This window comes from Canis lupus, chromosome 22, assembly GCF_003254725.2.
Source record: "Canis lupus dingo isolate Sandy chromosome 22, ASM325472v2, whole genome shotgun sequence".
NCBI lineage: Eukaryota > Metazoa > Chordata > Mammalia > Carnivora > Canidae > Canis > Canis lupus.
In genome coordinates this window covers 34815816-34955553 of record NC_064264.1, presented here as the reverse complement: position 1 = coordinate 34955553, position 139738 = coordinate 34815816, and the positions used below count along the sequence as shown (strand labels likewise).

General features: G+C 34.0%; 1 long non-coding RNA gene across 1 annotated transcript; it reads right to left on the bottom strand.

The window, feature by feature from the left end:
• Window positions 1-23521: 23521 nt before the first annotated feature.
• Window positions 23522-130362, bottom strand: LOC112656043 (uncharacterized). Its single transcript, XR_007404842.1, has 8 exons — window positions 129536-130362; window positions 118238-118330; window positions 48641-48756; window positions 47418-47517; window positions 46709-46996; window positions 34862-35013; window positions 29218-29391; window positions 23522-23954 (listed from the first exon to the last, which is right to left on the bottom strand). It is a non-coding gene; the product is annotated as an uncharacterized LOC112656043 (long non-coding RNA).
• Window positions 130363-139738: the final 9376 nt, after the last annotated feature.

The following is a 139738-nucleotide window of genomic DNA, read 5'->3' as shown; positions in this document are numbered from 1 at the left end:
GATAAGATAGTCTGACCTACTTATTTCACTGTATTCTACAATATATACACTCTCATTTATTTTTTTCTGTATGTATGTGTATGCATGTGTTTTATACTTCTTAAATACTGTATTTACTTATTACTGAAAGCAATTAGCAGAAGGTATTAATATATAGTATGCACCAAATGTTTAACATCCGATGATAAATATTATGAAGATGTTGTAGATCCTATCATAAATTAAGTGTACATTCAGAAAGATCACACTGAATAGCAGATATTTGTTAGCTATTAACAAACATAATTCCTTATGTATCCATATAATTATCTTATTATACATACATACATAACCTTGTAATAGTATACTAATGACACTAATATATGCTTATTATAAAAGTTTAAGTGAAACTTTTAATATAAAGCAGACATAAACACAAATATATATAACATTGTATAAACATAATGTTTGATTTAAAAGTGGCTGTTGGACTAGCAAATTTTAAAAAATAAAAATAAAAATGGAAAATATCAGAGTAACTTCTGTGACTATGGTATGTCTTCCTTTAATAAGTCGGAATATAAATTAAAACATTACCATGATTGGCAAATATTAATACATCAAAAAGCTTAAATATTATTGTGTGATGAATCATCTCCTTTGGATTCTAATAGGTAAAAAGTTGGGATATTTGTCATGCATGAATCTTGGAGAAAATACAAATATCTAACTATTACCAATTTTCTATCCAACCATTAATCCACAGATTTTTAAAGCAGCTATCTAGACAACAAAACGCAAGAGACCTTATAGAAAAGTCACATGCACACATTTATATATATAAAATAATATACCATGCCTTTGTCTTTTTGCAATATTGTTTCTATGTACAAATCTATTTAACTGTTTGTCTATATGATTGTCAGTCTGTGTGTGAGTCTTTATTATCTCTCCCATAGAGCCCTTCAAATCAAGGCAGCAACATTTGTATATGTAGCAGTTTGATACTCATACTGAAGCATGTGGAGCCAAAATAAGCTATATTTTGAATACCCTTGTATATTTGGCTAGAGCAAGTAGTTAAGCAAATGCAAATGATATTTTAGAAAAAAGATTTTTTGGGTACTGAAAAAGAAGGAAAAGTTGACACAGGGAGAAAAGATTACCAAAGGTGAGGTATAAGGTTGATAATCAATCAATCATGTGGTTTTCCTATATGATTTTTACAAATAAGTCTCAGAAACTTAATATGACTGTTTTTTATAATAAAAGGAAAATAAAACAAGCAAGTAATAGTAATCTTACTGGAATCATTATAATCATAACTAATTTCTTTAAATGATTTATATATCAATTTTTAAATCTTATATTCAAGGATCTGTTTATTTTTTTAAAATGTTCATCTAATTTTGGAAACAGTTTTTCATTCTCCCCTAGATTCCTGATATAGCCTCTGAATATATCTTCCTGTTTCTATTTCTTCTTCCATAAAGTACCTTTGGCATTTAAAAGATATATGTAGGGACACCTGGATTGCTCAGTGGTTAAGCTCTGCTTTTGGCTCAGGGCATGGGCCTGGAGTTCAGGGATGGAGTCCCACATCGGGCTCCCTGAGGGGAGACTGCTTCTCCCTCTGCCTATGTCTCTGCCTCTCTCTCTCTCTCTCTCTGTGTCTCTCATGAATAAACAAATTAAATCTTTTTTTTAAAATTTATTTATGATAGTCACAGAGAGAGAGAGAGAGAGAGAGAGAGGCAGAAACATAGGCAGAGGGAGAAGCAGGCTCCATGCACCGGGAGCCCGACGTGGGATTCGATCCTGGGTCTCCAGGATCGCGCCCTGGGCCAAAGGCAGGCGCCAAACCGCTGCGCCACCCAGGGATCCCTACAAATTAAATCTTTAAAAAATATATGTATATACCTAAATTTGCCCTATCTCTACATAAAACTTTCTTCATGTTTTCTATGAAAATAAGTACAAAACTGTAAGCATTAGCATGTAAAAATAATAAGAAAAATAATTATGCTGAAATTACTAAAAATAAATAGTTTTGGCTCTTTCTCTAGGGAAGACACTTTACAAAGCCTTGTACACATAATATCAAATTTAATCCCCTAATTCAAAATGTACTAAGGTGCATCTTCAATTTAGCAATGTAGATACTGAAGTTCCCAAAGATAGTGAAAGAGAAGTTGAGATGAAGGTCCTGGCTTCTCTAATACCAAAGCCCATGAGATTTGAAATTTTACTACTGTACTTGCAAGATTCTACATGGTTCTAAGATTTGGCCTCATTCTACTCATTCTGTCTCTTTGCTTAACAAACCTTAATAAACACAATGCTCCTAGTTAAACCATTTACCCCTATATCAAAGCTAGTCACTTTGAAATGCCTCTTGATCTTTTTTTGCTTGACCCATGAATTCCTTCTTTCCTCCCCACTGCAAATGCATACTGAAAGCATAAAAAACAGATTAAAAATGTTATCTGATTCTATTTTCATTGTGTGGATGCCTTTTCCTAACTAAGTTATCATAAGTGAAAAATACTGTTTTATAACCACATGTCTATTGTCTGGTCAAGTTTACGGCATGAAGAAAGCATTAATTAATCTTTGGTGAATTAACTCAGTTCACTTGGATTTAATTTTAAAGACATTTATTAGCTAATTACTATACAAGTCACTGATAAATCCAAATAGGAAAAAATAGAGTTACTGCTTACGAGGAATATGTAATCATATAGAATAAAGTATTATCATTATCAGTACTAATGTTTTTCCACTGATAGTTTACAAAGATCAAAAAATGATTTCAGTTGTCATTTATCAATAAACAAAATATACACTTCAAAATTTTCATGTTAACTCCAAACTGAGAATAATTCAGTATATTCAAAATAAGCAGATACAGAAATTAGTAGAGAATTTTAAAGTAGGCTCATTATCATATCTTCAGTTATCCTACAGCAAACCAGAAGCTGCTATGCTGGTGGTTTTAACACCCTTTCATTACGTGATATTGTATTAAATATAAAATATATAAGGTACACCAATTTTAAAATGTCATTAAAGATTAAAATGATAATTGTGCTACCCACTAAACATTTCTGTAGTACCTCAAAGATACCTACAACTATTTGTATGTTTATATCTATATATCTATTTATGTCTCTATATAACTACATCAACATCGCTATACTATTACATACAAGGAAAATTTAATTTTATTGGTATTAAATAAGTGTTACTACCCTTTATAAAATGTACAAGAAGAGTTTGAAATTAAAATCTAGAAAAAATATTGTGAATAGTAGAATAAAAACCCATAGAACTTTTCAGGAGGAAGAGCTAAGGTGGTAGAGTAGTGGCAAATATGTAGTCTGGTGGATGCTGCAGTGCTCCTGTAGAGAAAGAGGGCAGATAGCCCAGGAAACAGACAGTGGGATCTGAGTACTCCTGGGATGCAAGTGGAGGGAATATCTAAACGAGGTGCATTGCCTCTCCAGGGACAAAGGAGCCACTGGGAGCCATTTTCTTACTTGCCTCTCAGCATAAGCTAATTTCAGTAAGTAGCACAGTGCCAACAGTGGCTGCATAAACTGCTTACACGAAACCCCACCCGCCCCTGTGCTCTACAGGTGCTGCTTTTCTTGGGCAAGTGTTCCTGAAAACCAGCACAGCAGGCCCCTCCCCTAGAAGACCAGCACAAACCTCCTGTACCTACTATGCCTCCTGAGCATAGAGATCTGTAAAGCTTCAGCTATAGCGGAAATAGTAGCAAGTCTCTTTTAACAAGCAGATCATAGCACACCTATTTAAAACTCAACAGACTTTGGCCAAGGTCTAAATACCCACTACTGCAGGCAAGGAGAAACTCTGCAGATGATTGACCTGAGGGAAAGAGCAGACAAAACAGAGCAGCAAAGTGCACACAGCATACACACAGAGACACTTCCCTGACATACCAGGCCCTGGAGAGTACATGAACTCTTCTTTATGGAGGGGATTCTGTGAATGAGAGAGAAAGACAAGAGCAACATGGACTAGAAAGGAAAGAAAATCTCCAGAAACAATAACTGAACAGATAATCCAATGGCACTAAATTCATATCTATCAATAGTCACTCTCAATGCAAATGGACTAAATGCTCCAATCAAAAGATACACTCTGAATGCAAATGGACTAAATGCTCCAATAAAAAGATATGAGAATGAATAAAAATACAAGACCCACCAATATAGGCTGTTTATAAGAGATTTACTTTAGACCTAAAGACACCTGCAGATTAAAAGTGAGAGGAAGGAGAAAATTTATCATATTAATGATGGTTAAAAGAAAGCCAGAATAGCCACACTTAGATCAGACAAACTAGATTTTAAACCAAATACTGTAACAAGAGATGAAGAAGGGCACTATATCATAATAGAGGAGTCTATTCACAAGAAGATCTAACAACGGTAAATATTTTTTTCTTTTTTTTTTAAATTTTTATTTATGATAGTCACACACACAGAGAGAGAGAGAGAGAGAGGCAGAGACATAGGCAAAGGGAGAAGCAGGCTCCATGCACCGGGAGCCAGACGTGGGATTCGATCCCGGGTCTCCAGGATTGCGCCCTGGGCCAAAGGCAGGCGCTATACCGCTGCGCCACCCAGGGATCCCTAACAACGGTAAATATTTATGTGCCTGACTTGCGAGCACCCAAATATATAAAACAAAAACAAAGATAAAAGAACTAATTGATAATAATAGGGTACTTTAACACCTCACATCAATAGATGGATCATCTACGTAAAAAATCAATAAGGAAATGATGGCTTTGAATGACATACTGGACCAGATGGACTAACAGATTCAGAACATTTCATCTTAAAGCAGCAGAATATACAATATTTTCATGTGCACATGAGACATTTCTCCAGAACAGGTCACATACTGCATGAGAAATTCGGCCAGCAAAAACACTGAGGTCAATTCCATACATATTTCCTTACCACAACATTTTGAAACTTGAAGTCAACCCAAGAAAAAGTTTGGAAAGACCATAAATACATGGAGGTTAAAGAATACCTTACTAAGTAATGAATGGATCAACCAGAAAATTAAAGAAGTTAAAAAAATACATGGAAATAAATGATAACGAAAACATAATGGTCCAAAACCTTCGAGACAGAACAAAAACGGTCATAAGAGGAAAATGCATAGCAATACAGGTCCACCTCAAGAAGCAAAAAAATCTCTATACAACCTAACCTTACACCTGAAGTTAGTTAGAAAAGAGCAAATGAAGTCTAAAGGAAGAAGATGAAGGAAAATAATAAAGATTAGAGCAGAAATAAATTACATAGAAACAAACAAAAAAGAACAGTAGAACAAATCAATGAAACCAGGAGGTAGTTCTTTGAAAGAATTAATAAAGTTGATAAATCCTTAGCTGGACTTATCAAAAAAAGGACTCAAATAAATAAAATCACAAACGAGAGAGGAAAGATCACAACAAACACCACATAAATACAATTATCAGAGAATATTACAAAATATGCCAACAAATTAGACAATCTGAAAGAAATGGATAAATCTCCAGAAAAATACGAACCTCCAAAGCTGAAACAGGAAGAAACAGAAAACTTGAACATACCAATAACCAGCAAAGAAATGACATCAGTAATTAAAAATCTCCGAACAAGCAAAAATCCAGAGCCTAGCGGAATTCTACTAGACATTTAAAGAAGAGGTGATACTTATTCTCCTCAATTATTCTAAAATGAGGAATAGAAGGAATACTTCAAAACTCATTCTATGAGACTACCATTACCTTGATTCCAAAATCACACAAAGACCCAATAAAAAGGAGAATTACAGGCCATTATCCCTGATGAACTTGGATGCAAAAATTCTCAGTAAAATATTAGCAAATCAAATCCAACAGTATATTTAAAAAAATCATTCACCATGATCAAGCGGGATTTATTCCTGGGCTGCAAGAGTGATTCAATATTTGTAAATTAATCAACATGATACACCACAGTAATAAAAGAAAGAACAAGAACCATATGATCTTCTCAAAAGATGCAGAAAAAGCACTGGACAGAATACAGCATCCATTCTTGATTAAAAAAAAAAAAATCCTCAACAAAGTAGGGATAGAGGGAACATACCTCAACATGAAAAAGGCCATATACCAAAGACCCACAGCTAACATAATCCATAAAGGGGAAAAATAGAGAGCTTTTCTTCTAAGATCAGGAACAAAACAGGGATATCGGCTCTCACCATGGTTATCTGACATTATACCGGAACTCCCAGCCTCAGCAATCAACAACAAAAAGAAATAAAAATCATCCAAATCAGCAAGGAAGAAATCATATTTTTGATATTCCCAGACAACATGATATTCTACGTAGGAAACCCAAAAGACTCCACCAAAAAATTGCTAGAACTGTTACATGATTTCAGTAAAGTCACAGGATACAAAATCATCATAGAGAAATCTGTTGCTTTTCTATATACCAATAATGAGACAGAAGGAAGAAAAATCAGGGAATCCATCCCATTAACAACTGCACAAAAAAACATAAGATACCTTGGAATAAATCTAACCAAAGAAGTCAAAGATTGGTACTCTCAAAACTATAAAACACTTATGAAACAAACTGAAGATGATACAAAGAAAAGGAAAAACATTTCATGCTCATAAATTGGAAGAACAAATATTGTTAAAAATGTCTATACTACACAGAGCAATCTATTCATGTAAAGCAATCTTTATCAAAATAACACCAGGATTTTTCACAAAGCTAGAACAAACAGTCCTAAAATTTTATGGAACCACAAAAGACCCCAAATAGTCAAAGTAATCTTGAAAAAGAAAGGCAAAGCTGGACTGGAGACATCACAATTCTGGACTTCAGGTTATATAACAAAGCTGTAGTCATCAGGAGAATATGTTACTGGCACAAAAGCAGACGCATAGATGAATGGAACAGAAGAGAAAACCCAGAAATGGACCCACAACCATATGGTCAACTAACCTTTGACAAAGCAGTAAAGAATATCCAATGGGAAAAATATTATCTCTTCAACAAATGGTGTTGGGAAAACTGGACAGCAACACGCATAAGAATGAAACTGGACCACTTTCTTACACCTTACACAAAAATAAATTCAAAATGGATGAAACACCTAAAAGTGATACTGAAAACCATCAAAATACTAGAGGAGAAGACAGGAAACAAACTCTTTTACATTGATCAAAGAAACTTCTTACAAGACACATCTTCTGAGGCAAGAGAAACAAAAGCAAAAATGAACTATTGGGGCTTCATCAAAATAAAAAGCTTCTGCATAGTTGGGATGCCTGGGTGGCTCAGTGGTTAAGCAACTGCCTTCAGCTCAGGTCGTAATCCTGGAGTGCCTGGATCTAGTCCGTCCCACATCGGGCTCCCTGCATGGAGCCTACTTCTCCCTCTCACTATGTCTCTGCCTCTCTGTGTGTCTCTCATGAATAAATAAATGAAATCTTAAAAAAAAAAAAAAAAAAAGCTTCTGCATAGCAAAGAAAATAATCAACAAAACTAAAATGCAACTTTTGGAATGGGAAAAGATAGTTGGAAATCACACTCTGATAAAGGGTTACAATCTAAAAACTATAAAGAACGCCTCAACAAATAATCTAATCAAGAAATGGGCAGAAAGCATGAATAAACATTTTTCCAAGGAAGACATCTGGATGGCTAACAGAGAAATGAAAAGATACTCAACATCATTTACTCCTATCTGCTATTAGCCAATTTTCACTGTGGCTTTATTCTTTACATTGCCATTATCTGCCACCAGTATATTATTATTGAGAATGAGTAAAAACTTGAAACTTCCCAGGACTGTAGTGAAATGATTTATTTGTATAAATTCTCATTTATATCATAGCTTCTTAACAAGTCACTATGTCCCTACCTTAGTTCTCCTACAGTGGGTTGATAATGTCAGAGCAATCTTTGAAAGACATAAGTCATTTCATACTGGGTCAAAACCCTGTATACCTCTAATTCTCTCCAGAGTAAAAACCAAATTTGTAAAAATGACATCTATCAATGAAAATAATCTGACTTCCTGTCTTGCCTCTCTGACACCAAACACCACTGGCCCTCTAGGTTTGCCAGTTAAATGCCCAGACCAAGGCCCTTTCACTAGCTATTCCCTGGGCTTGAAATAGTCTTTCATAAGATAACTGAAAAGTTGACTCATCTTTTTCTTATTTTAGCTTATAAGCCATCTTATCAATGAGGCTTACCTCAACTCTTCATTCAAATTTGCAACCTGGCCCCAGCACTCTATATCAGCTTTACCTCTCTATTCCTTTTCATTTTTTTTCCATAGCATTTACTTTCTATATTTTAGCATCAATCAGGACTCTAAACATGAAAAAATGCATCTTATTATTGGATTATATTATTGGAGAGGTTTTCATGCAAGTACTATTTACAAAAGTATTTCAGGTGCAAAGAACTATAAGGTATGGTATAAAACTACATTGTTAAAACTGACAGGCCCAGATGCAGTGGACAAAAGAATATAGAAAATGAAAAGAATCAGGGAGGCCTGGATGGCTCAATGGTTGAGTGTCTGCCTTTGGGTCAGGGCGAGATCCCTGGGTCCCAGGATCAAGTCCTGTAACGGGCTCCCCGAGGGGAGCCTGCTTCTCGCTCTGCCTATGTCTCTGCCTCTGTGTGTGTGTGTGTGTCTCATGAATAAATAAATTCTGAAAGAAAGAAAGAAAATGAAAAGAATCATTGAGAAGATGGTAGAAGTAGTGTTGGCAGACGTAGGGATCATTGGTCAAGGGACAGGCCCAAAGTCGAGCAAGATTCAGAGGGAAGATCTGAAGGAATAAATAGCCTTATCTATTCCCCATCTCCCTACTTTATGCAGGAATCCCCACTCGCTTAATCTAATCAGAAGCCAGAGAGATAAGGAGAACAGTGGAATCAGTCCCATATATATCTGCCACCATATAACTAAGACATATAAAAGTCAATATATCACATCATTGTATTATATTGACTATTATGTATCTATCTTCCCTTACTAGTAAGTACATAAGCAACATGATAGCTCAGATTCACTATTCAAGAACTAAGATTAGCAGCCTGAAGCCCATAAGCAGCACTCAGTAGTTGCTGAATAAATATTGAATATATTAATATATATCTCATAGCAATAATTAGAGTAATAATAATGATGTAATAATGACAATGGTAGCAGCTCTACAATCTTTGAGAAATATATTTAATATATATGCAACATCTTCTTCTAAAAAGCAAAAGGTAAATACATATATTATCTATATTACATATAAATGCATATTTAAATATAAACATAAATACATTATATAGATCATTATGTAAAGGTAGTACTTACCTTGAAACCTGTTTTCTTTATTTATTTATTTATTTTTAATATTTTATTTATTTACTCATGAGAGACACAGACAGAGAGAGAGGCAGAGACATAGGCAGAGGGAGAAGCAGGCTCCATACAGGGAGCCTGACGTGGGACTCGATTCCAGGTCTCCAGGATCACACCCTGGACTGAAGGTGGCACCAAACCGTTGAGCCACCCAGGCTGCCCATTGAAACCTGTTTTATAGTAACATTGATAATATATGACACACAGTGAAGTCTGTCTTTTTGTATAATGTATTCAATCCTCAAAATAATTCAAAGGGATGATTCTTAACTATTGCCATCACTTTCAAATTAAAATATTGAGAAAGATAATGCTGTCTGACTTGCATAAGATCACCTTTAGCAAGACAACCTAGGTTAATTATACAATAAATATTATTTATTTAAAAATTTTCATCCTTATTTATATTTTAAATTCTATGCCTTGTAAATACCCCAAAGACTTTCATTATGCAGCAACTAAAGTCATGAATTTGAGCTGGTACTATTTGATGTAATAAAACATAAATGCAATGGGTTGGTACTGTTATATTTGGCACAGACAGAGAATTCTTGTGGCAAGTTTTCACAAAGCAAATACTTTCTGGTCTTAAGTATTATATCCCACTTTCATTACTTCTTTTTCCTGATATCCTCACTTAATTTTAGGCAGAATATCTAAAATGATGACAGGCATTAACATTTAACCCAGCGGGTCATAAAAGCTTTTCAGTCTTTGAACAATCCCTATTTCCAAGCAAGTTTACTTAGGATTCTATATAATCATTACCTGCTTATACGTCAGTTAATTTCTTAAAAGTTGAAAATAAGAGGATATAACAATTAATGTGACTCTTAGGAAAGGAGCATGCTGTTAAAGTGTAATTAAATAGTAACCACTCCGGCAAAACAAACAAACAAACAAACAAACAGGACTTTCAAAACTCTGCCTGGCCATGTGCACAATCATACAATCAGTAATGGGGAGGGGAGTTAAGAGTTATAAGAGGAGAAATCAGTGATTTCATTTATCTTGGAAATGAAAAGCGTAGAAAGAATCATTTTGTAGTTGTATGTTAATGTACAGTATTGCAATTAACATTTAGAAAAACTAATTGATTTACAAATTTGAAGAGTGGACATCCTAAATGGGACACCTGAGACTCCCAAATTACACTATAACAGTCTCTGAAGCATGAGTGCAAGTTAAATATAGAAAGGTGCTGTGATCACAAGCCATTTTTATTGCAACATGTAATTTTAATGACCTTGGTCTCACTGCTGCCTTTGATGCTCAACTATCCTACAAATAACTCTCTTAGGAAATACGACATCTGAGCACTGAAAACAATATCCCCTCCCTCAACAATTAGTGATTAGCAATTAGTGATTTGAAACTGACTCCAGTTCAATATGTTACCTAGGGATTACTTATATCAGACACCCTTTCCCCCAGAAAACTACTTTTTTTTAGTTTGGTCATGTTTTGAGCAATACGTGTGTTTTAAAAAAAATGAGTCTCAGGGATACTTGGGTGGCTCAGCAGTGAGCATCTGCCTTCAGCTCAGATCATGATCCCATGGTCTCGGGATCGAGTCCCACATCGGGCTCCCAACATGGAGCTTACTTCTCCTTCTGCCTCTGTCTCTGCCTCTCTGTGTGTGTGTGTCTCTCATGAGTAAATAAATAAAATCTTAAAAAAATTCAAATAAATAAATAAATAAATAAATAAATAAATAAATAAATATTTTAAAAATGAGTCCATATAAACCTAAGGTTGAATTTTGATAGTGAAATAATACTGACAGAAATAAAATATATTTTTCTTTTAATTTTTTAAAAAAGATTTTACTTCATTATTTGAGAGAGAGAAACAGAGAGAGCATACAAGCAGGGGGAGAGTTAGACGGAGAGGGAGAAGCAGACTCCACTGAGCGGGGAGCCCGATTGTAGGGCTTGATTCCAGGACTCTGGGATGCTTAACTGACTGAGCCACCCAGGTGCCCTTAAAATATATTTCTATTTTATAAATACATGCTTTGTAAATAAATATTCATTAATATTATAACATATTTGGGCAAATTATTAGGAAATTAATTCCTTTCAGGTTTTTATCTTTAGACATTTAGATATTCCTTTAGACATTGAGCAGCTTACGTTTTATTTCAAGTTTTTATGTAGATTACAGTTTGCATATAGTATAATATTACTCTCAGGAGTAGAACAGCTTACATTGTAAAATTGGAAGTTAACGTAGTTTTATTAATTCTAGATCAACGAGTATTTGCTACTCTAAATGTAATATGTGAACTCATAGCATTGGTATCAGGTTGTAGCTTGTTAGAAATGCAGAATCTTGGGTGCCTGGGTGGCTCAGTCAGTTAAGCATCTGACTCTTGGTATCAGCCCAGGTCGTGATCTCAAGGTTGTGAGATTGAGCCCCATATGGGTCTCACACTCAGTGGGGAGTCTGTGTGTGTCTCTCTCCCTCTGCCACCCTCCTTCAAATAAATAAATCTGAAAAACAAATTAAAATAAAGCAATGCCGAATCTTAAGTATGGCCCCAGATCTACTGAATTGGGAGTCTGCATTTTAACAAATTCTCAAGTGATTTATGTGGTCACTAAAGTTTTATAAGCACTCTTCTAGTAGACAAATTACTGCTAACATTTTTGTGATTGGTGAGGCTCAAGTGTCTCAGAAAAACAAAACAAAGCAAATTGTCCCTCTACAAAGAACAAAACCAAAACAAAGCCAAGCCGGCACACAAAAGGCAATCTTTGGACCTATACTTTGTCCTAACTACATTTGGCTGGGACTGAAAGCATCAGCTTCCTTTTGCCAGAGAACTGTCTGCTGATTAATTCATGTCTCCTGCCTAGTTTTGTTACTGCATTTGAATTTGAGACCCCCAATTTATGGGAAAAGGGCTAATTTTATGCTTCTCCTTTACCCATAAATTTTAAAATTCTCTTCAAGCCACAACTTGATTGATACACCCATGATTCTAGCTCTGGCCCAATATATTTTGCACATTCTCCTAACAAGTTAGGGATGAGTCAGATTTAGGAGTTTCTGACCACTGTCATCCAGAACCACTGTAAGCATCCTGTGAATGTTAGAAGCTCAGGTATTTATGTTGGATTAGAGAACATGAAATTAATACCACTGAAAGCTTAAGAAACTCTTGTGTTTATTACACCGAGTCATATATCTTCTTTTCTCACCAGCATGTCAGTGGAGGGAATATAGAAGATATAACCTAGAGTTGCAGCATAAGATACTGGATAACACATATTCTTATTGATCCTGAGATGTCATAGTTGTACTAGTTGACTCCTGACTATGCAGCTCTTGTAGCGATTGCTCAAAGATCTGAATGTTTCTTCTGTTGGGCTTAAGTCTTGATTCCTAACTCTTTTTGAAAATCAAATTTAAACTTATTATTAAACTTTTTGTATTTTCTCCATTAAAAAAAAAAAACCTATTTTATTGAGGACTGACTAGCATACAGAAAAACTGTTTGTAGTTAATATATACAACTTGATGACTTGGAGATAAGCATGCCATCAAGAACCCATCACCAAATCTATGCCACAACAGTATGCATCATCTCTAAAAGTTTCCTCCTGTGAGATGCCTAGGTGGCTCAGTGGTTTAGGGCCTGCCTTCAGCTCAGGGCTTGATCCTGGAGTCCAGGGATCAAGTCCCACATCAGGCTCCCTGCAGGGAGCCTGCTTCTCCCTCTGCCTATATCTCTGCCTTTCTCTCTCTCTGTTTCTCTTATGAATAAATAAATAAAATCTTTAAAAAAAAGTTTCCTCCTGCACTTTGTTATTATTATTATGGGTTAAATACTTAACATATCTATCCACTTATGAAAAATATTAAGTATATAATACACTATGATTGTAAGTACTATATTGGGCACTCGATCTCTAGGAGTAATTCATGTTACATAACTGAAATCTTGTACCCTTTAATTGATTTCGCCTCTTCTCAACCCGTGACAATCACTACTGTACTCTTTGTTTCTATGAATGACTATTTTATACGACGAAAATATGGCATATACATATAATGGAATAAGATTCAGCCTTTAAAAACAAGGAAAGCCTGCCATTTGCAGCAATGCAGATGAATCTAGAAATTAGCATGCTTTGTTAAGCAACCAGACACAGAAGGACAAATACTACATGATGCCTTTCACATGAGGAAGCTACAGTACTTTCTCTATTTCTGATAATAGGCAGACAATAAATTGATTCTATTCGATTTAAGAAGGATAATCTTTCTCCCACCCTTCTCTATAACTCTGATGACTGCTTGTTTCATTATTCAGCATATGTTTCTTTATTGGCAATGATTTAACAAAATGTAAAGCTTTTTACATTAAATGTAGCTTAAATAAAGAAACGTTTAAAGAAAATCTAAATGCAAACAGGCAATTATATTCCCATATTTTTCACATTTAGTCATTAATCATAATAGTTGCCACCAAGATATAGGTTGTTTTATTAAAATTGTGTTGAGTTTCCTTTTTATTTGCAGTGTGCATATTTTCAAGAAAATGTCACCTAGTAACTTAGTTAAAAATAAATACACTATAACTATGTAACGATGTACCTGATTTGTCATAAAAAATCGTCATATTTATTTGTCATATTATTTGTCATAACAAAAAGAGAGATTACTCTTTTAATATACATTTTAAATTATTATTAGTTCTCATTTCTGGATTCACAATATTTTCCCTATGAAACACAAGGTATTTTTTTTAATTTTTTGAGCATGTGTATGTTTGTGTGTGTGTGTGTGTATGTTACACACATAAATTCTTTCCTTCATTTCAATTACAGATTATGTGACTTGCTTAGAAAAGGCTTTCTTCTTATATTGAAATGTATTATCCATCTGGAATTTCTTTTGTGATAAATAATTTGATAAGACTAATTTTTTTATTTTTATTTATTTTATTTTATTTTATTTTATTTTATTTTATTTTATTATTTATGATAGTCACACAGAGAGAGAGAGAGAGAGAGGCAGAGACACAGGCAGAGGGAGAAGCAGGCTCCATGCACCGGGAGTCCGACGTGGGATTCGATCCTGGGTCTCCAGGATCACGCCCCGGGCCAAAGGCAGGCGCTAAACCACTGCGCCACCCAGGGATCCCAAGACTAATTTTTTTAGCAATAGTTTTACATCAGTACCAAATACTAACTTAATCCATTGAATATTAACTAGAAACCACCTTGTCATCTACAAATGTTTCATATATAAATGCATATATATAATAGATATATGTATATCATAATTATCCATATTCTGATTTCTATAATTGGTCTATTGAATAATATGATGATTTTAAGAATTCTAAATACCATTTAACTTTTTTTAAGATTTATTTATTTATTTGAGAGAGAAAGTGAGAGAGAGTGCACACATGTACATGCACACAAACAAGTAGAGGGGCAGTGGGCTAGAGAGAATCTCAAGCAGGATCCACACCCAGCAACAAGCCTGAGGCAGGGCCTGATCTCAAGACACTGAGATTATGACCTAAGCTGAAATCAAGAGTCGGAGCTTAATTAATTGACCCACCCAGGCACCCCTTAACATTTATATGTAATTATAGTTTATAAATATACTCAAATATGTGGCAGGACTAATCCATTGACTTTCATTATTTATATAGATATTTCCATTTTTGAAATGAATATTATTTTATAAGAATAACTGAACCTGTTTTTCTAAATATCATACAATGCTAAAGAAAAAAAGGTATTGCTTGTAAATGGATTCATAAAAAGTTGTAGAATAATGTAGCTAAATTAAGTGTTTATAGTGTTTATTATTTTAGCTTCCCACAAATCTAGTATATTTTTCTACATATTCAAATCTTTTAAAATATAAAATTCATGGGAATTAAAGCTTCTTTACATTAACTTGCAAGTAGAACACTTATTCCCAGTTATTTAGGTGGAAGAAAGAAGAATATACTTTGACATAACTTCACTGGAGTTTTCATCATGCATTTTTTAAACCACTACTATGTGCAACTTAATGCCTAGTAAAAGATATGACACACAGATAAACATTAATAAATAATTCAAAAAAGGAACAATGTATGCCATAAGGGAAGCTCATTTACCAATGTTGGAGATGAGCTTCTCTTAGAATGAAGAAAATTTACCTCTGACTAAGCTTTTAAGGTACTTACCCTGTTGGAAACAGAAGGGCTAGTCTGTTTAGCAAAGAATCTTGAGCCAGGCCACAGAAGCAGGATATTATATTTGTAACGCATGTAGTCCAGTTTGGTTATTAGATAGGGGAAAGTATGAAAGACAAGCCTATAAGGATAGGTTAAGGTCAGACTGTGGAGAGCTCTGTTCCCTGAGTTGAAAGGATATGTTTTAGGTATTTGTAGTACTTGTAGTCTCCCTCTCATTCTTGAAACTCAGGAAATGAACTGATGATATCTTCTTGTCATTAGAGATCAGTGCACTCAACCAGCTTCCAATCCCTTTCACAAGAAACCACTTTCTTCAGAACTAAAAAAGCCACAGGATGCACAATTCTTATGTGCTCTCAGAACTGCATGACCTTTTTTTGCTGTTTCTAAATCCAAGTTTGTTCATTCACAACTTTCAGTGTAACAAGCTAAACTAATTTGTATTATTTTAATTGCCATAACAGAACTGGTTCTAGATAAAGGAAGTCAGGCTACTTTACTTAGGATTCTGAAATTACTATATTCCCACTCCTCATTTTAATTTGACTACATAAAATTAAATTTAATCATTTAGTAATATTGATCACTTAAAAAAATTCTGTTCTATGCACCTGGGTTGTTCAGTGGTTGAGCATCTGCCTTTGGCTCAGGTCATGATCCCTGTGTCCTGAGATCAAGTCCCACATCAAACTCCCCGCCTTCTTCTCCCTCTGCCTATGTCTCTGCCTCTCTCTCTGTGTCTCCCATGAATGAATGAATGAATGAATGAATGAATAAATAAATATTTTTTAAAAATTATGTTCTAGATGCTCAGGATTTAAAATCAATAAGGGAATTAGATAATCATTAGTATTAAAAAGAAACACAACTGAACAATCAGTTACAGTATGAAATGATACACGCTATGATAGAAGCACAGAAAATACGTACACTATTGGAAGACGGTTCCTACTAGGTATCTTGTGTTTCCTTATGTCATGCAAGTGAGGTACTAACCACCCTTTTTTCCAGACTTTCTATCTTTTCCAGAATTTGTGTACAGTGAATACCCATGCATGGACTGAATAGACAGTGTTTCCACTGGAGCAAAAAGGAGGATTATTTACTATTGTTATTTATTAATTATTATTTACACACTTCAGTATAATGAAGACAATGGCTTCCTCTGATGCACATATCAAGCACATTTGCTTGTAATCCATCATAAAAGATTTGGAATCTTTAGTTTGGGGTTCTTCAACTGTGATGCAAACCAACTGCATGCACAGCATTGACGGTAGCCATTCTGGACTCCTCATTTCCATCCCCTAGCTCAGGGGCTTGGGATCCAAGGGAATTGTTACAATCACAAATTTATTCTAATTATTACACAATGAGTAATAAATTTGTTTATCTCTGACCCAAGAGTCTTGTGTCTTCTGTTCTCATTCATAAGACTGCTGGCTTACTATGTAGCATTAAGTCTCAGGCTCTCTACAATTTGCAACATACACAACATTTTCCTAGTCTTACTTCAAGTGAATGGGGGCACCTGGGTGGCTCAGTGTTTGAGTGTCTGCCTTTGGCTCAGGGTGTGATCCCAGTTTCATGGGATTGAGTTCCACCACTGGGGTCCTGCAGGGAGCCTGCTTCTCTCTCTGCCTATGTCTCTGCCTCTCTGTCTGTGTCTCTCCTAAATTAATTAAATAAATATCTTTAATTTTTTTTTAAATAAAACAAATGTGTGAATATCATCCCAGCTTCAAGTTATACTACACAGATCATCTGTGATGATAGAGTTTTACTGGTCTTCAAAGATACCTTCAGGAGATAGAGTTTTACTCAAAATGGATGAAAGATCTAAATGTGAGACAAGATTCCATCAAAATGCTAGAAGAGAACACAGGCAACAGCCTTTTTGAACTCAGCCACAGTAACTTCTTGCAAGATACATCCACGAAGGCAAAAGAAACAAAAGCAAAAATGAACTATTGGGACTTCATCAAGATAAGAAGCTTTTGCACAGCAAAGGATACAGTCAACAAAACTCAAAGAAAACCTACAGAATGGGAGGAGATATTTGCAAATGACGTATCAGATAAAGGGCTAGTTTCCAAGATCTATAAAAAACTTATTAAACTCAACACCAAAGAAACAAACAATCCAATCATGAAATGGGCAAAAGACATGAAGAGAAATCTCACAGAGGAAGACATAGACATGGCCAACACGCACATGAGAAAATGCTCTGCATCACTTGCCATCAGGGAAATACAAAGCAAAACAACCATGAGATACCACCTCACACCAGTGAGAATGGGGAAAATTAACAAGGCAGAAAACCACAAATGTTGGAGAGGATGCAGAGAAAAGGGAATCCTCTTACACTGTTGGTGGGAATGTGAACTAGTGCAGCCACTCTGGAAAACTGTGTGGAGGTTCCTCAAAGAGTTAAAAATAGACCTGCCCTACGACCCAGCAATTGCACTGTTGGGGATTTACCCCAAAGATACAGATGCAATGAAAACGCCGGGACACCTGCACCCCAATGTTTATAGTAGCAATGTCTACAATAGCCAAACTGTGGGAGGAGCCTCGGTGTCCATCGAAAGATGAATGGATAAAGAAGATGTGGTCTATGTATACAATGGAATATTACTCAGCCATTAGAAACGACAAATACCCACCATTTGCTTCGACGTGGATGGAACTGGAGGGTATTATGCTGAGTGAAGTAAGTCAATCAGAGAAGGACAAACATTATATGTTCTCATTCATTTGGGGAATATAAATAATAGTGAAAGGGAATATAAGGGAAGGGAGAAGAAAAGTGTGGGAAATATCAGAAAGGGAGACAGAACATAAAGACTCCTAACTCTAGGAAACGAACTAAGGGTGGTGGAAGGGGAGGAGGGCGGAGGGTGGGGTGAATGGGTGACAGGCACTGAGGGGGGCACTTGACGGGATGAGCACTGGGTGTTATTCTGTATGTTGGTAAATTGAACACCAATAAAAAATAAATTTATTAAAAAAAGGAGATGGAGTTTTACTGGTTTTCAAAGACTGATTGTGGAACAATAATGAAGTGATGAAGTGTTACTAAGAAGAGTCCAATATCTCATTTGTATATGTAAAATAAGCGGTAAATTGTAGAGACACAAAGTTTCAATTATGCAAGATAAATAAGTTCTAGAGAACTTCTGTGTAATATAGTGCCTAAGGTTGACATATATACTGTATCATAGTCTTAGAAAGTGGTTAACATGATATAACTCATATTAAGTGTTCTTACCAGAATAAAAATAGTTTTTAATAGCTAAATAAAAATAAATTCCATAATCAGGTAATATTACAGTAAAGTATGTTCAGAGTAGGACAGATATGTTGTTAATGAGAAAAATCAGGTCATAGATTCAATTAGCAAGAGATTTTACTTTCAGAGAAATATTTGTACATGTTATTTTAAAAGAAAAGATAAAAAAAAGCTTGGATAAGCCAGATCAAGTTAATTATCACTAAAGAAAGTCATCGTCTTTAGCTGAAAGTTTATGTAAGAAGGCATTTTGAATGGAATCAATTCATGTAATTGTTTTTAATGTGCTTAATTAACGGAAAGTTTATGAAAATCTCAGCAATTCTTACTTCAATAAACACAATACAATTTTATAAATACATTTCATTATAAAACCTCAGAATTCTCTTATGTATAGAATATAATGTATCATAAAGTGTGCATGTATACATGCAGCATGTATCATGTTACCATGATATTTTCCATTACTTGATTTTTGGAAAGCCTTAGAATATTTAATAGGTAGATTTTTTCACTCTTAGATACTATTTGACATTTAGAATATATGTCATGAGGTTGAATAGCAGAGATACGTACTAGATAGGTTTTTCTCTAATTTGTGAATCAAAGTACATAGGGGCATATCAATTATTGGGGTATATGATAGAAAGTAATATGACAAAGTAAACATACTAGGGTAGTTAGCTTTGAAGCACTGGTTGGTAAAATAATGTCATAAATCCTCTAAAAGAGTGAGATTTTTTAAGGAGTGACACTGAAGAGAGACAATGCCAGCAAAGAGGCCTCCTGATATAAAACAATAGAAAATATGAGTAGAGGTACTAGCAGGGAATCCAGGCATGGTATAAAGTAGGATTATATAATGCAGAGACTTAGTTACTGATAACAAGGCTAGACCTTGTATACAGATAATACATCAAATATTCATTTTCCATATACATACAAAGTATAGTATTATAAATGATCAAACAGTAAGACTCAGCTAAACTGAGCTGTTAATTTGTTTCATGCAAACTAATACAATTCCATTTGGAAACAAATTGCATTGATTTAACTTTAGGACTGGGATTAAACCACAGAAAGAATAAAACCTTGGGGAGACTATAAATTATTGAGGAAAACAATTTAATCATACTATAATATTTTATGAAAAATAAAATAGATACCCCAAAAGTGCATAAGAGCTTTCATAAGGAATACATGTTATATAACATTCCTTTTAGCTTACGTTATATTTTATCTTTTCAAACAAATGTATTTGGTATTGGATCAAGATGACCTGTTGTTCACATTTGGCCATTTCCCTGCCCATGCTTTTGTTTCCTAAACCATGACAAAAATGTATTTCAAACATAATAACTCTGTAGAAATCCAACTGAAGAAAAAAAGACTATCAGCGCAATGGTAATTTCAGAGAATACCTTAGGATCAAATGTAGTTTTGTATAAGAAAAAAATTTAAAATATAATAATTGAAGGAAACTTCGTTCCAAAATGTACTCAGAAAAAGGTGCCATTCAGGTAGGTAAAATAGCAGAGGAGTTCTAACTCAGAGCTAACTGCCTAAAAGCATAGGTGTGGATTGATTTATTATATCATCAGTGTAAATAACTGCAGAAAAATATTCAGGGGGGCTGAAGTTTTGGTCAAATCTCCTGCAGCTTGAGGAACCCTAAATATATATATATATATATAAATATATATATATATTTTGTTATGTATATATATGTATTTTAATGTTTAATGTATATATATATATTTAAGGAGCATCTGTGAATATGGCTACAGGTGTGTTTGGCAGGGAAGGACTCCAAAATATTATTAATTCCCACTAAAGAAAGGCAGGAGGATCTTCATATATATCTATATATATTTCTATATTTTTTCTTGTATCATTTTACTGTATATTTGATTGAATTTCCTGTTACCTGAGAAGTTTTTTTTAATTATCAGTTGATGTTTCTCCTGTTACCTACCATTGATATTGATTTGATTACATTAAGTATAAGAGTAAAATAAAATTTGTATAGTCATTTCATTGTTTTGATTAAAGTCCTTCAATGACTAGTAAAATTTATTTAATAGGTTTGAAACTTAGCTTTATACCTAGAATTCAAAATATAAATATAAGACAAGGCTCTTAGGAATTTTATGTTAATGAAAACACTGGAAACATTGAAATTTATATTTTGTGGCTTGATTCAGAAAGATGAAATATTGCATAAAAACAAGCATGCATTCAAGGGAGGCACTTTCATTACATTCTTGAAGAGAAATGTGATTATTTTCATGGTATGTAAATCCTCCACACACTCCTTTCACATTATTCTTTCTCTAGAATCGTAAGTTCTGTTATGACATGGCTGTAATTCTTTTGAGAACGTAAAGAGTTTTATCTCTTTGACTAAGATAAAAAAAGAAATCAGTGATATGGAGAGATAAAGTTATTTTTTTAATTCATCAAAATACCATTTTATGGTGAAATTTAACCCACACCATACATTATATTATTACCACGTTTATTATTTGGAAATCTAGAGCATTTGCTAATAATCCAAGAACAGGAGTTTTTATTCATTTATTCCCTTATTTACTTACTCATACCATTACTTATAAAACATTATGAATCCTCTAAGATTTATCTACACACACACACACACACACACACACACACACACACCAGGGTTAAGTATATTACATATACTAGGGCAATAAAAATTACAGCAATCTTGTTTAACAGATTATAATCCTCACCTTTCCTCCCTTAAAATATACGTTAAATAAATCATGCATATATTTGTTTTATTTTACATCAAAAATATATTTTCATATGCAGTGTTGTGCTGAGATAAAAAGTTTAATTAAAAGTTACTGGCCTACCATACAGACTGCTAGAAATAATTAGCAAGTGTAAATTACATAAGCAGGAACTGATTTGGGAAAGTTTGTAAATGTAAATGTATTTATATGAAGAGTTACATATCAGGATGTACATTATCATGTCCCCTCTCTCTGCTTTATACTCTGAAAGAGATAAATGATCCTTTATAATCGTTACAAAATGAGCTTCACATTCTCTGGTTATATTCTTTCTTTACTCTCTTTCTGCTATCAGTGGAGATTCCCAAGCTGTTTTATGCCTAATGTTTCTATGTTATATCGTTTTTCATCCTTTTACTTTCAACAGCTCTGTATATGAATATACTAAAATCCTGGTTTTTTATTTGATGTAAAAATCATCTAAAAATCACTGCTTATAATTGGAGAATTACATCTATTTTAATTTAATGTATTGATATCTTTGTCAATTATTTTAATGTTTGCTTCCTATTTCTCCCCTCTGTTCATGATTTCTTTTTTTTGCTTTTTTTTTAAATTTATAGTGAGTGGTTTCTCTAAGGATTACAGCACAAATCCTGTATATGATAACTTTCCAATAGTTAACTGTATTCATTCCTAATATTATTTGTCCTATTAAGTCATATATTTATTTTTGTAATTATTATATATTCCAAAATACATATTTTCCATTTTCCTTAACAGTACACTGAATTTAAATAATGTATTGTTTTTAATTAAAAATTGCCATCAAAGAATATATTTAAAAATTTAAGTAGTCTTTATTCATGTAAACATACTTACATGTTTAAAATAAAGATAATGCCTTCCTGATAGTGTATAATGAAGTTAAATATATAACTGGTAAGTGATTTATTTAGAAATCCATATTTTATAGAAGTAGTTCTCAAAAATTGTTATTACCAATATATTTCCCATTTATACCACAAGAATGAACTTGCATTGAATAGTTACCTAGTTTCTGAAAAGATAAAATTGTAAGCACTATATCCAGGATTATTTCTTGTTATGATTTGGGCTTTATCTAGCTTACCAGTTTGGGGCAAAAACAGACCTCTAGCTACTTTCTGAAAACAATCTTTATTTTCCATTACAGCACTTTCATTCACATTCCCTGTTAATTAGTATCCCTCTTCTCTCATTTCTGTATTTGTACATTTTCCCTTACTTGTCACCTAATGTGAATTTACTATAAGTCCTAACAATTCCCATTAGAGTAAATTTCCTCATTCAGGTGGGCTCCACTTTTATCACTCAAAGTAGTAAAAAATTCAAGAAAGATGTCTATAGAAGCTATACTATCAAGATCCCTTCAGAAAATTCCCGAATAAGTGGTTTGAAATGGTGGAAGTAGGCTTCATTTCTCTAGTTTTTACTTCAGAGACAGGAAATACCTGTTACAACTCAGTTTATCCTTCAGATATATCTAAAGATATTTATTGATCATGATGGTCATTTTTGTTTTTTTAGTGATTTTAAAGTTTTCCTTAATGCTGTATTTCAGTTTAAACAGACCTCTGGACCTGACTTATAGATTAGGAAAGCAATGAATGTATTATTATTCTCTGTATGCAACAGTATACAGTATTCTCTGTATACACTTTGAATATATAAAGAGTAATTAAATTTTTACTATCACCTGGTATTATATGCAGGATAGCTTAATAATTCAAGTTGGGAATTTATCAATGTAAAACACGATACACACAGGAAAATATGTGAGAATACCCTTTTACTTGTGACACAATTTTTAAGAAGTTTAAGCAGTATGAGGATAGAATTTACTGTTCAAATATGCTAATGTTTAAACAATGTAAAAAGACCTACTGATTTTTCTAATTCCTAATACACTTATAGATACTATAAACAAGCCTCAAGTGCAAGTGTTCATGACCAACTTGGTAGTATGGGGAAAAGCAGGGTGGTGGTTAGAGATCAATTTATAGTACACAACTTAAAAATTCTCAGTAAAGTAATTGATTAAAAACTGACCTGAGAGAAGGGAAGGATAGAAAAGGAACTCCATTTACAAGAACTGCTGAAACATCAAAATATGCAGTAATTATATACAGGACCCAAGATGAACCTGGAAAGATGCTGAATATAGAAGATTAAGAACATCCACTGGTCTCAAGAAGTTTACAGTCTAGGGGGAAAATAACAAGTAAAAGAATAATTACAGTTTCTGAATAGTGATAGCACATTGGCTTTTGCTATCTACTAAGCAAGCAATTAAAGGTCAGTTAAAGATTTGCCAATGCTATAACTGACATTACAAAATTGAGCCTTTGTTTTTGCCACACAATGGGTCTTGCCCTGTGTGGTCAGACTCTTTTCTCCTTGATATCTGCAAGACCCATTTTCTTTTTTTTCAAGTCTTGTGCAAATTCCATATTCTTAGAAAAGTCTTTTTGCCTATATTAAAATGTGGCATATATACTATCTTCCCGATCTATTCTCTTTTCCTACTTTTCTCCAATGGAACTATAACTTAGTAGATATTTGGCTATTTTTCATCTGTCTCCATTTGTTAGTTCCATAAATATGGGGACATTTCTTTTCCATTCTTTTTCTGCAATCCCTGGAAAAGGAGCTGTTACAGAATAGGTACTCAGTAAAATATAAATATTTGCTGTTTTGTGAATATGCATAATTAGTAATTTAGAATACTTAATTCCACAGTCCCAACTGTAAGATGTAACAACACATGGTCTTGACAAGTATTTTGATTACCTTCACAGCCTGAAATCATCTTGAAAATTACCTTTTTTCCATTAATTTTATCTTTTGTGGACTCATTTGATAGAATTTTAAAACTTGGGCATAAAGGTCTTAATTTGTTGCCATTAGTTCTCTGAATAGCTGATTTCTCTTACAGCACAGTCACATTAATTTTGGGGAAATAAGTTCTGTTCTTTTAAATGCTTTGTGGAAACTTATAGGGCCTATCTTATAATTGAAACTATTGTAAGACCTCAAAACACACCAACCATAAAAATTCAGTCACACTGAATATATACAAAGGTTAGAAGACATTAGTGAAAGCATACACATGTTCTCTAGTGAAGAAATAAATTATTAGACAATTTAACAGTCACAGAGAATAATGATCAATTTTACATACCCTCTTGCAACCTCAGGTAAATGGTCAGGCTCTCTCATCATATTCTCTTTGATATAACAACTGATTAAGTATCTTTTCAAAAATGATTCACTGCCAGGAGCAGATCTAAGAATCTATCTCATTTTGCATTCAAAATTTGAGTACTCTTACTAGGAAACAGCTCCCAAAATAAAATTTGCTTTAGAACTGACAAAAACTCGACTCATTCAAGAAAGTCACAGTATTATTAAGGCCTTCTCCCAGACCCAAAGAGAACATTGTTAATGATGTTACATTAGGCGTACTGAATAGTATCCCGTCAAACTTGACTAGTTACTATCCTCCCGCCAATTCAGATAATCTCTTCAGGCTCCACACCTCAAAGGAGCTTGTTTCTATCTTCTTCTTGTAACCTGCTTGCTTTTTCTGCTGCCTTGACATTTTATGTGTGCTTTTTAATCTGCTGTCTGCATAACTTCCCAGCCCATTAATATCACTGTTTGGATTAAATTGTGTATTTGATTACTGATCTCAGACTGTTCCTGAAAACTGTCTTGGAGGTCTTTGTTTCAGCTTTATTTTTTCAGCTTTATTGAGATACAATAGACATATAATTTTAAGGTGTACAATATGCTAATTTGATACATCACTAAAATGTAAAATGATTACTACCATAACATTAGCCAAGAACTCTATCACCTCACATAATTTCCTATGTGTGAAGGGTAAGAAAATGTAATAAGATCTACTCTCTTAGCAACTAGCAAGAATATAATGCAGCATTATTAACTAAAATCAGCATGCTGTATATTGTATCTTAGGAATTTACTTCCTTTATCACTAGAAGTGTGTACACTTTGACCAACATTTCCCCATGTCCTCTTCCATCTAGCGCCTGGTAACAACCATTCAACTCTGTTTTTATGAATTTGACCTTTTTGATTCCACATATAAGTGATACCATGCAGTACTGTCTTTCTTTAATTTCACTTAGCCTAATGCCCTCAAGGTCCAACCATGTTGTCACAAATGGCAAGATATCCTTCTTTCTCATGGAAGAATAGTATTTATTTGTACATAGAACATCTTCATCTATTCATCCATTGAGGAATTCAGGTTGTTTCCATATGGTGTAGAAGTTGCAGTGAACAAGGGAGTACAAATAGATCTTTTAAGATCTTGTTTTTAATTCCTTTGGATCTATACCCAGAAGTGATATTGCTGGATTATGATAGTTTTATTTTTAATTTTTTCAGAAATTTTATTTTTTTCAGAAATTTTATTTTTTTCAGAAATCTTTATACCGTTTTTCACAGTAGCCGTACATATTACACTCTACCAACAGTGCACAAGGGTTGCCTTTTTTTCCACATCCTTGTCAATACTGTTATATCTTGTCTTTTTGATGATAGCTATTCTAACAGGTGTGAGGTGATGTCTCATTTGATTTGCATTTCCCTAAGATTAGTGATGTCAAATATCTCTCCATGTATCTGTTGGCCATATGGATGTCTCCTTTGGAGAAATGTTTATTCAGCTTTTCTTCCCATCACTTAATCAGTTTGTTTTATTGCTATTTGGTTGCACTAATTCTTTATATATATTATATATGAACCAAATACTAGATAAATGACTTGCAAATATTTAATCCCATTCCACAGGTTACCTTTCCACTCTGTCAACACTTTCTTCTGCTGTGTGTAAGCTTTTTAGCATGATGTACTATTTTTCTGAATATGGGGCTTTTTTTTTTTTTTTTTTTTTTTTTTTTTGAGAGAGAGAGAGAAGAAAGAGAGGAAGAGACACAAGCAGACTCTGCACTAAGCATGCAGGCTAACACAGGGCTCGATCTCATGACCTATGAGATCATGACCTAAGCAGAAATCACAAGTTGGATGCTTAACCAACTAAGACACCCACATGCCCCTAAATATGATTTTTGAATCAACCTCTTCCTACTCCAGTTAATCAACTGCGGTTTTCAGAAATAACAATTAATAATGTTGTTTATGCTTTCACTTATCCAACATGGAAGTCCAAATATTGACTATGCATTCATTTCATTTTCTCTGTGTTCTCTAATTAAAGTACTTATTAAAGACCTTGATTTCCACACACAGTGTATTTACCATATTCTTGTAAATAAGTTAGTGAGATATTTTAAATACAACATTTCCCCCTATTTCACTGACTTTGAAATCTTGTGTTCTTTTGTTATTCTAATCATTAATATTCACCACATTGTTTTATCTGTTATATACTTAGATTTAGAGAAATTTTATAAGAATGTATGTTTACTTTCAACCTGATAATAGGCCTTTGAAACAAACAACATAATCTCCACTTCATGAAAAAATAATATCCCAACTTTTTTTAAACATAAAATACCTCGCAATTAACAGAATGTAGGAGTCACAAGCCTCTTTCATAACACTAATGACACCTTTTTATAGTTTGTTTTATAATTTCCCCAGGATCGATTTCAAGGATTTATTGATGTTTCTGTGAAGTAATTAAAGCAAATAAACTATGTTTCTCTTTTAATTTCCATGCAATGTCCTGATTTTTCTTATTTCAAGTTGTTGATACAGTACAAAAATCTGTTTCATATTTTCTCAGAATTTTTATTCGATGATTTATTCAAGTGAAATTCTTTTAGCTAATATACAGCAGTGTGATATATTAAATTTTCTCATCACATCTTGCCTTTGATTCTTAGTAATGATAGCTTTACCCTTTAAAAATTGAAGCTTACTTTTTCTTTTCAGAGGTAAAGAATAACAAAAAATCATTATATCAGATTCCCTTTTTGCTACATACAAAACATTGATAGTAATTCTCTTTTAGGTACTCATTTGAATCTTTAGTCCTTCCTAATCTGTGCAACCCAATAAAATAAACATCCTTTAGTATTGTGGCTCTTAAACTTAGTTGATTACACAAAATAATTACTATGGCCTTAAATCAGAGGATTTATTTGTTCACAGTTATTCTTTGGCTGTGTAACGAATTACCAAATTTTAACAGTTTATAGCACCTTTTTTTGTTGTTAAATCTCATAGTTGTATAAATTATAACTCAAAGGAAGGTCAAAGGGATTCTATAAGAAGTGTGAATCAAGTATAAAATCAAGGTGTTGTCCAAGTAAGGCTCTTATGCAGGTTTTGGGAAAAAAATTTTCTTTAAAGGTCATTCAAGTGACTGACACAGTCATTATCAGTTGTGTCAGGCTAAGGTGGTTGGACTCAGGTCCCATCTCCTTGCTGGCTGACAGGGTTCATTCTTTGCTCCTATAGGCCACATTCACTCTCATGTGCCTTTTTCCAGCCAGTCTGTCAGTAGTCTGTCAAATCCCCCTCAGGCTACATGTCTCTGACTTACTCTTCTGCCACTAGCCAGCAAATTGGATCTGTATTTTTTAAAGTAATAGTTTACTAAGATATAATTCACATATCATATAAAGACATATTTAAGATATAATGATTTCTATGCACAGAGCTGTGCAGCTATCACCATGATAGACCTTAGAACATTTATATCATTCCAACATTAGTAAACTTCTTTAATTAATCTTTGGATATATTTTCTTGACTAAAGGAACTTCCCAAAAAAATGAAAATTAAGTGGTACTTTAATCTTAACATTGTATTTCTTTCTTCACATATTTTATTAAAGACAATTAAAAGAAATCAATTGGAACTTCTGACATTCTGACCTAAATTTCCTTTTCATCTTCTACCATCTTAATAGTTATTTCTAGATTATAGCAGACAATGTTTGCTAAGTTTTCCATTACCATATAGCATGGATCATCTTTTATTCAGTATCTCATATACTTATTCGGCATCCTTCTAGCCTTCACCAAGAATGTCTGTGAAACTCTTCCACTTTTAACAGTCTTCTGGAAATAATTCTAGGTTCAACTTATAGCAATGCCACATTTTCTTTTTCCTGTTACAGCAATATCTTACCTTCAGACACCAAGTTATATTCTAGTTATATCATGTGGAAATCCCTATAATTCCTAAAGTGTTGTGGCTTAAAACAAGAACGTTTTATCTACTCTCAAATCTTAAGATTACGCATGGTTTAGGAGGAAAGTCTCTAATTTACTCTACTTGCTGTCAACTAGAACAGCTCCACTGTGGATCTACTCCCAAGTTGGTCCATTCACACGGGTGGCAAGATAGAGCTTGCTCTTGGCCAGAGGCTACATCAGTTATTTTCATGAGCTGCTTCTATTCTCTATGTAGGGCTCTTTTTGTACTTTGTCATAGCATGCAAGTTCAGTTCCAAGAGTACATACCTATTAAAAGCAGAGAGGAAGCAGAAGATGATAGTTCTAAAACTTGAAACAGCATCAGTTTTGCCATGTTTCATTGGTCACAATCATAACATGATAACCCATATTTCAAGGTGGAAGGTCACAGATTCACATCTTGATGGGAGAAATGTCAACTCGTCTGTAGTTGTCCCCAATCTAACACAGGAGATAATTACATATAATGTTCCAAAAAACAGCAAAGTTTTAGTTTAAATATAGTTTTAATATAGTTTATTTTTCCACTTATATTTTATTTTTCTTTGAAGTATTTTTATATAAATAAAATTTATTATTTTTAGTGAAATAAGACTGTAGAAGTAAAAATGTATTTATTTATGGCACATGTTCTAAGTGGTTGATGTGATGCTAAGTACCTAATAAGACATTTTTTTTTAAAGATTTTATTTATTTATTCATGAGAGACAGAGGGAGAGAGAGAGAAAGAGAAAGAGAGAGAGAGAGAGAGAGAGAGGCAGAAACACAGGCAGAGGGAGAAGCAGGTTCCATGCAGGAAGCCTGACGTGGGACTCGATCCCAGGTCTCCAGGATCAGGCCCTGGGCCAAAGGCGGTGCCAAACCACTGAACCTCCCGGGCTGCCCCTAATAAGACATTCTTAAACACTATCTCCTATTATCCAGTTTTTCAGAGCAATATTTAGAAGGCAAATACATGGTTGGACTTTGAAGAGGTCTCCTATTGGCTACAGCAAAATATTTTCATATATTCTTACATAAAGGAACAAGATTGATTCCCTATAATGACTTAATTTGTTGTTCTCAGTGGAGTTGTGGAGATATTGCTCTAAGAGCTACATTTTTATGTTGTTTTTAATTTCAATTTATTAATATTTTATTTCATTTTGTGTGAGCATATTGTTTCCTCAGGTCAGATATTAACTCTATGCCAATTTCTTGATAGTCAGAAACCAATAAAGATTTAATAGGAGGAGCCTAAGGGAAAGTATGCATTTAAATCAGGTGATGGTGTTTTAATATTCTAATAACTTTCATCTATGTGACAATAAAATTAAATTTCAAAAGTTTTAATGAAAGGAACATATGATTTATTCTGCTGGATGTTCATGAATCCCTTAAGTGCTTTTTCATAAAATAAACTGCCTAATGTTGCCTTTCTTACAGTGTGTTTCTGAAACACTGGTTCTAGAGAATGGTAATAGAATATAATATGACTTAGAGAATTAACAAAAAGTTGTATTTTTTTAATTATGGGTTTTCTCAAAGCTGTAAATCTTGTAATTTACATTCTATCCCTCCAAATAAATATATGACACACATTTAAAATAAATAAATCTATTGAGGAAGCATTGATGAGAATTGCTGATTCTAGTTTCACTCTTAGGAAAACAATACTTTCTATTTGAATTTGAAAGAAATATAATAAAGAGAGTTAAATTATTAACAACAATTGGAAAAGTCTGGAGAAGCAGTTTCTTGGAACACTTCTAAGAATGATTATAACATAATAATCATCATAATAATAAAAATCAAAACTAAATAAATTTAATAATAATTAATAATAATTAATAATAGCATAATCAAAACTAAGAACTTCAGAACTCTAACGTACCTCACACTCAGAACACTGAGGTAGTAACAGATTATAGTGCTTGTGCCTTTGAATCAGTAAGATATGCCCAAGAAGCTGGCATCTCTACTAGGGTCCCCTACCTCATTAGCAAGTAGAGACTAATTCTGAAGCCCCTTCATCCATACTTGCTTTTTTTGTTGCCTACAAAGGTGAAGCCTGGATGTTGGTAGATAAAGATTTTTGTTTCCTTTTAGTTCAGTTATGAGTGTATCTAATTGAATCCAATTCCAAGACAATAGCCATGAGTTTTCAGGTAATGTAAATTAATTTGCTAAACTCTTCACTATTTGTACAGAGGTGGAAATAGAAACTGAATAGTACAGCTTCAAAATCATTTAGCTTATTTCACGGCAGCTAAGTTTGTGGTATTGCATATAAATATTCTATTACCGTTGTCTACTGGGAACTACCACTGCTACACATTTTTGTATCTGCTCTTCAGACTTGATGCTCTGAAATGAAGAAAGCAGATGTTTGGTTTTTGTTGTTTTTTTTCCCCCTCATCATCCCTGCTCCACATTTCATTGGCCTTTTTAATTTAACTCGCATTACACTGAAAATGGTAAACTGGTAATCAGCACCTGATACAATCTTCTTCTAGTGTACCTTCTTTTAAATCAGAGCCTAAATAGTTAACTCGGAATTTGCAGGGGGGTTGTTTTATTTTTTTTTGTTTTTTGTTTTTGTTTTTGTTTTGTTTTGTTTTGTTTTGTTTTGTTTTGTTTTGTTTTTCAGCCAGAAGAGTGCATGTACACACAATATCCTGGACAAAAAAAAAAAAAATCAAACTGTGGTTTAGACTATTCTAATCCTTCAAAATATTTCTGACTTGAAAAAATACTTTTGCCTTGAATTAATAATGTATCAATTAAATAATTATTACTTATTGCACTTCTTTCAGATCATTATAGTTGCCAACTTTCGTGGTTTTGATGATAGGGTCCTTGAGGAAAACCAGAAAGGAATCTCTTATTACACCTAAATTTAAGTCTGTCCTTATGAGTTCACATAATTCTGAGGAACTCTGGTTTACATTTTTAGAATAAGTTTGGGAGATCACTAAAAACCAAAAAGAAGTGAACAATGAACATGCTTGTCCCCTTACATTTCCACTTAAATATTAGAAAATTTATAGAGGGTGAAAGTGATCATTATCTATATTAAGTAAAATAAAGTGAGGAAAGGACAATTTAATATTTTTTGTTCAAGGGTTCTGATATTAAATCACACAATGTCTAGCATATGACAAATACTTATTAAAATATGTTAAATGATTATTAAGTTACCAATATGACCAAGATGCTTCTGTGGCACTTTTCTTACTTCAGGAAAAACTATAAAATAATATAGGAAATATGACTTACATAACTAGTACTAATGTGGTAGCATATGTCATATTGCAGGTTCATTTCCATATCTCTTTATGAAATTTGAATTTTAGTCACAATTTTCTCTCCAAAGCAATAAATTATTTGATGCTATTGTACTTTCAAGGATACCAATGTTATTTATTTACTGTGGACATGGAAATCTGGTCTTTCATATAAAATTTAGCTAATTTCTACAAATAATACCTTACTAGTAAATATGTTTTCTATAATGATAGATATATTTAAACAGTAAAGAAATAAATGGTAATTTTTTAATATGTGTAATGTGATAGAGATAATTACTTAATTTGGGGGCAAAGAATTAAATGTCTCACTTCTAGAGTGGTTAGACATAAACTATTTTATCAATATATCCAAATCTAATCTACTAACACTGATTTTTATAAGACTGTGATATACCTTATAATGTAATTTCATTATTAGTTTTAAGGTTTAGTGTTATATTTTTTTAATTTGAATTGTGTTGTCTAACTAATGTCTAGATGAAGTATATATAAAGACTTTTGTTATTTAATCATTACTGATTTTCATTTTTGATTACATTAATTTTCTGTATTTTATTTTATTTTATTTTTTTAAGATTTTATTTATTTATTCATAGACACACACACACAGAGAGAGAGAGAGAGAGAGAGAGAGAGAAGCAGAAACACAGGCAGAGGGAGAAGCAGGCTCCATGAGGGGAGCCGGATGTGGGACTTGATCCGGGGTCTCCAGGATCACACCCCGGGCTGCAGGCTGCGCTAAACCGCTGCGCCACGGGGGCGGCCCAATTTTCTGTATTTTAATAACTATTGGAGCAGATAAAATAAGCTCACTTGTTCTATCTTTGGTGTGCAAATTCAATTACTGTTCTTCCTTGTTATTATTATGTATCAGTATTATCAAATGACAAGTAACTGCACCTCAAAATAAATTCAGATGTTGTCATAAAAAATGCTTAGTTTAACTATTAATTCCAAACATAGTATATATTTGTGATTTATTATAGGACACAATATAGTATATAATTTGTGATCTATGATATGACACAATCTGAGATTCATGAATTTGGTTATGCATAGCCACTGTTTAAAAAAAAACTGGAATTTACAAGGAAAAAATCTGTCACATTGTAAGGTCTAACATATTCTTCTCTCTCTAAACATCTGCTGACAGACTTAGAACCTTTTATAGTTGCTTTGAAACTGACAGGCTTTTACATATCTGTGAAATAAATGTCTGTAATATGTATACAATGTCTGTAATATGTATAAAATTTTGACAAGAACAAGTTGTGGGATTTACCATGAACTTACATAATTGTGATGTATAATTTAGCTCAGTAGTTAGTTATCAAAAGTAGTACTGAGTTTTCCAAGTGAACTAAGAATATCCCTGAGGGGGTTGATTATGGATAAATTGAAAGCTAGTAAATATTCCACTCTAGAGGAAAAAATTAAAATCACTTGGGCAATAATAATTAGATAGGCACTTCCCTTTTATATAATTTGCCAAAAGAGGTCTTGGAAATGCTTGAGTATAGGAGTGCAAATGAAGAACTGAGATAGAAAAATTTGAGTCTGTTTTCCCAGTGAAATGAAGAAAATTAAAACAAGCTCTAAAGCTGTCCCAAATGTAGATGGCTAACAGTTCTGTAAAGATCCTCATTCTTCAAATTGACTTTCTCATCTAAGTTGATTTGTTAGCTACTGAATTTATAGTAATAGACCTCAAAAAAATGTTTGTTTGATATTCAGTAAGTCTGGATTCGTTATTTATTATCAATTTAGTATAAAATCACATGCTGCCTTTCTATTTTCACTCTGGCAAGTATTCATATAGTATCATTAGGATTCACTTCCCTTTGACATAGAGAATAGACTGATTACTTCCAAGAAGTTGGCTAGAAATTTTGGAAAACTTATGAATGACCATAGAGAAATATGAAGTCTGTAAGGCATAATGCTAAAATGGCACATATATACATGATGTGTTTATAACTTTAACATTCATTCTTTTTAGCCATACTATTTACAACTTCAAATAGAAGATCTGAAGTGCTTATAAAGTGGCGATTTGTTGGCTGTTCTGAAAATATGCTTTAAATGAATTCATGAATAAAAATGATCATCTACATGGTCTCTCCTTAAATATTTCAGTTATACCAAGTCCATCCTGGTGATAAATAACTGCATGAAGCAAACTGGTCAGTTTTATTCTATAATACAGAGTATACAATTGACATCATTTTCATTTGATTTTCAAAATCAGCACTTTGTCCTAATTTGTCTAATATTGGGGAAAGGGAAGTTTTTTAAAGGTAAAATGTGTAACTTTTTTAGGTTTTGTAGAATTAATGACATGTGAGGTAACTGACATGCCTGTATCTTATAAAAATAATTCATATATAGTACATAACTCTTCCTCTAATAGTTTTATAAAACTATATAACCATTACTATCACATGACTGAAACATTTATTTAGTAAAGTGATTTGAGATAAATTTATTTTTGAGATAAATTTAAAATTGACATTTTCTTAGCTTATTATCGAATATGTTATTTCCTAAATACCAAATTATTGAAAAATCCATTACTGAAATACTCAAAACTTATTCTGATATTCTATAACTTGTATTTCCACCTTTTTATCTTCTTCATATGTGTAATGTATCTATCAGTATCCTGGCCATATTAGTCTTGTTCCTGTTCCATGAACATAGGAAGTATTCAACTTGAAATCCATTGCTCAATTCAGAGATGAGTTATAAAGCTCAGGCAGTGTAGGTTACTTTTCTAAGAAAAAATATACAAAGGTTAAAAAACAACAAAACACGAGTAGCTTCAGGGACTTTAAGGAGGCCTGTGAAAGTACAGGTCATGAAGCTTAAGTTTATTAGCCTCATGGTCTATCTACCTACTTATGGATCTTTCTTAGATGATTTATCCCTTTGCATGGACATATTCAAGACCGAGTACCTAAGATCCTATAAGTTTGTTTCATCATTTCTGTTCCACCAATACCTACTCAATCTATTATACCCTATTCAGCATTCCTAGATCCCCTTAAATCTTTTCTCCCCTTTCTCTTTTACTTTTTTCCATGTTACATACCTTCTTACATACTGTATAATTAAATTAGTCATTATATTTATTATTCCCCCTACTAGATTTCATAAGGTCTACAAGGGCAAGAATTTTTATTTGGCTCATTGATGATTTTCAAATGCTCAGATCATTATCTGGCAGTGGTAGGTACACAACAAAAATTAATTAAATGAATAAAGTGATAGCCGTATTTTTCACCAATGATTTGATACAATAACTGTCATTACCTCTCTAAAACACAAATCAGCTTGTTTACATCTTTCAAAAAAATATTTAAATTATCTACTACTAACAGTTTGCCACTGAAGTTAAACATCAAATTCTTAAGGATCAATACTTTTTTTTGAGTATTTCTGGCAGACAATGTTATTTTAGTTTTAGGTGTAATTTGTGATTTGACAAGTTTACTGTTACATTCACAAGTGTAGCTACCATCTGTGCCATTACATCGTTACTACAGTATCATTGACTATATTCCTTATACTATGCTTTTCATTTTGATTACTCACTCATTGCATAACTAGAGGCCTTTATCTCCCTCTCTCCTTCACCATTTTGCCCAACCTTCAACTGCCTGCTCCTCTGGTGAACATCAGTTTCTTCTCTGTATTTAGAGTTCTGATTCTAATTTTTGTTTATTTTTAAGATTCAATTTATAAGTGGAATAATATGGTATTTGTCTTTCTCAGTCTGACTTATTTCACTTAGCATAACACACTTTAGGTCCAACCATGTTGTCTCAAATGGCATGATTCCATCTTTTTAATGGCTGTGTAATATTCCATTGTATGTATATGCATGTGTGTATGTAACTTAAATACATATACATACATATTTATGGATGTGTATGTTTATGTATATAAACTACATTTTCATTATCCATCATTTGTCTGATGTACACTTAGGTTGCTTCCATGTCTTGACTACTATAAATAATGTAATACATATAGGAATGTGGAATGCCTGGGTGGCTCAGTGGTTAAGCATCTGCCTTCATGCTCAGGACGTGATCCTGGAGTCCCTGGATCGAGTCCCACATCAGGCTGCCTGCATGGAGCCTGCTTCTCCCTCTGCCTGTGTCTCTGCCTCTCTCTCTGTGTGTCATTCATGAATAAATAAATAAAATCTTAAAAAAAATAGGAGTGCATATATCTTTTTGAGTTAATGTTTTTGTTTTCCTTGGGTAAATGCTCAATAGAGGAATTACTGAATCATATGGTATTTCTATTTTTATTTTTTTGATGAAACACCATACCATTTTCCACAGTGTTTGCACCAATTTGCATTCCTGTCAATAGAGCATGAGGGTTTCTTTTTCTCCACATCCTCACCAACACTTGTGGTCTCTTGAGTTTTTTATTTTATCCATTGACAGTTATGAGGTGATATCTCACTGTTTTTTTTTATTTGCATTTCCCTAATGATGAGTCATGCTGAACATCTTTTTGCATGTCTGTTGGCTTGCATATCTTCTTCAGATAAATGTCTATTCAGGCCCTCTGCCATTTTTTTAATTGGATGTTTTTTTTTTTGGTGTTGAGTTGTATAAAGTCTTCATATTTTGAATATTAACCCTTTATTGGATAATTTGCAAATATCTTCTCCCATTCAGTAGGTTGTGTTTTTGTTTTCTTGAGGTTTCTTCCACTATGCAAAGAATTTTATTTTGATGTAGTCCCAAGAGTTTATTTTTCCTGTTTCCTTTGCTTTGGAAGACATGTCTAGAAAAATGCTGCTATGGCTGATATTAGAGAAAGTACTGCCTGTGTTCTCTTCTAGGATTTTTGTTTCAGATCTCTTATTTAGGTCTTTAATCCACTTTATTTTTGTGAATAGTGTAAGAAAATAGTGCAGTTTCATTACTTTACATGTATGTAGCTGTCCAGTTTTCCCAGCACCATTTATTTAAAATACTATCTTTTCTTTGCTTCCTATGGCATGGATTACATTTACCATATAATTGTGGGTTTATTTCTGGAGTCTCTTTTCTGTTTCACTGATCTATGAGTTTATTTGTGTGCCAGTACCATACTGTTTCAATTACTACAGCTCTTTAGTATATCTTCAAATCTGGTACCTTGATACCTTCAGTTTTGTTCTTTTTCAGCACTGCTTTGGCTATTGAGTCTTCTGTGGTGCCAGACACATTTTAAGATCTGATTCAATCTCTCTAACTTCTTTCCAAGTAATTAAAAAAAATCTCAACATAATAATCCACCCAAACTGCATTTTTACCCTGTTAAAACTCTCAAACACCTTTGTTTTTGCCTTCATGTTTCCTTCACATCCCATAATGTGCATTCTGTCTCTTTATCCTCCCAAACACACACACACACACACACACACACACACACACACACACACACACACACCGTCTTCTTTACTAGATTTTAAGCTTTTTGAGGGAAAATAAGATTATGTTTATAATGATAAATTCAGGATTTAACCTAGTGACTGGCATATAATAAATATTAAACTAGTATTTAGTTAATATATGAAGTTAATTTATCATATAACTGAGAATGCCGATATGAAGTTCTTTTATAACACAGCATATGAAAAACATGATTTTTAAAGATTTTGTTTGTTTATCTGAGAGAGGAAGAGAGAACACAAAAAGGGGGAGCAGCAGAAGAAGAGGGACAAGCAGACTCCCCACTGAGCAGGAAGCCTGCCTCAGAGCTCCATCCCAGGACCCCAGGATCATGACCTGAGCCTAAGGCAGACACTTAACTGACTGAGCCACCGGGCACTCTAATAAATTTTTTTTAAAAAAGGTTTTCATCAAAAACATCTAAAATCACAATATCCACTAAAGTATAAACTATATTATAAATAGAAAATAATAAAAATTATAATAGTTTTAATCTCCTTACCTTCTTCACTTAAAATATAGTGATAACCCTGAGCCTTTTTACCAAAACCTTTCTCTATTTGACTACATTATTTAATCACCTTTTTAATCAGAGTGTACTGACCCCAAATCCCCAAGGTGATTGGAAATGGATGTTCCAAGACAGCATGTACTGGATCTAGACTCTCTAGAACCCACATAATCTTTGTCATTCTTACTACTCACACATTAGTCTACTAAATAGGATAGAGTAAATCCATACTCTGGACAAAAACTCACATTATGTGTCCCACAGATTGTCCTAGCCTTAACCATGGGTGACTCTGTGCAAAAAATGGATAAAGTTCTGATCTTTCTATTCTCTTGCCATGGTTTTAAATGTTTTTTTTTTCTTTCAAAATAAATCCACCTTGCTACGTGACATTGATAAATATTCTCCCCAGTCCGAGAGCATATGGGACCAGCCTTGCATGACATTGGAACAATGGGAACTCATATACATTGTCAGTGGGAATGTAAATGAGAAAAGCAATTTGTGGTGGATCTTTTCTGTATCTAGCAAAACTGAAATTGTGCATACATTTTGGGCAACATGGCCCCTAGCTCTGTACCCTAGAAAAATGGTGTCCAGGTTGTCAACATGAAAATCCATTACAGTGTTGTTTGCAATGACAAAATATTAAAGATATTTAAAATCTCCTTGAGATGCTGAATCAATAAATATTCAGAAGTATAATCTTACAGATGTGAAATAGGTAATAGATTTATTGATATAAACATCTATAAAGCACACAGGCACATAGACTGGAAAAGTTGCAAAAGTTGTTATATAATATATATAGTGGCATCTTGGATATAAGGAAATACAAAATACAAAAATAATATTATTTTTCTCTAAATTATACAGTAAAAGTTGACCATAATCTGAAATTTTGTGTCCTTGATGGACCAGTGATAATTCCTCTTCTGCTCAGGAAACAAAGCCTTAAAAAAAAAAATACACACAAAGTTGGGTGGAATCCAAACTAGGCTAATTATAGTCACCAAGAAATTTATGATAGGGTCATAGGAGAATCTGCTAACCAAATGGGTTTGATAAGCTGGGAACACATAGTTCCTGAACTAATGGCAATAATGCCTCTTACCTAAAGGGAGATTACCAGATATAGAGAAGAGGTAATTTGGTTTCAATATTTTCTTTACTCAGCAAATACGAAGCAATATTTATGAGTTTTTATGCCCTCTTTCAGCAATTTATTCTTTCACAAGCAGTTGAGAATAGTTAAGCAATTACTTAAAATTATTAAACTAATGTTAGAATCAGAGTATTTGGGGACGTCTGTGTGGCTTTGGTTGAGTGTCTGCCTTCAGCTCAGCGCATGATCCCGGTCCGGGGATTGAGTCCCACATCAGCTACCTCCGAGGAGCCTGCTTCTCCCTCTCCTTATGTCTCTGCATCTCTGTCTCTCATAAATAAATAAATAAATAAATAAATAAATAAATAATAAATAAATAAAATCTTTAAAAAACAACCACAAAAAAAGAATCAGAGTATTTGTATTAGCGATATCAAAATTCATAATGAAATTAAACCAGAGTGGTATCAATAAAAGAGTGGAGATAAAAATCAAGAAAAGAGATCATAAAACTCCAGTGGTATGCTGGCAAAATGGCTTAACATTTACTGTCAAAATAATTTGGACATTCATCCAAAACATTAAAAAAATACCAGATGGTTAATTAGTTCAATAAAAATATTAGAGTATAAATAAGGAGAGGTAAACATAGCATTTGTTTTCTCAAATGGGAAGGAAAGAAAAAAAGCAATTTCAAAATTTTCCGTATCATTAATTCAATGAATGCAAATTAAAACAATTTGATGCTATTTCCCTAAGAGTTTGTAAAAAAAGAAATCATTATGCTAAATGTTGCAAAGTTTGTGATTAAATGAACATTCCAATGCATTCTTGAGAATAAGTTTAATTTTAAAGCTTCTTGAGAAAAATTTCCTGGGTACATTCCAATTATAATTTCCAATTCTGTATATAATTCAACTCAATTCCAGTTTAAGGAATTTTCAAGATAGTTACCATTAAAACATAGGTTTAATTATTGCTTTATTATGTTAAGTGTTATTACAGTTACATTATAATAGTATTATTTTTAATAAAAATGCTAAGTGATCATCTATGGTGAATTGATAAATTATGACAATGTAATATGTGTATTACTATGCATTTATTAAGTTTCATTTAAAATATGTGATAAAGTATGCTTAAGAACTATCATTTAGTGATAACTTCAAGGTCCAAAATATCATATGTAGAATTATTCAAACTTTATATTCCTAAATTGTGGGAAATATGGACAGTAATTGTTTCTGTGTAAACCCTTATTAGTGCCATTAATTTTTATTTTCAGCATATTTTCCACATATATATGTATTTCCTTTACATCAGAATGAATCTATGTTCTAAAATAATACAAAAAAATGTTTAAATGCCTGCAGTTAGGTGGATATAACTACCATGAGCATGATAAGCTATTCATATTTCTCATTCTTCAGTCACAGGTAAAAGTCTTTCAAAGATTTCCTTTAAAAATACCATACAAAAAATACGCAATTAATATGGAATGCCCACTAGAAAATGACAAACAAAACTAGTCAAATTTCTAGAACAGTATTTCTATGATGTTTGTGAAAGTAGAGGATCCAGTTTTTTACTTTATAATTATCCTACCTAATTTGTGATTGAAGCAAAATCATAAATATTTCAGCAAAATAATTTTATGATCTGTATTAAATTACTACTGCTGCTATATAAAAATTCTCACATATTTGGTATTTTAAGTAACACAAATTTCTTATTGTAGATTTTTGGAGGCAGAAGTCCAAGTTGGGTTTTATTACACTATATTTAATTTATGCTCAGGCCTTTTTACTTCTGGAAGCTCTGACATGTTTCTTTGCCTCTCAAGCTTCTAAAAGTTGCCTGAATTCCTTGACCTGTGACTCCATATTTCTCTGACCTCTGCTTCTGTGGTCACCTCTCTGTACCTGTTATCACACTACTTTCCCTTTGTGCGTCATTTGACAAAACATACTCTCACTCTGATCCTGATGCTTCCTTTTTAAAAGGACTGTTAGGATTGCCTTAGGCTCACCAGAGTAACACAGGATAATTTCCTCATCTCAGAAATTCTTAACTTAGTCCCATCTGTAAGGGCTCTTTTATCTTTTAATGTACCATACTCACAGGGTCTAGGGATTAAGGTAGGGACATATTTTGGGGCTGTATTTCAGTCTACTATACTACATGCTCACTGAAGACTTATATTAACTTGGAGGATTAAAATAGCTCTTTTGTGGGTAGGCTGGTGGCCTAAAATTTATCATCAAATTTTTCTCTGTGTATAATATGTGAGTAATTTCTGGTTAAATTCATGAAAATTTCAGATGGTGAAAAACAAGTATAATGGCTCTAGTGAGTAGATTAAGAGTAAATCGTTTTTTATATTTGAATATTCATTGATATAAGTAAAATGTGCATACAAGTTAGCATCACAGGTCTGAAAAATCACTTAGATATATCAAAATTTATTTACAAATCATCATCTTGAACATCATCTTAAAGATATACAAGTTATAGGAGTCTAAACAGATAAGATATGTAGCATTCAAATTTTATGACTGCTTAGAAAATATGTTTATATAATTTAGTATTCAAGCAAAAGTTCTTAGAGTTAAATGAAAAAATGTGTTCTTAGACCCAAGAAAATAAAAAATCTAACCAATTAGTCCATCTTCATGGTTACCTTAGTCTTCTCTGGTTGCACAGAGAATTAGGTAATGTAATTTAGCATATCTTTTCTTTTTCAAATTGTGAAGCCCATAGAATGGTTATTATCTCAAAAACTATTTGTCTATTAGCCAATGTAGGGAGGAGACTTATTCTGAATGCCCACTGCTATCATAAATAGCCTTAATTTATTGAAATGGCCATTGTTTCCCACATGGGTGGCTCAGAGGTTGAGCATCTGCCCTTGGCTCAGGGTGTGATCCTGGGGTCAGGATCGAGTCCCACAGTGGGCTCCTTGCTGAGAGCCTGCTTCTCCCTCTCTCTGTGTCTCTGCTTCTCTCTGTGTCTATCATGAATAAATAAAATCTTTTTTTTTTTTTAAAGAATGCAGTAATGTTAATTAACTTGGGTGACAGATAGGCAATTTCAGTCAATTCTCTTGGTAAGAAACTACCTCTAGACAACCAAACTCTGGAAACAAAAAACATTATATTCACATTTTTATATTAAAATGTATAGATAAGTACTTGGCATTTATGTTGAGAAGTAATATATGTATCTGATATTCTGTATATTTAAAATGATTTGTTTAATTTAAATTAATGAAATAATCCTTCATTTTGACTGATTGCAGGTGTTTTTGTTGACACACTGAATTCAATTGCTAGTTTAAAATCAGTTGTATTGGGCAGCCCAGATGGCTCAGTGCTTTAGTGCCGCCTCAGCCCAGGGCGTGATCCTGGAGACCTGGGATCAAGTCCCATGTTGGGCTCCCTGCATAGGGCCTGCTTCTCCTTCTGCCTGTGTCTCTGTGTGTCTTTCATGAATAAATAAAAATCTTTAAAAAATCAGTTTCATTTTGTATTATTACTATTATATAATAATAGTTATATAATAATGCTATGTTTGAAAACTTATTGTAACTAATAGTTGGAATATAAAAAGAACTAAATAGTGTTTTGATGAATTAAAGTACTCATTTCTTTGTTTTTGGTAAAGTTATTTGCTTAAATATAACTGAACCTCACAGTAAATATATTTGTTGAGCTGTACCCTTTGCCTTGTAGTTCACAGTTAGGAACAATGTTCCCAGCAACTTACTCCTATAATATTCCCATAATAGAAAATGTAAAGTTGAGTTAGATAAGCACTGATTATTGTTTCAAATAGGTTCAACACATTTTTGGGGAACTATTAACAAAGATTCATGAGATTATATAAAAATATATAGTTATCATAAAGCCCATACACAGCAAATATATTTCAGAAGTTCATTCTTTATATATGTTTATACTTTTGTTATCAAATGTATACATTCACTAAGTGGAATTCTCTTGAATTACTGTAATGTATATTGTTTGAACTAATACAAAATTAGGTAATGAGCTACATAATATAGGTATTTTACTTCTTATATTTTTTATCAAAGATTGAACTTCATCAATATTTTCTCAGATGGAGAATCTTTAGCAATACTGTAACTATTATAAAATATTTAAGGTTAAAAATGATGATAATGCTCATTGTCATCATAGCAATACAAAAGAGCAAGCATACAAAATAACAATTATTTCCCAGATAACTCTATTCCAATTTTCTGTGAACATAATAAAAGAAAACTTTTAACTTTTTCTTTCCAATACTGAAACAATATCCAATAATCTTCCTGCAAGTATTTTGGCTGATTTCATTACAATGCTAGTACTGATTTTATTTATAAGCAGTACAATATAACAGCACTGATATCAGTAACTCATGATATATAATGCTTATCTATGATGTTCCAAGCACTGTCTTCAATGCTGAATATTCAGGTCTGAACATATCTTAAACAGTATTCCTTAGAGACAATATTCAAATAAGAGGGGGTGGGGGAGGGAGTAATAGTAGATAAATAGTGGATAAGAAAATGATGCAGGAGAATAAAATAGAATCATGTGAGAATATTTAACTAAGTGACCACTTTAGGATGCAGAAGATGCCTTTGTTGAGTTCATAGGTCTCTTAGTGATCAGAAGGAGGTTGCCAAGACAATTATCTGGATTAAGAGGGATCTAAGAAAAAAGAAGATACAACACAGTGCATTTACAAAAGGAATGATCTTTATGAAGCCAAGAAAAAAGGAGAAGGTAAGAAGGGTACAGTATAGTAAGTCAAAAAGTAGTAACGTATATGGCAATGATGTAGGCCAATATGAAAAAAAAATTTCCTTGAAGGTATAATTGGAAGTCATTAAACTATTTTAACAAAGTAAGGGATATTAACTACTATTTTTTTTTCATGCTTTGTCTGGATTGGTTAAAGTGTTGGAGAACAAAAAGGGAATTCAGCACAATCCAGAATTTTTGGTTTAAGCAGTCTTTTTTTTTTTTTTTTTTAATTCATGAGAGACACACACAGAGAGGCAGAGACATAGGCAGAGGGAGAAGCAGGCTCTATGCAGGGAGCCTGATATGGGACTCGATCCTAGGACTCCAGGATCATGCTCTGGGCCAAAGGCAAGTGCTCAACCACTGAGCCACCCAGGTGTCCCTTAAGCAATCATTTTGTGTATTGGTGATGTTTGCTGCAATGGAAACCAATAATGAAGAATCATTTGGGATAGGAAAAAATAATTCACATCTCATATTAGTTTGAGATAACATCCAGGGGGAGATATTAAGAAATCCAATATATATATATATATGCCTGATATTTTAGCATACAAAACCCTCAAATCTAATAGCTAACCCAAATAAACATTTAATTATTCACCACATTATATGAAATTTACAGGATGTCTTGGTCTTTGCTGTGGTAGGCTGGCCCAGCTGGTCTCAGGAGGGCTCTGCTGGGCAACACTTCTAATTCTTTCTGGATTCCCAGTTGAAGGAACATTCACTATATGGGAAATGATTTTTTTCTGGCAAATAACAAAATTTCAAAGGGAGGATGGACATAAACAAACTGTATAAATACATATAAAGTCTCTGTTCAAAAATGGCTCTTTTGCTTATCTTTCATTTTTCATAACAACTCACATAGCAAGTCCAAAGTCAGTGAAATGAAGAAATATAATCTTACTACTAAAAATAATGGCAAGACTGAACAGAGAATGCTAAATGTCATAAAATTTAACATATTGAGAGACATCATATTTCCCTTTATCATTGAGACATAAGATATTTATTTATTGAATACAGTAAGATTCAGCCACTTTAGGTGCATTTTCTTCTTCTCCAAATGACAGAAATATAGGAAAAGTTGCTATCTGAAAATTTTTTAATCAATTATTAATTCATAATTGCCACATTCATGACACTTTCACTGGCTCAGAAATTTTACCATTAGAGAATCCCTGATACAATCCAGCGGTACTACCTCACATGAAAATCTGCACATATTTCATACAATGGTTAAATTTTCTGTTAAACTCTGCTTAAGAAACATAAACACAAGACATTATGAATCTGTAGAATAATTTTAAAGATTTGGCAACTAGTAGCCTGGAAAACACAGATCTACTCCTTATAATGCATTCTTAGTGAATACTGCTCCCTCTGTGATTCATTCTACTCTTCTACTGGAGACTAATCTTCTTTCCAACTGACACATATGTTCCATTCATATATTTATGCCATCATATCAGAATTGGGCTCTGGGGCCATTCTGATTCCTGAGCGTATCTATCTACATTCTGACCCATTACAAGTTCATCCAGTCTTTTTGAAATTTGTGTCAAGCTTAATGTTCAGTGCTGGGGATGCAATGGTAGGTAAGTGATGGAGATGTGACTCAGAATTATACTGATATAATAGAGTTTACAATTTAACAGTACCAAGACACCCAAACCCTAAGCACTATTCTAGAGGAAAGGAATGAAACTTTACAAAAGGTTTATTGTTAATCACTAAAATAATCTAGCTTTAAAAAATACATACACAGTACTAACATTATGGTTTAGTTATGCATTTCAATCCATTTTAGAATAATTTTAGATTCTCTCTTTCTCTCCCTCTACAGATGACTGATAGATACACAGACAGAAGATGTAGGTAGACAAATCTTAGGAAATAGCAATCTGTGCTAAGTAGAAGGAGATCTTTTCTTCAATTTTGAGTTCTTCACCTCTTCTAGAAAGAAAGAGAAAGAAAGAAAGAAAGAAAGAAAGAAAGAAAGAAAGAAAGAAAGAAAGAAAGGAAGAAAGAAGAAAGAAAGAAAGAAAAAGAAAGAAAGAAAGAAAGAAAGAAAGAAAGAAAGAAAGAAAGAAAGAAAGAAAAAAGTTTTAAAGCAACACATGAAAAATGAAACTTTTTTAGATTTTGTTTATTTATTCATGAGAGACACACACAGAGAGAGAAGCAGAGACATAGGCAGAGAGAGAAGCAAACTCCATGCAGGGAGCCCAATATGGGACTTGATCCTGGGACTTTGGGATCACGCCCTGAGCCAAAGGCAGATGCTTAATCGTTTAGCCACCCAAGCATCAAAAAAGAAACAAATTTTAAAATCTTGAAATTATACATAAGTTCTCAGTATAATTTCCTATTATTTTCCCATAATTTCCAAAAGTTTCCTACTGCTGCTGTAACAAATACCACAAAAGTAATGGCTTAAAACAACAGAGATGCATTATTTTACTATTCTGGACTTCAGAAATTCAAAATGAGTATCAGTGGGCTAAATATGATAGAACCACTATCTTGCTCTAAAAGCTTAAAGGGAGGATTTTTTTCCTTACTATTTTTACCTTCCAGAGGCCACATAATTTCCTTGGTTTGTGGTCACTTCCTCCTTGAAAGCAATAATGAGCAGGCAAGTCACTCTCGCATGGCACCATTCTTTCACTGGATATCCTGTTTTCCTCCTTTGTGATCACATGATGGAGCTTTGTAATCCAGGACAAGTTGTCTTATTAAGATTCTTAATTAAATATGTAAAATCTTTTTGCCATATAAAATAATATATTTGCAGGTTCCATGATTCAGGATATGGACATCTTGAACAGGGGTATTAGTCAGCCTACTACATTTGTCTTCTAAAAGAATATCAGGAAACAAATATTCAAAACATTTTATTCAAATGTAGCTGAAAAACACAATCAGAAATATACTACCAGAGGCACAATCCAAGAAAGACTTGCTAAGCTAGGCTTCATTAAAATTAAACATTTTTGCTCTGTGAAAGACATTATCAAGAGAATGAAAACATAAGCCACAGCCTGGGAGAAAGTATTTGCAAAAAACACTGTCTGATAAAGGACTGTTAATCATAATATACAAAGAACTAAAAACATTCAACAGTAAAAAATCTAACAACCCAATTAAAAAATGCATGGAAACTTTAAGAGACATCTAGCCAGAGAAGATATACAGATAGCAGATAAACATGTGAAAAGATGTTTCATATTACATGTCATCAGTGAAATGTTAATTAAGTAGTGAGAAAGCCATACATACCTATTGTACTGACCCAAATCCAGAACACTGACAATAAATGCTCATGAGTGAAGCAGCAAGAAGTCCCATTTATTGCTGAAAAATGGCAGGCATAGCTACCCTAGAAAGATAGGTTGGCAGTTTTTTATAAAGTTAAATATAGTATTATTATACCATTCATCATTCTTGTTCCTTGCTTTTTACCCAGATTAGTTGAGAATGTATGCACATAAAAACCTGCATATAGATGTGTGCAACAGCTTTATTCATAATTCCCAAAGCTTAGAAGCAACCAAGATGTCTTTTAGTAAGTGGACGGATAAATAAACATCCAGACAACGGAAAATAGTCAACACTAAACAGAAATAACCTATCAAGCCAAGAAAAGACAAGGAAGACCTTTAAATGAATATTATTAAGACAAGCCAACCTGCAAAGTCTACATTCTGTATGATTCCAGATATATGGCATTCAAGAAAAGGCAAAACTATGGAGACAGTAAAAAAAAAAAAAAAAAAAGAAAAGAAAAAAAGAAAGAAAAAGAAAGTCAGTAGTTGCCAGGGATTAGGGAGGAGAGTGGAATGGATAGTTGTAAAACACAGAATTTTTAGGACACTAAAATAACTTTGTAAGTTACAATAATGGTAGATACATGTCATTATACATTTGCCCCAAATCACAAAATTTACAACACCAAGAATGAATCCTAGGATAAACCATGAACCCTGGGTGACTATGATGAGTTAATGTTGGTTAATATTTATTAAAATTTTTTTGATGAGTTATGTTGATAGGGGAAGGCTATATATGTGTGTGGGCAATGGTATATAAGAAATCTCAGTATTTTCCACTCCATTTCATTGTGAACCTAAAACTGCTTTAAAAATAAGTTATACTAAAAAATACTTTTTAAAACCCAAGTAAATTCAATTTGACTTATTAAGGTTGTATCCAGTACAACTCCATAAATATTTTGAGTATTGCATTATACCAGATATCATTATAAATATTAATAATTTCAAGTATTAATGTTAGGAATGACACAATTCTTTCAGACACACTGTTTGTAAAGAGTATTCTTAGCTTGTTTATTCCAAGATAGTTTCTAATTCCTACTCATGATACTAATCCAGTTATATAACGCTGAGATTATTTCATTTCCTTTCTTCTGACCATGTTATTACTACTTCTATATAGCAAATTCTATTATCTTTTCATCAAAATCTAGATTAAATATACTCTACCTTGTGATGTCTTGCAGTCATTCTAGCTATACTAAGTTGCTTCTCCTGTGATTTCACAAATCACTTGTCACGTTTATTTATTGATTTAAATAATGTTTCCCATTGATGGAGGACTCCTGAAAGCAGAAAACATATCATACTTATCTTTTTAATGCCTGTAACTTACATAGAGGGTAGCAAGAATAAAATATGCTCAATAAATTTTTACGATTTAAGTGAATGATTAAATAGATGATTAAATCATTGAAATGATAATTGAGAAAAAAGACATATATTTCAAGTTGATTTTTTAAAATAATGTTTTTAACTATGACCTTCACTCTTCCTCCCCTTTTGTTCATTTCTCTGGCTTTTAATATTAAGGCCAGTCACAGCAGGAATTTTACATTGGTACTTTAGTCTTTCCAGGTGATCATAAATGTAGTAGCTTTGTGGAAAAGCAGTTGGTTCTGTATTTCTGGGAGTCACTCTGAGTGTCTTCTACCCAGGGGTTTATTATGCTAAAAGTCTTGAAGAGTCATTTTCATGTCAACTATTATACCCTGCAGTTTTTTGCAGTAAGTGACTCTGGGCTGATCCTCTTTGTTCTCTAAGTATCATCAATTTTAAAAGAATCCATTATAACTAGATGGCATTCATGTTATTTAAATATCTGCTGACAGTCAAAGAACTATTTCTGTTCCATCATGCCATTTTTGTTCATTCAATGCTTGCTGAAATTTCTCTGAGATTACTTGGGAAATGTAATTTAAAATTTTCATCTTAGTCTTTGCTAGAGTTAAGAAATAAAAGAAATGCAAAAGATATAAATTAAACAGTCAAGTTGTAATTTCAGAACAAGATTACAATATTAAACATGTAACTGTGAGCTTAATATATGTTCATTAGGATATAACTAAATAATGGGATTTTCTCACTACCAATAAAGCCTCTTCTTTTTACTCCATTCTGGCATCCCTGTTATCTCCATATCTAGTTGACCCCTGATATTAAGAATCATACAGTTGTCAAATAAAAAAGTGAGTTTCCTGTATCTTTTCATGATTGATAATAAAGTCTTACTTTTAAAAAAGCCAGAGACAAAAGTGTGTAAGAACTTGTTTAGATGGTTTGTGTTGGATTTAAATAGATAGTGATGTCATTAAGACAACAAACTTAGGAAGAGCTGGTCTTTAGGAAGAGTTTCTTTCACACTTGGGCATACATGTGTATATACACACATATATAGTCAAGAAATAGAGTTATTTGTTCTTAACCTCCCTAGAGGGAGGTTTTTGTTTGTTTGTTTGTTTGTTTGTTTTGAGAGGGAGAGAGAGGTGGGGGAGGGGCAGAAGTAAAAGGAAAGAATCTTGAGCAGGTTCCCTACACAGCTGACTCAGGGCTCTACCTCACAACTCTGAGATCATGACCTGAGCCAAAATCAACACTTGACCAACTGGGCCACGCTGGTACTCCTAGAATTCTTATTTTAATCCAGCCAGGCTATTTACGTTACTCAAACGTTACTCAAATAAATAGGAAGAATACATAATTATGCAGGGGCCAGGGCACTTTTACATCCCACTACCAAATTCCTCTACCAAACAATTTCTTGTAATATTAATTCATCACTCTTTGATTTCAATGTCCAAAATGTTGAACTGCAAGACAAATATATGACTCAAGAAGTTTCTTTGTAATTTACTTAAATGCAGAATGTCTTTTTTTGTTTTGGCTGGGAAATTTGGATAATACAACTCCTCACAGGACCACTTTACCATATAACTTCAGGGAGCATACTTCCTTTGAGGTCAAGTTAGCATAAACACAGACTGTACCCTTTTCAGTCTGGCAATATTGTTGACACACTGTCCACATGAAAATCAAGGGAATCCTTTGGGAGAATCTTCGTTCATATGACAGGGTTGGATACATGCAAACTTTTAAGTGACTCCAAAAAATTATGTAGTCATCAGAATTTGTCTATATATTAATGTTTCTGAATTCCAGACTCATAATGAAGATTTTTAAACCTTCATTTCTTTAATGTTCTAACCTAAAAAATCAGAAAACATTAAGCCTGTGAATTATTACCATAAGATACTGGCTTTGTTTAGCCCTAACACATTTCTGAAAAGAGATGGAAAAATATTGTGATAAACACCCACCTGGTGAGATTCTTTTGTGATGCTCCTTTATATGACTTAAATTTGGAGAATAGTTCTGTTACTTTACTCCTTTCCTGAGTGTTATTAGTTATTTTTAAATGCTTATATTTTCAGAAAATCTTCATTTTAAAATGTTTAAAATTAGTACTGGTCAGCATCACCCACTCTAAATTATTATTTTGATTGAGATCATATTTAACTTATAGAATGAGGGATGCGTGGGTGGCTCAGCAGTTGGATGGCTGCCTTAGGCTCAGGTTGTTATCCTGGGATCTGAGATCAAGTCCCGCATCAGGCTCCTATGAAGAGAGCCCCTCTGTGAAGAGGCTCCCTCTGCCTATGTTTCTGCCTCTTTCTCTCTGTGTCTCTCATGAATAAACAAACAAATCTTAAAAAAAATTTCACAGAATGATTTACAAATAACTGACATGAAGTCATCCTATCTATTGACATCATATGGCATTCTATTATCAAATGTTTCTGTCCGTGACTCAACAGTATTTAAGGTCAATGTGCTAATTTTTTATGTTTATTTAAAAAAATGTATAAACCATTATTAGGTATATCTCTTAATTAAGTTAAGATATTTTATTGCTATTGAAAACAGGATCTCTATTTTAATGACTATAATTTGTATATAGGTATGTTCTTAATTTTCATGATTACTTTAAAAATGGCTTTTTAAAATAGATGAAAGTATTTTTCATTTATTTCTCTTCGGTTTTCTAAGTATATAATTACACCATCAAGAAATTATTCGGGCAGCCTAGGTGGCTAAGCAGTTTAGCGTGGCCTTCCATCCAGGGCATGATCCTGGAGACCTGGGATTGAGTCCCATGTTGGACTCCCTTCATGGAGCCTGCTTCTCTCTCTGCCTGTGTCTCTGCCTCTCTCTCTATGTGTCTCTCATGAATAAATAAATAAAATCTTTAAAAAAGAAAAATAAATTATTCAACTTTTACCTTTAAATTTTAAATTTACTAAAACTTTGAAAGTATTTTTCTAATATATATTATTACATAAGATTTCCTATAATAAAATGTTTTTTTCCAAATAGCAATTTCATTTTACTTATTATTTCTGAGTTATTTTCCCCATTTTTAAGTGATATTTATCCTACTGCTCTAAAATTTTTTATACTTCACATCACCAAATGCACTTTGGAAAGTTTCCATTGTTTTTGATTCTCAGTATTTCTAGCTTGATCTGTATAAAATAAGTACTTAAGCACTTCCAAAATTTTGGGGGAAAGATTGTCCAATTCTACTTTTGCTGCACTCCTGCCTTACTGTGTTCACCACCAGAGTAAATTTATCTGATAATGGAGATTAAAATATGCATGTGCATGTTTCACACCTGCTTGCTTCCCTCTTAGTTAAATACTTAACTATCCTTTCCATAGATCACAATAAAGATGAATTAAGAAGTCTCTTGTGGGACGACTGGGTGGCTCTGTAGTTGAGCATATGCCTTTGGCTCAGGGTGTGATCCAAGAGTTCCAGGATGGAGTCCCACATCTGGCTCCCTGCATGGAGCCTGCTTCCCCCTCTGCCTGTGTCTCTGCCTCTGTGTGTGTGTGTGTCTCTCATGAATGAATGAATGAATGAATAAATAAATAAATAAATAAATAAATAAATACAATCTTAAAAAAAAAAAGAAAAGTCTCTTGTATTGGGGTCAGCAATTTCCCTTGCAATAGGCTGGTTAGGAGTCATTAGTCCTGTAAAACAAAGGATTTCAAAATCTAGACATGAGGAAAATAGTTGAAAGCTTGATATAAACTACATATCTGAGCTGTGCTTCCTACCATCAGATATACCAGATATACCATCAAAACCCAAATTAGATTCTTATCTAATACCCACATTTATTTCCCATGGATTGGAAGGGATAGAAGGATTGCTTCTCTACTACTAAACGGCTGATGTGGAAAAAAGAAAAGATAAACATGTAGGGAAATATTTTTAGATAAATATGGTTCAACTATATGATAAACAGCACTTTCATGTGAAAGTACATACACTTTTAGGAGGGTATTTTAAGTGTCATTGTACAGATGGAAAGAGAATTTATATTTGTCCCTTGCTTGATTCAAATAAACACTAGCAAATGCACACTAAAAAATATCCAGTAGGAGTCATGACTTATAACTGCTTTCCTGTGTTATCTATGAAAGGCAAATTGTGGCATTTAGCCTGAAATAATGTTTGAACTATGTACTGATTGTCACATGAGATGTATTTTTTCACATGTGTTTGTGATTTTTTTAAATGGGTCAACAATATGTATATATCAAGGAAACTGGGCTTTTTCAGATAGATAAACACAGCAGTAAAAATGGGTAAACCATGGATGGTTTCCTCTGTTTCAAAGATATACAGAGAATGTTTTAGCTATTGCTCCATCAACCAATATGTGTCATGACATTTAAGTGGAGAAGTATTACTCTTGCATTTTATTTTCTTGATTCACAGTAAGATAATTAAGTTAAAGACTTTTGAAAGACTGGCAACATGGAGAAAGACAGATGTGTTGGTGTGATAGACCCAGGATCCAATGAAAAAGATTCGTATACGTTTCCATCAGCTGAGATGGAGACATAATGAATAATTGACTGAGATCATGACTAAGTGATAGTCAACGAGTTGCCATCTTATCCTCAAATATGATAGATACATGCAAGTGAGAAATCCAAAATGCTTGCTATAAACTCATTTTGCAATTACCATAAAGACTTGGAACATGGCCTGTATATATTTTGGTAGACTTTAATAATAATAATTAATGTTATTGCTCTAATTGCTATATTTGTTGTCAGGAGTTGTTATTTTTTTAATTACGTTGAAAGCTAAGAAAATATGAACATAACCATTTGAATCAGACTACATTACTTCATCATTTTTAGAGTACTCTCCTTTTCTTTTTTTTTTTTTAGATTACCCTCAATTTTACAATTAACATTTCTTCCTTTAGCCATCCTATTGGAGATATATCTTCTACTTGTAGAGATAAATATGTATCCATCAATATAGTATAAAGAAAAGCATATATTTTTTTTATACAGAATAACTTTTAAAGAGGAAGAGATAGAGTTCAGTTGCTGAACTAGTTTCTGAGGGCAAAGATGACACAGTATGACAAAGTGGATAGCTTAAAGCAACAAAAATATTGTCTTCACAGTTCTAGAGTCTAGAAGCCTAAAATCAAGTATTATCAGGGCCAAGTATCCTCTAAAATCTCTATGGGAAAATCTTCCCTTGACTCTCCTAGCTTTTGGTAGCCCCAGACATTCCTTAGCTAAAGCAGTATAAATTCCACCCCTACCCCTGTCTTCAAATGGCTGCCTTCTTTTTGTCTTTTGTCTATGTCCCAATTTATCTTTTCTTATAAGAACCAGTAATATTACATTAAGGGCTCACCCTTCTCCAATATGGCATATCTTAACTATATTGACCCCCATGTTCAAAAATAGTCACATTCTGACAAACGAGGGACTTGGGATTCAATATACCTTTTGAAGGAGAACAATTATGCTAAAATGGATATGTCTTGAAGAAAAGAGAGAAAAATGAGAGGCAAATGCATTTTTTTAAAGAAAATTCCCTAAACTCTAAATGAAAATTTGAATTACAAACCTTTTCTTTTTATAAAGATTTTAAAAATACTAATTGTAAAAGGTCAAACTACTTCCATATATCTTACAAAAGCTAAAATATTTTGATGTAGAAAGGATCATCTTTTTTTTTTTTTTGAAAGGATCATCTTTAAGAGCTATTTAGTCATGCCAGTACCAGACAATGCACTGTAGTTGGAAAAATCTATGAATATTCCTGATTTATAGGCATCATGCTGAAATCTACACATGCACCTCACATCTAACATCTTGGTTTAGAATTTATTTAATGTCATAAATTATCTAAACTTTTGTAGATTATATTAAACAAAAGTTACTTGTGCCATCTACGTTTAGAGTGTAGCAGAATGGGCTCTGTCCAATAACACAGAGGAATTCTAGGGAAAGCAAATCTGAGAGATCTGCAGCAGCCCTGAAAAGCAACGACCATATGAAGCAGTGGAATGTGGTAGCTAGTTTTTTTTAATGTTTGTGCAACTAGATCCTTATTCTCCTTTTTCAACTAGCATTACTAGCCATCTCCTCTAGGAAATAAAGTGGATGAATGATGAAAGCCTGGATGATGGTAATCCATCCTATTTCCTTGGCAATACAGAGAAGTTCAAGCAGTAAACTAATGTGACATGGCCAAATCTTAAAATGAATGCTCTCCTAATAGTAGAAGTAAAATTGTGAACATCAGTCATGTCACAGCTTGAGTGTTAGTAGATGTGAAGCTGCTAATTTGGAAAGATTTATTTTGACTTTCTCTCATTTACAACTCAAAACATTTTGAAACTCCTTTTTTAACTTTCTTTAGATCTTTTAATATTAGTTTAAATCATAATCATAAAGTTATATTTTCTCAAAGTAAAGCCATTTAGACCTCTTGAATTAATCTAGTATCATGAATGAGCTAAATTTGATGCTTGAATTACCAAACTAGACAATAGAAATGTGATGATAAAATAAAACTTTTTTTAGGACCTAAAACATTTTTACAGGAAACTTCTCTAACCTACAAAGTATGTAGCTTGGGATAATATTACAAAAAGGGCACTGCATGCCCTTTATGAATAAGCAGTTTCAAGACATCAGAATATATGAATTATAGAAATAACATTGTCCTTACATCAATATGTCAAATAAAGATTCCATTTATCACATTAGGTTAACTTATGGGCATAAATAAAAATGTACACATACAGGTAACAGCAGAGTAGCTTTTGAAGTAAATGGAATTGTTTCATCAACCTAAATTGCTTTGCTTCTTCCCAATTATACGTGTTACCATAGATTAACAAACAACAATATCAGTATTAAGAAACTGTACATTCTTAAGACAGTAAAAACTAATTAGACCCAGAAGTGCTACAGGACATGGCCCAAGTTTATAGTCTGAACATTATTAGATGTATTTCATATATTGATAATATGATAATGCATATTTTATTAACTTCATTTTCCTCATTTTGTTCCATTCCAAGAAATCTTATTTTATTGATAAATTCAATAAATGCAATATCCATTTTTATTCTAAGTATACTTTGAGACTATGTAGACATGATATTTAATGTTCACAGATCATGTTTTTATGAGAGAAATGACTTCTAAAAGTTTCATCAATGAATACAAAAACAATACATTTCTATATGTAAATACCTTGAGAATGTGAACATATTCTCTAATACCTAATTTATTGAGGACAATAAATTCAGTTAGTTTTACTTATTTGAATATTTCACTTAATTGCTATAAAGCTTATAGAATATAAAAATTGTATAATTAATGTATAAAATTTAATCTTAAAGAACATTTCAGCTGATTAAATCCCACACTGTATGGAATTTTATCTATCAATAAAATATGTATGAATACATGTATATATATGTTCAGGTATGTATATATATATATGCATACATATTTATATATTAGTATATGTATGTACAAGAATAAATACTAAGTCTAACCACCTTCTGATTTTATAGTGGTTTCAGAAATTCTCTCCACTCCCATATTTTCTTTATTCTTAATTAATTTGCATGTTGATGCCATCAACTTTGTCTGTCTTATAAAATTTCTTTGAAATAAAAGCATAAAGGGACACCTGGGTGGCTCAGTGGTTGAGCTTCTGCCTTTGGCTCAGGGCGTGATCCCGGAGTTCCAGAATCGAATCCCGTATTGTGCTTCCTGCATGGAGCCTGCTTCTCCCTCTGCCTATGTCTTTGCCTCTCTCTCTCTGTGTGTTTCTCATGAATAAAAATAAATAAATAAAATCTTAATTTAAAAAAAAGAAATGAAAGCATAAAGAGTAGATCACTTAAGTGAAATCTGTCCTCATTTCTATTAATGGTTAACATGAATATAAATATACATAAGAGTATTGTCTGGATATAAATATGGGAAAATAAAGTGTTATTTTCATTAGGTAGTTTGCAAGTTATTCTTCAGAGTTCAAATTCAGGGAGAAACACAGGAATAAATTTTGCTCTATTTTAAATTAAGCTTAACCACAAAGTACAGATTCTTTTTAAGGTAAACCAAAAAAGTATTAATACATAGGTAATTATAAAAGCTCTTTTTAACAAGAAGTTCATGTAGTATGTTAGAATATTACTTTTATTTTCATAATGTTTTTATTTATTCCTATTTATAATAAAATCAAATCACATTGAGATAAGGAATGGCTGATTGCTAAATTCAGCATTTAAACTTAAATCTTTGTGCATCAAAAATAACAGTAAGCTGTGACAAAATGAAGTCCAAATTTAGGATTATATATGTTATACATGTTTTTATTAAAGGATTAATCTCAAAAATATATATCAAATTGTAATATATCAACAAAAGATTCAACACTTGAATAGAAAAATGATCAGAAGACGTGAACAGATAGTTAAAAGATAATAAAACTGAAATGGGCACTGAATATTAAAAATACCTAACCTTATGAAGGGAAAAAACTGGGAAGACACAAATCAAAATCACAGGGAAATATGCATGCACATCTAACCAACTGGCAAAAATTACCAACAGTCCACAAAGCAGGTTGCAGAAACACACAAATTGCTTATATAGTACTTCAAAATTGTTTTAAAAATTTGGAAAGCAAAGAGAAAAATCTGGTATACCTTACTTCTAGTTATGTTCTCTAATGGAAAAATAATGATATTTTTGGATATGATACTAAAAACACATAGACAGAATATTTATAACAACATACCTTATTAGAGCAAAATAAAAATCCAGAAAACATAAATTTCCATCGAATGAGGGGTAATTTTTGCTATGTTCATGTATATGGACTGCATATATGAAGAAGAATACATCAGCTGAAATGAATCTAAGGAAGAATGCTGTCAAAAGCAAGTAGGAAAAGAATATATAGAGAGAATGATATATCCACAAAACTATGTTAAATTTTATTAAATATTCTGACTAGAAATGCATGTTTAGTAAAAATCAATAAGTTGTATATGAATGATTAACGACAAGTTCTGAATCCTAAAATTTGTAACAAACCACAAAAGATCCCAAATAGCCAGAGCAATTTGAAAAAGATCCAAAGTTGGAGGCATCACACTTCCTAATTTCAAACTATATTACAAAGCCATTTAATGAAAATAGTATGGTACTGGCATAAAAACAGACACATAGGCCAATGGAAAATAATCAAGAGTCCAGAAATATGCTCCTGTATATATGGTCAACTAATATTTCACAAGAGAACCAAGAATACTTAAAGGGAAAAAATATTGTATTTAATAATTAGTGTTGGGAAACATGCATAGCTACATGTAAAACATTTAAATTGAACCCTTATCTCACACCACTCACAAAACTAACTCAAAATAGATTAAAGACATAGACTTGAAACCCTAAAACTTCTGGAAAAAAAAACAGGAAAAAACTTTTTTTTTTAAATTAATTAATTAATTAATTTATTTATGATAGTCACACACAGAGAGAGAGAGAGAGAGAGGCAGAGACACAGGCAGAGGGAGAAGCAGGCTCCATGCACCGGGAGCCCGACGTGGGATTCGATCCCGGGTCTCCAGGATCCCGCCCTGAGCCAAAGGCAGGCGCTAAACCGCTGCGCCACCCAGGGATCCCGGAAAAAACTTTTTTTCTAGGATTTTTTAAAATTTAAATTCTTTGCCAACATACAGTATAACACCCAGTTCTCATCCCATTGAGTGCCCTCTTTAGTGCTCGTCATCCAGCTACCCCATCCTCCCACCCTTTTCTCCTTCTGCAATCCTTTAGGGAAAAAAACTTCTTGACATGAGTCTTGACAATGATATTTTTGGATATGATACTAAAAACACAAGCAACAAAAGCAAAAACAGAAAAATAAGAATATTCTGCTCAGCAAAGGAAAAAAAATCAACAAAATGAAAAAGTAACCATTGGAATGGGAAAAAATTGCAAATCATATCACTGATATGGAATTAACATTCAAAATACATAAAGAACTCATGTAAATCAACAGCAAAAAATCTGATTAAAAATTGAGCAGAGGGACTGAATAAACTTTTTTTTTTTCAAAGTAGGCATACAAATGGCAAATAGGTACATGAAAAGGTGCTAAACATCACTAATCACCAAAGAAATACAAATCAAACTCACAATGAGGTATCACCTCCCACTTGTCATTAAAAAGACAAGTGGTAACTAAGTGTTGGCAAGGATGTGGAGAAAAGGGCAGCAATTAGCTTCACCTTTATGGGCATCTATAAATGCAGCTAAATGGTAATATTAAATTTCTTGCTTTTGGTCTTCCACAGGCACCAAAATAAAATTAGCTTTTACTGTTTTCATTTTCCACTCACTGGCTTCCTTTCCATGAGTAACAGTTTCCCTTATTTTCAAATGTCATTAGCTTTTGCCCAGTACTAATAAACTTCCTTCCCAGGGTAGGACCATTTGTACCAGGCAGAGGACTGACACATCCAGTTAACAGCAGTATAAATTTGGTCAATGCTTCTCCCTTTGCCCATTCACAGGCACAAAGTGTGGGCTTAGCAAAGTTAGGTAAATATTAGCTTATGTGACTGTCTCACCCATTAAGTAAGAAAGAAGCAGAAATTGTTAATACTAGCTTAGGCAGGTAAGAAGTAGTAGTAAACCATCCCATTATTCCCCTATATATTCAGTAAGAAATATTTAGAGATATAAATACGTCCTAGTATCATATTTAGAAATTGATTCTTCTACCAGGACTCATAAATGCAACCCAGGTCCTGGCACTACAAGAACAGATAGAGAAGGGAGGGGAGGGGAGAAAAGAGAAGGTGAGGGGATGAAGAAAGAAACACATTTTCCCCAAAATAGATCAAGCAGATATTTTAACTGTCTATTCCAATTTTCAACCTATCTACTTTTTAAGGATGATGAAATGCATGAAAATTTCATTATAGGATGCTACTTGGTCCATTATTGCACTGTATCAGCAGTAAAATGGGTACCTTGATTAGATGATAACTATGAGGTCCAAACAAATAATATCAGCTTTAAACCTCTTATAATGATAGACATAATTGCTTCAGTTAATGAATATGCAAATCCACATCAACCATGAGCAACTAGCTTGGTTAAGACTCATTAGTATCTACCTGAAACTACAGGTAATAAGCCAGTGTAATCTGCTAGGGCTGGTCTATGCCTGTCAATAGGCAGTACAAGTCTGCATTTAATTTCTTTTCTTGTTTGCAAACAATGTTGGGTATGACAAACAGTTGTACATACTGTCCAGCAATCTGGTTAAGTTTTTTTTCTCCATCCTCAGGGCATTTTAGTCATTCTGATAGAAAGTATCTTGGGTCTCCTCTTGAGGGTTGGGCCCAAAAAGTTGACCTTCTAGTTACTTCATCTTTGGTAGTATCCTATATACACTATATATATGTATGTAGTATACTATAGTGTGTGGATACATATAGAGAGTATATATGTATGTATATAGTACAAATAAAGTATATGAGCAAATCTGTTGTTGGAGAAATTGATGAGACATTAAAATTTCATAAAAATTGAGAAATGAATGGAATAGTTACTAAATTTTTGGCAGATAACTCTTATTTTTTATAATAAATTTATTTTTATAGGTGTTCAATTTGCCAACATACAGAATAACACCCAGTGCTCATCCCGTCAAGTGCCCACCTCAGTGCCCGTCATCCATTCACCCCCACCCCCCGCCCTCCTCCCCTTCCACCACCCCTAGTTCGTTTCCCAGAGTTAGGAGTCTTTACGTTCTGTCTCCCTTTCTGATATTTCCTACGCATTTCTTCTCCCTTCCCTTCTATTCCCTTTCACTATTATTTATATTCCCCAAATGACTAAGAACATATAATGTTTGTCCTTCTCCAATTGACTTATTTCACTCAGCATAATACCCACCATTTCCATTCACGTTGAAGCAAATAGTGGGTATCTGTCATTTTTAATGGCTAATATTCCATTGCATACATAAACCACATCTTCTTTATCCATTCATCTTTCGATGGACACCGAGGCTCCTTCCACAGTTTGGCTATTGCGGACATTGCAGCTATAAACATCGGGGTGCAGGTGTCCCGGCGTTTCATTGCATCTGTATCTTTGGGGTAAATCCCCAACAGTGCAATTGCTGGGTCGTAGGGCAGGTCTATTTTTTACTTTTTGAGGAACCTCCACACAGTTTTCCAGAGTGGCTGCACCATTTCACATTCCCACCAACAGTGTAAGAGGGTTCCCTTTTCTCCACATCCTCTCCAACATTTGTGGTTTCCTGCCTTGTTAATTTTCCCCATTCTCACTGGTGTGAGGTGGTATCTCATTGTGTGTGTGTGTGTGTGTGTGTGTGTGTGTTTTAATTTATGATAGTCACAGAGAGAGAGAGAAAGAGAGAGGCAGAGACACAGGCAGAGGGAGAAGCAGGCTCCATGCACCGGGAGCACGATGCGGGACTTGATCCCGGGTCTCCAGGATAGCGCCCTGGGCCAAAGGCAGGCAACAAACCGCTGCACCACCCAGTGATCCCCCTCATTGTGGTTTTGATTTGTATTTCCCTGATAGCAAGTGATGCAGAACATTTTCTCATGTGCATGTTGGCCATGTCTATGTCTTCCTCTGTGAGATTTCTCTTCATGTCTTTTGCCCATTTCATGATTGGATTGTTTGTTTCTTTGGTGTTGAGTTTAATAAGTTCTTTATAGATCTTGGAAACTAGCCCTTTATCTGATACGTCATTTGCAAATATCTTCTCCCATCCTGTAGGTTGTCTTTTCGTTTTGTTGACTGTATCCTTTGCTGTGCAAAAGCTTCTTATCTTGATGAAGTCCCAATAGTTCATTTTTGCTTTTGTTTCTTTTGCCTTCATGGATGTATCTTGCAAGAAGTTACTGTGGCTGAGTTCAAAAACAGTGTTGCCTGTGTTCTTCTCTAGGATTTTGATGGAATCTTGTCTCATTTAGATCTTTCATCCATTGAGTTTATCTTTGTGTATGGTGAAAGAGAGTGGTCTAGTTTCATTCTTCTGCATGTGGATGTCCAATTTTCCCAGCACCATTTATTGAAGAGACTGTCTTTCTTCCAATAGATAGTTTTTCCTCCTATATCGAATATTAGTTGACCATAAAGTTGAGGGTCCACTTCTGGATTCTCTATTCTGTTCGTTGATCTATGTGTCTGTTTTTGTGCCAGTACCACACTGTCGTGATGACCACAGCTTTGTAGTACAACCTGAAATCTGGCATTGTGATGCTCCCAGATATGGTTTTCTTTTTTAAAATTCCCCTGGATATTCGGGGTCTTTTCTGATTCCACACAAATCTTAAAATAATTTGTTCTAACTCTCTGAAGAAAGTCCATGGTATTTTGATAGGGATTGCATTAAATGTGTAAATTGCCCTGGGTAATATTGACATTTTCACAATATTAATTCTGCCAATCCATGAGCATGGAATATTTTTCCATCTCTTTGTGTCTTCCTCAATTTCTTTCAGAAATGTTCTATAGTTTTTTAGGTCATAGATCCTTTACCTCTTTGGTTAGGTTTATTCCTAGGTATCTTATGCTTTTGGGTGCAATTGTAAGTGGGATTGACTCCTTAATTTCTCTTTCTTCAGTCTCATTGTTAGTGTATAGAAATGCCACTGAATTCTGGGCATTGATTTTGTATCCTGCCACGCTACCAAATTGCTGTATGAGTTCTAGCAATCTTGGGGTGGAGGCTTTTGGGTTTTCTATGCAGAGTATCATGTCATCGGCGAAGAGGGAGAGTTTGACTTCTTCTTTGCCAATTTGAATGCCTTTAATATCTTTTTGTTGTCTGATTGCTGAGGCTAGGACTTCCAGTACTATGTTGAATAGCAGTGGTGAGAGTGGACATCCCTGGCTTGTTTCTGATCTTAGGGGAAAGGCTCCCAGTGCTTCCCCATTGAGAATTATATTTACTGTGGGCTTTTCGTAGACGGCTTTTAAGATGTTGAGGAATGTTCCCTCTATCCCTACACTCTGAAGAGTTTTGATCAGGAATGGATGCTGTATTTTGTCAAATGCTTTCTCCGCATCTAATGAGAGGATCATATGGTTCTTAGTTTTTCTCTTGCTGATATGATGAATCACATTGATTGTTTTACGAGTGTTTTAATTGTGTCCCGGGGATAAATCTTACTTGGTCATAGTGAATAATTTTCTTAATGTACTGTTGGATCCTATTGGCTAGTATCTTGTTGAGAATTTTTGCATCCATGTTCATCAGGGATATTGGTCTTTAATTCTCCTTTTTGGTGAGGTCTTTGTCTGGTTTTGGAATTAAGGTGATGCTGGCCTCATAGAACGAATGTGTACTACTCCATCTCTTTCTATCTTTCCAAACAGCTTTAGTAGAATAGGTATGGTTTCTTCTTTAAACGTTTGATAGAATTCCCCTGGGAAGCCATTTGGCCCTGGATTTTGTGTCTTGGGAGGTTTTTGATGACTGCCTCAATTTCCTCCCTGTTTATTGGCCTGTTCAGGTTTTCTATTTCTTCCTGTTCCAGTTTTGGTAGTTTGTGGCTTTCCAGAAATGCATCCATTTCTTCTAGATTGCCTAATTTGTTGGCGTTTAGCTGTTCATAATATGTTTTTAAAATCGTTTGTATTTCCTTGGTGTTGGTAGTGATCTCTCCTTTCTCATTCATGATTTTATTAATTTGAGTCTTCTCTTTCTTCTTTTTAATAAGGCTGGGTAATGGTTTATCTATCTTATTAATTCTTTCAAAGAACCCGCTCCTGGGTTTTTTGATCTGTTCCACAGTTCTTCTGGTCTCGATTTCCTTGAGTGCTGCTCGAATCTTTATTAACTCTCTTCTTCTGCTGGGTGTAGGATGTATTTGCTCTTTTTTCTCCAGCTCCTATAGGTGTAAAGTTAGCTTTTGTATTTGAGTTTTTTCCAGTTTTTGAGTGGATGCTTGTATTGCGATATATTTCCCCCTGAGGACTACTTTTGCTGCATCCCAAAGATTTTGAATGGTTGTATCTTCATTCTCATTAGTTTCCATGAATGTTTTTAATTCTTCCTTAATTTCCTGGTTGACCCTTTCATCTTTTAGCAGGATGGTCCTTAACCTCCACGTGTTTGAGGTCCTTCCAAACTTCTTGTGATTTAGTTCTAATTTCAAGGCATTATGGTCTGAGAATATGCAGGGCACGATCCCAATCTTTTGGTATCGGTTCAGACCCGATTTGTGACTCAGTATGTGGTCTATTCTGGAGAAAGTTCCATGTGCACTTGAGAAGAATGTGTATTCAGTTGAGTTTGGATGTAAAGTTCTATAGATATCTGTGAAATCCATCTGATCCAGTGTATCATTTAAAGCTCTCATTTCTTTGGAGATGTTGTGTTTAGAGACCTATCAAGTGTAGAAAATGCTAGATTGAAGTCACCAAGTATAAGTGTATTATTATCTAAGTATGTCTTAACTTTCGTTATTAATTGATTATTTGGCAGCTCCCACATTCGGGGCATATATGTTGAGGATTGTTAAGTCCTCTTGTTGGATAGATCCTTTAAGTAGGATATAGTGTCCCTCTTCATCTCTCACTACAGTCTTCGGGGTAAATTTTAGTTTATCTGATATAAGGATGGCTACCCCTGCTTTCTTTTGAGGACCATTTGAATGGTAAATGGTTCTCCAACCTTTTATTTTCAGGCTATAGGTGTCCTTCTGTCTAAAATGAGTCTCTTGTAGACAGCAAATAGACGGGTCCTGCTTTTTTATCCAGTCTGAAACCCTGCGCCTTTTGATGGGGTCATTAAGCCTGTTCACTTTTAGAGTTACTATTGAAAGATATGACTTTAGTGTCATCATGATATGTATTCAGTTCCCGTTTTTGTGGATTGTCCCATTGGACTTCTTAAAGGGGAACTTTGAGAGTCCCCCTTAAAATGAGAGCCTTGCTAGATTAAGTATTCCTGGTTGCATGTTTTTCTCACTTAGGAACCTGAATATATCCTGCCAGCCCTTTCTGGCCTGCCAGGTCTCTGTGGGGAGGTCTGCTGTTACCCTAATACTTCTCCCTATAAAAGTCAGGGATTTCTTGTCTCTTGCTGCTTTAAGGATTTTCTCTTGATCTTTGGCATTTGCAAGCTTAACTATTAAGTGTGGAGGTGTTGAACGGTTTTTACTGATTTTAGGGGGGGGATCTCTCTATTTCCTGGATCTGAATGCCTGTTTCCCTCCCAGATTAGGAAAGTTTTCAGCTATGATTTGTTCAAATACATATTCTGGACCTCTGTCCTTTTTGGCGCCCTCGGGAACCCCAATTAAATGTAGGTTTTTCTTCCTCAGGCTGTCATTTATTTCCCTTAATCTATCCTCATGGTCTTTTAATTGTTTGTCTTTTTTTTCCTCAGTTTCCCTCTTTGCCATCAACTTGTCTTCTATGTCACTCACTCGTTCTTCCACCTCGTTAACCCTCGTGGTTAGGACTTCTAGTTTGGATTGCATCTCATTCAATTGATTTTTAATTTCTGCCTGATTAGATCTAAGTTCTGCAGTCATGAAGTCTCTTGAGTCCTTCATGCCTTTTTCTAGAGCCACCAGTAGCTTTATAATAGTGCTTCTGAATTGGCTTTCTGACATTGAATTGTAATCCAAATTTTATAACTCTGTGGGAGAGAGGACTGTTTCTGATTCTTTCTTTTGAGGTGAGGTTTTACTTCTAGTCATTTTGCTCACTGCAGAGTGGCCAAAAACAAGTTGTATTGGGAAAAAGAGAAAAAGAGAGGAGAGAAAGAAGGAAAGAAAAGAGAAGAAGAAAAAAGAAAAAAAGGAAGAAAAAATGAAAAAAAAAGAAAGAAAAGAGAAAGAAAAAGAAAAAGAAAAAGAAAGGGGGTGGGGAAGCAAACAAATAAAAAAAAAAAAAACACGGGGGAGTATCCTCTGATTCTGTATACTGTAAGTGCCTTGACTTCCCCTGGAACTTTCCAGGGCTGCTTGGTCAATAATTTGTTTTTCCCCTGTCCGTCTAGCTGGTCTTCTGGGGGAGGGGCCTTTTGTGCTGATTTTCAGGTGTTAGCACTTGGGGGAGCTGCTCAGCCCCCTGCCTGGTGCAGGGCTCAGTGAGTAATGTTTATCCTGTTTATCTGGTGAGGCCACTGTGAGGCTCAGTGGGGGTTGTTTACCGCGAGGCCCCAGGAGGAACAACTGCAGTGGTGAGGCCAGCTCTGGAGCCCTGGAGTCAGCTCCCGCAGTAACTCCAGAGCTCTCGGTCTGCAGGGCCTGGAGGCTCTGGGGCGGGGCCGCTGATCTGCTCAGCTCGGGGCAGGAGCGTCCTTGCTGTCCTGTTCCCTCCTGGTCTCTGCCTGTCCCGGGGGGAGGCCGGATCCTGGGCTGTGTCCTGGCGCCCTGTGCTCCCGGTCTGCGCTGTTGGATTTGTGCTCCCGCACCACAGCCCCCTCCGCGGAGCCTCCCCCAGCCCCTCCGAGCTGCTCCGGTCCAGCCGTGCGCGCTGCAGCCCTTTAGGGAGCTCGGACGGGGTGTGGGGCTCTCCCGGGGCGCAGGTGTCTGTTAGTGTCCCCGGGAGCCCGAGGGCATCCCCGCCCTCCTGGGTCCTGCTCCACCTCCCCGCGAGCCCCTTTCCGCCCAGGAAGGTCGGTGCAGCTCCTGCTCCTCCAGAACGGGGCTCTCCTGTCCTGGGGACACTCGCCCCGGCCTCAGCCCGGCTCCTCTGGCCCCCCGCCTTGGATGCCTTCTGTTTCTTTATTTCTTTTTTCCCGTCTTCCTACCTTGATAGAAGCGTGAAGTCTTCTCACTGTAGCATTCCAGCTGTTCTCTCTTTAAATCTCAGGCCAAATTCGTAGATTTTCAGGATGATTTGAAGGTTATCTAGGTAATTTGGTGGGGACAGGTGACTTGGGGACCCTACTCTTCCTCCATCTTGCCCCTCCCCGGCAGGTAACTCTTAAAAACATGTTCACTGGAGTGAATCAATCTCTGGTTGATTTCAAAGTGGTGGACTAACATTAATTGGTTGGTTTCATAAATTTAATAAATAGTCCAGTTATTTCCTTAATATTTATACTAATTTTAATGAGATAACTCAACAGTTACATGTTTAATTTTTCTAAGTATTTTCATCATTTTATCATTATTGCTTATTTTGAAAGAACACTAATTTTTTTTATTATTCAACGCCACTTTGGGAAAGCTAAGAGAGGAGGACCATAACACTATTTCACTTTACCTTATTCCGCCAACATTAGTTACATAGGGAGTCTTAACAGTTGGAACCATTTTTATTTCATCATTATTCATAACTTGAGTTAAAGGAACTGGAAGAAATTTAGTGTCATTATATGTGATATCCAAAATGGCTTGCATTCTTACCTCCAGTAACCTCAGAAGTAGGATTCCATTTGAAAATTAAAAATGGTGTATAACAATTCTGCTCTTCAGGATATGTTACATACCTTTGGCTTTATTCAGATATGCATTTTGAGAGTTTATATACCTATCCACATTCCATCAAAGCTGCAGCTATCTAGTGTATTGAGTAATACTGAACATGGATTTCTCTCTACACTAGCTAATGCAAAACAAGGAGGTCCTTAGTATTTCAGGTGTTAAGATTCATTTTAATAGCTTCTCTACAAGGGATCACCAATATGATGTTTAAAGAGGCTCCTAGATTTTCTCCCACTGAAACAGTGTAATCCTTTTTGGCAATTATGTATAGGAAGGAGTTATTACAGCCACACATATCTTCCCAACCACCTTTTGGCTTTACAGTCTTCTGTTCTACCCATTCCATCATCAGGTGTAACTAGGTACTTCGGCAGCCTCAGGTTAGTCCTTAGTTTTTTTCACTTTTTACTAACTTTCTCACTGCCTAAATTTGCTTTTTGACTCATTAAATTTCCACTTATCTTTTATCTATTACCTCTAAGTCATTTATGTGATTTTTCTCTTATAAATGGTCACCTTGCTTGAGTGACATCTCACCAGCAATGGCTTAGAAGCAACTCTATCAACATAGGATTCCACAACCATTTTCCTCATTCTCACACTGTAAAAATAAGTAAGTAAATAAATAGCCATCACTTAAATTATAATGCCAAGGTTTGGTTTAATTATCCTGTTCATAAATATACACATATAAAGCTCAAATAAAATGGATAGAGCAGAAATACATAAAAAAGCACAAGGAATCATAAACAGGTCCAAAAACTTTCAGGCACCTCTTCCAAGCTGTATAACCAGATAAAACAATAATATACCATAAATGTTTTCATCCATAAACAATGAAGCAGATTTGAATTGGGTTCCCCCAGAGGGTTTCAAATTTAAAATACTTTTAACCACTAAGAAAATTTAAGAAAGAAATACATTCAAAAATACTAAAGTATATCAATATGAGATCCTAAAAACTATTCAAGTAACCCACAGTGAGACAAGAGAAACTTATATGAAAAGTGGAACAAACAAAAACACAACTATATAAAATGGCAGATTTAAGCTCTAAAATAACAGTATTACCTTAAATGTAAATACTCATAAAACACCAACTAAAAGGCAGAAAATGGCGAATGGATTTAAAAACAAAACAAAACAAAACATGACCCAGCTATAAGCTGTTTACAAGAAACTCACTTCAAATTCAACAACATAGGTAGATCGGAAGTAAAAGAAGATAAATAAAAAATATATGCCATGCAAACTATAGTAAAAAACAAATAAAGCAGGAGTGGCTGTAATATTATTAGAACAGAATTCAGGGGATCCCTGGGTGGCGCAGTGGTTTAGCGCCTGCCTTTGGCCCAGGGCGCGATCCTGGAGACCCGGGATCGAATCCCACGTCGGGCTTCCGGTGCATGGAGCCTGCTTCTCCCTCTGCCTGTGTCTCTGCCTCTCTCTGTGTGTGTGTGTGACTATCATAAATAAGTAAATAAAAATTAAAAAATAAAAAAAAGAACAGAATTCAGAGCAAAGAAAATCACTCCAAACAAAAAAGGTACAATGTACTGAGATCTATTTACCAGGAAAACAAAAGAATCCTACAAGTCTACACACAAGCAAATATACCAAGCAAAAATGGATTGATATGTAAGGCAAAATAGATAAATCCACTATTATAGGTGGAAACTTTAATATAACTGATACAACCACCAAAAAAGAGATGTGAATAATACGATCAACCAAAAGTATCTAAATTGACATTTCTTCCTAAATTGATCTGGTTTAATTAATTTCTACCAAAGATATCTATATCTATATCTATATCTATATCTATATCTATATCTATAAATACAGATAAAGATGTATAGATATCCTGTATGCATGTCTGTGTGTGTGTGTGTGTGTATATATATATATATATATATATCTCCATATATATCCATACACACATATATGTATACACACACAAATATACAGGAGACATATAGGAGACAGAGTAGCTTGTTCTAAAACTTACATGTAGTTACTGTCCCTTGACTGGCTAAACCATTCTTGTCAAAGGAGAAAGTGAAGAAATTATTCAATATAAAGCAAGAGTTGGTAAAGATAGAAGGATAGACATACTAAATATGAACAGAGACTTTAGAAACAGACCCACATAAACAGATCCCAACTCTTTTTTTTTCTTTTTTCTTTTTCTTTTTTTTTTTTTTGACAAAGTTGCAGAAGTAATTGAATTGAGAAGGAATAGTTTTTTCAACCAACATTGTTAGAGAAACTGGGCATCCATAGGCAAAAATAAAGAAGAAAGGGAAAGTTACCTTTAAACCATGCAACTTCTACAAAAATTAAACTAAATGGGTCATGTATTTAAATATAAACACAAAAGTACAATATATTTAGAGAACTTAACAAATCACCATACGAGAAAATCTTCAGTATCTGGGACTAGGAAAAGAGTTTTAGAACTTGATACCAAAAACATGATACATGAAAGAAAATATAAATTGGACCTTACCAAATTTAAAACTTCTGCTCTTCAAAAAAGATCCTATTAAGAGAGGGCAGCCTGGGTGGCTCAGCAGTTCAGCACCTCCTTCAGTCGAGGGTGTGATCTCTTGGAGACCCAGGATCAAGTCCCATGTCAGGCTCCCTGTATGGAGCCTGCTTCTCCCTCTTCCTGTGTCTCTTCCCCTCTCTCTTTCTCTGTGTCTCTCATGAATAAATAAATAGAATCTTTTAAAAAAAAGATCCTATTAAGAGGATGAAAGATGTTAAAGACTGGAATAATGTATTTTCAAACCAACTATCTGACAAATGACTAGTTTTTAGAACAACAAACAATAAAATTAGAAAAATTTAAGATACATAAATGGTCATTTCAAAATAAAGGATTTAGAGCTGGCAAGTAAGTACAGGAAATACTGTTCAGTATCATTACCCATCACAGAAGTACAAATTAAAATTAAAATGACCAAAATAAAAATAGTAACAATATCAAATGTTGTTAAGGAAGTGGAGGCACTGGATCATATTGTTGGGAAAGTAAAAAAGCAGTCACTCTTTAAAATGGTTTTGAGTCTCTTATAAAATTTCCATAGATTCCAGTATATGTATACTTAATAGTCTCAAACTAGAAATGCACCAAATATTGCATGAATTCTGAGGGGTTAAACATGCTAGGAATTCATACCATGAAATGCTAAGCAACTAAAAGGAACAAACTTGTAATAATAGACAAGAGCTTGGGTGAGTCTGGGGAAATTACGATGAGTAAAGAAAACCAAAGTCACAAAGTTACACACTGGGCACCTAGATGGCTCAGTAGTTGAGCACCTGCCTTTGGCTCAGTTCATGACCCCCAGGTCCTGGGATCATATCTCACATCAGGCTACTTACAAGGAGCCTGCTTCTCTCTCTGTCTATGTCTCTGTCTCTGTCTCTCTCGTGAATAAATAAATCTTTAAAAAATAAAAAAGTTACATACCGTATGATTCCACTTATATAATATTCTCGGAATTACAAAATCATAGAAATGTAGAACAGACTAGTGTTGTCAGGTATGGTCAATGGGATAAGGGAAGGGAATGAGAGAGGTAGATATAGAAGCTCAACAGTAGGAATTTGTGTGGTAACAGCATTTTATATTGATTGTGATCGTGGATACATAAACTATGCATGCACTGAAACACCACAGATCTCAGTTCAAATGAATACAGACACATGCACACACAAGTACTAGTAAAACTGGGAGATCTGAATAATGGATCATATCAATGTCAGCTACCTGGTTGTAACATTACTCTGTAGTTGTAAAAAAAATAGTAGCACTGGTTGAAAGAGGGTAAAGGGTATGCAGGATACCCTTGTATTACTTATAACAACTACATGTGAATTTACAAATATATCTCAAAACAAGTTTAAAAATTGTGGTTGTTAGAAAATATTGTAAGGCTTAATATAACGGTATATTTCTTCATAGAGGACTTTCCATCTTTTTTCTGCTATTTGTCATTTTGCATAAGACAACTCAGAGTATTCAAACCAGTAATACAATGAAAGGATTTGGAACTTAAGGAACTCTACAACTGATGTGTATTTCTAGCTTTTCTTCCCCTTAGAGTACAATTCTTTGCCTTCCTAAATCCAAAACAAGAACTTTACACTAGTGCCTTTTCTTTTGCAGACTCTAGATGCCAACATCTTTTCCTCTAGCCTAGTGATTCTAATAAGCAGGGGGTTATGGAGAAGGAGTGACTTTTTGCTCCCACTCCACAAACCCAGGGAACATTTGGCATGTGTGTCAAAAATTTCGTTGCCATAGTAGGGAAAGTGCTATTGGTATCTAGTGTATAGAGAACAGGTGATGGTACTAAACACCTTGCAAATCATAAGACATGTCCCACAACAAAGAATTATCTAGCCTAAAATGTAAATAGAATGTAAATGTAAATTCAGAAACCCTAAATTAGCCTCAGGAGGCTGATGTAAGGGATGCTCAGTCTTTCAGCCACATATTATAAAATCGGATAAGGTTTAGAGGGTAAAAACCACTCTAAGTATTACTCTCATCTACCTGGGTTCTATTATCTCTTACCTACTGGCCAGGTAAATAAATTGTTACTGTGTTAACTCCCTGATGCCCTGAAGCAGATGCAATTGGTCCAGAAATTCTAGTTTTCTTTTTAGCCCAGAGTTTCTAGTTTTTCTCTACATTAATTCTAAGGTATCTGATGCACTATCATGAGAAGATGAAATCCATAAATACATTTATTAAATTTTAAGTGTATTTTTTAGTTTTTATCAAGTTCTAATGTTCATTTTAGAGGGTCTGTTTTATATTTTATCCACCTGTTCATTCTGTATATCTACTGTTATACAATTCTTTATACCCAAAATATTTTAGAGCTTGCCTCGAATTGTTCAAATACATCCATTTGTCATATTGTGTTTATCATGTGCAAAATCTAGAAGCCTTTGCTGATCTGTCACAATTTTCCATTTATTCTGTTGATCCTCAACCATGGTTATATTTTTTGAGTACTTTCTTGATTTAAAACTGCTACTTAACTTATGATATGTAAAAATCCCTAAGGACTAGAGTTTAGAGGTCTGGGCTATGGGCCAGTGTTGAGACTGGAACGCATTACAGTATTCTTTTGGAGAAGGAGGGCAGAAGCCTAGAAACAGAGAGGGCAATCTAAGGATTCCCTGGCACACACCAGTAGAGAGGATTTCCCCTTCTTAGGATGCATCTGGGAGAGGTAGCATTGCCTCTCAGGGGACAAAAGAGCTGCTGGGTGACATTTCCTTCCCCTATCCCTCATCATATGCTCAGAAACACTTGCTCAATGCAGCTAACCTGGACATCAGCTTTTTGCTGAGCTTTACCTCAAACTCTAAGTTCCTGCACAAAGGTGTGACTCCCCTTCTGGGACAAATCTGCACCAGCCACAGCATGGCAACACCCTCCTGCAGAGGATCATCATGGGTCCTTATCATTCTGGCCCCTAAAGTCTAGGATTAAAAAACTCAGCCTGCCTGCTTGGGATAAAGCACAGGTGCATTGCACTGGCAGGAAGGCAGATAGGCCTGACACAGAAAGGGCAAAGGCAAGGATCTGAGGGACACCTAGGACGCAGGTGAGGAGATTGTTCACCTTTCTGGGAGGATTTCCACAGTGGTGGGTGTGAACTCAGCCTCTCTGGGAATGAGGGAGAGGTTTGGTGGCATTTTTCTAACCTGGCACTCAGCATAAACTAACTTCAATATGCAGCACAATGCCAATAGTGAAGGTGTAAGCCACCTACACCAAGCCTCACACCTCTGTACTCCTCAGGTGCTTCATTAGGACAAGCATGCCTGAGAACTAGAACAGTGGGTCCCTCCCCTAGAAAACTAATACAAACGCTCTCCACACATCATATCTACTGACCAGAGAGTAGTGCAAAGCTTTAGCTCTAATGAAAGAGCATCCAATATCTTTTAAAAAGCAGGCCAGAGCACACCTAGTTAAAACTCACCTGACTCTGGCCAAGGTTCAAACACTCCCCACTACAGGAACATGAAGAAGTAAACAAAACACAGTAGTAGAGTGCATACAGCATTCACCAGAAACATTTCCTGATGCAACATGCCCTGAACAGTATATGACCTCTTTAAAAAGCTGTTGCTCTCAGAAGCAGGAAACATAACAGGCTTTCCTAACACATAGGAGAAGACACAGACCTAGACGAAATACCAAGTTGGAGGAACTTATCCCAAAAGAAAGAACAAGAAAAGGTAATGGCCAGGGACCTACTCGAAACAGATATATAAGTAATCCAGAATTTAAAGCAACAACCATAAGGATACTAGCTGGGATTGAGAAGAGCATTGAAGACACCAGGGAGTCAACACAAAAACAGACCTAAACACTAGCTAAGCTGAAAAGAAAAAAAAAAAAATCTACAATCAAGATGCAAAACAACTGGATGTATGACCACAAATATAGAAGAAGCAGAGGGACAAAGAAGTAATGCAGAAGATTAAATTATGAAAAGTAATGAAGCTGAAAAGAAAAGGTTAAGAAAAGTCTTGGATCACAAATGTAGACCTAAGGAAGTGATGAACTCCAAAAAGCTTAATATTCATATCCTAGGAATCCCAGAAGAAAAAGAGAGGGAAAAAGGGACAATAGGTTTATCAGACAAACTAGATTTTTTTTTTGACAAACTAGATTTTAAACCAAAGACTATAATAAGAGATGAAGCACACCAAATTATAATAAAGGAGTCTATCCAACAAGAAGATCTAACAATTATAAATACATATGCCCCCAACTTAGGAGCATCCAAATATATAAAACAGTAACAAACATAAAGGAGCTCATTAGTAATAATAATAATAATAATAATACAATAATAGAGGACTTTAACACACCAATTACAGCAATTACTCTTACACCCCCCTTATACCAACGGACAGATCATCTAAACAGAAAATCAACAAGGAAACAATGGCTTCGAATGACACACTGGACCAGATGGACTAACAGATAGATTCAGAACATATCATCCTAACAGCAGAATACACATTCCTATCCAGTGCATATAGGATACTCTCCAGAAGACATCACATATACTGGGTCACAAATCAAGCCTCAAGTACAAAAAGACTAAGATCATATCATATATATTTTCTGACCACAACACTACAAAACTTTCAGCCAATCACAAGAAAAAATTTGGAAAGACCACAAAGGGAGGTAAAAGAACATCCTACTAAAGAATTAATAGGTCAATCAGGAAATTCAAAAAAGAAAATAATAAAACATAGAAACAAATGAAATTGAAAACTCAATGTTGGGATCCCTGGGTGGCGCAGCGGTTTGGCGCCTACCTTTGGCCCAGGGCGCAATCCTGGAGACCCGGGATCGAATCCCACATCGGGCTCCCGGTGCATGGAGCCTGCTTCTCCCTCTGCCTGTGTCTCTGCCTCTCTCTCTCTCTCTGTAACTATCATAAATAAATAAAAATTTTAAAAAAATTAAAAAAAAAGAAAACTCAATGTTTTAAAACTTCTGGGATGAAGCAAAAGCAGTCATAAGAAGGAAGTATAGAGCAATACAGGCCTACATCAAAAAGCAAGAAAAGTCTCAAATACACACCTAAAAAGGAGTTAGAAAAAGAACAAATGAAAGCTAAAACCAGCTTAAAAAGGAAAATAATAAAAATAAGAGCAGAAATAAATGATGTAGAAACAAATAGTAGAAAATACCAATAAAATCAGAGCTAGTTCTTTGAAAAAAAAATTTAGAAATTGATAAATCCCTAGTCAAAAAGGAAAAAAGAAAGGACCCAAATAAATCACAAATGAGAGAGGAAAGATCACAACCAACACCACAAAAATACAAACAATTATCAGAGGTTATGAAAAACTGTTTGCCAACAAATTGGACATTTTGGAAGAAATGGATAAATTCCTAAAATATATAAGCTACCAAAACTTAAAAAACAGGAAAAACTTAAACAGATGGACAGCTAGCAAAGAAATTGAATCAGTAATCAAAAATCTCCAAACAAACAAAACTCCAGGACGAGATGGCATTCCAGGGGAACTCTACCAAACATTTGAAAACAGTTAATACTTCTTCTTCTCAAACTGTTCAAAAAAATGGAAATGGAAAGAAAACTTTAGAACTCATTATATAAGGCCAGAATTGCCTTGATTCCAATATCAAAGATACCATTAAAAAAGAGAAATACAGGGCAACCCGGGTGGCTCAGCGGTTTAGCACTGCCTTCAGCCCAGGGCATGATCCTGGAGACCCAGGATCAAGTCCCACGTCGGGCTCCCTACATGGAGCCTGCTTCTCCCTCTACCTGTGTTTCTGCCTCTCTCTCTCTGTGTCTCTCGTGAATAAATAAATAAACTCTTTTTAAAAAAAGAGAGAGAAGTACAGGCCAATATCCCTGGTGACCACGGATGAAAAAATTTTCAACAAAATACTAGCAAATCAAATCCAATAGTACATTAAAAGAATCATCCACCATGATCAAACTGGATTTGTTCCTGAGTTCCAAGGGTGGTTCAATACTCACAAATCCATCAATGTGATATACCACATTAATAAAAGAAAGTAAAAACTATATGATCTTCTCTACAGATGTAGAAAAGGTATTTGACAAAGTACAGCATCCATTCTTGATAAAAACCCTCAACAAAGTAGGGGATGGGGCGGGGGAACATATCTCAACATCAAAGGCCATATACAAAAGACCCATCACAGTTAATATAATCCTTAAAGGGGAAGAACTGAGAGCTTTTCCTCTATAGTCAGGAACAAGACAGGGATCTCCACTCTCCCCATCATTATTTAACATAGTACTGGAAGTCCTAGCCTCAGCAATCAGACAACAAAAAGAAATAAAAGGCATTCAAATTGGCAAGTGAGAAGTCAAACTTTCATAGACAACATGATACTCTATGTAGAAAATCCAAAAAACTCCACCAAAAAATTGCTAGAACTGATACATGAATTCAGTAAAATTGCAGGATACAACATCAACATATAGAAATTTGTTGCATTAATATACAGCGATAATGAAGAGGCATAAAGATCAATCAAGGAATAAATCCCAGTTATAAATGCACCAAAACCCATAAGATACTAGGAATAAATCTCACCAAAGAAGTAAAAGATCGGTAGTCTGAAAACTATAGAACATTTATGAAAGAAACTGAAAATGACACAAAGAAATGGAAAAGCACTCCAGCTCATGGACTGGAAGAGCAAATATTGTTAAAATATCTATACAACCCAAAGAAACCTACACATTAATTCAATCCATATCAAAATACCACCAGCATTTTTCACGGCGCTGGGACAAACAGTCCTAAAATTTCGTTGGAACCACAAAAGACCCCAAAGAGTCAAAGCATTATTGAAAAAGAAAAACAAAGCAGGAGGCATCACAATTATGGACTTCAAGTTATATGACCAAGCCGTAGTCATCAAGACAATATGGTAGGGACACCTGAGTGGCTCAGCAGTTAAGCATCTATCTGCCTTTGGCTCACGGCATGGTCCTGGAGTCTTGGGTTCGAATCCCACATGAGGCTCCCTGTATGGAGCCCGTTTCTCCCTCTGCCTGTGTCTCTGTCTCTCTCTGTGTCTCTCATGAATAAATAAATAAATTTTTAAAAAAGACAGTATGGTACTGGCACAAAAACACATAGATCTGTGGAACAGAACAGAAATCCCAGAAATGGACCCACAACATATGGTCAACTAATCTTTGGCAAAGCTGGAAAGAAAATCCAATGGAAAAACAATCTCTTCAACCAACAGTATTGGGAAAACCAGACAGCAACATGCAGAAGAATGAAACTGGACCACTTTCTTACACCATAAAATAAATTCAAATGGATGAAAGATCTAAATGTGAGAAAGAACCATCTAAATGCAAGACAAGAAACCATTAAAATTCTAGAGGACAACATGGACAGCAACCTCTTTGACATAGGCCATAGCAGCTCCTTACTAGACAAATCTCTATCTCTAGCGGCAAGGGAAACAAAAGCAAAAATGAACTACTGGGACTTCATTAAAATAAAAAGCTTCTGCACAGAGAAGAGAAACCATCAACAAAACTAAAAGGCAACCTTCATAAGGGGAGAAGACATTTACAAATGACATATCTGATAAAGGTTTAGTATCCAAAATCTTTGAAGGACTTATTAAAGTCAATACCCAATGAATAAATAACCCACTTAAAAATGGGCAGAAGACATGAAAAGACACTTTTCCAAAGAAGACATACAAATGGCCAACAGATGTATAAAAAGATGCTCAATATCTCTTGTCAGGGAAGTACAAATCAAAACCATGATGATATACCATCTCACACCTGTCAGAGTAGCTAAAATTAACAAGAAACAGCAAGTGTTGGCAGGATGTGGGAAAAGGGGAACCCTCTTACTGTTGGTGAGAATGCAAACTGGTATAGCCATGGTGAAAAACAGTATGTAGGTTTCTCAGAAAGTTAAAAATATCCACAACGCAGCAATTGCACTACTAGGTATTTGCCCAAAGGACACAAAAGTACTGATTTGAAGGGACACATACACCCCAAGTTTAGATCAGCATTTCTAACAACAGCCAAATTATGGAAAGACCCCCAAATGTCCACTGAATGATGAATGGATAAAAAAGAATTGGTAGCCAAATTTTGGAAAAAGCCCAATGTCCATCAACTGATGAATAGATAAAGATGTGGTAGATATACACAATGGACAATCAGAAAGAATGAAACCTGGCCATTTGCAGCAATGTGGATGGAGAGTGTATTATACTAAGCAAAATAAGTCAGAAAAAAAATATCATACAATTTTACTCACGTGTGGAATTTAAGAAATGAAACAAATGAACATTGAGTGGGGAATAAAAGAGAGAGGCAAACCATAAAACTGACTCTTAGAGAACAAAGTGAGAGTTACTGGGAGGGAAGTGGGCAGTGGATGAGCTAAATGGGTGATGGATATTAAGGAGGGCACTCGTGATGAGCATTGGAGCATTGGATGTTATATAATGATGAATCACTAAATTCTATTCCTGAAACTAGTATTACACTGTTAACTAGCTAGAATTTAAATAAAAACTTGAAAAAAATTTGACAGAGACTTGAAAAAAAAAAAAAGAAATATAACATTGGGTGTCACCTATACTCAAAAATAAACAAATAAATAAGATATACATGGAAAAATCTTAATATTTTTACAGTTCTTATATTAATAAACATGCATATACTAATAAAATACACTAATAAAGTGAATGGTAAATAGAACAATAAAATTGTAAGCTTGTGACAATTCAGAAGATAATTTCATATATTACTACATAAATCTATGTATCAAATAACAAAATATATTTAAGACTTTTTTTCTGGAAATACTTGTATATAATATATACAACACTTACACAATAAAATAAACATGATGTTTATATGAACATAATGGTTTTTATTAAAAATTAATTCCTTGTATCTTCTAACTTCTAAATGATACAGTTTTTAAACTATTATAATTACAGTTTTCTCCTCATACTCTTGATCAGATTATCAGCCACTTTATAGAAAATGCTTCAGTGTAATTTTATCTGAATGAAGTAATTTGCTTTTGAAAATATGAAAACCACTACTATTTTGCAATTATCCAAAATCAGGTGATTTCTGACTAAAATTAGTGTGATTTCGACTAACTGTAGTGTGATTGTGGAAGAAATTTCTGAATCAATTTAAAAAATTATGTTTACCATATAGACAATAATAAGTTCTATTTGTTAAATTTAATTCATAAGAATATGATATATTTAAGAAATATTAAAAATATTTTGTTTGAAAAAAAATGTTTGACCATCAAATATCATGTCCAAGGAAATGTCAGTGTTGACAAATTAGTCATATTGTCTTATAGACCCAACACTTTGTAATTATTCTATTTAAATAATATTAAGGTAAAAAGAAATGCTTTTAGCAGTTTTAGGTAACTGATTTGTCTACTTACTATTTTGAATCAATATAACATTGAAATGTAGTTCCAAAATGACCAATAATTTTAATAAATATTTTGAACTAAATATTTTATCTTTCTTGAAACTAGAAAATATAATTTATTCATTCAGTACATATTTGTAAAATACTCTTTATGCATTTAAATAGGTCATGAGTGAGCCCATAAAATCTTTACTTCAAAGTAAAGTAAAGCTTTATTTTAATCCTTTTAGAACTAAAGACATCTTAATCTTCATGTGTGAGAAGAAATCTGTATGTCTTGTCCATGAAAGCTGTTCTTGCTTTCTCCAAAAAAGGTATTTGTAGAAGGTGGATTTCAGGGCTGCATGATATTTTAAAGTTTTTTCATTGTCTTAAAAATTCAAATTTTAGCTCTAGGAATTTCACAGCAAAGTATTGATGCAACCTAAGCCTCCAACTTTATGTGCAAAATATTCATGCAAGACCTTGGAACTTTGTTAGATACACTCTTTTCCTAATGATGTATTGATAAAAATTAAAACATATTTCAAAGAATTTTTGCAAAATATATTTTTCACATATTAAATCATAAAAATATACTCTCTCCCTCTCTCTGCCTCTCCATCTTACATTCTCTATGTATCATAGTACACCTAAGTTTCAAAATTCTTAACTCAATGATTTAAGTATCAAGACATATGAATATGTCCTTGTGCTTGGGAAAGAAATAGGAACTCCCTAGGATTTTTCCAATATACTGCTTTTAACTGTCACCACAGCTCTGTCATGTTGACAGGTCTCTTTTTTCCCTTTTCCCTGGAAGAGAGACAAATAACTGGAATGGAAAACAAAAAGCAAGCAGGGCACATCTTTCTTTGTGGTCACTGGAATGATACTATTCAGATAGTGTCAGAATCAACTGCACTCTCTGAGAACCAATGTTCAGAACTGGATGCTATCCAAGTTATTTAACTTTGATTACAATTCCTTTGTTGACTATAATGATATGTGGAATAGTGCTGTAAGCCCTTTGTTTCTCAGAACCTCAAATTTATTTCATTTATGATATGGCACTTGAACAGTTCAATACTATCATATTTTAAAAACTCTTTTTTTTAAATTTATTTATGAGAGAGACAGAGACAGAGGCAGAGAAAAAGGCAGAGGGAGAAGCAATCTCCTCACAAGGAGCCCAATGTGAGACTCCATCTTAAACCTTGGAATCATACCCTAAGCCAAAGGCAGATACTCAACTGTTGAGCCACCCAAGTGTCCCAATACTATCATTTTGGTTTTATTATTTATTTGAGCACAAAAGAAGGGGGAGGGGCTGAGGGGGGAGGGAGAGAATCTCAAGCAGGCTCCAACTTCCCATAAGCACAGTGCCAGATGCAGGACTCGATCTCACCACCCTGAGATCATAACCTGAACAGAAATCTAGAGTTGGCCGCTTAACCAACTCAGCACCCAGGCACTCCAATACTATCACTTAAATAAATACAATGAATCTTTATTTTATTTATATACATAAAATCTCTTATTTATGTTGACAATATTTTGGTGGATGACACAGGCCCTACACTTAAAGAGATGAACAATTATCCAATGCAGGATGTGATAAAGTAAATGCTATAAACTACAAGTTCTAGAGAAATTTTGGGAATTTTAGAAGTTTGAGAATTGATCACTAGAGCATACTAGGGAAGGTTTTTCTGGAAGCAAGTCCTTAACCAGGTCTCAACAGAAAGGACGAATTCTGATAAGTGAAAAACAAAGCACAATTTTCTATAAAAAATATATGGAATGTTGTGACAAATGCTGAGAAAAATAAATATATGTGGCTTTGAATAAGGAAAATGAAAAGCAATTGGTTAGAATTAAGGGACTTAGGGAAATACAGTGTGAAATATATGAAGAAATGTGTAATGTAGTAAATTGTAAATGGCTTATTACCTGATTTTTAAAAATTTTATGCTGTATGCAATAAAACAGCTATTCTCCAGAGAATAAGAGAGATAAATAGCACTAAGAGGACTTACTGCTATAGTAATGGCATATAGTAATGAAAACTTCACTAATTTTTGCATCAGAAAAGTTGGTGATAAAAACAACTTTAAAAAAATAGAAATATAGGAGGCCTCATTCCAATATGCTATTGATTTCTCTTAAATGATTCATTCACCTACACTATAAATACCAATAGCTATTTGACAGATTGCTCTACGCATTGAGTATACAATGACAGACAGAAGAGCCATGGCTTCTGCACTTACAGATTTCAGGAGGACAGATCCAAAGCAAGCAAATAAATACATGTTCAAATCATTTGCTCCTGATATAGTGAAAATTTCCTAATTACCCCCAAGAGATTTGAACCTTCTTGACATAATAGAACACTGAAAATATTTTTTATTTAATACATATGTCTCAAGGGTTTTAATTTATATTTGTGTCAAGCAAATGTGACCCCTTTATTAACAGAGATCTTAACCATTGGGAGTACAATAGAACTTGACTCTGTGTTTAGTATTTTGAAATGCATCTGTGAATGTGGATATATATACACATAATACACTTAAATATAGTGACAGACTTGTTCTTTTACTTTTGTCACTATCTTTATTCCCTTGAATAAGAAAGTAGAAGCCAAAGTTGTCAAGGATTACTTCTCAACTGTGCAGTAAAGTTTCAAGTGTTCACAGGCATATGATTGGGTCTTCAAGTATCTTATTTAAGAAGGGACTGGCAGGACATGAGTGGCTCAGCAGTTGAGTGTCTGCCTTCAGCTCAGGGGGTGATCCCCCCAGTGCAGGGAGTGAGTTCTGCATTGGACTCCCTGCAAGGACACTGCTTCTCCCTCTGTCTATGTCTCTGCCTCTCTCTGTGTCTCTCATAAATAAATAAATAAGATCTTAAAAAAAATAAGAAAGGACTGGCTATGGTATTCAAAGTTTCTTCATGGCTCAATAAAAGCCATTCATTTACAGAATTGTACTATGCAATTATGTTCTTCTCCTATAACTAAATATGACAAACAGAAAATACATTTCCAGAGACATCTATAGTCCATATTTTCAACACCATATGAGCATAAATAATATCGATCTGCTTTAAGCTTCCATATTATTTTTTTAAGATTTAATTTATTCATTTGAGACACAGAGAGAGAGAGGCAGAGACACAGGCAGAGGGAGAAGCAGGCTCCATGCAGGAAGCCCGATGTGGGACTCCATCGCAGGTCTCCAGGATCAGGCCCTGGGCCGAAGGTGGCGCTAAACAGCTGAGCCACCTGGGCTGCCACCAGCTTTCATATTAATAAAATCTTCTTTTGGTCAGCTTTTTGCATCTTGATTTTACTTACAAGGACTGTCCCCATTTCCATTTTATTTTTTAAATTTACTTCAATAAATTTTATCTAATGATGATTCTTCTTATATCACCAAGAAAATGTAACTTTCCATTATCTCTATTAGCACCACTTTCTACTTACTGAATTAACTAAATTCAAAACCATTTTTAACTTTTTCCTTTATCCTTTGCAGTATATAAGTTGTCCTTAACTGTCAAACTCAAATGGTTCTTCTTGACTCTTCTGCGCTGTATTTTTTTATAATGAAATACTACACTTTGCTTTTTAAAACCAAAGGAACTGTAACTGCAAGAATAATACCACTGAATGCTTCAGAAGGTCCAGCTGAGCAGCAGCCTGGCTTACTCTCACATTGTTTTTCTTCTACAGGCTTCATGCTGTCCGTGGCTCAGGGGAACTCACCATCACTGTGAGGATATACAAGGAGCCAGAGGCAGTGAAATTCTGAGAAGAAATTCTGAAAAGGCCACCAGAGTGTCTTCCTTCTCCATGCGGGGAGCTGTGAATGGATTCTCCTGGGCCACAGGTTTGCTCTGTAATTCTACAGCCAACCTTTAGGGATTTATAAATCCCTGTAGAGTGCTCAAGAGGTACTTTCCCCTTCAAAGAACAGCCTTCTCTCAATCTCTACTTGGAGGTACAACCCAGGGGCTTTCTTTTCATTTGGATCTGGAAAAAAAAAATATGCACGCCAGCTCAGAATGGTTTCCTATACAAGGCCCACAGTATCCTATACTCCTTGAGTGGAATGCTCTGTTGGTCCTTCCTTTTCTTAGCTTTTGATGGCTGCTGGAAATCCTTGACATTCCTTTGCTTCTAGCTGCAGCACTCCAATCTCTGCATTTTTTTTGCATGGCAATCTTCCCTCAGTGTAAGTGTGTGTCACTGTATATGCAAATCCCTCTTTAAGAACACCAAGTCACTAGATTCAAAGTCCACACCATACTACCTTACTTTAACAGTATTTACAAAGGCCTTGAATTTTGTCACTGTCATGTAAGGGCAAATTGTTTGTTACTTCAACGTCCCTCCTCTGCCCACTTTTGACTTTTTACCTAATTTCTCTGAGTCTGCTCCACACTGAACAGATTAAACATTTGTACCAAGCAATAAGCGTCATGATGACAACTTCATTTTGCCCAAGATAGCACCTTCCTGTTGAGCCAGGTGCATTTAAATTAATCAACAAGCATGACGACCACATGTTACAATCCCATTCCAACCTTAACACCCAATAACAGCTGCTGTCTACCTGTTTTTTAGCTCTTACATTTTCACTACATCTGTTTGTATTTAGCTTGGAAAATTATGCTTTGAGGTCCTGGGTACCCTCTGTTTGGTCCTTGGGGATTATTATTTTTTTTTATAAATTTGGGTAATTTAATGTATTACAAAGTATTTTACATAGGTCCTGATTTTACATGATCCGGATTTTGAAGCAACTTAATAAGCATTGAAATAAAAAGTTTAACTCCAAAAAAGGATATTTGTGATCCAGGAATGTTTCATACCAAGCAGCTGATGAGCAACATGGTATGTGTGCTACAAAATGGATACTTCTATCTTCCAATATTCTTTGAGGAGCTCCTTTGTGTTCCATTCTCACCAGAAACATGAAAAAAAGAATTCTGTGAAATGTAATAATTCAACCTTGCTAAACTGACACATTAACAAAAGCTATCATACATAATATTCTTTTGTATGTTAAGATTTTCCTAGAGTTTAGTTTTCAGTTTTTTAAAAATTTTCTACTCTAATACTAATACAAACTTACTGATATATAAATATTTCTAAGACTTTCTAAAAGTTGCTTACAAAAAGTAGAACTGTTGAATCAATTGTTCTGCATATTTAAAAAACTGCTTTACATGTATTTTCAACGTAAGACCTCCCATTTAAAAAAATTGAATTTCTATATGTATATGCATATATATGCATAGGTGAATTATATATATATATGCATAGGTATACGCATAGGTGAATAATAATATTTCAATTTAAATTTTATTTTAATAAATGTTTAATAATAGTTTTTCAAGTATTTGCTGGCATTTTATATCAGTTCTATGGCTATTTTTCTTATTGATTCAGTAAGCTTATTGTTATAACAAAAGTATTAATAAATTGTTATTAGTAGTTTCAGATCCTCAAAGAAAAACTTCAAGAGTATATGGTTTCACTGGTAATTTCAACTAAGCATTGTGAGAATGAAATAATAACTCTTCACAATCTCTTCAAAAAATACAAGATAAAAAACTCAACTCAATGAGTACATCTTCAACTATCCTAAAATAAGACAAAGATAACACAAGAAATTAAAGCTAATATCCAACATATATGTGGATGCAAAAATTATCAATAATGCATCAATAGTTTGAAACCCACAATATATAAAAATAATATATCACAGTCATGTATAATCTATCTCACAAATGCAAAGCTGGTTCAACACTCAAAAATCAATGTACTTCATGACACAAAATGACACGTTAAGAGAGGAAACATGATTATGTTAATAAATGGAGAAATTTATTTGATAAATGTAATATTCTTTGATGTTAAAAACACTAAGAAATAGAATGAAATCTATTCAATTAAATAAAAAATAGCTACAAATAATCTCTAGCTAACACCGTAATAAACAAAATAATTTTCCTCCACCAGACAAAGATATTAACTCTCACCACCCTTATTATCATACTGTAAGTTCTACCATTTTCAATAAGTCAAGAAGAATAATTCAATAGTGTTCATCTTTTAAAGGAATAAATAAAATGCCTATTCACAGACTTGATTGTAAATATGGAAAATCCCAAGTCATCTATTAAAATAACAAACTCTCCTCAAAATTAATAAATCAGTTGAACAATGTCATGTGACATTAGATCAATATAGAAAAATCTATCATACTTCTGTTCATTTGCAATGAAGATTGAAAACTAGAAGTGTCATATTTACCTGAGTTTCCCTCCAAAAGAAAGTAGCCTTAAATCAAATATGTGCAAAATCTGTACATTGAAATTTGCAAATTACTGATGTAATATTTCAAGAAATATAAATAAATGTAAAGGCATATCATATTAATGAATCTGAAAGACTTATTATAGTTATCAAATATTCCAAACTGATCTACAGACAATGTAATCCCAATGAAAATCATAATATGATTTTTTTGTAGAAACAGATAAGTTGATCCTAAAATTTATATGGGTAGTAAATGTAACTAGGTTACCCATAAAAGTTTTATGAAAGAACAGAGCAAGTCTGCTCAAAGTGTTATGGTCTGGAAATTGTTTCCCTCACTTCAAAAAAAACAAACAAACAAAAAAAAGTTGAAGTCCTAACCCTCTCAGTACCTCAGCATATGATTGTATGAGGAAACAGAGCCTTTACAGAAGTAATCAAGTTAAAATGGGGTCATAACACTGGGCCCAAAACAATACAACTGGTGTCCCTATGTAAAGAAAAAAATCTGGACACACAGAAATACATAAAAGGAAGATAATGTGAAGAACTCCAGGAGATGGCCATCCACAAGGCAAGGAGAGAGACCTGCAACAGATCTTCACAACCTTTATAAGGAACAAGCCCTGCTTTAAATTTCAGATTTCTAGCCTCCGAAATTTTGAGACAACAAATTTCTGTTGTTTCAGCTCTGTAGTTTGTGGTACATCTTAAGACAACCCTAGCAAATTATTACACACAGTAATTTAAGAGTTGATTTTAAGAGTTACTATAAAATTACATTACTCAGGAGAGTACAATATTGTTTAAAAGACAGACAAATGGAAAAATAGAAAATACAGAAATAGACCCACAGAAACAGGGTTAACTGATGTTTGACAAAAAAAAAAAAAAAATCAAGGGTAACCTAATGGAGAAAGGATAATCTTCCATTAAACGGTGTTGAAACAACAGGACCTCTTTTTTATTTTATTTTATTATTTTATTTTATTTTATCTTATTTTATTTTTTAAGATTTATTTATTTATTTGTTTATTTATTTATTTATTTATGACAGACATAGAGAGAGAGACAGAGAGACAGAGAGACAGAGACAGAGACAGAGACACAGGAGGAGTGAGAAGCAGGCTCCATGCCGGAAGCCCGACACGGGACTCGATCCCGGGACTCCAGGATCACACCCCGGAACAAAGGCAGGCGCTAAACCACTGAGTCACCCAGGGATCCCCGGACCTCTATATTTTAAAAGAAGATGAAGATTAAGACAGAGATAATAATGTAATAATGAAAAGGAATTAGAAAGAAGAAAGAAGAAGTGGAGGAGAAGAAAGAGAAATAGCTTGGCTTACACTTTACACTACATAAATATAAAAAACTTAGAAAATTTTTGTGATCTTGGATAGTACATAAGATAGATAAACCATTAGCCAACCTTATTAAAAAGAAGAGAGAGGAGACTCAAATTAATAAAATCATGAATGAGAAAGGAGAGATCACTACCAACACCAAGGAAATACAAACGATTTTAAAAACATATTATGAACAGCTATACGCCAATAAATTAGGCAATCTAGAAGAAATGGATGCATTCCTGGAAAGCCACAAACTACCAAAACTGGAACAGGAAGAAATAGAAAACCTGAACAGGCCAATAACTAGGGAGGAAATTGAAGCAGTCATCAACATCCTCCCAAGACACAAAATCCAGGGCCAGATGGCTTCCAGGGGAATTTTATCAAACGCTTCAAGAAGAAATCATACCTTTTCTACTAAAGCTGTTTGGAAAGATAGAAAGAGATGGAGTACTTCCAAATTCGTTCTATGAGGCCAGCATCACCTTAATTCCAAAACCAAAGACCCCACCAAAAAGGAGAATTAAAGACCAATATCCCTGATGAACATGGATGCAAAAATTCTCAACAAGATACTAGCCAATAGGATCCAACAGTACATTAAGAAAATTATTCACCATGACCAAGTAGGATTTATCCCCGGGACACAAGGCTGGTTCAACACTCGTAAAACAATCAATGTGATTCATCATATCAGCAAGAGAAAAACCAAGAACCATATGATCCTCTCATTAGATGCAGAGAAAGCATTTGACAAAATACAGCATCCATTTCTGATCAAAACTCTTCAGAGTGTAGGGATAGAGGGAACATTCCTCAACATCTTAAAAGCCATCTACGAAAAGCCCACAGCAAATATCATTCTCAATAGGGAAGCACTGGGAGCCTTTCCCCTAAGATCAGGAACAAGACAGGGATGTCCACTCTCACCACTGCTATTCAACATAGTATTGGAAGTCCTAGCCTCAGCAATCAGACAACAAAAAGACATTAAAGGCATTCAAATTGGCAAAGAAGAAGTCAAACTCTCCCTCTTCGCCAATGACATGATATTCTACACAGAAAACCCAAAAGCCTCCACCCCAAGATTGCTAGAACTCATACAGCTATTTGGTAGCGTGGCAGGATACAAAATCAATGCCCAGAAGTCAGTGGCATTTCTATACACTAACAATGAGACTGAAGAAAGAGAAATTAAGGAGTCAATCCCACTTACAATTGCACCCAAAAGCATAAGATACCTAGGAATAAACCTAACCAAAGAGGTAAAGGATCTATACCCTAAAAACTATAGAACACTTCTGAAAGAAATTGAGGAAGACACAAAGAGATGGAAAAATATTCCATGCTCATGGATTGGCAGAATTAATATTGTGAAAATGTCAATGTTACCCAGGGCAATATACACGTTTAATGCAATCCCTATCAAAATACCATGGACTTTCTTCAGAGAGTTAGAACAAATTATTTTAAGATTTGTGTGGAATCAGAAAAGACCCCGAATATCCAGGGGAATTTTAAAAAAGAAAACCATATCTGGGGGCATCGGAATGCCAGATTTCAGGCTGTACTACAAAGCTGTGGTCATCAAGACAGTGTGGTACTGGCACAAAAACAGACACATAGATCAATGGAACAGAATAGAGAACCCAGAAGTGGACCCTGAACTTTATGGCCAACTAATATTCGATAAAGGAGGAAAGACTATCCATCGGAAGAAAGACAGTACATAGTTGTCTTAGAATATCAAAAACATCTTGCACAAAAGGAAGAAATATGATAAATTTAACTTCATCAAAATTGAAAATATTTTTCTGTGAAGAACAAAGTTAAGAGATTACAAAGTCAATCCAGGGAGTCAGGAGAGACAAAAAACAAAAACAAAAACCTAACTTGCAAACACACAGCAAAGAATCTGTATTCACAATTCATAAGGAATTATCAAAATTAACAGTTAGTAAACAAACAACCCTAAAAAATTTGCAAATGATGTAATTAGACAACCAAAGAAGATATGTGGGTTATAAATATACATGTGAAAAGATGCCAAACATAATTTGTCATTAGGTAAATAAAAATCAAAATTATGGTGAGAATCCAGTAAACATCTACTAGAATAGCTAAAATAAAAAAAAAAAAATACTGGGAAAACTAACTGTGGGATAACCCATAAGGCAATGAGATCACACAGACATTGCTGTGCAAAATGTGCAGCCACATTGGAAAAGTGAAAACAAACACTTACTTTGTGTCCCAACAATCATGCTTCTAGGTGATTATACTATACAAATAAAAACTCAGAATCAAAAGCTTGTATACAAATGTGTATTTTGTCAATAGTCACAGTTACCCTGAAAGCAACCCAGTGAGTAAATGGATAAACTGTGATACATTCACACAATGGAATACTACTCAGCAATAAAGATAAATTAATTAATGTTTTATGTAACAACATGGACAAATCACAAATAAAGTATGCTAACTAAAAAAACAACTCTCAAAAGTTTGATTACTGCCTGATTCCACATCTGTGACATTCTGGAAAAATCAAAAACAGGGAAATTATGAACAGACAAGTTGCCATGGATTAGCAGTGGAAAAATGATATGAATATAAAGGAACAGCATGACAGTAATCTTTGGAATGTTGGAATTATTCTATACTCTGCTTTTGCAGGGTTTATTATAATATATTGTATAAACTCATAGACCTGTATACCAAAAAGAATATTTACTTTAAGAAAACTGAAAATTTTAATTTTTACTAATGAAAAAAATTATAGTGGAAGTCAAAAACATTTGAGATGCTCAAAATTAACTTTATTTAAGAAATAAGTAACTGAATAATTTTTGATATTGTGTTCAATTTTTCTTTGTGCTGCTTGTAGGCTAGTAGGTTTTTAAAATTTGGAAATCTTAAAAAAATAAAAAATAAAATTAGGAAATCTTGCAAACTTTGTGTGGATAACTATGTATTCTTTAAAAAAAAAAATTGCTGCCTCATTTTATTTAACATACCAAAAGAAATTACCTGCTGCCTGTTTCTCAGGAATATAGGTTTGACAGATTTGACACATAAGTATACTTTTATTATTTTCCTGAAAAGGGGATAGCAATGTTTTTAAGTGATTAAAAAATTACTAAAGTTAAATATAAATTATCACAGCAGCACAAGCACCAATGAAACAGTCATCCTTAATGCACTATTTGAGGTCAAATAATGTCACTTCCTTTCACAAGAACTACAATCTAATACCAAACTCATTATTAGATAAATTATATTTATTTCCTCAGGATATGATGCTCTGGCTAAACTATCAAATCATTTTAATATAGAGTTAAGCCCAGTAGAGCCATTTTTGCACTGTTAAATCTAAAACTTAGGAAACTACAGACATGTACTTATTTTTTGCTATGATTTAGTTTGCATACTGAAGTAAATACCACCAGATTGTTGAACAAAAAGAAAATGTATTATGTTGTTCATCTTCTAAATACTAATGAACGTCAACTTGTGTTCTAATGATCCCTCTAAGGGAAGCCTACTGATCAAGAAAAGGCTAGCTACAAGAAAAAAGAATCCCAAGGCAACCATTCTATGCTCTCATAAGGCAAATTATAATCAAACAGATGATGGTTAATTCCTTTTATAGAACACAAGTTTTAATACATTGAACTTCATAACAATGGATTTATTTTTAAGAAAGTTCTGTTTATTGTGCTGTTTAATTTTGGGGTAAGCCACATAGTAAGAAATAACAAATTTGGGACAAATGTCTATGCGATGACATACTATTAGTTTAATGGGGTTAAACTTTGACCTCACTTCAATGTTAGTTACATTGCTATAAAAAAATGAATAGAGTTAGCTACTATAGAATGAAAAAATTTAAGACAACAGATCTAGCAAGAGACAGATGTTTTTATTCACTCACTCATTAAAAAAAAATCTAAATAACTTAAAATAAACCAGATCCTGACCAAGGAGGTTGGCATATAGCAGAAAACATTAGGAATATAAACACCTACCATCTTACATTCTAGCAGAGGTCAACAGAAAATTAAAAATTGATCTAACAATCAAGAAAATTATCAAAATGCTAAGAAATAATAAGATCTAACAAAAAAAAATTACAAGGCAAGGGTACTAGGAAGAATAATGTTATTCTGTTGAAAAAGGGAAGTCACGATCAATATTATTAGAAAGATACCTGAGCAAAATACATGAAGAATGTGATACAAAGTTGTAGGGAACATAAACTTGAATTTATTTGAAAATTTGATAAATTAATTTCTAAACCACAAATTCCTTTATAAATCTTTGGCCCCAAACAGTGATTTGACACATAGGTGAAAGTCAAAATAAAATAATAATAATAATAATAATAATAATAATAATAATAATGCAGAAATTGAGTCCTAGCAAATTTTTAAGACAAACTAATACTTTTCTGGAAACTATGGAATTAGAGCTAAAGTTCACCTTGTAAGTTTTAAAAGCCTCATTCCTATGAGTCTATATGTAAGAAATTGTCATAGGCAATCGCACTATAAATGGAGATCTTAGCTACCAAAGCTTTGCAGCATTCAATCACAACAAGAAGTCTTATACCGGGAGACTATACTGGCTAGGGTGTTGGTAAAAGCGTTAAGTGAAATTCCTCTCTGATAAGCCTTCTTCTGACGAGGAACCTTAATAAGAAAAAACCCAGGAAATATATAAGGTTGTGATGCAGAGGCACTTAAGGACAAAAGAAAGAAGGAGATACTCAGAGTGATAAATATGATTTTTTTCCCCAAACAGCACCCTTTATTCATCTATAAGACAGGAGCAACTAGAACAACATCATTCTACACAGCATTCTATTTTAGATAGCACAAGAAGTTTGTCAAAGAGAGAAACAGGGATCCCTGGGTGGCTCAGCAGTTTAGTGCCTGCCTTTGGCCCAGGGTGTGATCCTGGAGTACCAGGATCGAGTTGAGTCCCAGGATCGAGTCCCACGTCAGGTTCCCTGCATGAAGCCTGCTTCTCCCTCCTCCTGTGTCTCTGCATGCCCCCTCCGTCTCATGAATAAATAAAATCTTTAAAAAAACAAAAAAGAAAGAAAACAAAAAGAACCAATAAATTATCCATTCCCTTCTTTATTCCTCAAAGCCCCCAGATCATTCAGGTTTTCAGTTAATATACAAAGGGAGAATTTACAGCACCCAGGTAGAAATTGAAATTTCAAAAGAATACTTATTCATTTACTTATTTATTTGAGAGAGAACATGCACAAATAAGTGAGAGCAGGGGGCAAAGGGAGAGAGAGAATATTAAGCTGGGTGTGAAGTCTAATATGGGGCTCAATTTCACGACCTTGAGATCATGACCTGAGCCAAAATCAAGAGTTTGATGCTTAACTTATTGAACCACCCAGGTGCCCCTGAAAGAATACATATATTGACTGGGGACAAAGAGAAGAAATCCATTTATTTAAGGATAAATATTACCCAGTAAAAGTTCTAAAAAATATAAGGCAGTATAAAAAACATATAACACTCAGGTGTTAGATAAGAAGAGATTATTTAAGGAAAATCATTTAAATTATTCCAAGATTCAATCTGTAATTCAGAATATTTCTGGGAAGGTATCAATGATGCTTAAAGTTTGTGGATTATCAGAAAGTGCCTTTCTCTTCTACATACACCCTGTGAAATATGCTTCCAAGTTTGTGTGCCCTACCTCAGCTATTGAAACCCATTGGGGAAGGATATTGGATAGATCTTCCTTGACATTGCCACTATCCTTTCTGTTCCCAAAGCATTAGCACCACAGGTAGGTTAAGAGCATACAAATTTCCTTCCTGAATTATTTATAGGTAATCTAGTTATGAAATTACAACATAAAGAATCCAACTTTAAACTTCTTAAACAATTTAAATTTAATTTCATGGCACAGGGACTTAAAATTTTTACCCTACCCTTTTCTAATCCTATGTATGTATATAGGATTTTATATAATAGGATTATATATATAATAGGTTTATATATGTTGTATGCCTGTTATATTCTATATATTCTCTATATATAACATGTATCACAGAAGTGAGTGCAGTTTTCTTTTATGAAAACTCAGAAATCTATAGAATTTTCTCATATTTTATATTTATAATATATATTATATATAATATATAATATTATATATTATATATATTATAATATATTATATATTATAACATTTATATTTCCATTTATACATTTTATTATACATTTAATAATGTATAATAAATATATAATATATAATAATGTAGTGTGACTAAACCATTCAGTTCTTATAGCTTCAATAAAACCTAAATCAATCCTACTGAAAGAAAAAGCCAGTTCAATTACTGAAAAGGAAGTAGTTTCTCTTTCACATTTCCTTTTAGGTTTTCCCTTAAGTTAAATAGTAGGACTACAGTCTTCTTTCCTTTTAGACATATGTAATGAGAACATTACTCAAAATATGTATAATTAAGTTGTTGTTCCAAGAGAACATAATTATAAAGCATATGAAGTACAAACATTTATCAGGAAGGATGTAGGATTGTTCTTGGAGACATGAATTATTATGTTAAGAAGATTCTGGCAATTATCTGATAAAGCCATGCAAATATGGGCATCACAACGAGCCACATTCACTTTACTTTTTGTAAGTACTGATGCATGTGTGTGTGTGTGTGTAATTTTAAATGTTTATAACTTTTAAAATTTATAAAATATGTCTGTGTAATCATTTTTTAGATTAAAAAACTTAGAGCTAGAAATTTAGAAAACACTTGTAGACTCAAAGTTCATAATCCATTATTTTTGTAATAAATCATTTTCATTATTTTATATTACCTTAACTATATATTTGACTATTGTCAATATTCTATATTATTACTGTACAAATGACATATTATATTATTATATGTAATCCATAGTTTTATCAAGTGCCTTTACTCATTAGAGTAAGTGGAATAACTTCACTAGAGTAAGGGCAATGAGGAAAGTAAGATATACTCTGCATTCTCCACAGGCACAAAATGTAATGGGAAGCCAAAACCTCAATAATAAAGAGTTTAATACAATATCTGAAAAACAGCTAAATTTAATGCAAAAAAAGTTAATGATTTAAAAATATCAAAATCCTAGGGGCACCTAGGTGGCTCAATCCATGAAACATCTGCCTTTAGCTCAGGTTTTCAGGGATCAAGTCCTGTAGTGGGTTCCATGCTCAGTGGTGAATTGCTTCTTCCTCTCCCTCTGCCCCTTTCCCATCCCCTTCCCTCACCCCATGCTTTCTCTCACTCTGTCAAATAAATAAAATCTTTAAAAAATATCTTAAATAAAACAAAATCCTAAATTAAAACACATCACATCCTTGTTGTTGTGCAACTTTTTCTCACTAGCTTAACCCTAATCTTGGCCCTACTGGACATCTTTTTCTTCCCCATTGACAGACTGTCTATATGTGATTTGCATTGATAAGTGGTATGTTTGCATATGTGAAGCAAAGAGAATCAGTGTGATTGTTATTTGCCTTGACCTCTTGCACTCTGTGTTCCTGGATGAGAAAAACATCCCTGGAGAACAGCTGGTCTACAAGTAAAGGAATAAATATGACTCATAGCTTGGGATCAAGATCAGCTGAGCTAAGGCCAAGATCAATTAAATCCTAGCAGAATGTGAACTGACCTTAACACTTGAATATGAAGCACACAAAAATAATTTAGTTGGAAAGGCACATAAAAGTTGTACTTTATTGAACATTCTTATCATTTAACAGTTGCAATATATGCATATATTGGTATTATGATGCATTAATGGAGATAGAATTTACACCATAAGAAGATAGTTTAAGAATGGAGTAGAATTAATACATTGAAAACTAAACAACCATACAAAGAGAGAAAATCAAGATGAAAGAATAAGTCATCATAAGGTCTTGCAATTCCCATCTGTCAACAGCATTTAAACAAGCACAAAATGTCAAAACATTTGTTTTAATAAAAGATCTAAAAGAATCATTTGAATATATAAAGAAATATATGATCACAAGTGTGCATCTTCACAATTTATCAGAAAGCACATTTGTGTACCTACCACCCAGGTCAAGACACAGAACATTACCAGCAGTTCAAAAGCTATTGTTCGGGATCCCTGGGTGGCACAGCGGTTTAGCGCCTGCCTTTGGCCCAGGGCGCGATCCTGGAGACCTGGGATCGAATCCCACATCGGGCTCCCGGTGCATGGAGCCTGCTTCTCCCTCTGCCTGTGTCTCTGCCTCTCTCTCTCTCTCACTGTGTGCCTATCATAAAAAAAAAAAAAAAAAAAAAAAAAAAAAAAACTATCGTTCTTTTTAATCATTAAGATTTCCCTCTCCACATAAAATGTGTAATACTGCTTTCTATCTTAACTTAGTGGTTTTGGTCATTTGTGAGTTTTATATATTAGTGGACAAATAAAGAAGTTGTTTTTTAATCCAACATTTACCCACACTTTTGGTTTTAGCATTATCTTGTACATATTTATTATTCTACATGTTATTATTACTCTACATATGTATTACTACATAAATTTATGCATGTCTTTGTTATTGATGGACATTTAGTTAGAATTTTTTTCTAGGGGATCCCTGGGTGGCGCAGCAGTTTGGCGCCTGCCTTTGGCCCAGGGGGCGATCCTGGAGACCCGGGATCGAATCCCACGTCGGGCTCCCGGTGCATGGAGCCTGCTTCTCCCTCTGCCTATGTCTTTGCCTCTCTCTCTCTCTCTCTCTCTCTGTGTGACTATCATAAATAATAAATAAAATTTAAAAAAAAAAAAAAAGAATTTTTTTCTATTCTGCTAAACATTAGCATTAATATTCTTGGGCATGTCTTCTGCTCACATATGCATACATTTCTATGGATATCATAGAAATAGGATAGGACTTAGTGGTGCATAAGATATTTGTTTATGCAATTTGGGTAGATACTGCCAAAAACTACTCTCAACAATGTTGCATGTGACTGATTAAAACATGAGAAAATAAACACTAATGGTAGTATTAACAAATACTTCCCATTTAAATATGTACCAATATTTTAATTACTAATTGCCTCTGACTCCAAGATTTTTTAAAAATATTTTATTTATTTGAGATAGAGAAAGTGCATGAGCAAGAGAGAGAGGAGAAGCAGGTCAGAGTAAGAGGGAGAAGCAAGCTCCCCTCTGAGCAGGGAGCCCAACACAGGGTTCAGATTCCAGGAACTGGATATCATAATCTGAGCCAACACTTAACCCAGCTGAGCCACCTAGGCACCCCATCCTCTGATCCTTTAATTTTAAATTGGGAATATTTTTTTACAAGGAAATAATAAGACAATTCTGCATAAAATGGTATATAAATATGACCAGAATATATAATAATAGAATATTAGGAAAATTAAATAAATTACACTCCTCATTAAAAGATTAATTCTGGCTGCATATGGAAGAAAAATGTCAATTTTTTATTATGAATAAAAACACAATATTTAATACAAATAATTTTTTTTAAATTTTATTTATTTATGATAGTCACACACAGAGAGAGAGAGAGGCAGAGACATAGGCAGAGGGAGAAGCAGGCTCCATGCACTGGGAGCCCGACGTAGGATTCGATCCCGGGTCTCCAGGATCGTGCCCTGGGCCAAAGGCAGGCGCTAAGCCGCTGCGCCACCCAGGGTTCCCAATAAAAAGAATTTTTAAAGAAGACATACAAAGTGGCTTACTTTTTTGATAAGTGTATGTATCACACATTTTCTGAAAAGATATTTGGGAAGATTATACATCTCAATTTTAAGAATCTTGAAAAAAGTGGGAGATTTAGAAACTTGTTTCCTTAATTCAATGTTTTATATTGCTTTATAATACTATATTTCAATTATATTATTTTGTATAACATTTACAACAGTTTAAATGTAAAGAAGTAGGATGCCTGGGTGGCTCAGCAGTTGAGCATCTGCTTTCCACTGAGGGTGTGATCTCGGGGTCCCAGGATCAAGTCCCACATCGAGTTCTTTGTGTGGAGCCTGCTTCTTCCTCTGTGTTTCTGCCCTCTTTCTCTGTCATGAATAAATAAATAAAATCTATTAGTTAATTAATTAATTAATGTAAAGAAGTAATGTTTCCCATTAGTTTTTAAATTTTTTTAATCTTTAAAATATCCCCTATTTTATTACATTTTATTGCATTTCTTTTATATACTTCTTTTATACATTTATTACATTTCTTATCCAATATGAGTTTTTACAGATAAGAATTTTTTCTTCTTTTAGCCATAATCTGTGACATATATAGGTAGACTAGGTGAGAGATGCTATACTTTAGAGAAACAATTTTACTGGATTATCACTGATTTGGAAATTAGTAGATTAATTGAAGACTTCAGTATATATAACTTTTAAACCAGGCATACATCTATGCCTAACAAATATTTGTTTAGTGAAGTATTTTGGGCTGACTACTTAACATCACAAGCCTTCAAGCTTACGACTATAAAAAGAGAAATAATAACTACCTTGTAAAGTTATGGTAAGGTAACCTAATCTAAACTTCCTTGTAAAGTTATGGTAAGCTAAAGATAATCTAAATTTCCTGCAGGACTGCATACACTGAGTTGTTAGAAATTGGATGAATATTGGTTTATGCTCAACAGCAATTTTATTTTTCCTGTTTCAATATAAATTACCCACTTGGTCAAACAGAAATATAAATTAGAATAAGCTTATTTGGACTCCCTGTGTTAGGTAACTAGATATTCTGAAAAGATAACATATGGCATATATTTAACTTTGGAGTTTTAGCTGATGTAACAAATAGGTGTGTATATATTGAGAATACGCCTCGGTTAAGAGCTGGAAGGGTTCAACTGCAACATGTGCAGAGATAGCAGATTTATAAAAATGTCAAGATACTGGTCATAAAGGTGTATTTGAACTCTAGGTGATTTTAGTATAAAATCTCACTTTTACCTAAAAATCAACTGGAAAAATCTGAGCAGAGGAATTAATGGACAAAAACTGAGAAACTAAATTAAAGGTAGTTCCATTCATTTCACTGCCTCCATGCATGATTAAGAAATGATGGTTTAGACATAGGTGAAACCATTCTGAAGCACAGACAAAAAGTGAAATTTACAACCTTCCCTCTTACAAATCAGTATAAAAATAATAAAGATGCCTAAGATAAGTAAAAGCTACTGAAATAATTATATATAAACATACATATATATACATACTTTACAGATAAAACTATTTTTAAAAACTTGACAAAGTGAAGATAATACTTGTTTGACTCAATTACATACACATATGCATATATAATATTTTATTAATATATGTTTGTACAGATATGATTGAGTGACAAATTTTCAAAAACAAACCAGTATGTGCCAAAAAAAAGCACTGAATAAAACAGTACCATCCTAAGTAAAAGAGAAGTTAAATCACAAGGTTGCTATGATAGAACAAAATGTACACAAAATATAAGGTATTGCTTTTATAAAGTCATAGCTATATTTCATGCTATTATTTCCTTATTAGATATTTATTTTATTCACATCTTGAAATACTGAAAAGTGAATTATATTAAGGTTTTTTTTTTCCCCCCTAAAACAATGTTCCTTTCTAGGAATCCCCTACTGATTTTGTTAGGTTTTCTCTATCTTTCCTGACACTTTTTTTTTTTCCTTTCTCGCTGATTCAATTCACCCTTACCAACCCCTCTGTAGGAATTCATCAGGACCCTGCATGGATACTGATTTTTCTTTCTACCAACTATAAAATAATATAATAAAAAGATCATATTTTAAACTCTCAATTCCTAAATCCACATAAATGGCCTAGTTTTTAATTCAAATATGTATATCTGTCTTCAACTGCTTATATAACAGCTCCACATAGATACATCATTATTATTTCAGGCTCATTCTTCTTAAGGGTAATATGTCTTAATTCTGATCTTACATTTTTAGAATTCTGATCCTTATTTTTGTTGAATGGTAGCACTGAGGTTCTTCAACAGGTTTGCAAAAGCAATGATTCTTAAGGGTTGGCGATATCCATGTAAAGTTAGGATAGCTTTAGTATTTTATTGGGTAGAAATGTTATAAGGCTTTAGTAGAATGTGCTTGTTTTATTTTCAGTAATATAGTCTAACAATCGGTGAAAGAGATAGTTAATATTTATGGTTAGTATTTCTAACAACTTGAAACTAACAATTATTAACTACTTAACTGTATCACTTTAGGCTCAGAAAACTTTAAAGTAGTCTTACTTAACATACATAATTCTGCTCATGAAAAATGGCACTAAGATTTTAAGAGGCACATTTTACAACAGATTACAGGATATGGTCATATCATTTTTCTAAGAGTATGTTACAAAAAAGGAATTATTAAAATATTAAATATTTAATACATATAGTTATAGCTCCAAAAATTAACATATATCTTGAAAATTAAACATACATGCGTTCTCAAAGTTTTTAAAGTCACAAAGGTGAATAAGTTTTACTGTGATTCTGAAAAAAATGGTTAACAAGATAATTGTAGTATTAACACATAGCACAACTCTCTAGAGAAAATTAATCCCCTCTCTCTCCTTCCCACTCTCTTTCCCTCTCTCTATCTCTTTAAATTAATAACTGGTGGTAAATCTTAAGGGATTTCCAAATAGATCTCCATCTCTTTGCCACAAATAATACCTTTTTCTACATGTCCTCTTGAACCATAGAGCATTCATTTATATTCAGAAAAAAAATGACACAGATGACTGGGATGATTCCTCACAAGGTATTTTTTTCCCCTAGGAATTCTCTCTCCCTTTTAACTATACCCCTTACTTGACTCTCATTACTACTAATAACTCAGTTATTAACACAATCCCATATCAACTTTCTATGAATTCAGTGTCTTCTCAAAATCCTGAATAACTGAATAATGTAAAAAGCACAGAATTATGTTATTCTGAATTATAAAGCCTATTACTGTTCATCCAATTCTCCCTTAGGGCCAGCCTGAGGAAAAAATAGATGATATTTCAGGGAGAACATTTCTTCTCATTCTCAAAGCCTAAAACTCAATACCAATGTCCTCTGCAGCCATCTTTTATTTTTCACTACTTCTGGAAGTACAGTTTTTCTCATTTTCTCTCCCTTTCTTAGCTATTATTTTGTTACACTATGAACAGTGTAAGAGACAATCTATTTGTCTGAGTTCAATAAAAAACACATTAAAATCCTTCAAAGCAATTAACATTTTGTTCATTTTCATAATTCATCTCTACAAACCCCTTCTACCCCATGGATACTTAGTTTAAACAAACTTTTCATAAATTTTTATAGTATCAGAAAGTATTTTAAATTTGAACTAGACCTATGGGTTTAATTCCAAATCTAAATTCAGCAGAAAAAAAATAAAATTGAATCCAGAGTTTAGATGATATTGTACTGTCACTGAAGACAAAAGAGACTTTTAATATAAACTAGAAAATACAACAAAAAACAAACAAACACTAGAATTTGAAATATAACGAGATGTGGACTTGAAACTGTTTTCTGCCTTGGAGAGCTAATAAAGTAGGTTGAATTACTTTGTTGATATTCATAATCTTTAGTCCATGGACACTGAAAGTATCAAAGCATAAAACAAACAAGCCACTTTCCTAAGGAAGGATAAGTCTTTATGATGCTGGAAGCACTATTTCTTTCTGTTACTTAAAAACTACAAGGAAAAATCACTTTAGCATGCTGTTTATAACAATAGCTAGAAAACTTGAAATGTCACAGATTGTTTCTACACCAAGTACTCTTCAAGAGTTAACAGTTTTTCAAGGGACAAAATATCTAATTGTTTAATGCCAATAAAATTACACATTTTAGATCACCATAGTTTCAAATACTTCTTACAGTAATAAAAATATCACCTTAAGCTTCAAGTCTAAAGATTTATAAAGTTTTAACATGATATTTATAACATTTTAACCATGATTTATTTGATGTGAAATGTAAGAAGTGTTTTCAGCTAGTGTATATTAGTCTAGTAGATTCCTGAAAACCTTTCACAGATGTGATGGCAAGGTTTGAAGATTTTCTCTCATATACATTTATATCTATATTGACAATTACCTGACTGAAATTAAAGCTGAGTGCCCATCATCACCCAATGTAAATTCAAGCAAAACAGAGTGAGATTTATTATGTTTTGGTTTATAAAATCTCAGTACCACAGAATTAGTATATACTTACTAGAAAATCTAAGAGTTTTTCTTCCTGATCATTTAAGAAAATGGCAGGTCTTCTCAAGCAATTATACAGGCCTACCATCCAATCAACAGAATAGCAAAAGATACTGATTTGATATAAAGTTGCAATTTAATTATTATCCATTTTGTAAGGTTGATCTATCTTAACCCTTTTGTATTACCAGTCTCTCCAAATTATAATATTTGAATATGTTTCAAAATGAAAACCAAAAGAAATTGCATTAAGATTGTTGACAATGTAATATAATAAGATTTCCTATTAACTAAGAAGTATAATTAAACATTTTCAGACCAGCTTGAATTCACTTATAGACGAACACTTGAGGATTCTGAATGTAATCAACACACAGCAAAATGAAATATCTCAACTGCCATATAAATGTAGGACAGAGCATAAAATAGAAATTCAACAAGAAGCACAGGACCAGAGAGATACTTCATTAAAACGAGGGATATATCAAGTGAATGATCTAATGATACTGACTTATATGGCTCTGCCTAAAGGAATGACTTGGATTCCACTCACTCACTTAGCTTATGTCAGCCTATCAGTTGGCAAATCCTGACTGTGCATAGAAATGCCTATCACATCTTAGATGCCTCACTCATATAGGAGCAGCCAGCCACCATCATAAAATATTTGACAAAAATTCTCAATATAAAAATACAGATTTAAAAAATAGGATAAAGGAACATAAAATATGGAAGTTAAATTCAAAGAAAGAAGACTGAAAAATAACCTCATTTATGAGAGGCTAAGAATAAGAGAAGTCACATTACAATGTAGCTTATGCAAGAGTCCACAAAAGATCAATATATCACTAAATAACTGCTGATTTTTTTCTATAATAATTTCTTGCCTCTCAACAATGATAGCATAAAAACCATTATTTTTGTATTTATGCTATCAGAATGATGGCAGATTTATTTTATAATCAAAGTGTGAGAAAATAATGCTAACTACATATCCCTGAAAGTAGAACTAAAAATGGCAAAGCAAAAATATACATATAAAAAGAGGAGTGGTCTAATATCCAATTATAGAATAAGAAAAATTGAGGGGAAATTGAGGGGAATTGAGGAGAAAAGTTCAAAGAAAAACTAAATTATCAAAGAGAAAGAAAATTCTAGATTTAAAAGACCAGTTAAATTCCCAAATCAATGAATGCGAAAACATACTCCATAACATACCATCACAAAGTTTTACCAACCTTCAAGAGAAGTTCTTGAAAAGTGAGAAGACAAAAAGAAGAAAAAAGAAAGAACAAATATAAAATGCCTAAAAAAAATTATGTTTCTCAGTAGTCACTTTTGAGGCTAGAAAACAATGAAGGCTTTCACATTACTTCCTATTCAACAGTGAAGAAAGAGATGACATAATTGGGATGCCGGGGTGGCTCAGCAATTGAGCGTCTCCCTTTGGCTCAGGGCATCATCCTGGAGTCCTGGGATCAAGTACCACATTGGGTTTCCTGCATGGAGCCTGCTTCTGTCTCTGCGTCTCTCTTTCTCTCTGTGTCTTTCATGAATAAATAAAATCTTAAAAAAGCATAATTTTCTAAAAAGTCACATTATACTTACCCACCCGCCCCCTGCCACCCACCATGAATTTTTTAAAGCCAACTCCTAAGGAATGTACTCCAATATATCACCTTGAAAAAAGGTATGACACTCAAGATATTGCCTACTTAGTAAAGGAACAGGAGTATAGGAAGTCCCAAGATAAAGGTGATGGATAGATACATTATTAGGCTGGGTCAGGCTCAAAGAAAACATATCTAGATGAAAACAGAGATATGAGAGCCTCCAAGAGCCATGCCACTATGTAAAAGTGGGCAGAACACCTTATGGGTTAAATATCTTCAAAGGAGAATTTAAATTTTGTTAAAAACTATGGAGAATAAGTGATCACAAAAACTTAATTGCATCACTGAATAGAATTCAAAATTTAATTATTACTCATTAAGCTATGATACTCAATTACGAATAGCTTTAGTCAAAATTATCATTAACAGTTCATTAATCAAGATTGTAACTCTATCGACATTATGGGAAGAGTATAAGTGGATATGTTTAGGTGTCTGTGTGAGTGACATAGTTTAACTTTCATCTTCCATTAAATGCCAAAAGATAATGAAAAAATTGATAAATTAATATCAAATGCTATTTGATAATATCAAAAGGAACAGCAAGAGGACTTGAGAATTATGGTCTCTGGCATGTGTGAACTAGGGATGAAAACTATGGCAGTAAAAGACAAGTTTTTATTACTGCCATTTTAAGTCTAATAGTAGTTAATATTTTATATTATATTCATAGTTTATTTTACTAGAATTATAAAAATAGACATAAATATGAATTTTAGCTTTATATTCATTAATTTGAAAAATTATTATGGTCTAAATACATAATGAATAAATTTAAGTATGTGGTGTGTATAAAATCAGTATAGCATCTCCCTTCCTCTCCTGAAGTCTGACAGGTAAGGCCAAAGAGTAATCAGATAGAAGCCACAATTACATTACTGAAGCATTGCTTATATCTGAATGTAGCTTGAGTGCCAAGATGTAAATATTAGCACCTGGTAGACAAATCCACCCAAATACAGTCAGGGAATCACAACTGCAAACCCCTGTTTTTTGTAGGTATCTGCCCTTGTGAAACATATGCCATGGAAGACAGAAAGTGAACATCTTCCTGCTGTTTCTGTGCCTGTTGCCAAGAAAAAGGAAAAAGGATAATGAATTTTACCTAGTTTATGTTTCCCAAATTTTAAGTAAAGCACTATTTATTTTCTAGGGAATAAAACTGAAGAAGGTAGATAGATGCCACAAGTGTTAAAAAACTGAAGCTTGTTTCATATAAAAAGTAATACTCTGAATAGAAAAGATACCAGGAATATGACTATACAACCAGAGAAGGAATCTGCAATCTTTATCTCTCCTTACTTTCTACTGTTCTTTTATATGTTGTCTTGGTATCCCTGATTTTCAGTGTATATTTTACATTAGAAACCCACAAAATAGTCATTAATTAATTAGGTAATTTCACTAAGCCTACTTGGCTCCCAAGGCAGACAATCTATTCACTATTCAATTGCCCATCCAAAAACATGATCAACTGCATAGTCTACTATGTATCAATGGTTCTACAATGACATCAAATAGTATAGTTATTTCAATAACACAAGTTGAATGCAAAGATGCTACAAGTTTCAGTATAAATCTTTGAAACTATCAAAAGATTTCTATGTGTATTTATTCAGAGAGAAATTTAAGCCTAATTTTAAATTCCCTTAAAGGTTCAATATCAAAAGTCACTTTCTAAATGAAATAAATTCTCCAATCACATTCCCTTGTTTTGGTGAATAAAATATCACTATAAATTTAAATTTATCCTCATTTTTTTCTTTCTTATTGTGTTCATCTGTCTGTGGATATTTTCTTTTCTCTTTTTTTTTTAAGATATTATTTATTTATTCATGAGGGGCGAGGGCGGCGGCGGGCAGAGATACAGGCAGAGGGAGAAGCAGGCTCCATGCAGGCAGCCTGATGCGGGACTTGATCCCGGACTCCAGGATCATCCCCTGGGCTGAAGGCAGGTGCTAAACTGCTGAGCCACCCAGGATCCCCTGTGGAGATTTTCATACAATCTATACAATCTACGGTTGTAATGAAAAAGTATTAAGGCTATTTGCAAAAGGATATGCAAGGATGGATCTGGCCCACCAGTACTAGTTTAGTAACTCCCCTTTAGCACCAAAGGTTTCCAATAAGTCAGAATGATCACAAATATTGAATGGGGAAAGGTGAAAGTCAGAATCCTCATAGAAGTATTGGAGCAAAGATCAAATCAGCCAGGGTACAAAAATAAATGATGTCTTTCCACCTAGGCTACTGTGACAAGGACTTTTTATCATTACCATAATTGAGAAGCATGGAGTAAATAATCAAAATATTATAGATTAAGAATTATGTCTAATAGAAAACTGGTGAGTTAACTGACACAGGGAACTGACAAGGAATGAATAGATCACAAAATGCCTGGTAATTCTTTAATTAATTGCATTTTCAGGGATCCCTGGGTGGCTCAGCGGTTTGGCGCCTGCCTTTGGTCCAGGGTACGATCCTAGAGTCCCGGGATCGAGTCCTGCATTGGGTTCCCTGCATGGAGCCTGCTTCTCCCTTTGCCTGTCTCTGCCTCTCTCTCTCTCTCTGTCTATCATGAATAAATAAATAGAACCTTTAAAAAAGTTAATTGCATTTTCAAAGGAAAGATAAGCCATAATAAAAAGAAAAACAAGCAAACAAACAAAACCAAAGCATTTGTATTTTTAAACATATGGGTTTTCAAACATACACTGATCATATGTAGGCATCTATGATACCCAACACAAATATAAACATGACTAACAGACAAGAAGACACCTTTCAAAAAGCAAAACCAGGATCCAGAAACAATTAGTAAAGGAACCCTTCCTAAGGAGTAAAATCAGGAACTAATCGTTTTTATAACTACTCCAAGTTGATATGGACCAATAACTTTTATGTTGTCTCTCTCATTTTCCAAATTTTTTTTTTTAAGTTTCCTCTTTGTGAATTTCTGTCTCTATTGTGCATGAGCCATCTGTAGAACAGGACTTTGTATGCCAGGTAACAGGCACCTAAGCCAAAACCAAGAGTCAGACACTTAACCGACTCAGCCACCCAGGCACCCCTTAAGGGAGAGACTCCTTAATTCTTTTTCATAACGTTCATTGCTCTTCTGTAGAATTACTTAGGAAATTATCTTTTCTTCTCACTGTTAGCTCATGTAGAACACAGGTGACCATGAAAGAGATGGTCCCTTTTCTAAGATGCGCCTTTTCTAAGGTACCTTTTCTATGAGGCCACTTGCACCTTTGGAAGGCCACACTTTCATTAAAAATAGCATGAGAGGCATCTGCCCTCTAAGCATTGCTGATGCCTTGTGAGGATATTAAATGTTATGAAAAAGTATGTTCACTGAAAACAGACACGTTACCTTTTAAAATTAAATGGCTGTTTTAAAAAATATAATCATGTCTTATGGCTGCTTTTTTATTTACATAGAAACTTAAATGGCTTACATGTGCAATAAAAATCCAAACTATAAAATATCCTGACTTCCCTTTCCTTCCACATTTAGGCTTACTTATTTAGGGAAACAAATGCATCAATTTTGCCATTCCCCAAATGCATTATGCTTTTCCAATACCTTTAAAATTCCTTTTTCTAAATGAAGAGGATATTGCTGAATCCTCATTTTTGAATCTCCTGTTGAATCGCATGCTTTTGGTTTTAGCAATAAACACTTTCTCAATAGTTTTCATTTTAATTGCATTGGGCAGTTCAAAAGACTCATAACTGAATCCATGTAAACAAAATATAGCTCACCTTAAAAACATTAGCATCTCTAATATCTGTGACATACTATAAAATCAATAAATATTTGACAGAAGGATAAATTTGTGAGTAGTAAGTAGTCTACCTTATCAAATTTTGCTGGCTGAGTAATCTTTAAGAATATGAAAAATGAAACAAGTTATTTTAGGGAAATAGCTAGTTCCATTAAAATAAACCAAGGATAAATTAATGTAGATAACTTTTCTTTGATTGTTGGTCTCCTAATTTATGGTTCTTTACAATATTTTCTTTTATCAGAGCATATGTTCAGATTCTAAATTTCCACCTAAACTGTAATACAGGCATAATTGCTTTACCCTGATCTTATTTTTAATCTCATCATTAAAGACACTTCTTGGTTATCTATAATTCAGTAAGTGGCAGTTCATTTTGTTGTTCTAGGCTTTAAACTTCAATTAAGTCACTTAGTAAATATTTTTTTGAAATACAACATTAAGAATTTATCATTCACATTTTAAATCTGTACATCAGATTATATATGTTTAATATATATGTTTAATATATGTTTAAATAATTGCCCTTACCAATAAATTTATTTTGCCAGAATACAGCCTTCTTATGAGAGCCTTCTCTTTATACTTAATGCACTAGTATGCTTCTAGCTTTCATTATATTTTAAGAGATAAGGAAGGGAATTGCATAGGGATCATTGTATTACCAATGTTCGTCCTTAAACAAATAATTAAATGTATGTTTTTTTTTTCTCAAGACTTAAATTGTATGTTATTAAGAAAACAACTATTGTGGGGAATTAGAGAATAATGATATATTAATTTATGTTTTGAAATTGCCTACTTCTGCCAACAGAACCTATATCTTTGTCCTTCACCAGAGAAGTAGAGGCCATCATTTATTCATTCAATATATACTTTTGAGTGTTTAATATGCACCAGCCCTTGTTCTTTGTACCAATAAGAGTTAATAAAACAGAATAAACTCTCTGTTCATGTTTCACGAACTTTGCACTTTAGAGAGTGAGGAAATGAATAAATGCATACAGACATGTGCATGCACACACACAAAAACACAATGTTACAGTGTCTAAGGTACTAAGGAGCATGAAGAAAAATAAATATAGAAAGTAAGAAATTCATCATATACTCAGAGAGGGTTGGAAAGTCACATAACTAGTCTTAATTTTAACGCGATGACTTTAGTTATCTCTTTTTGAGAACAGTCTAGAGGGGACAAAGGCTACAGCTGGAATACTAGTTAGGATACTACTGATATAATCCATTTGGCAGACTATGTGCAGTGAACTCATACAGGGTGGCAACCGTGTAGGTGGCAAGGGATTGTGTCCCCCCAACACACACACAACATTAAACTAATAGAATTTGCTAAAATAGAGAAACAAATCCCTAAAAATGTGATGTGATGAAGAGTAGAGTTGGCATTAAGATGGTAGAAACTTAGAATGAATGAATATATATAGGAAGAGCAATATTTTAGTTTATACATGTTAAGTTCAGAACATTTTTAGATATCTCCTGAGTCAGTAACTGAATAGTTATACTAATATCAGACCAAATGTGTTAGTTAAGAAACACCGCTGGAGAAAATGGTACATTTAGCATAAAGATAAAAGATAATGTTCAAAAAAAAAAAAAGATAATGTTCACTAAGAAAATAGTATTCTAAATTTATGCATACCAAATATAAAGAATGGAGTTCAAAGAATATTATCTTTAAAACACTGGCTGATATATATGTTAAATTTGAAATTACTGGTTATGGTAAGGATATGGTATGGAAAGCAAGCTGCCAATGAAGGGAGTAGAATATAAATCCAGGAGAAGAGGGCAATCAGTTGAGAGTATATGGTATTGGAACAGGTGCCATGACGTTAGAATCACCAAGAACTCTGACAAAAGCACAATTTGAGTTAGGCACAGAGAGCAACTGTCTTAGAGAAGTAAGGAGAAGTGGTCAAAATACCTGCATATTACTGCAAAGAGAAAAAGTTTTGAGTTATATTTTAATCATAAAATTCTAAATTTAGTATTTTTAGAAATGGGTGAAGGAAACTAGTCTAAAATGGCAAATAGCAATTAGGAGGAAGCTAAACTACTTCCAGCCTGAGTATGAGGTTATATGGGAGTTGTTCAAGAGAGGTCACGTCTCCTAAGGAGGGTCTAGCTTTACTAATTCAAGTCAGAAAAAGAAAAACTTACACAAGCTGTTAGGACTATTGGAGGCTCTTTCTCTGATAGTATGTCAGTTTCAGAGGGCATAAAACAAAAGTGCTAGAAGTTCAAGAGATGTAGGTGTTTAGATAAGAAGAAGGAATATACAGAAATACATAGGGATTAGTATGCAGGTACTAAGAGCTTATTATTGATAAAGATTTCTGGAACATGGTGGTAATTGGCAAATTAGGTATGACAATAAAATGCAATTAGCCGTACGCTAGAAATTGGCAAGGCTCTGAACATTGATAGTTATATTTTATGTAGTTTATCTGCCATGAATTAATGGGTCTGAATCTTCTCTTGATTGAGTGATATTAATATGGAAGCCAGGTATGGGGTAATCTAAGTTCTGTTTTAGTCCCTGGTGGTGATAGTGGTAGTGGTGATGAAAATGACATGGGTGTGGTATTTTAGCAAATTTTCATGGCACTGCTAATTGTTTAGTTGGTGTATCCATGCCTTTTAGATGAAGAAGCTCTCTAGAAGACTATCTTCTTAACAATATGACTTTAAAATACTTAAAACTGGGTATAAGTTAAAATTTCTAAAGCCACAAGCACGTATATTACTAGAACTGAAAGATTAAGTAAATTGATGGCAGATGGTGGGACCCAGGTTTTTCCACTGTTTGAGTGGGATGTTACAGGTAAGCAAAGTGAGACAGCTAGAATGATCCATATGGTATTACAACAGACTTGGAGACATTAGTATAAATTCATTTTCAGTATAATATATACACTGATGTTTATATACAGAAATAATTACAGTTATGTGTTTATACAAAGGTTAGTATGCACACATATAATCTCCTGCATCCTTATCAGAAAGGACCCAGAAGCAACAACAGCACACCTAGCATGTCTTGATTCCCAAAACCATTCTCCAGTAAAATAAACCAGAATTCCTTGAAGAAATGTTTGATTCTAGGACTAGAGGAATACACAATTTTAGCCTGGACCATCTTATACTGTCAGAAATCCAGATACTGCTGGAAAAAAGCCCCATACTAATGAGGTTAGGTCAAAGTGACATAGCTGAAAGAGCTCTCAATTTCCAAAGCTGGAACAATTTGAGCCATAGAATAAATAAACTAGCATTATATTATAACCCAATTACAAAATGTTTGTCTATGAGTACAGTGAATTATGTCCTTTAAAAGGTATATTCAAGTTCTAAACACTAGTACCCATAAATGTAACCTTATTTGAAAATAAAGTCTCACAGATTTAAGTAGTTAAGATCTCAAGATGAAATCATCCTGGATTTAGGAGGAGTTCTAGTTCCTTTTTTTTTTTTTTTTTTTTCAAGATGATGGGTCCTATTTCCAATGGCTGGTGTCTATACTTCTAAGAAAAAGAAAGATTATGAAGAGACACACAGAGACAAAGAGAGGGTGATGTAAAAAAAGAAGGCAGAGACTGGAATGATACAACTTCAAGCCAAGAAGTACAAAGGAATGTTAGGAGCCACCAAAGGTGGAAAAGCAAGAAAGGATCCTTCCCTAAAGGTATCAGAGCTACTGTGGGTGTGCCCACACTTTGGTTTTAAACTTGTGGCCTCGGAACTTTGAGAGAATACATTTCTATTATTTTAAGATGGCAAGTCTGTGGGAATTTATGACAGCAGTCCTAGGAAATGAATGTAACTTTTCCACACTGATATTAATAAATATCTAGAAAACAAATACCTTGGGGACTATGGACAATTGTCTTGTGCAAAATAATTCCAATTAATTTATGTAGATATGCCTCCTTTGAAAAGTTGGAGCATAATAATGAACTCTAAAGTAGGGAAACTTGGTAAACCCTACCTCAGACAAGTGAGAAGGGTTAACATCAACAGTGATACAGTTATGTTGATAGTATGTACTCATGATATGATGCATTAAGAATGATACTTTACCTCTGTGGTCTTCCTCCAAAAATCCCACAACCCTAGTCTAATCATGAGAAAAACATTACTGAAATCTCAGCAGGGGAACATTCTACAAAATAGGACTTTAAAGGTCATCAGGAAAAGAAAAATCTGTGAAGCTGCCACAGGGTAAAGTCTAAGAAACCAGGATTTAGAATTAGAAATATGGTGTTCTTATCTTAATACAATTCTGCAACATAAGAAGGACATTAGTTAAAAACTAAAGAAATATAAAGAATATTGATATGGGTATATTCATTGTGACAGATACGGTTAGAGGAAGCTGAGTGTGAGATATATGAGTAATCTCTGTACTATGTCCACAATTTTTCTATAAATCAAATATTGTACTGTATGGTTACAGAAGGTAAGTATCTTGGTAAGTATCTATAGGGTACAGAGATGTTGAAACACTATGTTATACACCTGAAACTGAGGTAGCATTGTGTGTCAACTATATTCAAACTTTTAAAAATTAGTTTTAAAACTTAAATAAAATTAAAGTTTTAATGTTTATTTTTGAAAACTTAAAACATACCTCATATTGGAAAAAACTTCACTATAAGGAAATAGTTAATGATACTAATATATTTGATAATTCAAACTCTGAAAATGTTAAAACAGTAGGAAAATAATAATATGAAAAATATTATATTAAATAGTACAGAATATGAGTTTATGCAACAAAATTGCTGATATATCAAAAAGTTATTTATTACAAAAAATATAAGTATTATTAATCCAAGTTACCAATGCATTTGTTTGGACAATTGCAATAACCATAAACTGGTCTCTCTGTATCACCTGTTTTTTTTTTTTTTTCCTAATATGTTCTTTGCACTATATATTAAGTGATGCTCTCAAAATGCAAATCTGAACAGATTACTCTTAGACTTAGCTGACAATCATTTCCACTCACAATGGGTACAAAGCCTTTTGTGATATATGCCTGAGCTACATCTATGTATAAATAGCAATCAGTTGCCTCATATTGACCTTTTTCTCTGCTTTTTAATCCCATCATTTCTTGCACAGGACCACAGGACACACACCTTAAAAACACCTTTCCCTCCTTCAACTAATCTATTTTTAATCTTTCTTTAGGTCTTAGGGATCATCAGTTTCTTAATGAAGCTGTTCCTTATTCACCAGTATAGGTAAGAGTCTTTGTTATATACGCTTATAGAACTTTATTCCTTTTCTTTACATCATCACAGTTTGTAATTATACTTCAATTAGTAATTTAGTGTGATTATACCTTTCTCCCTAGACTGGAATCGCATCAGAACCTGAACTATATCTGCTCAACATTGTGTGCTCAGAGCCTAGCATAATGTCTATCATAAAAATTTCTATACAGAATTTTTTCAATAAAAAAATGTGGAGGAATAAATGAGAAACAGAAAAGGAAGTCTTGTAAAAATAATAAAACATATGTAGTTGTGTATAAGATCTAACATAGACTTCAATGTTCTTGAGTTCATTGCACGATTATAATTCGACTTACAGTCCTAAATTCTTAGATAGTAACTTGAAAACTAGTTTTGAATCTTATCTATGAAGTTAAATCCAAGAAAATAGAGAATATATGAGTGACAACATTAAAATGAATGATAATTATACACCTTCAAATCACTGGATTTTCTGCATGAGAAAAATAACAGAAAAAATGAACCAGAATAAACAATTTAAAATAGAATTACAAATAAACATCTAGAATAAGTGAGAACTGTATTGATTATTCAATAAGCAGTAGTGATATAAGAAGATAATTGCAAAAAGTGAATAAGATGCATAGATTATATCTAATAACAATGCATACTCTAGCTAGATTTAAGAGCTTTATATAACAAATAGTCAACAAAGGATTCAGAGAATATGTATGTAAACATGTTTAATAAAACTTTACCGATTATATGCTCTGATGTGAAATATCTATCTTTATACCTGTACAGATATACATAATCACACACACACCCCTATTATTTTTAATGATAATCAATTTCTATTTTAAGACATTCCCCCCCCCCATATAGTTGTTTTTGCACCTATATTAAAGTTAATTATATAAGCTGGTTTTGTTTCTTTTTTTCATTTAATTCAAAGGAAACCTTATCAGATTAGTATTTTCTCACCTCTTCTCTTTTAGTTGATAGATCCAGCAATCCATTTTTATCATAGCACTGGAAGGGACATAAATTCTAAGCTTGCATTGTTTCATTCTACTCTAGCCAATATTTCATCATACTTACATCATCCCTTCTCTTCTGGCCTATCCTGAAACTCCTCCATTTTTATCTGGTTTCCAGTAGTTTTGGTCAATGACAGTGATCCAGTTGATCTCACCAAAAGACAACTTCAGATCACTTGCCTTCTATTCAAGTCTGCTTTACTTTCAACTATACAGAAAAAGAATGTATGGCTATGGGATGGCGAATATTATGTGTCAATATGCCTGAGCCACAGGGTGTCCAGATTAAACATAATTTCTGGGTCTGTGAAGTTGATTCCATTGAGATTAGCATTTCAATCAGTGAACTTAATAAAGTAGATTACACTCCCCAGTGTGAATGGGCATCATTCAATCCTTGAGCCCCTGAATAGAACAAAAGATAAAGGAAGAAATCGCCCCTTTGTCTTCCTGCCTTCCTGCTTGAACCAGGATATAGGTCTTCTTCTGCCCTACCATAGGATTTACACCATCAATTCCCCCTGGGTCTCAGGCCTTTGGATTCAGACTGGATTACACCACTATCTTTCCTGAGTCTCCAGCTTGCAGATGGCAGATTTCAGAAATTCTCAGCCTCTATAATTATATGAACCAAGAACCAATTGTATATATCTATCCTTATTGATTCAGACTCCTGGGAGAAACCTGATTAATACAAGCTGCTTAATGCATCCAGTCAGAGTATGAAAAGACACTGCCAGACTATGTAAGCATATATGTCTAAGGCACTCAATACTTCTATTTTATACTCCACTGTCTTATGATATGATCTTGCAAACAATTCTGGTTAGGTATTTTCTCATTTGAAACATACAGAAACTAGTGTGGACACAGTTTTCTACTTCTGAGGATCCCCGAATTAAGGGTTTCTTGAAACCTTTAATTATATTTAATCCAAAGAGACAAGCTAAATCAATGACCTCTTCAGAGAATTACATGAGTGTCTTGCTATATTGGTCTACATTACAGCTCATTCTTTATCACAGACCAGAAAAAAATTATTTTTATTTTTGCTAAGGTAAAATTATAACTGCAAGAAATAAGTAAATATTCTCTTAAAGGTGAGGTTAGTGGCATGATCTCAGTTGTTGAAACTCTATGAAATGTTGATATTCAATTTGTCTCAAAATCTACAAATAAAAATCATAAATGCATATATAATTTTGCTAGAATGAAAATACCATTTTTGATCAATGTTATTCATTTACAGCAAAATTAATCTAATTAAAATACTTCCACAAAGTATATTAGTGAAAACCAAAGAACATTTATGAATATTTTAAATAACGTGGTGGGTATCTTAGCATGTTTAATATAGTTGAACATAGATTTTTAAATAGACATAGATATAAATAGATACTTTAAATAATAGAATGTTTGCACTGATACTCTCTAAATGAGGAAACTAGCAGTGTTCTATTCTTCATTTTAAAAATGCAATAAAAACTTTTAAATATTAAAATAGTAAAGAATATAATTTTCTTTTCTTCGTCCTCTCCACCACAAATTGAACCAGTAATCAGTTTGATATTTATTTTCAAAAACGTTTCTTTGCCTTTGTACTTTTATCCATAAATAACATCATCATTTTCATTTTTTAAATGTTTTTACTTGAGCATATATAGTAAAAAATGTGAATCTAAGTTCAGATAAAATGTGTAATGTGGAAATACACATTTAGAGTCATTAGCATCCATGACCTTTTTCTCTCATGACTTATCCAATCTACCTGAAACCTTACTACCTCCATTTCCAAATTGTACTCAGAATGCTATTAGCTCAATGTGTTGCTGCCTTTCTGGTTCAAGCCAGAAGCAATTCCTCACTCATGTACTACTCTTGCTCCTATAAAGGTCATTCAATACAGCATTAAAGCTCACCTAATATATAAATACAGACCTCTCTTTCACTCAAAAACGGATTTACAATGTTTCCCCAACTCACTTTATATAAAAACTGAAGGCCCCTGGGCAGCCCAGGTGGCTCAGCGGTTTAGCGCCGCCTTCAGCCCAGGGCGTGATCCTGGAGACCCAGGATCGAGTCTCACGTCGGGCTCCCTGCGTGGAGCCTGCTTCTTCCTCTACTTGTGTCTCTGCCTCTTTCTCCCTGTGTGTCTCTCATGAATAAATAAATAAAATCTTAAAAAAAAAAAAACAAACAAACCTAAAGGCCGTCATTAAAACATTGATACCACTGGGCAAAGATACTTTCCAGTATAGCCTACAGTTATTACACTTTGACTTCCATACAGTTATGTGGCCACAGCTTTAAGTTTTCCTCTCTACTTAGAGCATATCTTTTCTCTGCTTAATTAATGTATATATTTATGTCAGAATTTTTAAATAAAACCAAAGTACAAAAATAAGAAAAAGAAAGTACTTTTGAAAGTATAGTTTAAATCTTCCAATACATGTTGCAATTCTCCATACACAGAACTAGGTATATGTATCTTCTGAAAATTTTCCTGCCTAGCTCCCAACCTGGGACAGTGTATAAAGATTCCCTGGAGTTCTGAAGACATTAAAATTTTACTTGAATAAAAAAAAAACAAAAAACAAAACAAAACCAAAAAAAAAAAAAAAACACTACATTTTCAGTTGTATTGACTGAAGACATTAAAATTTTACTTGAATAAAAAAAAAAAAAAAAAAAGATTCCCTGGAGTTCTCTAAAAAAAAATACAGTTTGAGTTTCCACAACACCCAATAAGAATCCATGGTTTCAGAGTGGGAATGAATCTAAGTGCCCTAGGCTCTGTGCTCTCTCCCTCTGCATTTTTATTCTGAATATCTTATAGCACACTTGTAATTTATTTTTCTCAACTCTTTACATGCACTTTCTTCTCTATTAAGCCACATTGATCACTGAAATCAGTATCCCCCTCCAAGTCCTCCATATAGCCTGTACAGACTCACACATTTACCAAAAACAGCTCTCTGATCATATACAGTTTGATTCCACAATATCAAATCAAGATATATAAATCATTGGCCATGGGCCCATTCATTTCCTGGAATTATGAAACACAGACGGCATGCAGCATGTTTTACTAAAAAGCAACTATCAAATACTAATAATTACTAATATAGAGAAGAGTAAGTGCAAGAAAGAGATAAAAGAAAGAAAGAAAGAAAGAAAGAAAGAAAGAAAGAAAGAAAGAAAGAAAGAAAGAAAGAAAGAAAGAAAGAGAGATCTACAATTACTGCCTCTTCCAGAGCTGCCCATTTTGGGGCCAACATTATTTTTACATTGTCTCTGTTTTGCCAGGTGAACATATAAAATTAAGAGTACTTTTGAAACTACTAACACAGGACACCTGGGTGGCTCAGCAGTTGAGCATCTGCCTTTGGCCCAGGGCATGATCCTGGAGTACTGGGATCAAGACCCACATCAGGCTCCCTGGATGGAACCTACTTCTCCCTCTGCCTATGTCTCTACCTCTTTCTCTGTGTCTCTCATAATAAATAAATATTTTTTTAAAAAAGAAACTACTAACAAAAACATACTTTGGGAAGCTTCATTTATCATCTTTTAGTTCTAAAATATATATGTTATATGAAACAATATAAAAGACAAGCAAGAAAAAGACAACAAGCTTGATACATAGAATATAACTTGTAAGATGTGTATATATATATGTGTGTGTGTGTGTATATATATATATATATATACAATGCACTATTCTTAAGTTATATAAACACACTGGGTATTAACCAGAATATACTTGTTTTGTGAAAGTTTCACAGAGTACAAAATTTTATACTAGGTTATCCTATATTCCCATTTCTAATTCATATCACTTCATATTTCCTGATCTATATTATAAATGCCATTTTATTCAAGGCCAAAAATAGATTTTCTCATTTAATTAAAATATTTCAAATTTCTAAATTACTAGTGTTATGCATTCTTATTAGTATTTCTCTACTATGTCACTCACCTAAGGTTTATCACATTGGAAGCTACCAAAAGCTCTTTTGCCCATTTTTATTAATAGCTTACTTCTGTCCTAGCCTGATTAAACTAAAACTATCAGGAACAAATTTTTAGCCTAAAAATGTAAAGTATATTGGTCTATTTCAAAGTGGGAGATTTCAAACCAGATGAACCAAGAGTTACTTCACAAAAATTTGGAGAAAATATAATAACTGGTTTTTAGGAAAGGGTGAAGTTTAGATAAAATTTAAATGAGGCAGGACTCACAGCAAAGCCTGTGTAGAAAGTCACCATCTGGCCTGTATTGCAAAGTGAACCCAAGATGTGTTTTCTTGGGAAACTACAAAGTTAAGGAAAAATATGGGAAGGCATATCCAGAAAACTTTTATCTAAAGCTTTGCACCTGGGTTATAAATTGAAGTGCTTCTCTGTGTCAAAGTGACTTAGATCCTCCAGCTTAAAGTGGAATTATACCCTACTGATATCATTTCAAATAGCAAAATTCCTAATGGTCTGAGTTTAGAAAACAAATATTTTCAGGGTGGAAGAAGGTGTAGTCAGCCAAATAAGGGGATTTTTTTTTTTTTATGACACTTCATAAGTGCAACACTGCCCTGACTGACATATGATTTCCTGTTAAATTTTCTCCTGGCTCTGTGTCTACTATTTGGGTCTGTTGAATTACTTGGCATATTTTCATTTCTTTGTTGGAGATAATCTTTAGTTTCTTACTTCTATATGCCTAAATATCACAATTCTAGTCATTATACTTACTAATACAATCTGTTTTTAAGAGAGCTTTCTTGGGTGGCTCAGTTGGTTACGTGTCTGTCTTCAGCTCAGGTCATGGTCCTCAGGTCCCAGAATGGAGCCCTGTATCCAGGCCCATCAGGCTCCCCACTCAGCGTGGAATGTGCTTCTCCCTCTGCCCCTCCCCCTGCTCATGTTCTCTTTTTTTCATTCTCTTTCAAATAAACAATCTTTTTAAAAAAATAAAAGATAGGTTTCTTAAAATAACGTTACATCTCCAATACCTTTTGAATCTCTTTAAAGCTACATAACATAGAATAAAAATAAATACAAGAATAATTTAGATACATCATTGAAAGGTATGAATACATATATTTAAAAATAAATCAGATAAAATTTTAAGTTATTTATTCAGAGTATCATGTGGAAACATAAATAAAGTAAAAGTTACTGACCAGATTTAAAAGGACTTGCTTCTTCTTCTTTTTTTTTTTTTTTGCTATTGTTTTTTTCAACTTAGATACTTATAGGGTGATGCTCTAAATAACCTGATGAGAAGAGATAAATCAGATATATGAATAATACAAACTCTAACCTAGTCTACTTAAAAAAAAATCCTATTAAGGCTAAAGAATCTAGACCAGCTATCTATGCTAAAAAGTTTCATTCAGGGGGATTCCTGGGTGGCTCAGTGGTTGAGCATCTGCCTTCCGCTCAGGGTGTGATCCTGGAGTCCCGGGTTTGAGTCCCACATCGGGCTCCCTACATGGAGCCTGCTTCTCCCTCTGCCTGTGTCTCTGCCTCTCTCTCTCTCTGTGTGTGTGTGTGTCTCATGAATAAATAAATAAAATATTTAAAAAAATAAAATAAAATAAAAATAAAAAGTTTCATTCAATGTTCAAGTTTGAAGTACCACTTACATTCATTCTGTATAATACAAACAACATGAAATACAATGATGGAAGTACCAGGAAAGGTGAAAACAAATAGGTAAAATCCAGAATATGTGTAAAATTGGTATTCTGGCAGTACTAATTATACATTAATTAGTGGACATATCTCAATTCTATTTGAGAAAAAAAAATAGGAGATTTGAAGTAATTATTTAAAGTCCTTAAAAGAGAAATCTTTCATTCTGTCTCTATGAAGGAAAAAGCTACATAGGAAACTTATATTAATACAGTCTACTGAAACTCATAATACATTTGTGCATTTCTCTAAGTAAGAAATTGACTTTACAAAGTTAATTTCTTTTTATAACATTTCATTAAGACTCTTATCAAATTAGGTATTTTGCACCATTTGGAGTTATACAAAAGTTGAATATCTTGAGATTAGACTCACATTCCTGCTGTTCATCTTCAGGAGAATGTTTTCTAAGATGTATTAATATGCAAAGTAACAGTTGTACTTTAATATTTTTTATTACAAGAGTTTTACAGCTATGCACTTTTTTGTATTTGTCACTGATAAATTTTAACCTTTTCTCTTTTCCCTGATTATCAACATCTCAAAATAGAATGGTAAGTGTATAATCAGTCATGAAGTATTTGAAGTGTTTCTGAAAACTTGCTGAACATACAGCAAAATAATATTGAATTGCTTCAAAGAGAATCACATTTCACCAAATTACTAATTTTGAATCAAGAGTCATTATATGAGGATTAGACAAAAACCTTTCCCTTTCACTTTTTAACCCAGATATTTCAGTGTCCTATTTCAAAATTATATAAGGCCCAGTCATGTAATGCTATTTAAAAAAAATATTTTATTTATTTACTCATGAGACACACACACACACACACACAGAGACAGAGAGAGAGAGAGTGCGGCGCAGAGACACAGGCAGAGGAAGAAGTAGGCTCCATGCAGGGAACCCAATGTGGGACTCGATTCCTGGTCTCCGGATCACGCCCTAGGCTGAAAGCGGCACTAAACTTGAGCCACCCGGGCTGCCCATGTAATGCTATATGAACCCTATGTTTATTCTATAGCCCTACTCTATTTCTGTCAGTAGATTCAGCCAAACTATAAAGAAGTAAAAGCCATTAAGAAAAAAGAAAATAAAAATATTAACATTAATAACCTAATATATCCATCTACCCCTCCGTAGGTACTCATTCTCATTTCTTTCTGCATTATTCTTTTTCTGCTACTTTTAGGGGAAAAAATAGGGAGATATATTCACATGTTATTTTATTTTTCTTATACAAACTATACCCTACTATACATACTTTTTTGTACTTTCTATTTTCAGTTAGCAAAACATTATGGAAATAATGTCAGTTAATAGAGATTACTGTCAATGTTTTTTAAAATTACTTGTCTGTCAGAAGCATGGTTTATTCAATTAATTATGCATGGAATACAGGTTTATATATTTCATAACCATAAATAATGGTCCAATGAGTAACTACTGCTTATCAGTTAATGGACTGTTGGATGTGTATTTTCAGAATAATGTCCTAAAAGTGGGACTTTCAATGGTAAACATATATATTTCCTACTACATATTAGCAAATTTCCTTCATTAAGGATTGTATCAAGTAACAACCCCAGAAGTAATTCAGGGAAGTACCTATTTTCCCACAGCTTCTCCAAGATAAGCCTTTATACTTTTCTAGTCAGGCTTTTAATTGTTTAGTAGAATAGTTCTCATTACAGTTTTGTTTCATCCATCCAGTATCATCACTTCTACATTGTTTAATTGCATTTGATCAAGAACGATATTCCTAGGATCTGTACTTCTCTAAGTTGCTAATATTCTGTAATTGCTATGAAAATAACATGTGCATATACAATGAGAAGGAAATAGGAGTAGCTTTTATGGTGCTACAGTGATAAACACGAATTTTACAAGCTTATACTCAATAATATCTTATTAATTGGTCATTACTTTCATTGGCACTAAAAATTTTATTCAAATTATTTTGATGTTACTCTTTTGAGACATTTTTTTCATTGTATGTCCAAATACATTTCTATTATTTCACAACTATTATATTGAGAAAAGAAAATTTCCCTAAGAAATTTCTCTAAGAAAAGAAAATTTCTCTATTAATGCCTAAGCATTAATAATGTTACAAGTTTACACAATGGAGCAAAAATAGAAACTGCAAACATATTATGTTCCTTTTGGTGCTATATCTTTTTACTAAAGTAATTTTTGATGCTTTGTAAAATAAGTTTTCTTCCAATCCGTTTATTGTAGGTCAAAATATTCAGGCTTTATCTGAATATCTCACAAATTTTAAATAGCAATTCAATGTTAGCCATTTTCAGTAAGAAAATAAATACTATGAAAAATCCTCAACTATTTAGAATTAAATTGTATGCTAACTGTAATTTAACAGGTTTTAGCCTTCTGTCACTGCTTGACCTATATAAAAACAAGACTTCATGTTGTCTGTGGTATATCTGATTTCCTTTTTTGTTCTAAAGAATTACACCTACATTCGCAAAGGAAAAAATTAAAATATTTTCAATTTTTCTCTAGGAGTAAAAACACCCCCAAATTTTGTGTTTCATTCTACTTAAAAAAGCCTAAAAGAACAACAACAAAAAAGACACATAGAAAAATAAGACAAGTGAATCACATTTAGTCTTTATATTAAAATCATAGGTCAGCCCAACATTTAAGGAAAGTACTCAGATTTAAATGAACTGATTTTTAAGTTTCTTATATGTCAATGTAATGTTCAAATAACTGCTTTAAAATGTTTATCAATTACAGTTATCAATAAAAATGATTAATTTAAATTAAGGATTTACTTGACAAGTATTTAATGAAGGCAGAATTTAAAGAGATGTGTACAGGTTTAAAGGACAGCAAGTATTTGAAGCAACATTCTGGTAGTAGCCTCAGTAAAAAGCCATTATACCCATAGGCCTGAAGAGGAAATCAATGGTGTTACCAGATTTCTGACCCCCAAAACAAGTGACTATGTGACATCAATCAAATAGTAATTGCTAGAATGATGGCAATGCAGAGAGCATAGAAGGGTATATATCTGTGATGTATTTCTCCATCTGTCTTCTAATAGTCTGTTGAGGTTTTTAACATGCTGAATCCAAGGGAAAATCAGAGGGTAAGGAAACCTACCATAGTTATATAATATGTAGTCATTAGATTTAAAACTAGGTATTTCATTGTGACTGCTGGTAATGTAAATGATACTGTGTTTCTAATTTCAAATTTCATTTTGATCATTGTTCGTACATAGGAAAGTGATTGCCTTGGCTTAAACGGTCCCTTTAAAGCTATGCATCTACTGTTGCATCATATAATAAAGCTATATTTACTGTTAAAAAATGAGCATATTGTTGTGCCCAAGATTACGAATCCGAGAAAATCACCAGGGAGCCGAGCTTGGGTTCAAGTATACCCGACACAGCGGAGCAGGGACTTGGACCCCGAGGGGGGTTACAGCTGGGTTTTTATGGACTGGTCTAGGGGATTTTCAGAAGGGGTGGAGGAATTTCTTAAGCTCTGTTTTCATTCCAATACGGGACTTTCTGTCTCTGTCAAGGGCGTTCTGAGCTCTGTTTTGATTCTGATATGGGACTTTCTGTCAAGGGCATTAAGCTCTGTACTCATTCTGATATGGGACTCTCTGTCAAGGGTGTTCTGCGGTTTTTCCTGTAAAGGTCAGCTCTTATTCACAGGGGCCTGAGATGGCTATACTTGTGCTAATGCTAAACTTGAGGTGGAATGGCGTTAATTTTCTCAGCCTCCATACATATGAGATCTACACTGTGCAGTGCCTTTCATTTTACTTTGCCAAAAATGCTAAACTTGAGGTGGAATGGCGTTAATTTTCTCAGCCTCCATACATATGAGATCTACACTGTGCAGTGCCTTTCACTTTACTTTGCCAAAAATGCCAGAAGTAAGAATAATTTCTGGTATACTGATTGCATTCCTCCTCATGCTCAACCTTTTGCAAGGCAAAATTACCTTTTGTACTATCACATGGTACAGGTAATTTTCTTCTCTGAATTTAAGCCATCCTAATATCCTGCTTTGCCTGAGCAAATGTGCTATGAATGCCACAGTGTCTGACTTGAGCCTAGACTTCAAGAGGCCTGGCACATTTTCTCTAACTCTTCCTTATGAAGAACACAGCCACTTCAGTAGAACCAAGTTTCGTCTATGCTGAAGCAGAATGTGAGATCACATGATGGAGAGCCAAATTCCCCTGCTAAATTATCTTTAACCATCCAGTTGATCCACATAATTGTAAGAAATAATAGATTCATATTGTTTTAGGCCACTAAATTTTGTTGTACATGATAAGCGACAAAGTTTGCCAGTCTCTATATCTATACTGATTTTGAGTTTATGGAGGGAAATTAATAATCAGATGCTAACTACAATAAAAAATCATACATTTGAGAGTTTTTACATTACTGCAAAACACAACTCCTCCATTTATGCACATTGTGTAAATGTTTAACATTATGTATAAATGTATAACTTATGTATAACATTGAAGTATAATGTCTCAAATTGAAACAATTATAATTTCTCTGTCACTGTGTGAACATTATTTTTGTTATAACTTTATTACTAAACAGTATTTTCACTGGCTACATAATTCTAAATTAGCAATTATTTTAAGCTGGTTCATTGAAGATAGCATTCCATAGTCTTCTGATTAGTATTTTATATGACAAGTCAATCATCAATTATATTTAAAAATAATTTTTTCTTTCTCAGCTTTAAAAGTTTTTCTTTGCCTTCATTTATTGTTGTTATTGTTGCATACATGATAATTTCATTTTATTTCTTTAAAATTAAGCTACTTAATGTTAATAATGCTTTCCAGGTGTAGACTGTCCCCAAATTCTTGACTTGCATGTTTGTATTTCCAACTTCTGAATTTTATCCCATTAATACTGTGCAATCTTGTGCAATTCTTTTTTTTAATTTATTTTTTATTGGTGTTCAATTTACTAACATACAGAATAACCCCCAGTGCCCGTCACCCATTCACTCCCACCCCCCGCCCTCCTCCCCTTCTACCACCCCTAGTTCGTTTCCCAGAGTTAGCAGTCTTTACGTTCTGTCTCCCTTTCTGATATTTCCCACACATTTCTTCTCCCTTCCCTTATATTCCCTTTCACTATTATTTATATTCCCCAAATGAATGAGAACATATAATGTTTGTCCTTCTCCGACTGACTTACTTCACTCAGCATAATACCCTCCAGTTCCATCTGGAGGGTATTGAAGCAAATGGTGGGTATTTGTCGTTTCTAATAGCTGAGTAATATTCCATTGTATACATAAACCACATCTTCTTTATCCATTCATCTTTCATTGGACACCGAGGCTCCTTCCACAGTTTGGCTATCGTGGCCATTGCTGCTATAAACATCGGGGTGCAGGTGTCCCGGCGTTTCATTGCATTTGTATCTTTGGGGTAAATCCCCAACAGTGCAATTGCTGGGTCGTAGGGCAGGTCTATTTTTAACTCTTTGAGGAACCTCCACACAGTTTTCCAGAGTGGCTGCACCAGTTCACATTCCCACCAACAGTGTATGAGGGTTCCCTTTTCTCCGCATCCTCTCCAACATTTGTGGTTTCCTGCCTTGTTAATTTTCCCCATTTTCACTGGTGTGAGGTGGTATCTCATTGTGGTTTTGCTTTGTATTTCCCTGATGGCAAGTGATGCAGAGCATTTTCTCATATGCGTGTTGGCCATGTCTATGTCTTCCTCTGTGAGATTTCTGTTCATGTCTTTTGCCCATTTCATGATTGGATTGTTTGTTTCTTTGGTGTTGAGTTTAATAAGTTCTTTATAGATCTTGGAAACTAGCCCTTTATCTGATATGTCATTTGCAAATATCTTCTCATCTTGTGCAATTCTAAGATAACTCTAATCAAACATTTTCTAGTTTTTGTTTGGTTGGTTTTTTATTACCACTCTCAGGTGGGAGATTTGTTCCATGTATCTTAAAATAATCAAGTCAGTGATTTCTATCATTTATTTTGTAATTTTCATTATAAGCTATGTATTATATTGATTTGTATACTCTAATAAGGAATATATATGGCATATAGAATTATAAAACGATGTACCATTCACCCAGCTTAAGAAATAGAATTCTACTTCTGTTTTCCTTCTAAACTGTACAACTAGTCCTCTTTCCTACCATAAGTAAACACTATTCTGAATATTTTTTATCAGCCTTAAAAAAATCCAGACATATGCAACAACATACATGAACCTAAATGACATTATGCTAAGTGAAATAAGCCAAATATTGCACTTATATGAGGCATTCATATAATAAGAGTCAAATTAATAGAAGCAGAAATAGAATGGTGGTTACTAGGAGCTAAGGTGAGGCAGAAATGAGAAGTTGCTATTCAATGAGTCTACAGTTTTAGTTATGCAAGATGAGTAAGTTCTAGAGACCTACTGCACAATATCATACCTATAGGTAACAGTATTGTATAGTACACTTAAAATTTTGGTGAGAAAATAGACATTGTGTTAAAAGTTCTCACCAAAATAAAATAAATTCAATTAAAGCAGATGGAAAATGGACTTTACGTGTTTCATGGTGCAGATAAGCAAGAATTCCAACCCCTTCAGGTATATATCAGTAAGTCCTTTTGCTTAGTCACAGTATAAGCATAACAAAGTTTTATGATATTCAATATGAAAGCAGAAATGTACAGAATTAAAAGCAAACATAAAATAAAAATTAGTAACAAAGGCAGACGGATGTTGGTCATTGCAAAGCTTTATAAACTAAGACCTGCTTATCATAATAAAAAAAGAAGGGGACAAAATAAATATTTGAAATAAAAACTGGTAATTTCACTCATTAAAATCTTAAGTACATAAATACGAAAATATTCACAAGCATATTATATTTTTTCAAGAATGTCAGGTTAGTTTAATATTTGAAAGAACAGTTAAGCACAATAACCAAAAGAAAAATTATAATCTTAAGATATGTAGAAAAATATCTTAACAAAATCAACGCTGATTTACAAAAATTTATAAATCTGGAATCGAAAGTAGAGAAAGAAGATTTTAAGTAACTGGCTTAGAGTCTATTTTTTAATTTTTTTTAATAGGTGATGATGCAAGGAAATTGGGTATAATCATCTTGTCAATTATACCTCCTTTGAGTGAACAGATTAATGATATTTGCTAGAAAGGAAAAATCATGTTTCTATAACACCTTTAGCAATATTGCTAGCTAAGGATTTTCTAGATTAAATAAAACACAGGATCTATGAGGTAGGGCTTCTGAAGTCAGCCATACAGACAAACAAGTCCCAGAGTTATGAAACAGAATAGCTACAGAATTTAAATATCCCAAGATAATCTTAAATATTAAGAAAAAAATGATAGAAGTTGATTACTATATTAGTTCCTATGGCAGCTACAGCAAATTATCACAATCTTTGTGGCTTAACTCTGACAGCAATTTATTGTCTCATACCTCCTGAGGATAAACTTCCAAAATCTATACTACTGTGCTGAAATCAGTGTGTATCAGCAGGGCCATGGTCCCTACTGAGCCTATAGGGTAGAATCTTCCTGCTCTGGTGGCTGTAGGCAATACCTTGCCTATAGTCACATCACTCCAATCTCTGTCTCTGTGTCACTTATCTCTTCCTATTCTTCTGATTATGCTGATCCAACCTTCTATTGTCTTGCTCTTCTAAGGATGTAATTACTCAGATAATCCAGGATAATTTATTCACCTCAAAGTTATTAATTTAATTATCTCCTCGGTCTTTTTTTTCTCATATAAATTAATATTCACAGGTTCCTGAGATTTGGGCATAATTACTGTTTGGAAGACTATCATTCAGTCTACTATACTGACTTTTATTATAAAGATTCTCACATGAAGAAGACTTCTCCAAATGCACTGGGTTGATTGTATATCCATACATATAAAATGAAACAAATACCTAACAGCATTCAGAAATATTAACTCCAGATGAAGTGTGATATTAGACATAAAACCATACATAAATTTTTAGATGTTTTTTATACGCACACATAGACACACACACACACACACCTTGGATAGAGAAAGCAAAAGTTTTTATAACAGGTAATCAAACCCAACAATCCTAAAGGAGAAGATTTACCAATTGGATATCATTCATATTGGGAACTTCTTATTAAAAGGAATCTTTGAGTTAGAAAATAAGTCACAGAATGAATAATGATATTTAAAACATACAACTAATAAGGGTTGTTTTTCATATCCAGTATAAAGAACTCATAAATGGGTAAAAAATTAAAAAACAATCACCCAACCCATTATATAAATGGTCAAAATATTTAAACAGCCAATGGGGGGAAAAGATATACAAATAAGCAATAAAGTTATTTATGGAAAGATGCTAAATGATATTGCTCATTATAGAAATGCCAAATAAATGTAAAACAACCACAACTACAGCTCTGCATGGCTAAAATATAAAGCCCAAAACTAAAATATAAAGCCCAAGAATACCAAATGTTGACAAAGAAATGAGGCAACCAGAACTCTTATATAGTACTTTTGAGAATGGAAAATGTTAAAAATTCATCAGAAAATATTTTCTCCACATCTACTAAAGCTCAACATACACTAACGGTGAGCACTTCCACCCTGAGTGTATACCTGAGTTTCACACACATACATACCAAATTTATGCAATTGTCCCAAACTAAAACAAATCCAAATTCTCACTATATATAAACAGAAAAATATAGTTTATTGATTGTAAAAATACTATCCAACAATGTAAATAAGAGATTCAGCTACCAGGAACGGTAATAAATGATCTCACAAACAATAATGAATTTAAAAAACCAACGTAAACTCATATATATTTTATGGTTCACTTATTACATAAATTATAAAACCAGGCAAAATTAGCAATATATTTTAAAAAGTGAAGACAGTACTTACCTTGGAAAAGATACTTTAGACAATGACTGACACATGACAAGAGCTCTGAGGCATAAATTATATTGTCTATTAATTTATGTGGTGAAAGCAAGTTTGTATCCACATACAATGCATGTAATTTACCGCATGTATGTTACACTTACATACATTTTAAAGAGGAATTTCATTTTATTTTATTCTAACATTTCTGACAATATTTTAGTAGGAGGGATATCCAATATATTTATTCTGGCATTTCCTCATTTAATAAGACAATAAAGACATTTTAGCAATGCATTTTTAAAAGATTTTATTTATTTGAGAGAGAGTGTGTAATCATGGGGAGCAGCAGGCAGAGGGTGAATCAGGCTCCCATTGAGCAAGGAGTCTAATGTAGGGTTCAATTCCAGGATACTGGGACAAAGGCTGACCCTTAATGGACTGAGCCACGTAGGTGCCCCAAAGCAATGAACTTCTATCATAATGTAATAGGTAAATTGCATACGTATGTGTATCCTCACCTCTCTTTCTGTCTCACATTCACAAACACACATATCAAACTCTAATTTATTCCCCTCCAGAAATGGATTTTTTTTTTTTTACCATTTTTGCTTATTGTAAAATGTAAACTCACCTTCAAGATAAAAGTGAAAAGAAACACTTGAGGGAGTAATTATAGAAAAAAAAATTCAATTTTGCAGAAAGGTAATTTATAATCTTAATTAACTTACACTTTCATAATGTTTCTATTGATTTCAGCCGGGACTCTCAGAAGCATAACACGTAATAGTAGTTCTGTTTACTTGCATATTTACATTTAACAAAAATATAATATACCTAACCTTATATCACTAGGTAAATAGTCATGTTTGATTTTTATTTCTATGCATTACACTCTTTCTGGTAAAAATTGATTAAACGGGCTTGTTACTTTCAATTATCCTGAATGTGCTGAATTGAAGTTTGCTTTCACCTATTTTTAAAACCACAAAACATGAAAGGGAAAACACATTCTTGAAGTAGTTATTTAGAATAATTTAGAAAACATAGAATATTATTTTATGCTTGTAAGGCACTGGGAACAAATTTAAATTCATTTTTAACATGGCATAATGCAGTTCAATTACCGTAGTTAGGACTAAAATGAGGATAAAGAAAACAGCAAACGATTTAAAGTGTTAAAGTACACACACTAAATCAGAGGTCTTTCTAAAGCATAATTCTCTCAGTGCCTGAGTCTCTGGAATTAAGTTAACCTATGCAGGACTATATATATATATATATTTTTTTTTTTTTTTCAGAACCCTGAGGAATGCTAGTTTTTATTTTTTATTTTAAAATTTTTTATGGGGGATCCCTGGATGGCTCAGCGGTTTAGTGCCTGCCCAGGGTGTGATCCTGGAGCCCCAGGATTGAGTCCCACATTGGGCTCCCTGCATGGAGCCTGCTTCTCCCTCTGCCTGTGTCTCTGCCTCTCTCTCTCTCTCTCTGTGTGTGTGTCTGATGCATAAATAAAATCTTTAAAATAAAATAAAAACTTTTATGGGTCAGAATTTTTTTGTATCATTTCTTTCTCCCTCAATCATACGTTCGAGATAAATATGTATTATCTTCCCTTCACGGAAAGGTCAGCAAGACATGGGAGTATACATCTGAAGTATACTTAAAAGCATCAACTGTTGAAGTCGGAATTCCAACCTCAGTCTATTTAATCCTGAGTCCTTTGTGGTTGTTAAAACAGGTCTTCTTTGATAAGCTTTTAATCAATTCCCAATCTGCCCACATTTCTTTGTGTGTAATTGACCTGAGAGCGATTAAGGACGAAAGCCACCTACCCCAAGATCCGGGAGGGCGCCGAAACTCTGCAAAGCGCCTTGGGGAGAAACGCCGGGAAACTGACCCAGGCGGCGCCTCGGCCCGGAGGCAGCGCGGCAGCGAGGGCGGCTGACAGGGCCGCGAGCAGGAAGGGCCGCCGCCGCGGCTCCCTTCCAGGCCTCGGCCCTCAGCCCGTCCGCCTGCGCTTTCGGTCTTCGCGGCGGCAGCCCGCCTTCTCCCGCTGACTCGTCTGTGAGGAGACCTGACTGGGTCTCACCGTCCACCGGGACAAGAGGGACACGGGAAGTCCTGCGTGGAGCGCGTCAGGCCCGGCCCTACTTAGCTGCCTCAGGCTGCCGGGAAGGCCGGCTCTGCTTTGGCTCCACTCCAGACGTGACCGTGCTTTCAGTCACGGCTCCACGGGACTCGTTGGAAGGAGGCCTGAGGAACACGCGGCTGTTGGCGGGGTAAAGCTCCATCCGGGCGATTTGGAGCTCCCCACTGCCCCTCCCCCTCGCCCGGGCCTTGGCCTATAGGCCCCGCCCCCTAGTGTCCCCACCGGGAAAGCACTTTGAAGGGCCAAGTGTCGCGGCAGGCGCAGGTGGCCGACCGGGCTTAGGTCCTCTATATAGACCTTTGGGATTCTGGAAGGTGCTCAGAAGACCTACTCAGCAAAGACAAGCCATCGAAGTAAGTTCCCGTGCTCGTTCCCGCCACCGACTAGTCTAGAATGGTCTGTTTCTTTCCTTCGTCTCTCTCAGCCCACCTTTTTGGAGGCCAAGGTGTGAACTGGCAGAGTCTCCTCATGTTGTCCCTCAGCAGCAGGGGGATGAGATCAGGCAAATGGAGTAGGTGCCGCTGGGACCCTCCGCCTCAGAGCTCAGCCGAGGGTCTGTGACCATCCGTAAAGGTCGTCAAAGAGAAGATTCAAAATAAAACAAAAATCTCTCTTTCAGCCTGTTATTTTTTTTTTTGACAGAAAAATTGGGAAAATAAACAATCCTTTCACTTCAGAAGTTTCCAGACACATAATAAAAAACCGTTGACACTGAAATGTAAATGTTAAATGTATGTGTCCTAAAGGAAAAAAAAAAAAAAAAAATATATATATATATATATATATATATATATATATATATATGTATACACAAACTTATTTCCAGTAAGTAAGAAAGGGTCACTCAGAGGTCCTGTTCACGTCTAGGTTCTGTTATTTATAAGCTCTGTGACTTCGGGTGAGATATTTAACTTCTCTGGGAAATGTACTTAATGATAGGGTTGTTAACAATATAAAATTAGTTAATATTTCCAACTTCAGTTAGTGCCTGCAACAAGATAACTGCTGTATATAGCAATTATTATTATAATTAGTCTGTTTTCAAAATACACATAAAGTGGGAGGAAAAGAAAGCTTATTCTATTTGGAAGGAGAAAAAAAACATGGAAAAAAAAACATGAGCTTGGGGTCTTTTATCCATTTGTACTGCTCTATGACTGGTTAAGACATTATTCTCTGACACCTAATTTCTACATCTATGAGAAGAGTGCAATTTCAGAGGACCTTTAAGATGGTTGTATTTAATGATTTTTTTTTTAAATGAAAGAATTAGGATGTTATTCAATAGTGTCTCTGGTACCAATTTGCTGCTTTTCTACAGGTAAAAAGAAGTTTTTAGGGGATCCCTGGGTGGCGCAGCGGTTTGGCGCCTGCCTTTGGCCCAGGGCGCGATCCTGGAGACCCGGGATCGAATCCCACATCGGGCTCCCGGTGCATGGAGCCTGCTTCTCCCTCTGCCTGTGTCTCTGCCTCTCTCTCTCTCTCTCTCTCTGTGACTATCATAAATAAATAAAAATAAAAAAAAAAGAAGCAAGAATGCTGAATTTAAAAAGAAAAAAAAAGTTTTTAAAAAATGGATAAAATCAATAGGTATCCTATCAGAATGCTCTTACATGTTCAATGTTCAATTTATTTCCTAATTTAAACCCTGATTGACTAAGAAGGCAGAGGATCAGCTTGTTTTCCCTACCTGGGAATACAGCATCAGGTGACTCAAATTTTTCAATAATGAATATGTCCACAAATGACTAAAAATGCACTAAGAACGAATCATGGGTTTCAGAGAGATTATAGTAAGCAGGCAGATTTGCAAGTATTAGATCTGCTAATAATGAGGTTCACCTATATTTTATGCCATGCTCTGGTTCTGACTTAAAAAATGTTAAAAAAAAAAAAAAAAAGATGCTTCACCCTTGTCAACTTCTAGGTATTTTTTGCAGACACATAAACATAAAGCTAGGCCATAAATATATAAACATAACTATTACATAACCAGAAAGCTAAGTCAAAGGTCAAAAATACTCATTACCCCTTTAAGCCATTTATGTCCAGGCCTTCAGACTTGGTATTTTGCCATTTTACTAGGATGAACATGATGCTCCTCTAATAGTTTTGTTTTGGTTCACACCTGTGAATTTCAAGCTGCCTTCTATAGGATAACCTACCTAAGCTTTGACTACCAATATTTCAGCTGAGACTGCATGATGACTTTTCAGAATGAACAGCCTCAACATAGGTATTCCATTCAATATACAAAAGGGAGAATTTTATATGGTAGTCATGTAAGCATCCATGCCATCGATTCCCCCAGTCACTTATGCCCTAAATTATGTCCTGCTTAATATATATTTTTTAAAGATTGTATTTATTTATTCATGAGAGACACAGAGAGGGAGAGAGAGAGGCAGAGACAGGCAGAGGGAGAAGAAGGCTCCATGCAGGGATCCTGACGTGGGACTCGATCCTGGGTCTCCAGGATCATGCCCTGGGCTGAAGTTGGAACTAAACTGCTGAGCCACCTGGGCTGCCCATCCTGCTTAATATATTTGATCTTTACCATATGAATCTGGAAAATAAACCAGTTAGGCTATGGGACTTGGCATCTTCCACCCACTCCTCTGACCTTGATAATTCTTGTGTATTGTTACCATGAACAAATAAATACACAAACAGAATACTTACTAAGAATTTCATGGGGTAATTTTTTTTAAGATTTTTATTTATTTATTCATGAGAGAGAGAGAGAGAGAGAGAGAGGCAGAGACACAGGCAGAGGGAGAAGCATGGGAGCCTGACACTGGACTTGATCCCGGGTCTCCAGGATCAGGCCTTGGGCTGAAGGTGGTGCTAAACCGCTGAGCCACCCGGGCTGCCCTCATGGGGTAATTTGAATTATTAAATTTATATTACCTTTGTCATAATTATTGATTGGTATCGTTGAATAAAAGACTATTCATCAAATCATTTGGAAGTGATAAGTCCAAGTGATAAGTCCCTTCTGTAAGGTTATGGTTACATTTGTTTAGAAAACAGCAACAACAACAATTAAAAAAAAAAAAAAAAGACCCTTTAAGTCTTTTCATTAAAAAGGCCTGAAAATCATCACCAATTCTCTAAGAATTACATTCTGAGTGCCAAGACTGTTGTTTCCAAAACAACATTTTAAAGAAGAGATTTGTTTACCTCAAGCTACTGAGAATATTCTACTGTGTTATCTTAGAGAATCTATAAAACTTTCTGTTTCATGTTTGGGCCCACAGTACTTTTGAAAGTGATTTTTTTGTGTGTATCTTGTCAAGTAGGGGTAATGATATCTTTCTCATGTCAATATTCAACTGATCATGTACACTAGTACATGAAACACTAGTAGTCCAAAAAGACATGACCACTAAGCAAATCTGCTTTTGTATGACATATGACTTAAGAAAAAACTTTTACATGTTTAAGTAGTTAGAATAAATAAAAAAGGTAACATATTGTGACATGAAAATTGTATGATTCGATTTCAGAGTTCATTTATGCGGTTTCTTTGGAGCATAACTGTGACCATTTGTTGACATCTCATCTTTTAATGCTTTTAGGTGGAATTGAATAGTTGCAGTAGAGTCTACATGGCCTGCAAAACCTTAAATGTTAGGATTTAGCACCTCACAGAAAAAGTTTCTGATTCTTGGGAAAGATTCATTTTCCCACTGTAGTTGGCTGTCACTTTTGACAAAAATCAAGTGGCTATATATGATAGGGTAATCTCCTGAACTAAGTGACTCATTATTCTATGGGCTTATCTTTGCACCAAAAACACACTTAACTAATTATTATAACTTACAAGTATACCTTGATATTTCAAAGTATAATTTATCCAATTGTGTTGGACGTAGCTATATTTGGCTTTTGCTGTTTTGTTTTTTTATAAATTTTATATAATCATTATTAATTCCCCCACAACATAAATCCTGGATTTTGATTAGGATAGTATTGAATTATAGATCAATGGGGGAGAATTTATATATTATGATAATGAGATTTCCAATGCATAAATATGAACTATCCTTTTATAAATTTAGATTCCTTTTAAAATTTCTCTCAATAATGTTTAAAACTTTTATTTTAAATGTCTTCTGTATCTTTTATTAGGCAATATATTTGATGTATTTTATTTCATGATAATATATTAACATACATATGTATATATTGGGGGAAGTAACATGTAGAAATTTCTTTGAATTTTCCTTGTATACAATATTGTTGCCTATAAATATTGACCATTTTTATTTCCTGATTCCAACACTAATAATTTTTATTTCATTTCCTTGCCTTTGTTGAAATAGCTTTCTGGATTCAACATGGAGCCACTACTATTGCCTAGGTTGCCATGTCAGCAAAGTGAAAAACATTCTATGTTCTTGTAAATGCTTTTCTTGACCAGAAACACAATATATCCAGGGCACCAATCCTCAAACACCAAGCGTGCTCTGGGGCTTCTCATCCCAAACAAGATATACTGTGTGACCTCAGCCAATCAGTTACTTTATTTTTTTCTCTTCTTTATTCTTTTTCTCTTCTTTATCCTCCATTTTGCAGTTATCCAAAAGAAGACTGTCCACTTCATGAAGTGTTAATAAAGTGTATTCATGTGACCTAAATTGTTGTCTTTAATCACTTTTAACAGTTCTTGGTGACAAGAAATGGGATCTTGAAGCTGAGTGCTAATGGCTTTGAAGAACCAGTTGCACAGACCAGGCATTCATGGGACCCTTTGAACTCACTCTTCATCTAGTTTTTACCAAGGCCATGGGTAAGTCACTGTCAGATTTGAGCTCCACCCCATTGTGTGCAGCTCTCTGACCCAAACTTTACTTAAAAAGCATATGTATATATAAGGGGTGGCAGCCATTGGGGGACTCACAATGCCTTGAGCTAAATAAACAGCAAAGGGGCACCTGGGTGGCTCAGTGGTTGAGCATCCGCCTTTGGCTGAGGTCATGATCCAGGGGTCCTGGGATCAAGTCCTGCATTAGGCTCCCCACATGGGGCCTGCTTCTCCTTCTGCCTGTATCTCTACCTCTCCCTGTGTATCTCTCATGAATAAATAAGTAAAAATATTAAAAAATAAATAAACAGCATAAAAATCTGGGGAAATTGGAGAAATAGATGAAGACAACAGTTTTGGACTGGTTTGACCATTAAAATTAAAACTTTAATAGGCACAAGTTGGACTATTAAAATCCATTGGGCACCTATCACTATAAAGAAATATTCAAGTGAAAGTTGTAGCAGATCTACTGCTAATGATCTTGGAAGCTAAAGCTTCAAAACGCTGGTCATGTCAAGTATTTAAAAGCTGTTATAGTGCTCTCTCCTTAATTGAAAGACTCCCATGGTAGGATAAATTGGTCATGGAATGAGTTAGATTGGCACTAGGTCACCTGCCAATCTTGAGAAAATTTCCATGCAATGACGTACACTGTAAAACACCATAAAATCCCCAAGCCAACAGCACATCACCCTTAGGTGTTAATTTGGCTCCAAGGAGATTTAGCTGAAGAAATAGGATCCTGAAGTTTCAAAGAACTGAGCATGCCTCTGCTTATTTTATGTTTAAGAACTATAGTCCCAGAAGCTGTGGACATCTACAAAAATGGTAAAATCTTACTAAGACAATGTAGAATTACAATGGAAACTACAGGGAATGTTCCAATTAGATAAAATCCTTCATTTGAGAGGTTCATTTAAAAGCAAAATTTCCCAAGTCAAACAAACAGAATGGGATATCTATTTTAATTGGCATGCAGAAACTCCCAAAAGTCTCCACGATGCCAAAATAGCTTAATGGAAAGATTAATTGCATAAAACTAAGGAAAAATTAAATACACAAGAGGTACCTAAATTTATCCTTATAAGACCAATGTGACTCCTGCTACTCCCCTTTATCCTTTTTACCTGAGTACTCACAGTCTATTAATCCTCTATCTGAATCACCTTTCCACTTTGAAGAGACGAGAAGATCATAAACAAGTATACTAAGTTAATATGGTCTGACAACTATAATAGCTCCAAGGCCATAAAGCTAAAGCAACCTCTGGGACTCCCTTGTTTTACCCTCCTAGGTATTCATCATCAGAACACTGATGGACCAGAAATCAGTGTCTCACTTGCAGTCAACTGGGACACTTGGAAAAAAAATAGTGTCCTTGAAGGTTTTATGAAAATTCATCCACACTGACTTGAATGCCCCATAACTACACTCCATTAAGAGTCCTTTCCAGAATTGATGAGATCTCAAGGGATTCACCAGTAAACTGTTACTAGTTTTTCCCTTAAACAGCCAAAGGGATAGTAAGATTAATGTAAAATCTGGCCAAATTCTGGCAAATACCAAAGTTATATGTTCTACTTTGAACCCCGCTTGTTCCAGTGTCTGCAGATGGGATCCTGGAAGAATCTAGTGTAGGGTAAGAATTCTTACCGACTTAGTTCTCTCAGATTTATGCAATGCCTAGTCAAGAAAGGAAGGTAAATTTCATGATACTCATACCTTTTTCAAAGCCAGATTCTTATGAATTTGGTTTTGGGGTGCTTATTGGTTATGGATCCTTATTCTCTTAGGGATAGCTATTGCCTTCTTGTTCATCTCATTGTGTGTTCTGAGAATTTGACTTGGCTTTCTGCCTGCCTGGGGCATGCAAGTTGTTGGTTCTTGCAAAGGCAGGCAGCTCAACCATCAGGTTGAGGGCCCCAAAATTATGGCCAGACAGAAACGTGGGTTGCATTTCATTTGTGACTAGATAGAACTAGAAAGAAATGTGGGTAGTAGTCCGTTTATCCTACTGTCAGTTGCCAGCTCTCAGGGAGTTTGTCTGAAGTCTTTTTTGGGAGGGAGGTATCTTTGGAAGTGACTCTGAATCTCAGAGAAATAGTATCATTCTCACCCTCTTAGGGAACGCTTCTTTTGTCTATAAAGTCATTCAATGCTTCTATGAATATTTATTTTTTGTAGTGGCTAAAACCTGACAAGGTATTTGAAAGGATTTTTTTTAGTAAATCTATAATCAAATGATGTCCAAATTGGAAGCTAGTATTTAGGTCCTGATAGGAATTTTTTTTAGGCCTTCTCCCCTAAGTTAAATGAAACTTGCCCAAAGGGAAGAAAGACATTAAATAAAATAAGAAGAAATGGAAGAGTTGGAAGAGTTATTACTAGTGCCTTAAAATGGCAAAAATGTCAATTTACCTACTTGAGTAGGTGCTACCTGGTTATATAAGATTAGACAATGTAAGGGTTATAAAGATGGTTCATAAGAGGACCAAAGGACCTAGAATTAGTATTGATTTGTTATTTTTTTAAATATCCCTATTTTATTTGTAGATTATTCATTCATTCAAAAAATAATTTTGACACCTATTTTGTACCCAGAACTCTTCTAATCACTAGGGAAACAATAGTGAAAAAACATGATCCATTTCATAGAGCTTAGAATCTGGACATATATATTATATGTATTTATATATCTTCTACATCAAACTTCAAACCTCAATTTTGTGCCTCTGAATTCCTAATCTTACCATTGTTACCATTTAATCAAAAGGTTTAAAAGATCAATCCACTCATGGAAAAAAAGGCATTTGTTTCTATAGATAAATTCAGTATTCAACAAAAATTATCTTCTTTCTTATGTTCCTCAGAGAAATTTATAATCTCCAAACTACCATATCATTTTTTTCTTGTTTGTTAAATTCAGAGGGTTTGGATCAAATAAAAGGAGACCTTATCAAATATTATCCATATATAGAAGAGCCAAAAATGCTTCTCAGATATCAACACTGTAATATGATATAAACCATACACATGCCAAAAGATCTCAGAGGTCAAACAAGAGGCAAAGAGAACAACTGGCGGTCCTCATTTTGTATGGTCCCAATATGTACAAGTTGTGATTACCATGATTTAGTTATATAATGCCAGTCACTCAACAATAGAGTTGATTTCAGTTACCACAGAATATTAACTAGGTAACTGCATGAAATATGTACTTGCTGCTAACCCTTCAGTCCACAAATCACTATATAAGTAACACATGTGCATCGAAATCCATGTTCAGTCTTTCTACTTCAGTCTGTTGGTGATTGTTTACTATGCATCTGTTATTCAGTGTATGCACAGAAACAAAGTATGTAGTTTTGGTGCCTCCTTGTCTTTAAGTGATAAAGCCATGTGCCATTTTTAAAATAAAGTATACATGAAAGAGGGACTTAATCAACCAAGATAAATGTATGGCAGAGAAACAAAATATAAAAATGCTGGAAGGAAAATTAGAATATTTTATGAATAGAAACATTGAATAAATAGCTGGCCATAGGGATATAAATATGTATTCCTTTGAGACACTCCTGATACACAGCCAGAGAAACTTAATTAAGATAAACTTATTGGCATAAAAGAGGAACATGATTAGGACAAAATGGATAAAGATATCTCATAAATGATGCTTGAAAAAAATAAATTACATAGATATTTTATAATATTGAAAGTGCAAATGATAAAATCTTGAAAGGTGATCCAAATTTAGAAAGAGTTTGACAACACACTAATGCATAGAAAAAGATGCTCACTCTGTGCAGTAAAATATATAGGAAGAAAAAGGCAAGCATTATTCCAGCTATATTTAAAATTTTATACAAGCAATAGAATAATAATAAAATGATTGGTATTTCCCATACTTTATAGTGTATTTATGATATAATAAAAACATATATTTAACCTCTGTCCCCTGTTCTGCCATAGAGCTCCTAAAACCCTTGGAATTTCCTGAGTAATTAAGAGTATTTTTTGATATTTCTAATGAACTGCCTATGATCATAACGGAGTTTGTGTTAAGGAGGAACTCAGAGCCCAAAGATGGCCTCAGGATGATATTGGTAACTAGAAAGGTCAAATGATTATTGGGTTGGAACAGTCAGCCCCAGCTACCAAAGTCCAGGAAGAGGCTGGGGGCTGCAGATTGACACCTATAAAAACTCTGAATCCATGGAGATTCAGAAAGCTTTCTGGATTGATGAGCACATTGAAGTGCTGTCCTCATACCTTGTCCTATGCATCCTTGCAATTAGATGTTCCCAAGTTGTATCATCTAGTAAACTGGTAAGCCTAAGTAAAAGTAAATAAAATGTTTTCCTGAGTTCTGTGAGTCATTCTGGCAAATTACTGAGCCTGAAGAGTGGTTGTGGGAACCCCTACATTTATTCATTTTGTAAAAAATATGGGTGGCCCCTGAGACTAAAAATGTGTCCGAAGGCAGTTTTATGGGACTGAGTCCTTACTTTGTAGAGTTTGTGCTAACTCAAGATTGTGTTATAATTGAACTCAATCATTGGATATCCCAACTCTTGTCAAAGAATTAAAGTTAGTATAAAAAAAATCCATGCAATTTGGTGTAACAGTGGTGTCAAGGAAAAATACATCTTGGTATTAAATAATTATTTACCCTTATTATTGTTTTATTTCATTATAAATATATGCTGACAGAATTTTTAGTTATTTTTTAAATATTTATTTATTTATTTGAGAAAGAGAAAGAGAGAATGAGAATGTGTAAGAGGGAGAGGCAGAGGGAGAAAGACTCCCAAGCAAATTCCATGCTGAGCATGAAGCCTGAATTGGGGCTCAGTCTCACGACCCTGAAATCATGCCCTGAGCCAAAACCAAGAGTCAGAGGCTTAACTAACTGTGCTACCCAGGTGACCCTAGAGAATTTTTAATGTTTTGCCAAAATGTTTAAAAGTTATTGAATGATTTTCTTCCCACTGATTAAGATACCTTTGAATGATTTCAGCTTGCACAGTCATATTTTTGTTGTTATGACCATACAAAGTGAGGACAGATTATATA